The 120,878-nt window shown below is 40.2% G+C and overlaps 3 protein-coding genes and 1 long non-coding RNA gene across 6 annotated transcripts; 3 read left to right on the top strand and 1 right to left on the bottom strand.

The window, feature by feature from the left end:
- The first annotated feature begins 6,351 nt into the window (after window positions 1–6,351).
- LOC136012684 (uncharacterized) lies at window positions 6,352–8,233 on the top strand. Its single transcript, XR_010611899.1, has 3 exons — window positions 6,352–6,473; window positions 7,025–7,141; window positions 7,895–8,233. It is a non-coding gene; the product is annotated as an uncharacterized LOC136012684 (long non-coding RNA).
- A 2,951-nt stretch (window positions 8,234–11,184) lies between these two features.
- MGAT4A (alpha-1,3-mannosyl-glycoprotein 4-beta-N-acetylglucosaminyltransferase A) lies at window positions 11,185–94,575 on the top strand. 3 transcript variants are annotated; one of them, XM_065677656.1, is made up of 16 exons: window positions 11,185–11,311; window positions 15,312–15,626; window positions 42,300–42,467; window positions 44,996–45,136; window positions 48,237–48,370; window positions 59,033–59,079; window positions 59,592–59,705; window positions 60,291–60,366; window positions 61,894–62,008; window positions 71,597–71,727; window positions 72,369–72,476; window positions 72,923–73,116; window positions 85,001–85,079; window positions 87,293–87,359; window positions 88,559–88,671; window positions 88,835–94,575. In XM_065677656.1, exons 2-16 carry the CDS (start codon window positions 15,533–15,535, stop codon window positions 88,859–88,861), a joined length of 1,608 nt encoding a protein of 535 aa, XP_065533728.1. In that variant the 5' UTR covers window positions 11,185–11,311; window positions 15,312–15,532; the 3' UTR covers window positions 88,862–94,575. The 3 variants fall into 3 exon arrangements, with proteins under 3 accessions (XP_065533728.1, XP_065533729.1, XP_065533730.1); XM_065677657.1 differs by lacking the exon at window positions 11,185–11,311 and adding an exon at window positions 11,849–11,941; XM_065677658.1 differs by lacking the exon at window positions 11,185–11,311 and adding an exon at window positions 14,526–14,603.
- Window positions 94,482–99,617, bottom strand: UNC50 (unc-50 inner nuclear membrane RNA binding protein). Its single transcript, XM_065677659.1, has 6 exons — window positions 99,342–99,617; window positions 98,513–98,796; window positions 97,458–97,578; window positions 95,489–95,628; window positions 95,311–95,412; window positions 94,482–94,776 (listed from the first exon to the last, which is right to left on the bottom strand). Exons 2-6 carry the CDS (start codon window positions 98,790–98,792, stop codon window positions 94,640–94,642), a joined length of 780 nt encoding a protein of 259 aa, XP_065533731.1. The 5' UTR covers window positions 98,793–98,796; window positions 99,342–99,617; the 3' UTR covers window positions 94,482–94,639.
- Window positions 99,477–102,779, top strand: LOC136013575 (cytochrome c oxidase assembly factor 5). Its single transcript, XM_065677660.1, has 3 exons — window positions 99,477–99,696; window positions 99,957–100,040; window positions 102,073–102,779. Exons 1-3 carry the CDS (start codon window positions 99,595–99,597, stop codon window positions 102,112–102,114), a joined length of 228 nt encoding a protein of 75 aa, XP_065533732.1. The 5' UTR covers window positions 99,477–99,594; the 3' UTR covers window positions 102,115–102,779.
- The last annotated feature ends 18,099 nt before the right edge of the window (window positions 102,780–120,878 follow it).

Raw genomic sequence — 120,878 nt, 5'->3', positions numbered from 1 at the left:
TTTGGTGTTGCAATCTCAGAAGGAAGAAAAGCAGCGCAAAGAAAAGAAGCTGGAGCTAGAGGTAATGGAAGCAACCTTCCCTACTCAGCAGGAAAGCCCTACTGCCCTGTTTCTTTGCTGCTTTCTCCTCCTCTGTGATTTCTGTTTGTTTCTGTGGCACGCTGAAGCAGCCGGCAGTGAGTGGGCTGTCTGCCGACGAAGGATGGCTGCGTTTCTTCAACATCAGATCCAGCCACAGAGCTTGGGTCCATCAACAGAGAGCAGGGCACAGGCAGCCTGGGGCAGCTGGTTGCAAGGCACTTTCAGTGGTGGACTGTGCTGTCAGCTGCTCTCCAGAGAGACACTGAGCATTTAAATTGCCTTTTCATGCCACAATTTCCCTGATAATTGTGAGGGTATAATGTATCTTACCTTGTGATCGTGGACAGGAGACTGGCGAAGGCAGATATTACTGTGACCTACTTCCCTAAAGCAGGATGCGAAGGAGGGTTTTGCTTAGGAAAAAGGCAGCATTTGCTGTCATAGCCTGTTTATGCAGGCTTATGTTTTCATGCAGGGAAAGCAGAGGGTGGTTACTCGAATAGGTAGACTTGTGCTGGTTTCCCTATTTGCTTTACCCCATTAACAAACAGCTCCTCAAATCCACCTCCCAGACTAAGCCATATCCTCACCAGCTCCTGTCCGACACAACCCCAGCACAGTGCTGCAAACCCATAACCCTCAGACTGAGTCACAGATTATGCCAAGGATATGGGAGGAGGAGAGGTGGTTTCCTTTGCTGGTTTTATGTAACTGATGGACAAAAAGGGAGCCCTTAACTACATGTGTGTCTAAGAAATTGGCCTGAGTAATTTGGAATCCTTGTTAGCCAGTAACAGAGGAGTTTCAGAGAGCACAGAAGTACAGAAGCTTAATTTCTTGCATAGCATAATTGAAATATGGCTGAAGTATGAAGTTGAATTCAAAAGAGACTAAAAATCCCTATCTTGCCCAAATAAAACATTTTAATGTTATGCTTCTCTTGTATGTAACCTAATAAGTTCAAATTATTAAAATACTTGATTTTAGAGGCAAATGCTTGTTCCCAGGATATAACACATACTTCCTCCCAATTTAGTGAGTGATTACTTCTTTAACAAGAAGCAATTTGTGCTCCTGAATTCTGCCTTCCCTTCAAATAATTTAGTACAATTTGGAGTTTTTATGTTTGGGCACAGAAACTGTTTTGATCAGACTGGAATCCGGTGTGTGACAGCCCATGCCTGTCTGCAGCCTGTGAGTTTTACTTGCTTAAAAGGACCTCTGGGTCTTGCCTGGTGCTGGGACATCCGCAATACATTCAGCAGCTCCAGCCCAGACTGTGACCATTCATTTTAGGGTATTTTTCTATTTACACACCAAAATAACTGAGGTTGGAGCTGGCCTGTCTTCCCTATCGGCAGGAGATGGTGCAGGAGCAGTGCCGGAGGACCTCCTTCCTGTGCCATCAAAGTAGGTGTTTTCACTATGTGCCTTGGGCTACCTTCCTAGAACCTGTTTTGCTTTTTTTTTCAGCATGTTAGGCAATTACCTAGAGGAACCCCATGAGGAACACTCCCTGCTCCAAATCCCACACAAGGGGTGTAAATGTGAACCTGTCACCCAATTCATAGGTCCTGCTGCCTTCCAATAGGCAGCATGCCAGAGCGGGAGCCAGCAGACACTGTCCCCAGGCTGTGGCACCACTTGTAGGTCTCCAGCTGACCCCAGATTTTACCTTTCATAGTCACAGGGCTCACTTCAGCTAACTCCATATAATTGAGCCAGCCCTCTCAAAATTATATATATTGATTAATGAGTGAATCAAACCACCGAATTCTGGCTCCCTGACCCTTCCAAGGTACAACCACTGAACTGTTAAGCTTTTAATCGTATTCTACTCAGTTGCACAAGGAGCTCATGCTGGTGTTTGCCAGGCTTGGGTAGCATATTTTGATTACTATAGCGGGATGCAGTTACTCGCTTGTTTCTGACTAAGACATTTTATGAATCTTCCCTGCTGTTCATAAACATAGTGCTGTTTAATTATTGAGGCATTTCATAAAAATGTTTTTGAGAGGAAGACAAATTTTATGTTCCGACTAAATAATTAAACATTATGCAAACGTTCACAACCCCAGCATTCTGGTTAGGCAAAACAATACTTGGATGATGGCCTTGTTTGCACACTGCTTTAGTATTGTTGGGCTGTAATTAGCAGCAGATATGGTATTACTGAGATTTAAAAACATAAACAGGTTCTGACCAAACAGGACGAGCACAAGGGTAAGGCTGAGGGACAGCCTGCAGCCATGTCCCCCAAGGATCATCTACCATACCAGCTGTGCTCTGGGGAGCAAGAGCAACTCTGGGTTCACCCTCTTGCAACTGGAAACCTTACCTAAATGTAGAGGGAAGAGGAAGGGGTGTCAGCTGTGACACAGCCTGTAGCACGGGAGAGACAGGGAGGAAAGCCATTGCTTTCAGCACAATCCCACTTCACCAGTTCCCAGCATGGTGCTCTCTGCCTGCTCCTTGTGGTTTTCCCCCTTCAGCTGTGGCAGTCAGGGACAAAACCTACACCTGGGTCAGAGCAATCCCAGGCACAGGTACAGGTTGGGCAAAGAAGAGATTCAGAGCAGCCCTGTGGAGAAGGATTTGGGGGTGTTGGTTGATGAGAAATGAGCCCAGAAAGCCAACCGTACCCTGGGATGCATCAAAAGGAGCATGACCAGCAGGTCGAAGGAGGTGATCCTGCCCCTCTACTCTGCTCTCCTGAGACCTCACCTGGAGTATTGTGTGCAGTTCTGGTGTCCTCAACATAAAAAGGACATGGAACTGCTGTAACAAGTCCAGAGGAGGGCCACGAGAATGATCAGGGGACTGGAGCACCTCCCGTATGAAGACAGGCTGAGGAAGTTGGGGCTGTTCAGCCTGGAGAAGAGAAGGCTGCGTGGAGACCTCATTGCAGCCTTCCAGTACCTGAAGGGGGATGCTGGGGAGGGACTATTTGTTAGGGACTGTAGTGACAGGACAAGGGGTAACAGGTTAAAACTTAAAAAAGGGGAAGTTTAGATTGGGTATAAGGAAGAAGTTCTTTCCTGTTAGGGTGGTGAGGCACTGGAATCGGTTGCCCAGGGAGGGTGTGAACGCTCCATCCCTGGCAGTGTTCAAGGCCAGGTTGGACGAAGCCTTGGGTGAGATGGTTTAGTGCGAGGTGTCCCTGTCCATGGCAGGGGGGTTGGAACTAGACAATCTTAATGTCCTTTCCAACCCTAACTGTTCTATGATTCTATGATTCTAAAACTCAGCACTTGATGGTTTTAGGGTTTAATTGTCAACAAACAGGAGTCATCCTGAGACCTGACTTTGGACACATCAGGATACATGTGCTGTAACTCTGTAAACTAGGGTTTCAGTGTAATCCTGTTAAAAAACAAAAGGCTGTGTGTGTGTAAGCCTTGCAATTTGTTACAGCTCCATTCCTCTCAGGATAGGAATAACAGTAATGGTATGCATGAGATACAATATGCCAGCGATACAGCTATTACAGTTATCAAACTCATCATCACTGACATGTTACAAACTTCGAAAGAGTTTATTAATTGCTCAATGTGCTCCAGCTGCCAGCAGCTGTTAAAGTCTCTGATAGGTGTTTACTCCTGACCCCTGTCCCATTCACTCCCATTACCTGCACGTTTGGTGGGTGGAATTAGCATTGGCCCATGCAGTTGCACAGCACGTGGGATCACACTAGGAGCTGTCATTCTGAAAAGTACTTTTGGGGAGTAGAATATGTCAATATATTGCTCTTAAACTGCTGGCTTCCTTTTGTTTGCTGGGAGAATAATCCGCATGAAATTCAGAGGAGGCTGAACACCTAGTTTGCACGTAGAGACGGGAATCTGAAGCTTCTTTGGAATCTGTGAAGAAAGGAATACACCACTTCGTTTAAAAATGTATGCCCTCAGTGTCCTTCCTAGATGATAGTCCCAAAGCTCTTATGTTATCACTATCGTTTTTGTTGCCTGTTGAAACTGCAGCAGTGTCTAGCTTGTTGCTACTTACATGTTAATCCAGATATAGAGGTAGGGCTGCTGTCTGACTAAGGTTCATTTCTCTTTCTCCTAAAACCTTGGTCTAAAAAGTCCTAAGATGTGGGAAATTGCACTCGTTATTTCTAAATGCCATGCAGAATGCTCCTGTCCTATCTATGTTTTCCTTGCCATCTACCATCCTCCCACTGCTGCTTGGATAACTGAAAGTTTGCTTTGTGGGGAGGAGATGGGATTCTAAATTGGCAGAAAGATAACACTCAGATGAAAGAAACATCACCAAAGACTTTAAGGCCGAACAGAATGACTTAATACAGCCTGGATCCCTGCTGCGACAGGGCAAAGCATGAGATCTTTTCGTTACAGCAGAGCAACAGCTCTGCTAGTGTAAGTGGAGAGTGGCTTTGATAATTATTCTCAGTGCTGCAGAGTTCTCACGCTCACAGGGATTGTCTTGACACTTGCTGTGCCTTGGAGGGATACGAATTAAGGTTAATGATACATACTGTAGGTAAGTTGAACAAGGGGATCAAAAGATATCATTCCCTTATTCCGTCTCAGATATCATTCTCTTATTCCTTCTCCCTCCTCCCCTGCCCCAAATCAGCTGCTGACAGAAAGACTTTGGCATATAGCCTGTGTTCAAACACCGCTCCCATCCTCCCTGGGCTGGATTCAAGCTGCTCTTCCATGGCCCTGTGATGGTATGGAGTGACATGCACAGTGAATATGCTGTTCAGGGAGAAGCTTAGTCTACACAGGTTGATGGGGAGATCAAAAACCCCACAGTAATCATTAGGGATGAACCTAGGATTTGAACATTTTACCCATATTGGATGTGATGGGGCTGGACAGGATAAGAAGGACGCGTGTTGCAGGGTCCTACTTTGTCAAAAAGCTCATTAATCTGTCTCTTTTTCTTCCCTTAATTCCAGTGTAAGTGAGTTTAATGATTTCTGTCTATTCCATATAATACTGGTACAGAATTATGAAAGCTAAGCAGCTGGGGAAGACAGGATCGTGGGATCGTGGCACAGTATCAGAGCAGAAGGTGCAGTAAAGAAGGTATGAGAGCCAGGGCTATGCCTCTTTTCTGGCTGCGGCGATGCTGACTTGAGTGTTGGTAGGCCACAGGTGATGACTGCAGTTAGTGCAAGCTTTCAAGCAAGCATTGTCTCCAGCATCAGGCACCACGTAAATAGTTTTGGTTTGGAATTAGGTTACCAGGAATGAATTCAGAAGGCCATACAGCTAATGTAATGCATGGAGAGGCAGCTTGCTCCTTCCCTGTAAACAAACCCATTATTAACTTGTTGCTACCAACCCCTTGTCCATCTTTTGCTGGAGAAGGTACTTTCATCACCCCCTGCTCTGTGCTGTCTCTGGTGGTAGAAAATATGCACAAAATTCATTCTTCACCTAGTGCTCCCTGTCTATGAAGGAAGAGATCGGACTGGCACAAGAAGGCACAGGAAGCCTTCCTCGCTGCTTGTCCACCTGCAGATCTCTTGCTGTAGCATGGTTTTTTGCAGGCTATTGACTGCTATCAGAAACAGAGCATAACCCATCACTTTGTCCCATTTTGGCTTGCAAGAGATGTACACCTGCCCTTAAGTCAGCAGTGGAAGAAAGAGACACTCAGTGATCAGACATCTCTTGGGTGACGGGGCAAGAGTAGGAGGGAGCTATTTGCCCTGGAACTGGATCTTAGCTAATAGTTTAGTGCCTGGTTTTGACTCTTTAGCACCTGGTCCTAACAAAGTGAGTTGAAGCATGTCCTGCACAACTCTGCTTTCTTGTGGGAAGGAAAATTGATAATGAAAAGCCAGGTTTGATCAGACAAGAAAAGAGGTGAGATGAAGAAAATTACATAAAGTGTGGCCAGCCCACTGTTTGGCAAGGGAGCTTGTGTCAGAAGTCTGGAGTATAAAGCGTTAATCTATGTTTCTCGACAGTCAGAAGTTTAGATTTGCATTGTTTTTTGCAGATTTTACCTCAGGTTTTCCAAAGCTCCACATCTTTAAGATATGCTAGAGCCTTAACTGTACATTTTTCAAGTAGGTATTTGGGCATTTGCAGTGGTGGAGCTAGAAAAAACATTCTACACAAAATAGTTGAGTTATGCAGGAGCAACAGTTCCTCTCAGAGCTTCTTCTACTAATGAGACCATATGCTGTGTTTTGACAGACCCTCCTAAAATATTTTATTTCTGCCTATGCAAGTTGACTTGGATTCTTCCCCCTTGCTGTTTGGACCTGTGTTTAGTTTTGCTAGGAAAGAGTGAAACAGACTTTCAGAAGAAGACGACCTTCAGAAACCTCTTGCTGAGGACCTGATTCAGTCTTCCCTTTAACTGCAGCTTCCCTGCCATCAGTGGACCAACCATCAAGTCACCCTGAAGTAAGCTAAAGGGGACATCTCAAAGGCCGATGAAGATGTACAGTGCACAGAGTCTAGTTCTCAAAATTTCCCTAAAAAAATTTTGTCTTATAGAATTAGGAGAGAGAATACCATGAAGCAGGCATATGTGAAAATGAGCTGGCAATCAAAGCCCATAGTTCTTAGTGTGATTTCCTTTCCCTTGGACTACTTTTTCAGTAGTAATTGTAGCTGACTGCTCTTTAGCTAGGCATTGGACCTCACCCACCATTAGCAATATTGGCACAATATGAACTTCATGGTTTCCGGGTTTATGTTTATGTAATAGTAGGAATGCATTTAAAAGCCTCTGCCTTCAGAAGGAGATGAAATGTAAATGTTCATTGCCTCTGAGCATATGACAGAGGCATTTGTGGCTCAGACAGAACCTCCACAGCAAGTGAAATGACAGTGATGTGGGGGTAAGGGTAGAGAAACATGAGTTTGGAGATGAAGCTCTGTTCCTACCTCCATGAGGGACTTTTTTAACTGATTATTTGCTGCTTCCCATCTCAGTTTTTATCTTGTTAAAGTGAACCAACAATTTACCTGCTGGAAAGGATGGCACTATCACACCTGGCTTCTGAGGGAGACACAGCTCTGTGTGAAGAAGTGGCATCACAACATGTAACAGAAGTTTATTCCATCATGTAAGTCACAGAAAAGGCATAATGAAGATTACCTAAGCGTGACATCTTTTGGCTACTAAACATTTGTATCTACAATCATATTTTCATGTAATTTTCTATATCACATCACTTGTTGAGTATTAGCACTACAATAAGTGCCACACGAGCCACACGGTAATACATGAACTGTACATCTATCAGCTTCATGTCTAAAATAAGTTTACAACACCACAAACCAAAACCTATCTTTTGCAAAGTAGTTCAGCCACTGAAGCATTCATTTGTTTCAGTTTGTGTCTATAAAGCCATAATGAGATCTGGATTTGCATAAGCATCAAACCTGCCTGTGAGATGGGAAAACCTTCTGTATTTTTATGTAGACACCATTTTATCTAGTCATAGAGAGGGCATGGGAAAGCTCCCCTTACCTTTCCCCTTCTTTTCCCTTCCTATCCCTTTTGCTTTTCCCCTCCCCTTCCCTTCCCTTTATAGCAGAAATACAGCTTCACTGAGTGAGGTGCTCAGCTAGCTAGAACAAAAAGGATTTGGTCATGGAAAAGCAAAACTGAGGAGAAGTAGAGGTGGAAGCACTGAGAGTCCCAAGGTATTTGCTCTGTTAAAAAACAAGGTTAGTGGCAGGCTGGGAATAAATCTCTGAAAGAGAACTCAGTTTTCAGTCAGGAGACACAGGCAACTTTCAGACAGATATTTTTCAACTGTTGAGACTTTTGCTGCCACTGCCAAGCACCTCTACCCTTTTTGCATCTTTCCTAGTGCCTGGGAAAGCCAGAACATGAGCACGGTGAAAGGCAAGGACAACACTGTTATGCTTCTGAATGAGACAGGAGAAGTGCCTGGGTAAAAAGAGCTCCAAATCTGATGAATGGCAACAATCGCACAGCCTTATAGAAGTCAGTTGCCCAGGTGTGCCAGGAACAGTCACTGAAGCATGTGTGAAATTACAGCAGGCCTAGAGCATCTTTTGCCACTTTTTCTTTACTCTGACACGTAGGTAATACCTTAGCAAAAATTTCCCAACATGAAATCTTCTCTGTCAAAATATGATTATGCATTTCTCTCTTGCATTGTTTTTGGTTTTGTTTTGGTTTTTTTCCTACTGGTATAGACTAGTAAGCTCCTTGGTCTTTCTATTTCAGCAACCCAAGCTAGAATGCCAAGGATTTAAGCTTCCCGTATTTTTAAAACAATTTCCTCTCCCACATCTCCCCCATTATGGTTGTTATAGTATTTGCACCTAAACACTTGCATTTAAACACTTGCAAATACTTTGGAAGTGCTTCATCTTCTCCAGTTTCAAACTGATACTCCAGCTGAACAGCAGTGGCTATATGATGAAAGAGTAACTGGGCAGAAAGAAAGAATTCAGAAATTTGCAGGCATTAAATATTGTTCAGGCCTAAAATAGATCTGCCACCCTCACCTTACGCTAAAATATAAGTGAAGTTTTAGTGTCAGCCAAAAATCCTCAGCTCCTTTCCTCTGGCAGCTGCAGCATTTTCCTTCACCGTGTACTTTTTCCACGCATAAAGTAGCGGAATATGCCGGAGGCATCTGATTTTTGCTGTAGTAGGTCAGATGAGGGCAATGTTGAATATTTATTTTTTCTATTTTGAACTTTGCCTTCCTTCTCAGGAAACTAACTTCGGGGAAGATGTCAGAGGAACTGAGAAATAAACATGTTATGCATATCCTATTGTTCAGGGAAGTTAATAGTTAATTGTGTACTGTCAAGGTCCAGTCAGTGAAAGAACAAAAAGTAGGAAAGGCTCAGAGAGTTCTTGTGAAATGACTGTCATTAAACTCATGTTGCAACAGAGCCTTCCCTTCAAAAGGCTAAGCTGTCGACAAAAGGATTTTAATGTGAAAATGTCTCCACGAGTTTATACTTTTCCAGCACAGAAATTTAAAAATTCATATCCCTAAGCAATACTCATCTATTAGAGGCAAACAATGGTGGCTCTAATGTCTTTGGCTTGTTGGGATCTCAATAGAAAATTCTTCTGTAGGTGTTGTGTGTGTGTTTGCACGTGAGGACATGCATGCACTAATTTTTGTCTGAAAGTTATCGTGCTAAATCTGGTTTTCGGTAAAAAATCCACTTCATTCCAGTTCCTTACAAAAGGGAAGATTGAAGCCCATTTTCATAATAAATTCTCACTGCTCAACAAATAAAACCACAGAACAGCCTGTATGTTAAGACCTTGCAAACTTCTTTTTTTGTGCTCTGCCTGAGTTACCAGTGACCCCTTCTTTGCGAGCTTTGAGAAAGCCACAAAAATCCTGAAGGCTTCTGTGCAGGTACCCTGATGTCTAAAAATACTGTAACGTTCTTAAGCATTAAATAAAAATAAGCTATGGAGACTTGCTAAAGGTCACTCTTCAGACAGAACAACTAGCAAGATTTTTCCTCAGTTTCTAGAGTTCTAGTAGGGAACTATCCCACTATATCTACAGTAAAAGCCTTAACTGAGAGTAAAAATGTGTACTATAAACTGTTGAAATTAGGTGAGAGATGAGTGAAAAAAAGGGAAGCAATCAAGTCAGTCAAAAGGACTGAAGACTGCTGAACAGTTAGCACTATATGGTAAAAGCATGGATCTTTTGAGGTAGACTGGACCCTACCTTAAGCTGAGGGTACTGTTTGACTAACTTGAATGGGAGCTTTCAGACCCCCCAAACATGCATGAAATTCCTGGCACACATGAAACCAACCACTGAAGGTAGGGGATTATTTACAGAATAGAAACACCACAACCCTAAATCATGAGCCCACAGAGTAAAGCTGTCACTGGTTTTCTTTCAGTGATTGCCCAACACAGCAGTAATGACCCTCTGGAGGAAAGCCAGTTCGTTTTCACACCTCTGAAGCTGTACCTTTTTTAACAGCCTCTTGGGCAGCACACATGGCATTGCAACTCGTGAGTGGTACAAAGGACAGAGGGTTCATTTAACCAGTGTGAAGCAACAAGCTGCTCTAACTGAAACAGTTCTTGTTACAAGCTCTACGTAATTAGCACAGTCTGAACTCAACAGTAGAATTCATGGCTGTGACTTCATGTCACTGGTGAACTCACACATCACATGGGGCACCAATACATGTGATTTGCTTGGCACTGAGAGGGAGATTGGGAAATCTTCTGCCAAGTTCAACTTCTTTACAGGAGGATAGACATAACCCTTAAGCATGGGACTAGGGAGGGACAAGTTCAGGATGGACCTCCTGCAGCTTACCATGAGGCAACAAGTAACCAAGTGCTGGGACAGCTAAGCCTTTCTTAGGAGTCTTCCAGAACAATAACCCCCGAAAAGTACAGCCTAATAAGTAGACACACTGTGTCAAGACAAGTGTTCAGTTCTGGGCCCCTCACTGTAAGAGAGATACTGAGTTGCTGATACAGAAAAGGGCAACAAAGCTGGTGAAGGGAGTGAACTAAGCACAAGTCTTATGAGGAGTGGCGGAGGGAACTGGGGGTGTTTAGTCTGGAGAAGGCTCAGGAAGGAGCTTACGGCTCCCTACAGCAACCTGAAAGGAGGTTGTAGTGAGGCGGGGGTAGGTATCTCCTCCCAAGAAACAAGCAATAGGACAAGAGGTAACACCCTCAAGCTGTGCCAGGGGAGGTTTAGATTGGATATTGGGGAAAAATTCTTCACAGCAATCAGGGGCTGGAACAGGCTGCCTAGGGCAGTGGTGGCATCACTGTTCCTGGAAGCATTTAAAAACCATTTAGACGAGGCCCTCAGTGACATAGCTTAGTGATGGACTAACAACACGACCATTAACAATGATGATCAACATAGTTGATGCTATGATTTCCACGAGCACTGACAACACCCGCCACCTCCAGCTCCCACCACAGCTACTGGGGGAGGCCTCGCGAGACCGAGCCATTTATAGCTGCGGCCGAACAGAGCGACAGGACTCTCAGCCAATGAGTCTCCCTCTCCGACGCGGCCGCCCATAGGCTGCCCGCGGGGCCGGTGGGCGGGGCGTAGCTCCGTGCCGTTCCACGGCGCTCGGGGGTGGGGGGTGCGGTTGCGCGAGTTGGGTGCGTCGCTGACGGCGAAGGGGAGGGGGGGCCGGGAGAGGAGAGTGAGAGCCCCGCGCGAGCCGACACAGTCGCCCGCCGCCGCCCGCGCCCCGCGGCTCCCCCTGCCGGAGCGCACGCACAGGTGAGGATGGCAGCGGCCGTCAGTGGGTCCCGCTCCTCGCTGCCGCCTTCGGACCCGGCTCGGAGCCGGCGGCTGCAGCCGGCTCGGATGTCTGTGGGGGGTCAGAGCCGGGTGTTTCTCCGCGCCTTCTGGAGCGGGTGTGCGGCGGAGGCTGTTTCCCTCCTAGCGCCGCGGGTCTCTGCGGTGTCGCCGGCGGGAGGACGGGCGGGAGGCTGGGGGCTGTCCTGCTCCGCCATCTGCGTGTACGCACCCTTCTGCGCTCGCATGCACCTGCCTGGTGGCGGTGGTGGTGTAGGGAGCGCTTGCGGGTCGTTCGCAGGACTTGCGGCCGCCCCCTCCCTTCGCCCTGTGCTTGGGGTGCGCGCCGGGCGGCTGTAGGGTCAGAGCGGCGCTGCTCCCCCTCCTTCCCCGCCGATGCGCCCGGGGAGACCCTTCTTTCCATCCTTCCTCCTTCGCTTCCCGGGAGAGGGAGCCCGCGGGGGTTCGGCAGAGTTTGCAGTTTCCCGTCCCTCTTCCTTCCCCCCGCCGCCACGCTCCGATGCGCCAGGCAGCTCCGCGGACCGGCGCTCTCCCTCCTCTCCGTCTCCCTCAGCTCTCGCCCTCTGCTGCCTGGCAGAGCTGGCGCGGCCGGTACGTTATCTCCCTGCTTGGTATTTCGCTTCTCAGGCTAAATAGCCAGGGCCGGGGCGGTGAGACACAGAGGAAGGTCCCGGCTAACTCGGGACGGTTTCTGCGGAGGCAGCGGATCCCCGTTCCCCGGGCTTGGGGCGTTTCAGCTGCGAAATGGCAGGGAGCCGGCGAGCCGGAGAGGACGGCCGTTAACGGCGGCGGGTGACGGGGGGGTTGCTGAAGCGTTTCAGTGGGAATAAGGTGGAAAGTCCCCTGTTTAGCGGATCTCCACCAGCCTTTTCCTTCTTGTCCCTTAATCGTTCCCCCATGCCTTGAAGACATACCTTTTAAACGCAACGCCGCTGCCGTGGTAGGTGCTTTTGCACCTCTCGGTAGGATGGGATCTGGCGTCATCCCCTCAGAAGTCTGGCTCGCTTCATGCCCTCATCCTGCACCATCCAACCCTTCAGCAATTGTGTGAAGAGCCTTTGCCGGGCCATTGAAGTGTAACGTTTTTTCTGATTTGCGGTTGGAAATATACTTTGTATGTGTTTTGGGAGTGCCTGGGTGCATACAGAAACTTCTTGGGTTATTTGAGATGTGATTCTTCTGAATCCTCGGTAGAACGCCCCTCAGCACCTGGGGGGTGCCAGGTACCTTCGGTAGCCATTCCCGTCAGCATCTACCAGGACTGTTCCTGTCAGTCTGCAGGGGAAAAGGTTCAGGACACAACGGCCCTGGAAAGTTTCATAGGCTTCAATCTATCTACTTATTTCCTGTCATAACGTTGGCTCAAACTGGATTACCCCTCAGTTAAATTTGTTTAGTTTGTGTGATAAATTATTGAACAAATCTAAAGTGACCACCTGGGGGTTAAATAATTTATGTCCATCTACACATGGGTTTCTGCTGGTTTAACTATCCGCATTTTTAAAAGCTGGAGCGCTTCTGGTTCATGCATGGCCTTGATGTATGCAGTTTGATACAGTGTAATGCTTGAATAATCGTCTAAGTATTGCTGAGCTGTAGCTGAGCTGCTGGTGCCTGTGCTGAGAGGAGTGGTTACAAGACCAGAAGAGAAAGATAAAAGCAGAAGCAGCCAACTCAAACCCATGATAATTATTAATTTGACACAATTTGTGCATACTTGCTGCTAATTGAATCATGTTGCTACTTTTTTTTTCTTCCCTCTGAATTCTTTCATGCTGTATTTTTTTTATTATTATTTTTTATGGATTCAAATTGCACAATGAGAAGCCCTGATCACAACATCCTGATTTTATTGCAGCAAATGTAAAAATCATGCCCGCATTTTCTAGTGAGGCAGGCAGTTCATTTTCCTCTCATTATCAGATGATATTTTTGCTCTCCTGATTGCCCTCTCTTGTTTGCATGTCAGACCAGCTGTCTGTTTGCCCCAATGGGATAATCTGTCTAGTTTGCAGACTGGTCTTTCGTGCACACCTGACCTGCCCCAGAGAGATCTGACTGCTGCTAGAATAATGGTAGATTAAGGTTTAGTCATTCTTGCTTCAGAGACACTTTAGCTGTGTTTAACTGTTAGTGTCACTGACCTGAGTGGTATCCTAGCTGTTTATTCTGGTAGTCTGGGAATCACCTGAACTTTCCAAATTTATGTAGATGGGCCTTATGAAACCATGGGGGTTTGAGATCTTTGCCTTTTCTTGCTACAGTTCACACAGACTTTTTTCACCAGATTACTGTTGCTACTCTTCTGGCGTTTTATCATGTCCCTCACCTATTCAAAGTGCTGGTGCTGATGATAGTTCCTGGCATGCCGTACTCTCTGTGTTGACTTTCTATAGGTCTCTCAGTTGTCTTTATCTTTCCTTCCATTGAATTCAGGTTTCTTGTATCATAAGGCTTTTCACAGTTCTTTCTGTTCCTGGTCATTATTTTGTTTCTTACTGAATTTTGCCGTCGTCTTTGTCTGCTTCCTGTGTTCTTGCATTTGTTTCCTTCCTCATAGGTGCTATGTGATTTCTGAGTTAATGTTTAAAGCCACAAGCCAATCTGTGTATAAAGTTCCTCCAAACAAAGCGTGTTAGTAGCGTTATAAGGGAGGTAATCATAGTCTGAAGGTAAATGTTTTCTGTAACCTGGATGTCCTGACCACAATTTGGACACAAGAGCCTGTAGTTCTGCAACTTTGTTGTTTTTTTCTGTTAATTTCTTGATCATGCCTGTTGGTTATATATTGTTTTGCAAGCTCCTTGGTAAAGGTAGCATGTGGTGTGATACAAGCTTAGGCAGGGTAGTTCAGATTTGACTGGAATCACTTGGTACCATAAAGGTAATACAAAATATTTTTTTCTCTATTATAATTGCACCCAGGCAAGAGAGCGACAGAGATTGCTTCCAGTGAAGATTCAGAGCAAGTTATTTATTGCTGGGTAGCATTATTTGTATCAAATATGGTTTATAGTGGGGGGAAAACCTGGTAGTGCCTTAGAAGAACATTAAATGTTAATGTTTGAACTACTGTAAGGGATGAAGTAGTGCTTTAAAAACAAATCTACACACGCCCCTTCTTCAAGTTGGTCAGTTTGTTTCCTTAGTCTTGTGCAGTTAGGACAGTGTGGTTAGCTGCTGGCTGTGTTTGGCCAGTTGAGGATTTTCTAATCCCAGGATATGAAACCTTCCTCTGGGATGAAACTGAACTGTAGGTAATTTCTGTGTTTGGTTCTTGTGCCTGTGTGGCAGAGATAGAGAAGTGATATGGTCATACCATGGTGTTTTGTGGGGCTTTTGGGGTTTTGCCAGTTGATATAGATCGAGCACTCCGCATGTGTGACTAGTCTGTGCACAGATGTAGCTAAGCTAGGGAAAAAATAGTTGTGGATGGATCAAACATGCTCACACTGAGCAGAGAAAGATGAGTGATGCAGGTTTGTAACAGCTGTTTATGGCTCTGGTCTCTCAGTTTGCTGGGGGCAGTTCTGCTGCTGCAGTTACATTAGGACGCACTGATTTCAGAGCACTTTTGTCGAAGTAAGGGCTTAGGAGTGAGGCCTTGAGTTGCTGGCTTCCTGAAAACAACTCTTGTATCAGTTCATTACCTGCCAGGTGGCACATGATCCTGCCTTGACTTTATGATAAAATTGTAATGCTGGTGATGTGTATGTTTGTCCTTTGCTGAGCAAATTCATGTGAAATACAGCTTTTCCAGATACAAGCAGTCTTTACAGAAAGAGGACAAATCAATCTAACAAGTTCTGTTCTCTGAGCCAAGACTGAGGCAGTGCGGGGGAGGTGCGTGTAAGGCACAGTAATGAGAGTGTAGTAGTATTTCTTTACTGTATTTTGGTACATGGGGACTCTTGTCAATATTTTTGGCATAATCTGTTTAAATTTTATTTCCTTTAAACAGGACTGGAAGAAGAAAGAGAAGTTTAATTCATGAGAACGATAAGAGAGCTTACAACCGTTTGGAATGGATTGATTTACGATACCTCTGATATGTGAGAGCTACATTTTGTGTTGCTGTTGGCCAGCTGCTGCTGGTGGACTTCAGCTGACTTCATTGCAGCAAGCCCAACAGATAGGTCCTCATCGCTAATAGAACATAAACAAGTGTGATGCTGAAATGAGATGAGGCTCCGAAATGGAACTGTGGCCACCGTGTTAGTTTTCATCACTACTTTCCTCAGTTTGTCCTGGTATACTGCATGGCAAAATGGGAAAGGTAAGTAAACGGCTCCAAAACCACATTGACCTTCATGAGCCTGTATGGTACTGCTGCTATATGTTAGCAATCTGTAAATTGTTTGTTGACTAGCTCTGCTCCAAAAAATATTGCCTTGGCAAGGAATAAACATCCACTAATAGGTTCAGGAAAATTAGCTTGGAGCCATTGTGATTTTAAAAAGGAAAAAAAAAAAGAAAAGATATACCTGAAGAAAATCAGATGCTGCCCTTGGAGGAAGTGGTTGGTCAAGGCTAAATAGTTGTAATTTGGTGGGTATTTTTTTGTTGTTGTTGTTGTTGTTTGGGGCTTTTTTCCTAGTTCCCATTAAAAAAAAATAATGCCACCCACAAACAAACCCCCATGTTCTCTGGTTGTTGTTTTTCTTTTTTTTTTTTTTTGTTTTTATTTTTTTTCCACGTAACATATGGCCAATGGACCCGGCTGGAGAATGTTATTTGTGGTGCTGCTTTCTCTTCCCTGATGATTCAGTGGTGGCAGTGGCAAACTGCCAGTCAAGATAGTGGAAAGACTTTGTTTTTGCTGTCTTTGACTGACATATAAAGTATTTCTTGTCAGAGCATGATATAAGAAATAAAGTAATGAGAAAATTGACCAGGTAGTGGGAAATGTGCCTATTATAACAACATGAGCAATCTCATTAAATAATAAAGTAGCTTTGTGTGTAATGTACTTTTACCTTCTTAAATATCTTAGTTTATCTCACTGCACTCCATGTGAGACTTGTAAATTCATTTTTTCAGAGGGTCAGGGCTGTTTACTGCAAGTAAGATGTTTCGGTTTTGCCCATTAGTAAAGCAAATAAACTTGTTCAGCAGTGGTCTCTAGGACAAGAAAGGGATTTGGGTTTTTTTGTGGGGTGGGTTTTTTTTTCTTTATAAACATCTGATCTTTTGAAAAATAGTAGACTATGTCCTTCTAAGATCAAGTAATTTTAAAACACATTCTGTCTTCAGTGAGCTTGCCACATGGTTTATTCTGACTGTTCTGCTGTGAATACTGTCTTCAGTTGTTTCTCAGGTCCAATAAAAAGAAGCTGAGGTTCTCCAGGAATATTATCTGTTGTAGCATAGGCAACTTGTAACCCTTATTTAAGTATAAAAGAAGCAGATGAGTTCTGTAGCATATCGAATTATTGTTGGGTTTGGTTTTTTTCTTTCCCCATTGGGCACTTGCAGGAGAAACAGATGCTTTGTGGTGTGATCTCTGCTGTAGCAGTTGGTTGGTAGGCTAGCCTTCTGAGTGTAAGCAGCAGGAAAAATGTCAGGTTCTCAAGGTTGTGGTAATATATAGATCTTTTCATTGGAAAACAAAAGTGTAGATGTGCCAAAGACTGACAAGAAAAGGGTATCTGAATAGCACTGTAAGTAGTATTTTCTTCATTTTGACTAATGTCACATTCCGTAGTTTCACTTTATGTTACTGATTTATTTCTTGCTAAAGAACCTCACATGAACTTTGTTTTTCCTGCAGCAAAGATAAATGTTTATGAATTATTTTTTTTCCTTCTTTTCTTTCTTTCTTGACTTGTGATTTACAAATCTTGTTCTCTTTTGTCAAAGCATAACACCAAGAAAAGTCTTTGTTAAAAGAAATTAACAGAAATCTGCTATTTGGAGAGCACTAATATGTACAGCACTTACACAATTAAAGCTTCTGTTGGTCAGACTGCTCTATAACACTTTTTTTTTCTTTCCTATTTGAATGCTTAGAATCAATACTTAATGGTGGTATGAAAGTTCTGCATTTATCTTCTTCCAGGTCTTGCTGGTGAGCGTGAGGATGGTAATTTGTTAAATAAAAATCAGTGTCACGAGACATCAATAATGTGTTAATCATAAATCACAGTTATGAGACTGCAGTCTGGATAACTTTTCTTAAGATGTTGCTTCAGGAGAAATTTATACATAAAATAATGGGGGGTTTATTTTACTTTTTAATGTATATTTATCATTTTATTAATTTGCACAGGTTGTACAAAACCAAAACAGATTTGAGTTCATTTTATACCGTATTTTCAGAGACATTACTGCACCAATAGAAAAGATTCAGAAACTGATGATATGTGTTTATTAAGATTGGTTTTTTTCCAGCTTGATATAATTTTGTATTTAGTAAGCATTGCATGATGGTATCTTAATTCATTGATACCATTCTAATTACAAATTTTTGAGTGGCTCAATTAGAAGCAAATATAGCACTTGCCATTCCAATTCATTGAGAGTCTATGGGATGTCACATACTCTGCTCATTATCTTTTGTTATTTGTTACATTTATATGGCATGCACTAGAGTCCTGTAGTGCTGTCCATTTGTCAGTCTTTGGACAGCAAAGTAGATCAACACTTGGAAACAAAATACTATTTAAATTTTTAAAAGAAAAAGCAACCTGCCAAATGGCTGGCTTCTCAGTGATAAGTAGAACAAATTTTGCTTTTTAAAAGCAGAAGCATAGTGCCTTGTTTCTAACAGCCCCAATCCAGTATTCAAGTGATTAATTTTAGTTGAGAAACTGAGAACTTGGACAGTTGTCACTTAAAATGCAGAATTGTATGTAGAATAGCAATAAGACTGGGATTATGTGATGGTTTTGTAGATCATGTCTTCTAGTAAATACACCTTGTTCCATTCTATGCAGGATAGGATTTAGACACTTGAAAAGGATACAGACTTTGGTACTAAAGTGCTAAAAATTGTTTAAAGCACTGTTCTGCAGGGACATCTTAAGGATGTCCTGAAAAGCTGTCAGGAGCTGAAGGCAATACTTGGTCTGAAGTGCCATCACTGGAAACAGCATGGCTTTAGCTTACCTAATGGTCTGATTATGTAAATAACGTTTTGCAGAGCAGATGCTGTTCTTTGAGTGAAATGGCCAGTTACGTGGTTGTGCTTTTAAAATTGAGTTTGAAGAAGGTTCACTGAAATACCTCTGGCCTTTGGAAAGTGTTTTCAAAATTGGCTGTAATTCTTTGCCACTTTCTGGACCCCATGCAATGTCTAGAAGCACTTGGGTTGTGAGGAAGCAGTACAAGCCCTGAATACACCTGGGAAAGGCCTCTCCTGTGTGATCCATGTGCAAGAGTTGTGGGTGAGACTGCTTGCTAGGAGTTAAAAATATGCTATGGTTAGCACAAAGGAAGTAGATGTTAGAAATCAAATCTTGCCAAAATTACTTTGGTGCACAGAAGGACCACTTTTAAAGGATCTGCAGTCACTGCGAATTCACAGTCAGTTCGGTGTAAGTTGTCCTTGAATGGCTCCAAAGACTGAGCTCTTATGCAAGTGCTAACTTTATGCTTAACTCTACCTCCTTTGACTAAATAATGCTTTCTGATACTACAGACCTGCTTGGGGGCACAGGTCTTCACCACCTCATTTGTGCACCACTGCAATGCAGTGGGTTTTTTATACTTAAGACACTTCTCTTAGGAAGATCTAACAAATAGAAAACAGTGCTGTATACCTATTACACCAGTCACAAAAATTACATCAAAGCTGTTGCATGCTATGTAGATAGCATAGTCTTGATGCTTTGATCTTTAATGTGACTAGTGGTCTGAGTAAATAATGTTCCAGGAAGAGCATAAGGCTCTTGAGCACCACAGAGCATACTCTTCTTAGGTCAGCAAACTTCCTGATGCCTGTTACCAGCATGGAAAGGAAGGTAAATAACGTTACTGAATTAGGGAAGGTGTGGTACGATGAAATTCCTCAGCAATGCACTTATCAACCTCATTAATTTGCTTCCCCTGTTAAAGTTCTACTCTGATTCTTAACAACTCTACACACTTTTTCTTTGTGCAGAGCCTGTGTTACTTTGTTCTTGGTGAAAGATAACGGTTGGCAGTGTCTTGCATCATTTTTAGAAGGCGTTTGGTTACTTGAAGTCGTGAGGAAACATATGGAGTATGTATTGTGAAAATCTGATGCGACTTAACCCTTTGAGATTGTCTAAGCTATGTAGTTTTCAGAGCAATCTGAAACTAGTCATGTATATAATCTTTTTTCCCATGTAAAACATATTTGGTTTAGTGATGAGGAATTAGTTGAAAAAATTTACAGTTTTCAGTTCATCCTAGGGTGGTGGTGTAAGTATAGGATCTTTTCACTGTATGAGGATGACTTCTTTGGTACACTGATTTAAACTGACAAGGGAGGACCTCCAAGAGGACTTTAACTTTTGAGGTACTTAACTAGCTTCATAGTTTGCTGAATATTCACTCATATTTAAGTAGTGATGGCTAGAGCTACTGTTTTGTGTTAGGCATGACGTTTTCTCTCATTTAGAAGGAAAATTATGTGGGCTGTAAAATAAAACTGTTTTCTTTTCTTCTCCTCTGGCTGCTTTTATAAAATTAGAAGTCCCATGCTGTTTCTCAGCCCTGATAGTCCTAAGTGCTGAAAAATATCTACACTTAATAACAAGCATAAGAAAACCTGAGACTAAACCAAAAAGCCTCAGGAGGTGGTTCTCCTCCTTCTCCTGGAAGAAATGTCTTGCAGAACTATGGAGGAAACAGGGCAAGGAAGACAGGAGATATACAGATAGATATAGATATTAATGCCCTTCCTGACAGTGGTTATGCAAATATTCTCTTTAAAAACGTAAATGTTAATTGCAGTCCTCTGGCTGCATGTTCTGATTTTCATAGTTATGTGCTGATTTCCCGCTGATATGGATTAAGACCAGCCAACCAAAAAAGTTAAACGGACTACAAGCTGGGAATAGTGGAGGCAGAGGAAGGGAGGAGCTGGTGTGGAATGCTAAAGTAGAAAGTGCATATAGCAACTTATGCCAGTTTGTTTGCAGAAGAAAGGGGTTTTTTGGGTTTTTTTTTTTTCTTTTCTGTTAAAGAGGAGGGAAGCATGATTTCCTTTGGAAATTCTGTTGCAGATCTTCCAGGAGCTGAAATTAAAGGAAGTAGGAGTTTCCTTTTTCTTTTTAACACTAGCACAGAAACATTACTTTAGTCTTTATCTGAAATACTCTTCAAGCTTCATTTCCAAAACTAACAAATTAGCATCCATCTGATTGATATTAAAAATAGGAGTGGAATTTCATTAAAGCCAATCAGGAGTGTAGGTTTGGAACAGTTACAGAGGGTCCTGTGCAGGTAATGAACACACTATCCCAGGTGAATTGAGCAGAAGAGGTATATATCCCAGCTATTCACATGGGCAGTTTTTAGGTCTAGTGTCTTTGTGTCTGTCTTGTGCCTATTGCAGTGGAACTTCTGTGACACCAGTGATTTTGGTGCGCTGCTGTGGAAAGGATTGCAACCAAAGTTGCTTTAGCAGCACTGCCTTGTCCCCTTGCTTTTTCTGTAACCTGCTAGCTAGGTTAGCTTGACAGTTTATGGGAGTCTAAAACTTGGTTGCTACCAGTGTTTAATGTGACCAGACTTGGCCAACATCTTGAGGCACTGCTCTTGATTGTGGAGTTAACATTGTTGGGGAAAGGTAATACTTTTGCTCAGTGTGGCTTCTCTTAATACTACTTCAGCCTGAATCTATGCTTGCTTGACTACTGCAAAATGCTGGTTGCTGCAGCCATGCAGAGGCTAACCTGTAAGTAATGTAGCCAGCCTAGGAAAGAAAGTTGCATCCAGCACAACTGCTTATTTCCTATTGTAAGAAATATATCTAGGAATGTATCCACTAAGAAACCTTTGCAATAGATTGTAAACCAGAATGTATTTATCTTTTTGCTAGTAACTGCCTTCCTAGAGTAGTTGCAATAGATATATAGTCACATTTTTAACAATGAGTAAGGGGGGCTTCACAATGTGCTGGCTGTGGTGGTTGGTATTTTCCTCAGTTAATCTAGGTGATAGAAGGGAGCAATTTCTTACTAGATTTGAAGCAGCACCATTCTGGGAGGAGCAGAAAAGGCAGGCAAGAGACTTGCGGAAATTGGAGACCTAGTCCAGAAGGGTGGACTAGGACATTGGGTGCACTAAAGCAGGGGAAAAAAAGCCCCAACAAGACAATACACATGTATACGTAAAGTACAGGGAAGAAGAAATTTGGTGTTAGGATGCTAGTTAGAAATGGCAGTTTACTGTAAATCAAATGCTAAGCCTGAGTCACCATGTTATTGCAGAAAATGAAAGAAATTGAACAGAAAAGGGTGCTAAGGAAGTAAGAAGTATGAAGTCAGCTACTCCAGCCATAGGGAGTCTTTCTGCTCTGCTGACATTGTGTCCACTTCTAGGTGGTGCACTAAGGAAATAGATTTATTAGCTAGGGTTCAAAGGAGCAAGAGTGATCAAAGATCTAAAACATCTACACTGTAAGGAAGGATCAATGTCCTGACATTCCTTAGCTTGAAGGAAAGGTGTGAGGAGAGAGGCAGGAAGATTATTTTCAAATGTTTTTAAAGTTCTTTGGGGGGGGGAAACCAACAATAACCCATATTCATTCATTTTGTGGCCACACTGAATAACAGGATATAAAGGACTGAAACGGAAGCAGAGAACAAGGCTAGGTAGTGGAAAAAGGTGGGTGGCAAGTGTAGTTACGTACTGAAGTAGATTGAAGGGAGGGGTGAAGAACTTCCATGCAGGCATTTTCAAGAGCAAGTTGAATCAGCAGTGGCAAGTAAAAGACACCAATACTGTTTCTGGTACCAATAGAGATTTGGGCTAGCACAAAAAGAGTTACTTGCAGTGGGTTTTAAAGTTAATATGACACTCAAAATAAGTCTTAGATAGGGAAGACCTGCAGCTGGCAGGAATGGTCTAACTTTGAAGTAGCTATCATGGTGAAATCAGTTTGGAGGAGGGGGTTAGACTAGATGACCCCTAGAAGTCCTGTCTAACCTAAATTGTACTAGGTGTTCTTGATTGTTGCCAAGTTTATCCCCTTTTGTGCCCAGAGGGATGTGCCAATGCATTTCATTACTAAATAATACTGATGTTTGCGGGGGATATGTGAGAGCTGCCCTCTTACCATAAAATTTGATCCCTTAAAATATGTAAAATGTTTGCCTGTATTTTAGCAGATTTACTTAAGCTTTTATTGTTAATGTCCACTGCCATTTCTAAAGCTAGGACTCAGGACAATATTGTGTTAGAAAAAAAATCTCAGAAAGAGACTTGCTTTTATTTTCAAGTGTAATTATCCTTTTTGTTTTCTGCCTCCTCACCTCCATGGTTTAGACTAGTATTTTATTTAGTAGCCTTATTCCTGCTGTGTAATCACAACTTTATTTGCTACTTGCTGTCTGGATTAAAAAAGCTTTTTTCATTATTGATACAATCTTTAGGATTAGAATCCTATAAACTGTTTCTTTTTAGGATGAGACACCAATAAGTTTATAATTTAGTTTTGCTTATAATGCACTATGTTTTCATTGGCTGAACATGATAGAAAGTGAATAGAAAGTGGTTTCCTTGCTCACAGTGCAAGGCTTTATTGCAGCTAGTCTCTGCCTAAAAAGCAATTACTCTACAGTATTTTAGAGCTGTGCTTCCAGCTGCTTTTCTGGTTGTCTCCTTGGCTTTCATGCAGCTTTCTGTCTATTCCTGCGGATGCTTCCCGCAGATGTGCCACCCATCTATCTAACAGTAAACAACAGAAACCCTATTTTTACTTGTGGCAACATATAATCTTACTATCTTATGCTGAAAAAGGAATTTAAGTTTCCTGTGCCTATTAAGCATAAATGTTGCTATTGTAGCCCACAGATACATCAGGGCCTTATATATCAACACCGTGAACATGAAATTTTTCTCAGACAGTTCAGAAATGGGCTGAACTAAATATTTTTTCCATTACAGACTGCTAGTAAAGTAGTTGTTCAAATAAACAGCCCTCATATTTAGTTGTACAGCCCCTAGAGACAAACTGTAGAGGTACTGTTGGAGAGAGATTTGAATGAAATAAATGTGATGGGATCACATTTGACTTACAAGGTTGTTGTTAATTTGCAGCAATATGGGAGTGTGGTGAAGCTTTGATCCCGAGTTGTTTGCAAGGAGTACAAGTTAGACAGAATATGTTCTCTGAAGCAGCTTGTTCAATGCAGTTGTCAAGGCACAAAGAAACAAGGAGCATCAGTAACCTCAACCCACTAGCATGTGTGAAAACAATAATAAAACTTCTGCAATGGCTTGGATTTTGTGCCCAACCTATTAAGAATTTCTGAATGTTTCGGCTCTTAGAATAGCATTGCTAATTGTGAGGTGGTAGCTGTCTGCTGACCAGTTATCTTTTGATAGATGAATTTTATTCTGATACATTAAAATGTTCAACATTTGTCTGTGGATCTACCGTTACTAATCTCATTTAGATTTAGAAAGCTGTCTTTTCTTGTTGCAATTCCTGGCTTGTCTGTTTTAAGAGGAGGGAAAGGAATGGCTTAGAGTATCTTGCTTTACATCAAGGTGCAGAAACTCACCAAGTTATTGACAATTCTGTAGTGGAAACAAAAAATCTTAAAACATTTCAGAGTGTCAGAACTGAATGGTTGCTTTTTCTTTCTACATCATGATTCTGCTTTCCCGTGTGCTTTGTCTCTTTGCCACATTGGACCGTAGCTGAGTTAATCCATCTGAGAATATACAGCATCTTAACTCTCAAAATATGAGCCCTGAATGTTCAACAGTGTGTGAGCAGATAGTGTGATGATTTTTGGAGAAGGTTTGGGATATGTATACCTTGGTTATCCTGGAAATTACTTCTTTTTCTTTATGGAAATCTTGCCTGGACACAAATCCTTCAGCTACAGAGCCTGTTAGCCCTGGATGGGTGGATGCTGCTGCACAGGCATCCTGTTGCTGACCAGTTTACTCCATGACCAGAAATCCCAACTGCGTACACAGATTGTTTAGGTGTGTACAGTAAGTGACACCTTTAAGAAGTTTTATATAAGTGTATATTTATGATTGGTATTGCACAATAGCACACATGCTTTTGGGATGCCTGAGTGGAATCAACCACTTGATTACTGCCTGGTTGATTGGCGTATGTGCTCTGAGTCACATTCTGGAGGATGTATAGAGGGGCATGAGTTGTAGAGTTTGTGTGGAAGCATCAGAGTTAAATGCTTCTGCTTTGCACAGATGTATCTGTTCATCTGCAGAGATAGGGGAGACCTGTCTGTAACTTGTAGACACATGATGGTAGAAAAACTGCTTTCCCTTTTGATGTAAATAGGACACAGGTGTTTGAAGGTAGAGATAACCTTTTGGAGTCAGGGCTCATTTTCCCTTGTTTTCCTCCTCCACACTGCTTTAATGAGAAGGCAGTTGTGTACAATAAATTTGCAGTTTTGTATCACACAGAGACACTGAAAAAGAGACTTTGCCCTGTATTCATAATATGTTGCTTTAAACCCAACTATTTAACTCTCGTTGATAAAGCTTTTAATTTGGAATGAGCTGTAACTGAATGGAAGAATTTTCTTTCTCTTGTACACTGGGGATCCAGAGATGAGTTGCATTGGAATTTGTAGTATTTTAGCCGTGTGTAGATAGCAGTGATCAAGCATTTGAATTGGTTAAAGTTGAGAATTTGTCCCTGTGCAGGAAAAAAAATGATGCAAATACATTCAGAATATGTTCGTATATTCAGTACCAATGGCTTTATCATTACGACTGTACCAGAGAACAACTTAAATTAGTGACTCAGACAATGAACGTAGGATGGTTGTGGTTAACTTTTCTCTGAAGTTGAAATGTCACTGCAGCTTCATTGCTTTGACGTGCCGCTATATCTTCTTTTTCCCTCTGTCACTCCTTTGTAACACATTTTTAATCTGTCCTCCTCACTTGGTTCAAATTTGGTGTTGACAGTAACAGTGTATTCCTTAAGTCTGGAGGAAACAGGCTGTTAGGACCAGGAAAGAGCCTCCACTTGATCCCATGAAGGGGTGGGCTGGAGCTCAGCAGCAGCGTTGGGCTTTGTTAGGCAAAAAGTGTTGGGCTTTGCTGGCAGCCACTGCTCATGTTCCTGCTCATCACACAGTGGATGCAGAGATGTGTCTGTTGCAGCACTGCTCTCTTTTGCTAGTGATTGAAGGCAGATGCTATTTGAAGTATATGTCTGGGAAGGCATATTCATGGAGGAAACATGAGGACTGGTGTTCCAAGGCCTGAACGCTGTTTCTGCTGGATGGGGTTATAATGGCAGAGGAACAGAGGGTCCTGGGGTGTAGACAGGGAGTCTTGGGGAAGAGCTGGAGCCACTGGGACAGAAGTCCTTGTAGGTGAGAGAGGATGGAAACAACTGTAGAAAAAGGAATCTCCAAAACTTGTGTGGATGCAGTATCTGTTGGTTGGGTTTGAGTATTTGCCCTCTGCTTCCACCCTCCCCTTGGCTCCCCACCCCAGATCTTGGCTCTCACTAGGCACACAAAATTACTGGAGTGGCAGGTGAAATAATGGTTTTAAGTGAAACTCGTGCAGATATTTACACATGAACTGTATATATTAGTTTTTGATTGTTCATTATACTTCTGGTTTAATCCTTTTTCAAAGTGTAAGACAAACAGCTTGTGATTGTGTTTGCAAGTGTATTTTTGTACTCTATTTTCTTTTGACTTAGTGGAGAATAGCTTTCTGGTCTGGCAAGAATCTATGCTTAAGCTGTTTGCCTATCTGGTCTTGTGCATCTTACTTAATGTGTATGCATGTTTAGTGTCATCATTAAAGGTGCCATACATGCTTGTGAGGTAGGCTGATGCCAACCTTATGAAGTTTAACCATGCCAAGTGCAAGGTTCTACACCTGGGTTGGAGCAATCCCAGGCACAGGTACAGGCTGGGCAGAGAAGAGGTTCAAAGCAGCCCTGCGGAGAAGGACTTGGGGGTGTTGGTCGATGAGAAAATGCACATGAGCCGGCTTCAGTGTGCGCTTGCAGCCCAGAAAGCCAACTGTATCCTGGGCTGCATCAAAAGGAGCGTGACCAGCAGGTCGAAGGAGGTGATTCTGCCCCTCTCTTCGGCTCTCATGAGACCCCACTTGCAGTACTGTGTGCAGTTCTGGTGTCCTCAGCATAAAAAGGACATGGAACTGCTGGAACAAGTCCAGAGGAGGGCCATGAGGATGATCAGGGGACTGGAGCACCTCCCGTATGACGACAGGCTGAGAAAGTTGGGGCTGTTCAACCTGGAGAAGAGAAGGCTGCGTGGAGACCTCATTGCAGCCTTCCAGTATCTGAAGGGGGCCTATAGGGATGCTGGGGATGGACTCTTCATTAGGGACTGTAGTGACAGGACAAGGGGTAACGGGTTAAAACTTAAACAGGGGAAGTTTAGATCGGATATAAGGAGGAAATTCTTTCCTGTTAGGGTGGTGAGGCACTGGAATGGGCTGCCCAGGGAGGCTGTGAATGCTCCATCCCTGGCAGTGTTCAAGGCCAGGTTGGACGAAGCATTGGGTAAGATGGTTTAGTGTGAGGTGTCCCTGCCCATGGCAGGGGGGTTGGAACTAGATGACCTTAAGGTCCTTTCCAACCCTAACTATTCTGATTCTATGACTATTTTGCTGTGTTGTTTATTGAGATGTTATAGCTGCATTTTTCAAATAGAAATTAAATGTAGGAGGCTGATTGTTATGCTAAAATGAGTGTTGCCATTTGTGGTGTTTAAGTGAAATATTAGATTTGGTGGCTGATGCAGTTGACTCTACCCTTCATTCTCAGAAAAAGTTTTATAGCAGATTGATTTATGTATTGCAATAATGGAAAAAAGTAATGGAATGCTTAATAGAAACTTAACAGGAAACTTCTATGGCTATACTTACTAGCATCTTTCAACAGTAAAAATGGAATTTAACATACAATTTTTGTAATGCAAAAGGTTTTCTGAACAAATCTTTAGCAAAGTCTTTCCTGTAAGAGAAAATCAAAATATACTTAATTTCAGTTCATCTTTACGGGGATGTAAAAGGTTTACTGATATTTATAGCTACATAATGCTTCTTGGATCTCTTCTTCTGTGGGAATAATTTCTACAGTGTGGTAGCTCTTCCACAAACTCTTTGCTTCTTTGTTACAGGAAGGATCAGTATGAAAGTTATAAATCCACTCAGAAACCTTATCCCATTTAAATACAAATGGAACCACATTTCCCTGTGGCGCTGTCGCATCACAAGCTAATGTTCAATGATATTGATTAAGGGTAGTGTAATGGGAAAATAATTAAAAATATATAGTTAACACAGTGATTTGGGGAAGTTAAACCAACACAGAATTTTCTGCACTGAGTATTTTGGAGTCTGTGTACTTCACACCAAAATAAAAAATTCAGCTTCTTACACCATGTGACACATTCCAATGGCCGTAGTCTGTTCTAACTAGAAACCAAGTAGTGCCTTCTCTAGCCTTGTGAAAACACGTTTGTTGCTGCTTTTAGACCATTCTTTTTCTGTTTACAGTTTTGTTTGCCATGATTGAAATTCTGATCTCTTAAAGTATATTATTTGTTCTAGCATTTGCATATGACATAAAGATGCCTGTTCATCCTGTGTCCCTTGATTTATTTTTTTATTTTTATTCATAGGGAAGTTGTTTGTGAAATGATGACAAAACAAATATGATACATAGAGACCATGCTAGAGCAGAGATTAAACTAGGTTCAGATGTCCAGCTAGTGTTCAGTTTTGAATTGGTATAATGCTGTAATTGCAGGCTTGAGATGCACCAGTGCTTACAGCTGCATCATGATTATCATGGTGGTGATCTCTAAACCATACCTGAATCTGTGGTTTGGAGTTTTGTTTCATTTTGGGTTTTTTTCCAAACACAGACCTATCTGTGTGTTCTAATGTTCCGACTAGAATTTAACTCTGTCATAAATATCCTTGGGATTGTAGTTATTATTTAAGAATTTGGGGTGCTTTCAGGATGAAAAAAGACTAAACTTCCACTGTATTCTCAATTTTTTAACCAACATTATTTTATTGTTTGAATCAAGAGATCTCCCAATACTAGCCACTATGGGAAGCACTGGCTGGCTTTGGTTCCAGCTGTGTAGTTAGCACTGTGTTTGTGTTAGCAACGTGTTTACTGGTATAAGGAGAGCTGGAGAAGAGGGAAAAAAGTAAGTAGAGTTCAGATCAGTTATTTTAATTTTCTTGTGTATAGTACATCATGAATACACGGGATAATGTATACAACCTTTGACTAAAACCTTCTCTAGTTTTAAAGTACCCCTATAATTGTAGCTGTTAAAGCAGGAGGTTGATGTGGAAGCATCAGATATGTAAAAGATTCAAAAAAATGTAGAATGCAGGTTCAGTTAAAGGCTATTTGCAAGATGTGAGTGTCAGAATTAGAGGAAGCTTGCATGATTACCAAGTTGATTTGGAAAATTAGTTTATTGTTTGTGCACCCTCGTTTGGAAGAGAAACACTTTCAATAAGAATGTTTTTACTGTGAGCTTTTATGGGAATTTGTTTTCTCGTTCAATCCCTTTTCCAGTTTTAACTTGACAAATCACTACAAGGAGGGTCAAAGACTCTGCTTTCATGAATTCTGTTACAGCAAAGAACATGATTTTAGTAAATTGAATTGGAAGTTCAGTAGGTTATAAAAAGGTGGTTTGCAGAGAAATATTTAATTAAATAAAAAACCCCAGACCAGCCCAACCAAACACACCCCACATCCCCCCCAAAACATACAGAAAAATCCCAACCCAAACAAACTGACCCCACCCCCCCCAAAAAAAAACCCAACAGTAAAACATAAACCACAACCAGACCACTAACTAGCATGGATATTTGGATTTGCTAGCTTGAATAGGTATATGTGTTTGTTTATAGAAAATAGCTGAAAATGTTGTCTGATTGAGGTCTGAGGAGAAAAATGAGATGTCATGGAAGACTTGTAGCCAAATTGACTGTGAGGGGTTGAATTACAGATTTGCTGACGGTGTAAACAAATGTATTTCAGGTGAAGGGGTTGATTCTTGTTCTCTTTTATCTAATGTGAGAGAGTTGTGTTTTACCAGGGTTAGGTGTTGGTGTTATTTTTAATGTTGAAATTATGATATGACGCAGAGATGCTGCTCATTATATTGTGAAGCCATGCTCTGCTAGGATCAGCATAAGCAGTTATGCTTTTTTTCATGTCATGTTAGAAATTAGTCTACTTAGCTATTATGTAGTCTTAAGAAGATATTCTCATTTATTAGTAGCATTAAAGTATATATACACACACACATAAACTAAATGGTGGAAGCAGACATACTAAGTGGATGCAACATGGATGCTTAATGCACACATTTCTCTGGAAATGTAGAATGGATTGTTTTATTTTAATAAGTTAAAAAATGCAATGGAAATGCCTGCTTTCAGCTTACGTCCTCCAGCCCTTCAGCATTGCCAAGAATGCAGGCTAGATGTTGACCTAACCTGTATGTTTAAAGTGTGTTTCAGAGTTATAATCGTAATGCTTGCCTAAACTGGAGCTTTGTGCTTGCTTGAGCAGTAGATCTTCTGCATAAGATTTTGGTCAGAGTTGTAGCTTGGTTTCTTAATCGGTAGTTTTCTTGAAAAAATAATGGTGACATAATGATCTTTGTAAAAGCTGTCACTGGAAATTGGGTTCCTGTTTTTGAGGCAATACTGTGATGATGTTGCTAACCACTTCCTAGTTTCTTTTATGCTGTTGTACACTTTGAGTCTCATACAAGACAAGTAAAAAAATATCAAAGTGGAGGGTTTCAGTGAAAGTTGTTGGAAGGTAATTTTTTCTGACACTGTCTAGAGTTAATGCCCAAATTACACAACTTCAATGGCTCAGCTGAGCTCTTCTTTTATTAATTTCTTAAGCTGAAATTTGTGCTATGTATGTCTACAATAAAAGTTGTTTTAATTTTCCTTGTACAGCTTTGCTTTTTGGGAATAGAATCTATGAAGCTTTTATTTATTCCTTAGTGTTTCTATTCAGGCCCAGAGATGTGTTAAATGCTGATTGCTTATTGTGGAACTGGTTTAGCATATGATTTCAGTGACCTTTTTATATCACTTTCCCTTTAAAGAAGAAATGGCAGCAGAGTTGACAGTGCTTCTTAGCACTGGGAATAAAATAAAACCCAAATAGCTGGGACCTAAAAATCCCTGAGGATTATATTCAACCATAGAGTCTTGGGCGGTGTTGTTTACTAGGCAAAGAAGTGTGAATGCTAGTTAATGGTCAAATTGGGACAAATAAATTGCAAATGTGATATTTCCTTAGGTGTCTTGGTTGTTTGTTGGTGTTTTTTTTTGTTGGTTTTGGTTTTGGTTTTTGGTTTTGTTTTGTTTTCAATTACCATAGCTTTCTGGTTTTTGTTTTAAAAGAAGACCTTCAACACAAGTGCTGCTAATAACTCTTCTCAAACAAATCATGTGTTTAATTATCCTTATTGTCTGAAGCCAGTGCACAGACAGAACACCATATGCTTCTGTTGACTTGACCTCTTTAGTTGTGGGTGTCTGGATTTTCTGGTATATTATTCCATTTATTCCTTGTGTCTGAAGGAACATTCAGACCCTCTGTCAGCCCTCATCCGTGGAGATGAGAGAGTAGTGTCATATGTTTTCTAACATATGACATGTCATAGTGTCACAGTTTTGTAACTGTGTAGATTTTCTAAATTGTGACCTTTCTGTGTGGAACAATTCCAGTATAGAGGCAAAGGTGAGCAATTGTGTCTGGAGACATTTAGAACTGTTCCTGACTATTAAAATACCCCTTAAGTAAATCATTCATCAGTTGTCACAATTCTAGTTTGGTTCCTTTGGCTTTCTGACTGCTTAGGATTGTTTTTCCCCTGGGAAAATATTTTATTCTGTAGCTTTTTAGGAAAAAAACAAAACCAAACCAAAACAACCCAAAGCCACCTGATTTACTACTTTGTGCTTCTATTTTGGTTGGTGAGCTGTAGCATTTTTAGCTATAGATATAAAAAGGGGGTGGGGAGGGAAGTGGGCTCTCATAGTCTGATGTGTTTTGTACTCCTTTTTTTCTGCTTGCTTTGTGCAGGGAGTTTACTTTTTCAAAAGAATGATTACAAGTAAAATTGATTCTGAAGTTTACATTTCAAAATAGGAAGGTTTTACCAGTTGATATTACAAAGGATCATATTCTGATTGCTTTAAAAATTTTAGTGAAAACAACTTCAACTCCTGCTGCAAAGGAATGTTTAAACAGAAGTATCTGGACTGAGATTGGATCAGGCACTGAAGGTTTCAAAGCAAACACTTCAGACTTGTGCTAATGCCTAATGCATTAGGACTGGAAAGAACAAAAAACATTATTTGTTTATACAGATCCTTGCCATGCAAACGTGAACAAGTTGCAATGAAAAATTAATTAATTATAATTGTTGAGGTTTTGGTGCGTTTTTTTCTTAATAAAGTTTGGAAAACCTGCGGAACCTTAACTCAAAGCCAAGCTGTTCCTCACAGTGAAAGCTGCTTGAATAAGCAGTTTTCATAATACTTTTAGTCCTAATAAGTATATCTCTATGTGCAAAACAAGGGCAATAAACAGTAATTCTACAGGATTGTTTTGGTAGATTGAAATACCAGATTGCTGAAATGACCTGTCAATCTGAGTAACAAGATTAGGGATAAAGAATGATTTGCCTGCTTGTTTTCCTAAATCTTGATACAAGCCGTTTTTTGTTTGTTTCATGAAGCAGGAAATTTTTTGTCATGATTAGTAGGATCTATTTTTGTACCTAAATCATCTACGTTACTTTACTGTCTTTAATTCCACAGAATAATAAACTTGTAAAACAATCATATATTCCCCAATCCCTTCAAAATAATAAAACAGCGTTATGAATAGGCATAGCTAAAAAGGCCCAAAGGATCCAGTGTTCAATGAGGACTGATGAAATATGACCTTGAGCTGTTTTCTTAAGAGCTTTTATTTATAGCATGTCTGTTGTTAGCATTTACAGTATACTGCATTATTCTGTATTTGCATGGTTGATTACTTTTCTGCTTCAGATTGTAAAACTCATCATAACTTGCTCATAAAAGGTTTTGATTTCACTTAAGAGCAAGGAAGCTAATTAGCTTATGTTGAGTAGTCATCCATGGTAATATGTTGTAACATTTCAAGGACACCATCTATCAGCTTTTAGTCAGTTTTGATACAAAATCAGAATCTGATTTGTAAGCACAATTGAGATCTGATTTTGGGGGGGAAGGTTTAACACCTTCTTTAGTCTTTGCTGTTTGACACTGCTGATTATAAATACGAGTTGTGCTTATGTAGAGATATTGACACTTGATCATTACTTCAGTTTGTTACTATGTTTTGCTGGTTTTGTAAGCCTGAATGTCATGGGTGGATTCTGGAACATCCTTAATATCTCTCTTGTGTAGACAGAGCTTTTTGGCCATTCCTGTGTGATTGGTTTGACAATTCTTCTATTTGCCTCTCAGGTGGATGTTTGAGAATTCAGTGCTCGGTTTGTGCCTTGTGAGTATCTTCTGAGCCCTGGAGTCGCTTACAAAGGGCGATGGAGGCAGTGTTTGTATTTCCTCAGTAAATGCCACTATGTATTTCTTGTCTGTACATCTTTACGTTGGATGATTGTACAGTGCAGTGAGAGCAAGATGTCATATCATGGTATTGGGTAATTGTATTTACAGTTATATTTTGCAAAACTTGCAAAAGAGGAAATCTAGCCTTTGTCAAAAAGTGTGTCAGTTTTAACATGAAATTGAAAATTACTGAAGTCCAAGTGTACGATGAATTCCTTTTGATTTGCTAGAGGTATCCAGGTGTGGGGGTTTGTTTGGTTTTTTTTTGACTGACACTGGAAATAATTTAGTCTGCCACATTTCGGCATAGCAGGATTTAAATTTAAAAGGATATCTATGTGGGACAAAGATGACTTTGATCAGGTGATACTACAAATATGATAGCTTGTGCGGGACTTGGGTATTCTGGATCAAGCATAGTCTAAAAAATACGTGTTGCATACACTTCTGTGAGAGTGAAGTGCAGGTCGGTACAAGTATTGTCATGACTTACTGGATATCTCTGTACTTGGTATCACAGTTTCATGGATCACATAAAGCATCTGAACTGATTTCAGGGGAAGTGCAGAACTTATTCTTTTACTTTAGATAGCTGAGAAAGAAAAATGCCATGCCAGACTGAACTGGCTTGTGCATTGACAAATCCCAAACTCATTGAAGAGTAATCTGCTTTTGCTGCATCCACTGACTATATAAACTGCAGTGTAGAAGCTCTCTGTCCATTAAGATCTCTATTTTGTATCAACCTGTAAATTAATCAACATCCTTAATGCAAGTGTAATGAATTAATACATGAAGTTTTTTACTGTCTCTGACTCATAGCACCATGTGTGGGGTTTTTATAATGGGAGTAAATGGGTTGTGGAATAGCCAGCCACAGAAGTACCTGAATTAGCACTTGCTACAGTATATTCTCACAGATTCAAAGATTTATTTAATGGTATTTAGATAACTCTTCAACCGAGTATACAGAAAAATGAGACATTTGCAATGGAACCTTTAACTTGTAGACTTATAGTGCAGTTCACTTCAGCTGAAGCTTTTTCGCTTTTTGAGAAGGTGCAGGCTGTGAAGGTTTTGAGTGAGGGTCTAAGGAGTGAGAGCCCTGGGGCTGGAAGAAGAAAACTGAAAGGGTTGTCACTGAGGTGGGCCATAAACATAACTGTTACATTGGTGGACTTAGTGCTGTTGCAAGTGAGACACTGTTCATTTGAATAATGATTTGAATATCCCCCTTTTGATAGAGGGAAGGTCCTGCTGCATCAGGTATCTGTTCCTGCTTTTACCTGTTTTGCTAATATTTGTGTGCAATGCTGTGTTGGCAACCAAAGCCTTTTGTATGTTAGACTCAGTCAATTTTTCCTGTTCGTGTTTAATGAACAAAGGAGGGTGAGAGGTTTTGACAGTTCAGTTGGGTAGGAGCAGGAAATAAAAAATCAGGCCTATAACACAGTAAAGCTAAGCCCTCTGTCCTTTTCTTGCTGCCTTTTTTGAGTGCCAAGTCTGTGTCTGGTTACCTTTTTCTCTGTGTGGCAAATCCATCACTGAGGGTGTCCAGCTGATTTGTGAGCTGGAGGAAGGCTCAACTGCCTGCTATTGATATGGGAAGGCTATAAAGCTTTTTCTAATCTTGTTGCCTGATGCATCTGCCTTTGGAGACAAGCAGTGGTAGGACCTTAGAGCTCTTGAGTAACTTATAGCTTGTTTTTCTCTCCTTTTTACTCTGTTTTTTTTTTTTCCTTTCCCTGTCCCCTCCCCAATACAGCCACTTTGGTTTGGGATTTCTATTTCCAGTTGTGGAAATGGCCTGTGATTTAACATATTTCTGAACCTGCTTGATCGATAAGATAAGTAACAGCTTGCAAAGCTTTCATACTGCTTTTCGTGTTGTTGATGGTGCTTCTTTTAGCAGACAGTAAAGGCTTTCCTTGAGGGAGAATGGCAATACAGAGAATGGCTAAAATATTCCTGGGGTTTGTAAAGGTTAACGAAATTCTGTTTTCTTTCAACCTCCTTCTCCACACCCCTGCAAAAGCCCCAACACAACCAACCTCCAACCCCCACCCTGCAACACCCAACCCCCCCCCCCCATTATCACCCCCCACTCCCTCACACCCCAAAAAAAGGGGAAGGGGTGGGGCATATTGCACAGCAGCCACAGATTTTTTTCTTTTTTTTTTTCCTCGTAGTTAGCAGGTTTTTACCAGAGCCAGCGGCTATCATTGTGTGGCTGTTGCAGGCTACGTGGGGTAAGAAACGTTGCAGCTTGCACAAATGCGAACTTCCCTTTTTATATGGTGTCTGGCCCTTTTTCTTTGTCCACCGTTTAGACCATTTCTTGAGAAGCATCTATAGAGGGTCACAAGCATCTCTGTTTCTGTAGTGCCTTTACCTCCTTTCCCTGGTGCAGTACTAACAAAAATAGGTGTGTCTGCATATCATCTAAATACATGGTCAACTCTATATTCTGTGTTTTAAGATTAATAGCAACACGTGTGCATAGATACGGGTTTCAAAAGTGCATTTGTGGTTGAAGATGAGGTGCTTAGGTTTTCTTTGATACTGACCTAGCTCTGTTTCCTTTGTAGATGGTTTATGGTGAAACTTCAAATAGTCAGAGGCAGGAGAATTTTGCTGATTCTACAGATGTTTGCACTCCACTCAGTTTAAAAATCCACCCAAAGTAATTTCCTTGCATAATTTTTGTACTAGAATAGACTATTTCAGTTGGAAGGGACCTATGGCTATCATTTAGTCCAACTGCCTCACCAATTCAAAGCTGATGAAAAGGTAAAGCATTGTTATTAAGGGCATTCTCCCAATGCCTCTGAAATACTGACATGCTTGGGGCATTGAAAATTTCATTTTCCTAAAAATGTAATATGAGCAAAAAACCTAAGAGCTGTTGATATTTTTTAGTAAAGCTGAATAGCCATAGAATTGCTTTGGTTGTGTTTCCAGGATGTGTTTGCCATTTTGTTGTTCAGAATGTATTTCATTTAGAATTATGATACAGCAAGCATTCTGCAGTATAGGTAATTTACTTCCAAGTCTGACTTCTTTTGCTGTTTTAGTTGAGCTAAGTTAATCTTCAAAATACTTTTGTAGATTCAAGCTACAGCACATTTTCTGTTCCTTTGATGCCCTTTTTATCCCAAGGAAAAGCTCCTTGGTCTTAAAAATAATGAGTTGAGGTACATAAACAGATCAGACAAGTAGTAGACAACCTCAAGCTATGAAACTGTGTGGAGATGTTGAGAAGCTCCGTGTTGAGCTGAGCAAACTGGCATCTGGTTTAAAACTTTGCTTATTAGCTGTCTAAATTTGGAACAAAAATCAGATGATCAAATCAAGACTGTGGCTAAGAGGACAATGGAATTGTAACTTAGGCTAATGGTGTCTTTTGGGAATGTCTTTTTAACAGTTGCTTAGTAGAAGAACCATAAATAACACAGAGAAGGAAGAGTAGGCTGAGTGCTGAGACTCCAACTCTGGTCAAAACCCTGCAAACCTTTGCAGTTTGATTTGAATTTTTAATTTTAAAAACACTGTACCAGCTTTCAAGTGAGCTTGTCTAAATTCCAGGTTCTGCCTATTTAGGAGAACATTTTGCAACAAGGTGAAAAAAGTTGAGATAACAAATTACTGAGTGAGTTGACATAGTGTTACCTTTCCAAGAAGTACATAGCATGAAGCCAGCTAAAATATTTAGGTTTCAGCTTCTGGAGTTTAGCTGAAACTACCAGAGTTTGAGAGAGAGCAATGAAGAATGAATGCTTTCAGTTCTTAAGTCACTTCTTTACAAGGTATTTTCATTTGAAATGTGAGGGCTGGTTATTTTTATTTGATCTTTTTGGCCTCCAGAGCGAAGTATGGAAAAGCGTCACCTTCTCATTTCAATGTAAAATAGTATATTATTCTTAAATAAAAATGACTGCTGAAGCTATTGGAGACCAAATGAGTTTGATATTGGCTACAGCTGCTGTTAGATGGATGTTAGGTACGTTTGAGATTCTTCCATCAGCTGTATAAGACAAATAACTTGCTGTTTGAATTCCTCTTGTTTTCTTAAGTTACTTTGGATTTCAGCATATGAAGAAAAGTAATTTATAATATTGCAGAACCAGAAACTCGTTCATGATGATGACCACTGATCTCTGTGACTGCTTCCTTTATGGTTTTAGGCTCAGCATTTTTCTTTTTACTCTAACAGCCATGGAAAAAAATCTTGTTTTTTGACAAGAGATCAATTCAATTTCTTTAGGGTTCAGAGAAACACCTGAACAATAAAACACTAACTGGTCAAGTGTGTTTTGAAAATATTTGCTATACTACTGACTTTTTTTATATATACAATGCTTACGAGTCAGCTTGTCATATAATATCTCAGTTGAAAGGAACCTACAGCAATCATCCAGTCCAGCTGTTTGACCAATTCAGGGCTGACCAAAAGGTAAAGCATAATATTAAGGGCACTCTCCAAATACCTCTTAAACACTGACAGTCTTGGGGCATTGACCACCTCCAGGAAGCCTGTTCTGGTTTTTGACCATCCTCCTGGTGGAGAAATGCTTCCTAATGCCCAGCCTGAACCTCTCCTGGTGCAGCTTTGAACCATTTTCATGTGTCCTGTCACTGGATACCAGGGAGAAGAGCTCAGCACCTCCCTCTTCTTATCCCCTCCTCAGGAAGCTGTACAGAGCAGTGAGGTTGTCCCTCAGCCTCCTTTTCTCTAAACTAGACAAACACAGAGTACTCACCACTCCTCACAGGACATTCCCTCCAGCCCTTTTACCAGCTTTCTCTTCCTCTGAATGCATTCAAGGACCTTCACATCCTTCTTCAATTGTAGTGCCCAGAACTACACACAGTCCTTAAGGTGAGGCCACACGGACATTGAACACAGCAGGACAATCACCTCTTCACCAGCTGGTTATGCTGTGTTTGCACCCTAGGGTGCAGTTTCCCCTCCTGGCTGCCAGGGCACACTGGTGACTCCTGTAGAGACTAGGACCTCCAGATCCTTTTCTGCAGGGCTGCTCTCCAGGCACTTTTCTCCCAGTTTGTACTTGTGCCCAGTATCACTCTGTCCTAGGTGCAGAATCTGACATTTATTCCTGTTAAATTTCATGCTACTGAAGATTGGCCAATGCTCCAGTCTATCTAGATTCCTCTGCAAGACATCTTGTCCCTCAAAAGAGGCAATAGCACCTCCCACTTTGGTATCATCAGCAAACTTGCTAATGGTGCATCCAACTCCTGCATCCAGATCTTTGACAAAAACATTGAACAGAACTGGCCCTAGCGTTGAACCCTGAGGAATGCGGCTGGGAACTGGTCACCAGCTGGATGTAGCCCCATTCACTAAAACCCTTTGGGCTCTGCCCTTCAGCCAGTTCTTCAACCAGTCACCATAATCCTGCTCATCCCACAGTGGGGCAGCTTGTCACAGAGGATGCTGTGAGCAACGGTATGAAAAACTTCACTAAAATAAAAAAACACGCATCCATCACCACCCTTCATCTGCAGGTGACCTTATCATAGAAGGATACCAAATTAGTTAAACAAGACTTTCCCTTTGTGAACCCATGTTGACTGTGCCTGATGATTGCATTGTTCTTTAAATGCCTTTCAATAGTACTAGTATAATCTCCATAATTTTTCCATGAACTGAGGTTAGACTAACCTCAGACTTGTAATTTCCTGTGTCTTCTTTCACACCCTTTTTGTAATTGGAATCACATTGACTAGATTTTAGTCAGTGAGGACCAACCCAGATTCTCAAGATGGAAGTGATCAAGAGGGGTTCTGCCGCAATATGCTTTGGCTCCTTCAGTACACTGGGATGAATCTTATCAGGCCCCATGTACTTGGAAACATTCAGATGATACAGCTGGTTCCTTACAATTTAAGTGTCCAGAAGGGGAAAGTCATTGTTCCCGCACTCATGCCCTTCAACTCAGGGGACTGGGCAGCCCAAGATCTGTCAGTATTATTAAAGACTGAGGCAAAAATACATTGAATATCTCTGCTTTATTGTTGTCCCTATTAGTCAGGTGACCATAACCAACAAGTATCAGTCTTGTGTGTTCTTTAGACCTCCTTTTGCTATTAATGGACTTAACAAAGCCCTTTTTGTTGTCAGATTCAGCACTGGTCAGTTTCAGCTCTAACTGAGCTTTGCCCTTTCATCATACATACGCATTTCAGAAAGACTGCCTTAAATTTCTGGAGAAATTTTTACAGTCACTTGCAAATTTTGATTCCTTTTGAGGAAAGAAGTGAAATTTAAATTATAAATTGGACTTCTGTGTAATATAATAACATGTTCTCCACAAAAAGTCCAAATTCTTTGATGAAAATATTTAGCTTTCAAATTATTTCATATATTGGAGAGGGGGGAAAAAAGCAAATACAGAACTTGAACTAATTGAAGGTTTAAATGAAAATAGGTATTTAAATTTTATTTTGAGAGCTCATTCCTAAGTCCTAAGGAATCAAAAACTCTGAAAAAACAAATTAGAGTATTTATAAACTCCTGATGCCTTAAGGGACACTTTTCTAAAGTCTGGGACAGGTGGTGACCACCGTTGGTACTGTGAGAACCTTCATCCACCAGTTCCCTCAAGACCCACAGATACATCTCATCAGGTCCCATGGAACCTTCAGGTGACTTAGATGTTCTTATGCACTGTCATCTTCTACAGCGGGCAGTTTTCCGTTCTCCATGCTCCTGCCTTTGCCTTCTGCAACTTGGGAAGCGAGGCTGGAGCTCTTGCAGATAAGATTGCGGCATAAGAAGCCATTGAATTCCTCAGCCTTCTCCATGTTCTGGGTAACCATGTCTCCGGTTTCCTTCTAGAAACAGTCCACATTTTCCCTAGTTTTCCTTTTATCATCAGCATATCTTATAGAGGCTTTTCTTGTTGCCCTCTATTTCTCTGGCCAGATTTAGTTCTGTCAGGGTTTAGCTTTCCTCACTGGATCCCTGGCTGCTCAGACAGTTTCTCTGTATTCCTCCCTATCCTTGCTTCCATCCTCCATAGGCTTCCTTCTTATGCTGGAGTTTGTACAGGAGCTCCTTTTTTGTTCACACAGGCCTCCTGCTGATTTTTGCCTGACTTCGTGTTTCTCAGGATCTGTTGCTCCTGAGCTTGGGAGAGATGATCCTTGAATATTAACCAGCTTTCTTGGGCCCCTCTTCCCTCCAGGGCTTTATCCCATATAGCTCTATGAAGCAGATCTCTGAAGAGGCTAAAGTCTGGTCTCCTGAACTGCAAGGTAGTGAGCTTGCTGCGCACCCTCCTTGCTGCCCTAAGGATCTTGAAATCCAGCATGGCCACTGCAGCCAAGGCAAGCTTCACATTCCGCACAAGCTGTTCCTTGTTGGTGAGAACAAGGTCCATCACAGCCCCTTTCTTCATTGGGTCTAATGTCACTTGGAGAAGGAAGCTCTCATTGATGCGCTGGGATCTGAACCGCAGGGTTCTCCCCATTTTCCCAGAAGTACAGACCCTGCCACAGATGAGTTTAGCCTTTTTGAAGTAGGAAGAACAGTGCTGGTTTGTCTGCTATCTTCTACAATGAAGAAAGACAGGAAGGGAGACTTGATGCTACAGGCTGCTTCTGAGGGTATCCACTGCTATAGAAACCCTTAATAAAACCTTTCATGTCCTTTGGTAGCTCACCTGTTCTTCCCTATTTAGGCAGAAATTAAGAGGGATCTATGTAACCTGTCATCACTCATTCATTTTTATGAGGAAATATTCATGTACTTGAGTGTGGTATCTACACCAATACAACTGTATATTTGCTTAGCTGTTAAAATGCTTTGTAACCTTACTGTAACTAGTAGACATGGTTCCAAGCAGTCTTTGATTTCTTTGGGTTATCACTGGCAAGACTGAATGACCTTCAGGCCAGAAACTCTGGAACATTTTCCTGGCCTTCTTAATACTGCTGACTAAAGCCCAAAGTCCTGCTTCAAATAGCAGCATGGATTCAGCCTTCAGTGTGTAGTGTGCCTAGCTCTGTACTGTGGGCCAGCGTCTGTGTTCTGGGTTTGTTGGCACAGAAGCAATAACCATTTGGTTTTAATGAAAAAAGGAAAATAAGCTGGCACGGGAAATGTTTTTAAGAGGTAGTGAACTATGTTTTTGTTTTTCTGTCTTCAAAACAGAGGGCATTTTAGCTGATTATGTTTTCTAAACATAATCACAACAGTACATCCCAATGACAAAAAAGAAAGTAGATGTAAATTGAAAGAAGTTGGAGGAAATGCAGCATTATTAACAGCAGAAATTTGACTATAATTCCTTTTTTACCCCATGCGTTACTTCAGTGTAGCAACAGGAAGAGGTTCAAATTGCTTACAAAACTTCTGCTTCCCTACCTTTGCAATACTAAAAGGCTAGTAATGGATAGGTAAATATCAGAAGAGAGATGTCACAGGATGACAACTGGGTGGTTAGAGTACTGATTACAAGGTGTAAAATCATTTGAGATACTTCAGTCTGTATCTGTAGATTGGCTGAAGCAGAGTGAGGAAGGATGGTGAGCAAGAGATTTGAGAAAATGACCATGGTGTTTCCTTCTCCCTTTTGGTCTCCTTTCAAAAAATATACGGATGTTATTTACATTAGCAGGATTTTGATCAAAATTTTGTTCTTGCAGGCACTGACAATATCATTAGTGTAAAACTTGGGTCTGAAATTGGTATGTCTGAAATACTGCCAAGTTGCACTCAACTCATTCTCGAAAAGTATTCAAAGGGGTCTTTCAAAAGGCATGACCTGTGCTTTTGTATGGTACCAATCCTGTTCTGCTGCTTAAAAGAAGTGGCTTGTGGGCATCTGTTCCACAAAAGGATTCAGAATTGCTTTGTGGTGCTGAGTAATGGGGACTCAAAGGTTAACCCTGTCTTGAGGCTAGTGAGGGCCATACCGTGCTTAATGCCTGCTTTGTATTCCTGTCTGGTGCAGCTCACTCTTCCCTCCGTAGGCTGTGTAAATGCTAAGGTGCCTAACTCAGGTGGGATTGCGCTGGGCTGTGCCCTTGGTTGGGTTTCAGATGCTGCACAGCTAAGCAGTCTTTGAACTTTGTTGGATCTGTCTTTTAGGTGTTTGTTTCCAAAAATAACCAGGATCATCTTTTTTCTCTCTAGAAAAGTTGATTGCGTATCAACGGGAATTTCATGCTTTGAAGGAACGTCTTCGTATAGCTGAGCATCGCACTCTGCAACGCTCTTCTGAGCTGAATGCTATCTTGGAGCAGTTCAGGCGTGCAGTAGCTGAAACAAATGGGAGTAAGAATGCAATGAATAATTTTTCAGGTACATACTGTGATTGAGCTATTTTTTATAACTCTGCAATACCAGTATCTCTTCCTACTACTATACAGTAAGAAATCAACACTTAGAAAGCCAAATGAAACTGTTGAGCAATATGAATAAAGAGTGTGCAATGTGCTATATTATGTGGGGATTCTTTTAGGGTTTTGTTTTTTCCAATTTCCATTCTTAATGATCTACCTACTCTTCGTTTTTATGACTTTAGGGACTGAATACTTATTCCACACCTAGCTCCCAAAGTTTGGAACTTGTAGTTACTTATTTAGCGTACTAAATATATTTTGACAAGAATTTACATTAATTTTAAATAGAGCTTGAGGGGAAAGGTGAGCAAACAGAAGGCATGGATTAACTTGTAGCAATTAGAATTATGTTTAAAAGTCATCTGGAATATATAAAAACATAAAGGTTAAGGTATTGGTTATGATTTGTAAAATACACATGTAATGTCCTGTTTTAATAACTAGTGATTAAATGATAAACTGGTAATCTTTTACCCTTTTTGGAGGTTGATGCTCAAGTTTACTGAGAGCTGTGTTTGCCGGTATTAGAGAATACCTTTGCACTACTCACTGGATTATTGAAGTTAACTTTTAAAATCGCACTATTACTGCTATAGTCACTCTGATTTTTCTAGATGGACAAATGAATAACAAACAAATACAAACTTTCTGACAAGAGGTCTGATTTTGTAGGCTGCAGAAATTTTACTGTATTTGCCTAATGAGGAATATAAACCCAGAAAGTTTTGCAAATAAAAAACCCTGGATCAGTTTATTTGAATCTACTTGCATTTGTGCTGTGGGTTGCTATTTTGTATAGATTTTTTTTTTTTTTTTTGTTCTGTCTGACACTGATTACCTGTCCAGCCTGATCTCCATAGTTCCCTGGATCTCCAGGAATGGTGTGGATAAAGAGTACATTTAGCATAATCTGTGACTCTTCCTGTTCTGTGTGTATGTTTCTTTGCTGTTAAAGCGAGCAGTCGTAGAGGAAGTCAAGTAATTTTGATACTGGATTTATGATTTATTACCACATTAATCTCTAAAAATGATTTAGTATGCTTTTAGATGATATGGTTCCAGGGAGTTATTCTCTTCTATGCAACTGAAGTTACTGCTTCACATTTATAATATTCTACTATGTCTGGATCCCAGCTGGAACATCTTTTTTTCTCCATGTGGAGCCATGATGGGAAGTCAGCTGAAGTCTGAGTTCCTCAGCTTTTGTACTCAGAACTTAATATTAGATAGTTTGGGGTTTTTTTCTTTTAAATTAAGTTTAATGTATGTAAGTATACATATTACTATATGATATTTGCTATCTTTGAAGCTGAAAGAATTCCAGATTGTTTTATTTAGATTGTTACTCATTCATAAAGAGCTGTCATACTTTGACAGAATTTTTAGTCCAGGTTTTGCAGTTGATGCTAAACGAAATAGGTAACAGGAATAGTAAAATGTAGCTGTATTAGAATCTATAAAAATAAGCATCTCTACTCATGGCATCTATTTCCAAAGGAGTTTTTTCAAAATTTTTAGTGTTTAGAAATTTACTTTGACTCATACATAAATATTAATAAAACCCCAAACGAACCAAACCAAACTCCACAACAAAACCCTTCTATCTTTATAGAAGCTACACTCAGAATCTGAGAGGAATGACATTTATAACATTACTTTTCTCACTTCTTCACAATTCAGTTTTATCTTGGAAACCTTGGGTACAGTTTTTTACTTAACTTGATATTATAAAGCCTGTAAGTTTTGAAAGTTCCATATGCTATCATATTTGTCGTTTGAAATAGGAGTCGTTTTCACACTTGATGTAAGAAAATCAACACGTACAGCAGGGGAATTTAAAAACTGTTATTTGCAACTTTGAGAGCCACCTGGACATCCTGTGAGGCAGTTACTTGGGAAAGAGTGAGAATTATTTTAAGTACTCTAATGGACTAAATTAATTTCACGTTAGGATTTATTTTATTACAGAAACACTCAAAATCTCAATTATATATTTAATGCTGTTTTTGTTTTGTTATCTGTATGTGCAGTGTATGCCAATATGTATTTGTAGCTCTGAAAAATTATCTGCAGTAGCATCACTACAGGGTGATGTGCTCTGCAAGCATAAGTAAAAAATTATCTAGGTAAGTAAGACTCCCATTTTGATTCATTTTGTGGAAAAAACCCTTGAACCAAAACAAAAAACCCCGAACAATGAAACCTGTAACTAAATGGAGCATTCTTTATTTCTGTGATTACACACCAAGTCTTATGTGATCAGGTAAGTATTAACTATATTTGTAGCAAGGTTACTTGGTGCAAAATAATCTCAGCCACTGTTTATTAAAAAAATAAAAGAGGAAAATACTTCCTTTGTAAATGAAATATAATGCCTCAGTAAAATGTATCATTTGTTCTGTTTCTCAGTTAGGGCCAAATTTGGAATTTTGGACCATTTACCATATTATTTGTTTTCTGCATTACTGATTTCATGTATGTTTGCAGATGAGACGCTGAAATTGTTAAAAGAGCTAACAAGTAGAAAATCTCTTCAAGTGCCAAATATCTATTACCATTTGCCTCATTTGTTGAAAAATGAAGGAAGCCTTCAACCTTCTGTGCAGGTTGGCCTTGGAAGGACGGGAGGTATGCTGATATGATGTTTATTTTATGTTTGATATCTGGAGGACTTTCTAGTTTTACTAATGTAATTTTCTGCATTCCTTGGTAGATCAAGGACATCTCATTTAACTTGTGTGATATTGATATCTCTTAGAATTCACACTGAATCCAAGATGAAAGGAGTTTGACTTCACTTTATTCTTTTTTGCATAGTCTCAGTCACAGTCCATGCCATGTTAAGGTGCACATTAAGAAGCATTTAGTTTGGGTGAATTTTTTGTAACCAAGTGAAAAGGAACAAAGCTCAGGCATTACAGATTCTGAATTGCTAATGGACATATCCCTTTGGCTTTTCAGATTTGTGGGGCAATCATGCATGGATCTAATTATTTTAGAGTTGATGTTTCTGGTTTTTTGAACAATGTATTTCAGCGTATAACTTAGAGTTGGGAGAACTAGGATAATCCAATATAACTGCATCAATAAAATGTAGACATTCACTGAAGGGAAGAAAAAAATCAGTGTTGTGCTGCAGTACTGCTGATCTACCCCCTGCCTTTTTCTTTTGTTTCACCTAATCTTCACAAATTCTGAGCCTTGATTATTAGAATAGCTCCATTGAATCCCACTCTTGGAGCTCTATAAGATCGTATAAAGCCCAACCAATACCTCAAAACATAGGTGTGTGTGACTAAGCTTGAAAGCCCCACTAATGAATCCTTGTTTCTGTCTGTGCCATCTGACTTGAAGGGTTCATGTTATTGTCGACTAGATCCTTCTCTTTCCCCCCCTCCTTGCTTTTGAAAGAAGCATTAGTTACTCCTGGCCTGTAATTTTTTTCATTACTTCCATACATTTGATTGGTCCTTCTTTTAACAGAAGGCATGCCTGTGTGTCAGATGGGTGGGTTTCAAGCCATAGAGTTATTTTTCTGACACTATTTATTTCAATCTTGTTATTCAGGAAGGAAGAGGCTTATATTGCTTTATTGTTTTAAGTGAAGCTTCTATTGTATCCTACTGGGAATATATGACAGAAGTTTGAAATTGCAAAATAGAAATTGAAATGAGGTTTATTAAAAAGAGGGAGTAAATTCTGTGTTAAAAGTTATTTTCTCACCTTCCCCTTTCCCGGTCCCTGTGCTTTTTGCGTGTTTGTTTTAAAAATTCAGAGCTTGCTAATGTGTAGTTGCTAGGCGAGGCAGGCTCTGTAAGGAAGGATAAACAGCTTTTTAAATAGTTGTTTGGGTTTATATATTTATGATGTGGTAAATTATTTCACATAAATGGCTCAGAATGCTGGTGCTGACTTAATGAAGTCTGCTTTATCCTTTCACTGTGTTCCTGCTGCTGTCTGCTGTGTCCTATTAGGTAGTCAGTCCTGGCTATGGGGTAGGGTACAGAAGAAAGACTGGGAAATTTAAGGAACATGGAAGTTAAATGGGTAGCTGAAAGGTAGTGTTAATAGTGTTGTAGCAGGGGCCAGATTGTTTTGCGTTCAAGGTGCTTTTAACAGGGGTAAGAGATTTCAGTGAAGAACTTCTGGACGATCCTGATGACCTGGACTTGTTTTTAGAGAAGAACCCAGACCAGGTGCAAGGAAAGTAAGAGTTTTTCACAGGTGTCACTTTAAAAGAAGACCTCTGAAAAGTTAAATACTTGAGTAGTGAAGAATGGTTATGCCAGTTTGAAAATAAAGCTAAGTTAGAGAGTTTAATCACTGTTAGTCTTGGTGCACCTTATCTGATTGATATGATGATTGTTCATTATTACCTATTTTGTGGCAAGGTTTTGGTAGTGGGGAGAGTATGGGGTGGCTTCTACGAGAAGCTGCTAGAAGGTTTCCCTGTGTCTGATGGAGCCAATGCCAGCTGGCTCCAAGACAAACCTACTGCTGGTCAAGGCCGAGCTCATCAGCAATGGTGGTAGCACCTCTTGGATAAAGTTTAAGAAAGGAGAAAAAGTTGCAGCGCAGGAGCAACTACAGCCAGAGAGAGGAGTGAGAATACGCAAGAACAACAGCCCCACAAACTTCAAGGTCAGTGCAGAAGGAGGGCAGGAAGCGCTCCAGGTGACAGAGATTTTGCTGCAGCCCATGGTGTGCCCATGGTGAGACAGGCTGTGCCCCTGCACCCCGTGGAGGTCCATGGTGGAGCAGATACCCACCTGCAGCCCATGGGGGACCTCACAGTGGAGCAGGGGGATGCCCAAAGGAGGCTGTGACCCCATGGGAAGCCCAGGCTGGAGAAGGCTCCTGGCACAGGACCTATGACCCATAGAGAGGAGCCCAGGCTGGAGCAGGTTTACTGCAGTACTTGTGACCCTGTGGGGACCCATGCTGGAACAGTCTGCTCCTGAGGGGCTGCACCCTATGGAAGGGACCAATGCTGGAGCACGTGGAGGATGTGAGGAGTCTTCCCCTGAGGAGGGAGGAGCATCATAGAATCATAGAATAGTTAGGGTTGGAAAGGACCTCAAGATCATCTAGTTCCAACCCCCCTGCCATGGACAGGGACACCTCACACTAAACCATCCCACACAAGGCTTCATCCAAACTGACCACAACCCTCTTCCCCATCCCTCAGACCTGCTGGGGAGGAGGACGTAGAGAATTTGGGAGTGAAATTTAGCTTGGGAAGAAAGGAGGAGTTAAGGGAAGATGTTCTAAGATTTAGGGTTTATTTCTTATTATCCTACTCTGGTTTGATTGGTGATAAATTACATTAATTTTCTCGAGTCTGTTTTGCCAGTGATGGGACCTGGTGAGTGGTCTCTCCCTGTCTTTATCTTGACCTTCGAACCTTTCATTATATTTTCTTTCTACTGTCCAGCTGAGGAGGACAGTATTAGAGCAGCTTTGGTGGGCACCTGGTGTCCAGCCATACTGCAAGTATACAATAATCTGGCATGTCTAGGATTACTTCCTTTTTGTTTGCTGTTTGCTCTAAGCGTTGGTGTTGATTATGTTAATCATGCTCCTGATGATGGGTGGTATATTTTTAGACTATTTTTAATTACTGTTATCTCCATCTATTTACTCTGCATTTCTTAAGCAATTCTTCATTACTACGTAAGATTTTTGTTTTCAGTCACTGAAAGTACATTTCTGGTTTGTTTGATTTCAGTTTCCATTGTAATGGGAATACCTACAGTGAAAAGAAAAGTCAAGTCTTACCTTACAGAAACTCTCCACTCCCTTATTGATAAGCTGTCCCCTGAAGAAAGACTGGATTGTGTTATGGTTGTCTTTATAGGAGAGGTAATAACTTAAATATTTTATGCAATTTCTTTACCTGCCTTTATAATTGCAAGTACCACTCCTTTCAGGAATTGTTGAGGTTCTACTTTTTCTTCAAGATGTAGACAGATGACTCATTCCATAAAAAGGAAACTGTATCAGTCTTGTATTTCTGATAGAAACAGCCCTGAAGAGCCCAGATTTGTCTATTTATCAAGGGAATAGTGGACACAGAATCAGTGGGCTGGTTATTTCTGTTTATGCATAGTGACAGACATGTGCTAATTACCTTATTCCTTCAACATTAAAATAATGGCTACGTGACTCTCCTGTCATAGTTGTCATAGGGAGGATTCTTCCCATTTTCTTCATGCTACTGCTCAGTCCTTTGTCAAATGAGTGCTGCAGTTTGAGATATTAGCCACAGATTGCTACTGGGTTTATTTTCTGGAGAGTGTGGACATTTGAAGTCCAGGCTTTTTTCACAGACTAATTCAAGCAGTGTTCAGTTGGACTGTTTGGTCAGTTTGGCTCTGATTTAGTGGAAAACAAATTTAGGAAAATGATAGAGTGCTTTCAGAAATAATTCTGTTGACTGCTGGGAATTGCATGTACTTATTTTGATCTGTATGTTTTTCTTAGAAATCTGACTTGGAGAGGGAAATGTGTATATATGTTTGCCCATCATCCATCTAATCATATAGTGCTCTACTGAAACACTGTTCTGTGAGGCCCGTAGATGAAAATTCGAATCCTCTAGTTATTACTGAAAACAATTTTAATCCTGTGAGCCAGTGTCTATTCAGGGATGAATCAGTGAAAAAATAAACAGGCATTTTAATACTTCTGGTTGTATTATCAGCACATTCTAAAGCTTTCCTTGAAAAGTTGGCAAAATTTTTACCTCTACCTGACAACTGATTCTTATGGTGTTCTGATGTAAATTGTTCTGCTTTCTCTTTCTTGACTGTCAGTCATAAACTTATCTGTCTGGATAGATCCTGCTTTTCTGCAGAGAATGCTCTTAAAACATTTATATGGAGTATCAAGAGAATTATACAGAATATCAAGAGAACAGAATTCATTCCAAATTACTGGAATGTTGAGTTTTTCATCACTCTATTAGTTGGAGTAATTTTATGGTGTTTTATGTAACTTCATTTTCAAGGTTTAAAACTGAAGTTTCATTTTGTTTTGCTTAAGTAGGTCTGAGCTAACTCTGTGTCATCACTGGACTTCGTCTTCTACAAAACTTAGAAGTGTCCCAAATTGCACAAGATTTCTTGTTGATTTAAGCAAGCCATGTTGCTATACCCAGGTTTTCCATAGCTAAATAACTTTCTTCCTTTGAGATGGTGTGAAATTCTGTTTCGTCTTGGGAATGATTCTACAACATTGACCATAAAGGAAGTGAACATTTTAGCTGGGAGCTATGGCTTTTGTGCCTAAGGAGAACTGTTGGGATACCGTTGCCCTCTGTTATCTCTGTCTTTGAGAGCAGCATTGTGTGCCTACTTGCTTCTGATATGGGCACCACAGCCATGAATGTCTGGAGAAATGTGAAGAACCTAAGTTTAAATTTTTGTCCTGTTAAAATCATTCCTTAGATTTCCATTTCTTTTTCTTTACTCCACCCAATTTTATGTCATTTCTGCTTTACTGTTTCTTTGACCATGTTTCTGTTTTCTTAAGTTCTATATCTTATTGTTTGATTTGTAATTGCTAGAGGGAACTTCTTCAGTGATTAATAAGGAACAGTAAATACTTCATCTTCAACTATGCTGTGATTTTTCTGAGTTATTATATAAAATATATGTATTTCAACTTCCTTCTGTAAGATGAAAAGCGTAGGTTTATTAAGCAATTTCTCTGGCTAGTTGAAGGAAGGCCTATTTCCCTGGTGGACTTATGTTTCTCCTTAAACAAAAGGAAGGGCTTTAGCTTTCAAAATTGCTTTGTCTGTGGGGTTTCCTACACTAAAATGTGTTAGATTATTGCTGTCATTAACTTGTGTGCATTAACGAAAGCTTATTTAATAATACATTAGAGCTTTGACCAGCTGTGCTTGTATCAAAAAGGATAGCAAAAGTTTCTGAAAAAAGATACGGCTGCTGCTCAACTTCTGTGCAGTTTAAGTAGAGCAAGAAATGGTCATAGTGTGAGGTTAGGTAATTTTGCTAATGAGCTTTAAATTACTATCTGTGCTTTGTCTATAGCTTGCACCAACAAAAAAAAGCACGGGACTTTACAAAATTGTTTTTACCAGAGAATTATGTGCAAAAAATGGTATTTTAAAAGGATTTTAGTATTTTTCTTGCTGACTTTATTTGTGAAATCAAATTGACAGTCTTTAAGAAGCATTGCTGGGAGCTGTGGTCATGGGCTGTAATCTCTTTGAGCTAAGCACCCTAGAAAACGCTGTTAATACTGCTAGTTTTTTTAGCAGTTCAGTCTCACTCCTTTCTTGTAAATTTGACTTTTTTACTAGAAAACGAGTTGAAAATTAAGGCTGATGGCCTTCTGCAAACAGCATGAACAGTGTAAACAGATGAGCTAGTAAATATAGATGCATTATGGTTGCTAAATAGAGATCTGCATATTCATTTACTGTATGGATATTTCTCAGTAATGCAATTATACACAGTAAATTTCCATACTGGAAGTTCAAGGAATTCTAAAATATCTCAGCTGATGTGATATCTAATCATCAGTTTAAATAATTACTAGAATTGCTTGACAGTAAGCTGCAAATTATCACAGTAACTGACATATGTCTGTTCTCCAATTTGTTAAAATAACTTTATTGCAGAATAATTTGTAGGTATTCATTAGGATGACTAATAAATAGGCATGATTCAGTGTACAGTTAATCTTTTTACTGCTCTTCACTATGTAGCTAGTACATGGGCTCATCGCATAACTTGAAACAAACAATTCAAATCTCATTAACCTTCTCTGTACGAGAACTTGCTGTCAGAAAAAACCCTGTAGGCTCTATTATGAACTCCAGATTAAAATTGTCATCTAGTATTTTTATTTAATAAAGTTTGTAATTAACATGGGAAACAAGGTTTTGAAGTATCATCATAGTGGAACAACAGACATACATATACACACATTACTGAATATGAGAGAAACAAGAATACTTTTCTGATATCCAGGCTATTTTTTTTCTCCTGTGGGGAATCTCATTTACCATGAAGAAAATTCATCTCAGACTTATTCTAAATATATCACAAATTATTGTCAGTCCACTTCATTAATCAGTGACTGCACTTACCACAGTCTTTTGTATAAACAGTAATCAGTGTATGTTGGAAAGATTACAAGTCCTTGATTTGACAAAAAATATTAGAAAGGCAAATAATTTCAGCAAGAATCAGAAGACACTACAGGTGTGAAAAAGTGTTTTGCTAATTCTCTACGATACTGATTATATCTGACTGTAGGCAGTGGTTGACCAGCTATTTGTTCTTGGAGCACTAGGCCTTATGTTACACTTTCTTGCATACTGCTTATTCAAATCTTATTCTAGTGCTTCATGTGTGTACAGTTCACTCAGGCTAGAAAAGCTTGCATATCTTGATTATCTTTTACTGTCACCATGCCATCTCTTCATGTAAACAGTGGCTGCTAAATTAAAACATGTTGATCTTCAACAGTTTTTTCTCTGTGTCTCTGTGCTCCTTTTGTGGAGAACCTTTTATTCTTTGGAAAAGCTTCTGTACTGGTTGGGTCAGTGTGACACAAGCACGCAGCAAGGTACCATCCTGTATTCTGGTATGAACAAAGCCTCAGCAAACTAAGCACTGAGTGCACATACTGGATCAAACCTTGCTGAGCCTGTTTTGGATGTATTAATATCGAAGTACAATATGTAAAACTTTTCCAGCAAAATAAACAAGCTTATATTGTTACCTATTCTTGCTCTGGGCCTGAATTATATATCTCTTTAATCAGCAGATATCTTGACAGAAAACAAAGGAGTATTTTGTCTCTCTTGCTCTCAACATGGAGGTATTAATATAATCAGAGAAGTTCCATCCATTCAGCTGGTTGTTGAACACTTGAGAGCTGCCCTGTAGAGTGTGTTCCTAGTCCTCCAAACATCTGACTACGTGTCTCAAGTTGGAGAAAGACGAGTAGATCTTAGCATACACATGTATGTAATATATATGTTTTGTTTTTTTTTTTTTTTTTTTTTTTAAGAAAGCTACACAAGGCTATTGTGTGATACGATAACCTTTATTCACCATGCAGTTTTAAAGGCCTACAGAGATGGTAGCCTTTGTTTTGGACATCTCACTCAAAACTGATCAGGATGACCACAATTTCTAGGTAACTGACAGCTTTTATGTGGAATGGTAACTTGGAATGACAGAATTTGAGATATTTAAACTGCTGTTGCAGTGACTGCTGATACTGGGCACCATCATAGGATCTTATGTTCCTCTTTGCATGGCAGGGAGTAGCAGTTTTTTATATAGGACTAAACCAGTGATAATCTTTCTTAGATCTGAGAAAACATCCTTGACAGGATTTGAAAACTTCCATGTACCTGTGACAAATTTAGTGCCTCAGCATGAAGATAAAATTCAGGATTGTGGTCTTTTCTCAAACCCTACAGTTGAATGACTGAAGTGCTTCTCTTTAAGACACCTTTTGAGATGCACCTTGTTCACAGTAACTATTTGATGCTTCTGGTAAGGGAAACAGTGTTTTCAGAGTTGTATCTCTGTTTGGTATCATTCAGTGTGTTTGTGAGATGGAAAGAAATAGTAATAATCTGATTTCAGAAGCATTCTAGTAGGTGACTTCATACCTGGATGATTGACTGCATTGACACTTTGAGTTTTGGGCAGCACTATCAAATTTTGCTGCTGTGGGCTGCCTTGGCTTAAAGATAATGAAGACAAATTGCTTCTGTCCTCCAAATAAAGGATACCTGTAATAGAAGGGTGCTTTTGACTGTGCACAGCAACTACCTATCTTCTAGAAAACAAATAATCTAAACCTTTTTAGCAATATACAGGCTCACCCAAGGGCAAAAAAAGGTTTCTCAGGTTGCCAGGCTACATACACTGCTTCTTTTTCAGACTCTACAAACCAGGCATCATCTTTAATACACACAAAGCTAGCAGAAGAATATATGACACTTAACAATTTGCATCTGAATGTCCTGAGTTGAACTGTCCCTTGATTTTTCTGTTTGTTTTTTTTTTCTTTTGGCTGGCCTTCTTAAAAGCTAAGCCTATTCTCTGGTGTGGTGGTGTGATTCACAGCATAGTCTGTATGGATGTATGCCCTCACGATTGAGGAGCTGACATGCAGGGCACAGGGGTAGGGAGAAGCAGGAATGGAGTGCTACAAGAATGTACTTGTGTTCCTGCTATTGCTGCCAAAAGCTTTGCATTGTGAAACCCTGTCCTGAAGTGAATTGGGTTAATCACAGAAATGATGGGAGAGAGTATTTCTTACCTGTGTGGTAGAGCGTGGACTTTCAATAAGGGAGAGAGGAAGTCATTAGCTCATGTAGCACACAGAGGCTACATTTTGCTTATGTAACATTAGACAGCTACTTTAGGACAGTATTCTGCATTGCTGGTTTTTGCTTTGCATCTTGTTCTCATGTTTCCTGTATTTAACTTGAACTTGCTGCTTCAGACCTGAAAGCAGACACTGTTTTCTTGAAAGTAATTTCTTTTTTCAGCTGCATCTGTTGAACTCGAACAGGTATTGTTGCTGTAGGCTTTATTTACACCTGCACACTATTGCAACCACTGCTGCACTTTTACTCCTCAGGCCTTTTCTTCACTGCATAAATAGCCAAAAATAGGTCCAAATTCCACTTTAGTGGCTGCTTTTTCTTGTGTGAATTTTAATGCCTTGTATATAGGTTAGTATACTCCTATGTACTTTCACCATGTCAAGGCAAATCCGCATTTGCGTTGTCTTTTCTGGAGGCTGTTCAATTTTACATTGTTTGTTATTATTTAAAATACATTGTAAAATTGTTCCACCCCTGTTCTACAAGGATGATGAAAGATCAAATAAAACTGTAGAAATTAGTAAGCAATGAAATGACTGCACTTTACAGATTAGCGTGGTTGTTTCCCAGAGGTTTTTTTTCTTTTTGGAAGATGTTATTGAGTAAGTTAAGACTTACTTCTATTAGATTTCATTCAAGAATTAATGTCTGCGTAATCTAACAGTTTAGGTAAACCACATTGTTTAGAATATACAGTTAATGTCTGAATTTCTCCCCTCTTTCTCTGCAGCTTTTCTTCTTGAATTTGTAATGTTTTGATATTCTGCATCTTAATTCCCTTCCTGGTGGCCTGCAGGGGGAAAAAATAACCAACCAAAAAACCAACAAACCTTTGGAATTTTAAGTTGATTCTTAAAACTAGAATCTTGGGTTACTTTGACAGCTGTTAATCAGAACTTTTTAACCTCTTGTTTTGTCTGCTAGCTAATTCATCGCTATGCACGTGCTCACTCATAAAAATCGGTAAAAAAGATTGGGAAGTTCATTGCTACTCTGGTTCCTTGTGTTTGTTATGAATAACAATGTTCAGACAAATCTTAAGAATAATTGCAAATTTGAGATGCATTCTTACCTCAACTAGAGAAGGTACTTCAGGGAACTGTAGGGCAGCATCTGACAAAAACTGAGGAAAATTAAAAACTTCTTTTACTGACAGTCTGAAACTTTAGTTTGGTCCACAGCGGACTCTTAGAGTTTTCTTTCAGAAAGATTCATCAAAGCATTTGATGTCTGTCCCATCAAAATTGCTGATGTAGGGAGCTAAACCTTAGATGTTGCCATGTTCACAGGCTTATGAAAGTCTGTAGATCTCATCAGCTAGAATCTTCTGTTCTTGCTCAAAGTTTAGATAGGCTCAAAGGCGATACTGGTGAGGTACCTTGAAGAGGAGTCTACTGCGGAATATTGAATACACAAAATCACGTATGTCTCAGGAAGTAACCTGAGCTGAAAATAGTTGGAGTGTGGTTGGCAGCAGGAGGGAGTATTGTGTGTGTTTGTCCTATTCTTATTCTTTGCTATGTATCTGTTCATGGCAGCCACTGCTGGAAGCAAGATGCTGACCTGAATCAATCTTTGGCCTGATCTGGTATGAATGAAAAGAGGAAGACATCTCACTCCAGGTGTTCTTGCTTTCTCTCAGATCAGTAATTTCATATGGCTAGGAACTAAAAACAAGCATAAAGATTTGAACTGCTGATACTGAAGTAACCACCCCTGCTTATGCCTTTCATTAGTTCCCAGCGATCTACCAAACAGGACAAACTTGTTTCTAAGACTTCATGTGATTCACTGATAAGGTGCATCTTTGTGGCTGGCACTGTTAACTCTTAGGTTGTGGCCTATCACAATTCTGCATTTAATCGCTTTAAAGGAACTAATTCTTAAAATATTATTTTTTGCTTCTTTTTCTTGGGTCCCAAAGTCCTCGGGATTACTTAGTCTTCAACCCTAAGAGTTTTACTAAGGAAAAATTCTGGGTTTGTTATTGCCTTCTGGTTTGGTAGACAAAACCATTCATATCTGTAGTCTCAGGCTGTGCTGCTTTAGTTGGGATCACCAGTGACATTTCCTTTCAACAGCAGCAAGCAGCACTGATACCATGAAACAGAATTTAAGTTCATCATAGCTGCTCCAAAGTCAACCTAGTACCTACCAGATGATCTTCACTGGAAGCCTGAAGAACAGTTACACTTTGTCTGGATTTGTCATGTCCTCTTCAAGGTTCTTGGAGAAGACAAGGGTATTACTCCTTACGCAGTCTTGTGTCCTGCAGGTTGATAAAGAGGACTTTAGGTCTTATATTGTCAAGGCAGTAATCACTTTCTTCCTCAAAAATGGGGAATAGGTTTTAGTCAATAACAGGTTTGGATTTTGGGGTTTTTTTTGTTGCTTTGTTGTATGTTTGTGTGGGTTTTTTTTCCTGCTTTCAGTTACTAGCTGAATTTATTGTTACTGCTTGGAAGATCCTTAGGTCAGAGCAATTACCTAATCCTGATTTCCTCCCATCACTACCCTGCAAAGTCTTCTATATAGTTAACTCTTCCCGTGGGCATAGTCACAGCTTGATCAAATTTAGTGCATATTCTCATATTTATTTCACGAGGGTTGTGTGAAATAACTTACATGTGCCCTCTTCCTGGGACATGCCCACAGCTGAAGCATGTTAGCAAAGATCCCACGTACTGTTAGGCTGGGTAATGAGAGGAGTTGGTTGCCTCTGGAAGTTCTCTGATGTGGAAATGTGACAGTCAACCTGCTATCCTGAGGGGAAGAGTTTGGTGTTGAAATCCTGGTTCTGAATCTCAGATGTTGCTGAAATGCAACTGCTTATTTAGAAATAATGGCAGGATATCAAGTTTTTAATGCATTTGATCATGTGAAAAATGGCATAAACTCTTTTAATCTCAATGTTCTTTTTCATTCTAAAAATGGTGTCTCCTTTTGCACTATGTTGATACAGTGGTTGTTGATTCAGAAGGAAGGCTACTTATTAAACCAGCAGTGGTATTTGCTGTATCTCGTGTTCAGTGCAGCTAGACCAGAGCATCTTGATGCTGTGTGACACCAGCACAGATTACAGTATGAGACTGGAAGATTACTGACTACATCTCTTTAACATGAAGCTATTGTGATTGCAGCTCTGCCTGGGAAACTGCCAACCTTTTGCATGAAGGACACAAATGAATAAGGGAAAGTAGGGAAAAAACCTTCTTATTCCAGACTTTCTTTTCTGATTGTGGTGAATTCTATGTAGGTAAGGCTTAAAAGCACTAGCAAGGCTTCATGGTGTACCTTCAAAATGCATCAAAGCTATGTTTGCTCTCAAGGAGATGTGCACTAAGGCACAGACTTGTGACCAAATATATGCTTGCAGCTGGGATGAAGTTAGGCATTTATTTTAATCTCTGGAATTTTGTATCGAAACTAGCTGTGTTTCTGCTCTGTATATGCATATACATTTATGTATATATATATGTTTTTTTTTAAATCTTGCCTTTTTCTATACAATTGCAGTATGGTCTGTTTAACAAATACCTGAGTTATTAATGCTAGACCAGGTAACTGAAGTTTGGTGTGCCAACTAGAAATACAAATTGCTTGTCTTTTTGTATGCTGACTAAACAACAATTTCTGTAATTTTTTTTATGCTTAAAAGGTTAAAAAAGAGAGAAACGTTTCAGTTAAACACAGATATACTAAAATTATTTTTAGGTAGTCCCTAGGTCACTGATTTGCGACTGTTACACACAGCATAAGAAGTTATGTCTTAAACTCCATTCCAGTAATGAACTGTGAGTGAACAATCCGTATATGCATTTAAGACTTAGTGATATATCAGGGTCCATAAGGACCTGTTAGTCTCCGTGTGTGGAACTCACTGCAAGATGAGTTTTAAATTGTGAACACCTTCTCTGCTTACTAGAACTTCTGTCCAGCACTAGGCATAACACTTGGGAAGAAAACATGTATGAAAAATTATGACACATGCTTTCTACTCACATTTCCTTGTAGTATTTAGAACCTGGTTTTGGAAGAAATCCACTGTTGTCCTCTTTGGAAAAGTGTGCGTCGCTGGCATTATGTTGGATTTTATAAAAATAAATCTTTAAAAATAGGAATGGTGATTTTTAAGATCAAAGGGTAAGCACATTTATCAAACAAGATTAGTGGTTCTATAGAAATGTTTGGGAGGGATTTATTCTCTATGCGTATAATCCTTTACTGATAACATGCATTACAAATTCATCGGAAAAACTATGAACTATTCCTTTCATTTCAAAGGCAGCAATTTCTCCAGAATCCTCATAAGCCACCAGAGCCTGGGTTGATCTATAGACTGTAAATTTTCTATTGAAAACTGATAAATAGTGAGTCAAGTTATTAGATTAGGAAGTATAACAAAGATCAGGGTTTTCAGTAACATTTAAGAGTTCACAAGCTCTTTCCTGAAATGCGTGTATATGACCAAGAGAATAGGTTAAGTAATTGGCCAGTTCTGGCAAGTTAGATGATCTAGACTTTTCCAGAATGTCATGATCTGTGTTTTAACCAACAATTAATTTTTAGAATCTATGCATCTTTAAGAACTGGGTGTTTGGTAGGATTGATAGTCCCCGAAATTTAGTCTCTGATGCAAAAAAGCAACCCTAGATGTCTATGGTTGGGTCATCCGTGCTTTAAATGTAAAGTTTAGGAGATGCATTTTTGAAGGAAGAGTGTGTGTTCAGTGACCTGTGATTCAGAAAGCTTTCCTTGGTAATAGTGTCATATATGTTATTATATAACAATAATACAAAGTTCTTCCTATACAAATGCTCAGTGATCATTTTGTCCTTAAGAGCATGAAGGGTTGCAAGAAAGTTCCACACTTGGATTAGAACTGTTTGTTAAGTGCAGATATGAGGCAAATGTTACTCTCCTCTGTTTACAAAACAAAATAGCTTGTTCTGCACTACACATAAGCCATAGTTACAATGTTTTAGTTGCAATATTTTCTTATATGACTCAAATATCTTACATGCTGAAATTGAATTACAAGTACAGCTACCTCTAATGTTTATTTTACTGGGTTGCTTTAAAACGTAGCTCTGAAACTGTTAAATATTCTATTTGGTTTTTTTGTGTTTTTCCAGACTGACCTTGATTATGTTAACAGTGTTGTTGCAAGCCTGGAAAAAGAGTAAGTTGTCATTCATTTCAATGGAGGTTTTCTTAGCTTATTGGTGGGTTTGCTTTTTGGGTGGTTTTGGTTTTTTTTTCCCCCCTAAATCTGGTTGTGGTAAGTAATAAAAAATGTTCTGGAAATATGAGATCATGCATTTTTGTTTCTTAGGGGTTTGGACGTTTGAACAAAAACTTAATAGGTGACAGGTTAAGGGGCAGTGATTCAGTCGGTTAAATTGTAAAACAATAAATGGGATTGAATTATTTGGTGCAACATCAACAGATGGGATTGTTTCAACTTGCATGGAAATTTGTGGCATCTGTGGCAGGAGGCTATACTGATCTGAAGAAGATGCTAAGGAAAACAACACTTTTTATATACTTCTATTTTTTTTATACTTCTATTTTACGTGCTTTGTTTGATTAAGTCATTGTAACCAGACACAATAACTGTACCAGCAGAAAGCAAGCAGAAAGTCTACAGAACTCAGACGCTGTCATGTGATTTTAGGATGTTTCTATTGACAGGTTTTCTACAGAGATGAATTCTGGCTTGGTGGAAGTAATAGCCCCTCCTGCAACTTACTATCCTGACTTGACAAACTTGAAGGAGACATTTGGAGACTCGAAAGAGAGAGTGAGGTTAGTTTATTCACTCAGATCTATTCCCATCTCCTCCCACACCCAGCTTTTGTTGTTTATGAAATGGCAAGTGGGATGTGAATTCTTGAAATGTTTTCTTACTGTAATTCTTGAAAGTGTGGGGATGCTAAAAGTGCTCCGTGAATCCATCGCATTCCTATCTGCATGCTGTTCTGCCTGTGATCACAGCCTAATGCTATGCTTGGTTGAATTTATTTAGCGTTAAGTTCTGGGAGGAGAACTGAGACTTTATATAGAATTTTTTGTTTACTGTTTTTCTTGAAATACAGTGTAAAACCCAGTAATTCCAGCTGAATTACCATTTAAAATGCACATTTGTTTTTAGTGAAATGTCAGGGAATTTTCACAAAATCACATTCAAGTTAAACCAGTTTTATGTCTGTATTAAAGCATGAGGTGAAAGCTTTGTTCCTTTTATTCAGACAGAGGATTTCCTGAGGGAAAAATGCCAAAAGCAGCTCCCCTAATATTTGACTAACATGCATCATTCCTTATAGTGACATTTACTTTGCATTGCTAGTGTGTATCGAAATACCTTTTTTTCATATTTTAATTTCATTTCAGATGGAGGACAAAACAAAACTTGGATTATTGTTTCCTTATGATGTACGCTCAGAAAAAGGGGGTTTATTACATTCAGGTAAATTTATATTCTTTGTTTTGGGACAAGTTTTCAAACGAGTGTTGAGAAACTATGCTACTGGTCACATCAGGAAGACCCATACAGAACTTGATTCCAGAGTTGAAGGAGTGCATTAAATATGGAGGCTATGGTATATGAGGAAGTAATTTGTGGAGGACACTGGCTCTGAAGTAGAAAGTAATTTGTCCTATGTGACTAATTTTCTCTTATGATGCTTAGTAAAAAAAGTGAGGAATACAGGCAGCTGCCTAGGCAAAATCCATCTGCACATTTCTAAGTGGAATTTGAGCTAAAATCCAGTTTTAATTTCTTTTGAAGGCAAATGCAGCATTAGTTTACCCCTTGTCCTATCACTACAGTTCTTGATGAAGCATCCCTCCCCAGCATCCTTATAGGCCCCCTTCAGATACTGGAAGGCTGCTATGAGGTCTCCATGCAGCCTTCTCTTCTCCAGGCTGAACAGCCCCAACTTTCTCAGCCTATCTTCATATGGGACGTGCTCCAGTCCCCTGATCATCTTCGTGGCCCTCCTCTGGACTTGTTCCAGCAGTTCCATGTCCTTTTCATGTTGAGGACACCAGAACTGCACACAGTACTGCAAGTGGGGTCTCATGAAAGCCGAAGAGAGGGGCAGGATCACCTCCTTCAACCTGCTGATCATGCTAATGACTGTTGTGTATAGGTATTTTTTCAATGTGTTGCTAGACTTGTTTTCTGTGTTCCTTTTTAAAGAGGTTTTCAAAAACAGAGTTAAGCAATTTTGCTTCACTCTAGCTCAGAATTGTCCCTAATTATGTGCCTTGCTGCTTTGAAGTAGAAGCTTTACCTACAGGTATTGCAGATTTAGTGAGTAACTGCGCTTATGATCTTAATTTACACTTTAGTACTGTGTCTCACTAGGGGGAGAGCATGAATACACTGGGAGAAAGGACAGAAGAATCAGGATCCACAGCACTTACTATGAATTAAAGGGCACCCCATCTTGACAGTTAACTGCCTGAACTAGATGATTAATTTGGACTATGCACCTTTTCTGTTGGACAGCTAAAGCCAGGTGAAATGAATCTCACCTCTGTAGACAATGTTCTTTAGCTTCTTGTCGCAGAGGAGATATTCTTTCAGTGCTGTCAGGTGCATGAATAAAGAGAGTAACGTTTGTGTACAAATAAAACAGCTATTCTATTTGTTCTACTGGTAATGTCACTTAGTCTAGTATTATTTCAGTGACGATTCTTCTCTGATGGGAGAAGCTAGAAAAGCAATGTTCTGAAGTAATAAGTTGGGATACCTTTGTAGATTCTTACTACAGAAAGGTAATGGTTCTCCACAAATAGACAGACTGTGACCCCTACAATAGTTATTCTTGTCTATAGCATCTAGGTTTTATGGCAGCACTTGCATTAGAAATATATGGCTATGTGTTAGCAATATATTGTAAATCAGAATTTCCTAGCTGTACTTTTTCCTCTTGCTTTGCTGGCTCTTCTTTTTATTTATGTTTATGTCATTGTTACCTTCCTCTAGCTTGAAGATGACATCGTTGTCAAGCAGAATTATTTCAGCACAATAAAAAATTTTGCACTTCAACTCGCTTCTGAAGATTGGATGATTCTAGAATTTTCTCAGCTGGGTTTCATTGGTAAGAAATTGTTCACTTTAGTTCAAAAGAACACATTCATCCTCAGACTCTGTGAATTAATAGTGAGCTGACTTCAAAGCTATCTTCTTTGTACTGGAAACAGACCAAGAAGTAGAAATCCATTGGTGTTTTTAGGAACTCTGGTTTAACTCAGGGTTTTGTTTTGGTTTTTTGCTGTATGTTTTTTTGTTTCCCCCTTACCACTCAAAGTCCCCCCAGGTTGTTTCATATACAATTGTATGACTGAGTGTACTCATTTGTATACTTTTGTATGACTCAAACTGTTGGAAAAGAGCATTTTTATAACCAAAAGTTGGTTCATTCATAAAAATACAGTTGAACTGCAAGGGATGACTTATTTTTAATTTAGCTGCTGTGAAACAAAATGTCATTAGAGCACACCTGTCTGAAGTAGAAGGAAAAAGCATGAGAACTAACTCCACCTAGAACAACTTCCTTGGAGTAACAAAATTTCCAAGAATCAGCAGGCATCACTTTGTCTTGGTTGCAAAGCCTGTTCTATCTCCACCTTTCTAATCAATCAAGGAGAAGTTATGACAGTCTGCTCTTTATTAGGTGTAGTTAGAGTCTATCTGTCATTTGCAGTGAATGACAGTGAGAGAAGCTAAGGCAGCATCTCAGGCTGTTGTGGATTGACTACTAGGATGCTGTTGAAATTACTTTGGTTTTTTGCTCTTACGCTAATGTTTTTATTGAGAGGTACTAGATGTAATAGAAATGCCATGAAAGAGAAGTTTTGAAGGGATTTCACTAATCAAAAGGTTATTTAATTACTGCAGTGATGTGTCATGATCTGTTTAAAGGTACTAAGCTGGAGGTACGTGAGGAAAAATTAAAAGCTAAGTCGAACTGTGGAGATTCCTTATGTAGTCAACACAAATGATTCTAATGCAAGGGCTCTAAGTTGAGCTCAGAACAGAAAGAAGTTCTACATACAACAGATAAAGTACAGTCCAAGTTCAGTCATTCTCTTGGAAATTCTCGCTCTCTTTTTTTTACTTTGGATCTACTTTCCAGAGAATGATTCAGTCTTTAACTCAGTGACCCATAATGGTAGCACTGAGAACTGAGAATGCTGGCACTGTATGAGTGGCATGTGCTGTCCTTTTTCCAGCTCAGCATCAGGTGTGCTGTTGAGGCAATAGTTCCCCGACTTTCAGGGCCTCAGGCATTAACTGAGTAGAAAGAAAAACAATAGATATCTCCTAAGGTTGCTATGTTAGGGTACAGACTGGTACTTTGCATATTTCCCTGTCAGTCTAACCTACAGAGACAATGGAGAGAAGAAGAGGAAATGGGCAGAGGGAAGTCTCCTTATTTATCTTGTCACCACATAACCTATCTGCTTGATTGACTTCGCTGTCAACAGATACGCACTGTTGCTGAAATAGTCATGGACTGGTTTTGTGGCCTCAAAGGTGGAAGGGAGAAACAGGATATGGTACTGCATATCATGGAACAATAAGTAGAAGCTTTTGCCCTAAATAGACCTGTCTGCTCTGTTTGGGAGTCTCTTGCAATTCTCTGCGGTTCTATGGCTACAGAGACTGGTTAAATACCAGCATCTGATTAGGCTTTTTTTCCTGTTTTTTGAACAGTTAAACTATAACCCCAACTAAGCCCACAATTTGAGTTTTAGCTCCAGTCCTAATTGCACTTGAAATGTAAATTAAATGTATGAAGTCTTTGGGCTATGGAAATAAATCGCATTCATTCTACATTTGCTTAACTTAGTGGTAGAGCATACTCACTTACAAATTGCAGTTTTGTAAGGCTGACATGTCAAAACTTGTGCAAAACCAACTTACAGTTTAGGACATGCATTGTCTAGCTCATGCAGATGTATTTATTATTTGTGTATTTGTGCATTTCACAGCTCTTTCTGTTCTCAGGGCTGCTATAGTAGAGGGCACAGTGCCTAAAGCCAGAAGGAGTAGAGGAATAGTTCTTAATACTGAGATTTGGCTTAATTACCTGCAGAACTGTTTAAAAATATTTTAAAAGTTGTTTTTCTGCTCTGTCTATATGCCATTTTTCAGCAGTTGTAGTTTAAATTTAGTTGTTAGCTCCTGCTGCTTGCATCTCTGTTCTTTGTTCCTTGGGTGATATTTGCGTGCCTCCTTTCAGATGTATTTAGCTATGGCTACACATCTCAATGTTGCTTTTCTACCTCGAAAATGGCTTTTCTACCTTTTCTACCTAGAAAATTCAATTAGCTTTTTTCTCTCAGTTTAGCTCCTTATCCTGCTTTTAGGTTTTGAGAGAGAAATTAGTATTCATGCATGTGACTAAAATTTCTGGCTTGGAGGCACATTGGTGTGCTGTAACCATATACTGCATAGAAATTTTATGCAAGTAATGTAGATTTATCTCATCTCTCCTGTCACTTTATGGATCTTGATGCATACTGATACTATGGTAGTTTGGTAATGTGGGTAGCTATGGAGAAGAGTAAAAGTAGCTATTTGTAACTGGGGATGGGTTTTGTGTAGATGTCTAAGAGCAAGTAGAGCACTGGATTGTCTAGATGCTACTGATTTAGAAATAATCTCTAAAAAGAGAGGTGTGGCTGATTCACTGTAAGCTATTGGAAACCTTGATCAGCTTGCAAGTTTGCTAGGTGAAAATCTTTCTTGTCACAGTGTATTTCTGAACTGAGAATCTAATTTATGCAAGTACTACATGAAGAAGTGGCAAATGCAGCTATTTAGGCTGACAGCAGGATTACAGAAGTCTGTCACCTCTGCCACAGAGAAGTTGCTTCTTTTGGTTTTGTTTTTTTTTTAATACTGAAAGCATAGTCTTTAGTGTTGTCAAGTATCTAATAAATAATGGGTGAGATGTATGCTGTTTCCCTTAGAAGCTCTGTGGAAGGAGATGTCTCTCTTGCTCTTCTGGATTGTGGCCCCTGACACAACAAAGTCGTAGTAGCTTTTTTGTGAGTAATAAGTGATTTGTCTTGCAACTGCCTGTGAGCTGAAGTGTTTTCCAGAGGATATGCAATACTCTGTGCTGTAGCTATAATGCCATCTGTCACAAACTTTTAATGGACTGGTCTGAAACTGGCCTTTTGGTTATCTTACACGGTTCCTCTGAATCTCACTGTGCCCTGATGTTTGAAGGCCTGTTGTTCTGATTACAGTTTTGCTCAAGCTGTCCACATAGTTGAAGTTTGGGGAAGAGTAGATCAAATCAAATATTTGAGATTTAAATAACTTCAAAGAAGTTCTGGTTTTAATGCTAGTAATTTGCATTTCATTAACAGGGAAAGCATTGAAATACTTAAACTGTAGTTAGAATATATGCTTGCAGGTATAAAGCTATTGTTGGTGTAGACTCAATATATTTAATGATGCTTATGCAGAAGAATGAGAAGGAATGATTTAGATATTTGCATTTCAGAGAACTGTTGAAAACTAAGTTTTCCATTTTGTGTGCGTCTTGTACTTGCCAACAAAATACTCAGGGCCAGAACAGTTCACTCAGGACAGCATTTAAAGGGACTGAAAATCAGATTGAAGGCTTGGCAGGGCACAATAAGTAACAGAAAATGTTCTACAATACATTTTTTTTCAACCAGTCCTGGCTCTCACTTTTATCAATATAGATAAATAATATGGAGAAAGTCTTACATATTACATAAATATCTAGAGATTTATGGAGCAAGACTTCACCTTTTCAGTCTTAATTCTCTTGGATTTTGAAGTTTCTTTACAAAGGGTAGGTTGTAGGAACCCAGAATCTGAAACCTCCGAAATTTTGTCATTAAAGTCTCCTGGGGTTGTGTCTGTTCTCATGCACTGTACCAAGTGCGTGAGCATGGTACAAGGTGAGCCACTGCTTCAATTCTTTCACATTATGTTTAGTTTGAGGTGGTGCCTGTTGACTTCAGTTTTTACTTAGGTCTCTTTGGCTTGATGAGTTTTGACTACATTCTGGGGATGGCCAGTGGGCAATCTGTAGCCTGGATTTAGAATGGCATCTTAATGGCTCTGTAGCTCACAGCACTTTCCTCACCTGCAGCTGTGTGTGAGGCCACAGGACTGCAGCACCTTGGCAAATGCTGCTTCTTGTTCTTGGGCTGTGGCTATGTCCTAGGGAAGCCAATCAGCTGCTAGTGTCCTTACTCAGGAGAGCTTAGGCAAGGGTTTGGCTGGTTTGGGTTCAGAGAGGCTGGGGTGTTGGATCTGTGGAGTAGGAGTTGTACTGGTCTGCTTCCCATCACAAGAAGTAGCTGTGGACAGTCAGGGGTCCAGAGCTTTGAAGACCTGTTTTTGTTTTTCCCAGGTTTCACTGCAGAGGCCTGGTTTTGAGCAGTTGTAGCAAGAGTGTTTTGAGGGAGGAAAGAGGGTGTTGATCCATAGCAGTACTGTGCTGTGCCGGAGGTGTCCTGAAACAGAAATGACAGATGAGGGGTGCTGTGCAAGGAGTTGTGACAAAGCTGTGCCAAGCTGGGCATGGAAGGTGGTGGCAGCATTTCAGCAAGTTGTGTGTGGCTGGCTGTGCTTGGTTACTGAAGGGGGATCAGGGCTTTTCCCAGGAGCAGAGTGTTGCCTGTTCATTTTCGCTCCAGTGATCACCAGGAACTAAAGTGAGAAGGATCTGCCTGCACTGTCGAACCCTTCCATGGTGCTGGGCAGTGTAATGTAGAGAGGCCAGCTCGGACTGAAGACAGTAGTGCAAGTACAACCAGCTGATGCTTACTTAGCATATTCTGACCAGTTGCAGTTGCATACCTCAGGGTTTGTTTTGTGTGTGTGTGTGTGTGTGTGTGTGTGTGTGTGTGTGTGTTAATTTTTTTTAATTTGTTTTGGGTTGGGTTTTTTTTTCTTATTTTATTTTCCTGGTGACATTATTAACCAAATGATTCCCTGGGTCAAGGGCGGTTGACTGCGTGGTTGACTGCGCGGTTGACAGTAGCATGCCTAAAGGAAAGTGCCTCTCAGCCTAGCCAAGTTTGCCATATGGAAGCAAATACTTTGTTGCTAAACGTGTTTCTATTTTAAGTAAAATTATGATAAATTAGGAAAAAGAGTAAATTCCTACTCTTACCTTCAGTCTGCGTATTTAATTTTAGGTACAGATCCAGTACATTAACATTCAGGTTTTAAATGACATGGTCTGTGAGTGTCTTTTCACTGTAGATGACAGCTGAAGACTGTAGTCCTTGTGCTCTTTAGAAGATGAGGTAATCAAAGGAAGAAATGTACAGTGTAGTTCTATTGCTCTGTCCTTGCTATAACAGGAAAAGCATTCCAGAGCATCACGACTGTGTATCCTCCTGGAAGAGGATAAACTCTCTCCTGTCAGTTGCTGTTGAAATTGGAGCAATAATGTGGGGGTGTTTCTGTCTTGAGTTGCATGGTATTTTGCATCTTGCCAACACCACAGGGAAAGGTCCACTTCCTATGGATGCAGGTGTGAATGACAGACTACCTTAGCAGGTGTCATCAAGAAATGATGGTTTCAGTTCTATAAACATCCCAGAAACATCTGATTAGTCCCATTTTTTCAGCTTGTATTTGATTAGGATTCCTTGTATTTTTCTCTTCTCCAGCCCTATGCTATTGAAAGCAGTAGGCAGAGATGAATCATCAGGAAAATTGGAAGCCCATTTAGCTGGAAGTGTGACAATCTGAAGGAGCTGTTATTCTGCATGAATTATTTTACACAACACTGTACAAATCATGTCATTGTTTCCTACCCATTTTAAAATATTCACTTCCACAAATAATGTTTTAAAAATGACAATACAGTGTGTAAATAGTAACAAATAGTAACAATATACTAATAAAAAATCATAACATCTTTCATGTCTTTGAAGAAGAAAGCTTTACTGTTGTCCCTAGTTTAATAGGAGTTGTCCCTAGTTTAATAGGAGTTGTCCCTTGTTTAGAGGAAGCTTCAAATTTTAGTTACAGCTTATTTTCAAGTGGAGATGCTTATTCAAGGGCCTCATTGCAAGAAGCACAAGTGATGTCAATGGTTTTGCTTTATAAATAGCCAAATTAAAGGTTTCTGTAAGGGGCAACTTTAAGCAGTGTCAGGTCAGTTAATGTCTTACCACATTTACTTTGCCAGCCCGTGGTGTGAATGGTCTGCTTTATGAATATAGCATCATTCCAACAGTTGAAATAATGGGGACTTTTATCAGATGCTTCATGTCTATATTTATTGCACTGCATCATGATGTAGCTTTGTGCAGACCCCTCCAAACTTATCCCAGAATTCCAAAAAAAGTGTTATTTCATTGGCTATGTTTTGATCGAATTTCTTAGTAGTCATAAGAGAATGAGAGTGCATCATACCTGTTTTCTGGAAAGGACCATGCCGTATAGATGGTCTTCTAAGTATGTGTCTACTTTCTGACAAAATAAAGGATCTTGCAATTTGAGATCCTGGCATTGGCAAAGCTAATCTCCATATGTAAGACTCTGATACCTAATAGTGTCAGAGCACACATAAAGGGCCCTGCAAATTTGATGCTGTCCTTTAATAATATCCTTGTTGCTACTGTGTGTAAGCTAGCAATGGCATTCTATGTCTACTACTACTGATACCTGTTCTACTACAATGGCATACTGTATCTACTCTGAGATATTGTATATTGTGCCAGGCTCAGTCACCTGCTTCAGTAGGGAAATTTTTGATCCCTGTTACAACAGGGATTTGAATTCTCATCTTCTTGTTGTGGCTTTTGTTTGTTTGGGGGTGTTCTTTTTTTATGCTGCCTTGCATTAATCTTCTATGAATTACAGACTTCAGTGAGCCTCGAAAGAAAGAGAAGTAACTGAATGTCCTGCTCTGAGTGATAGTCCCCAAGTACATTCACAGTGGAAATATAATTTCCTAATCACTTAAGACTAGATAATTTTGTATTTTTTGTGTAATACTGGCTGTCGTGGTTTAAACCCAACCACAAACCTCTTTTACTCACTCCCCCCCTTCTTGCCCTCCCCCTGCTTCTGGAGGGACGGAGAGGAGAATCAAAAAGAATGCAACTCCCACGGGTTGAGATAAGAACAGTTTAGTAACTAAGGTATAACACAAATCACTACTGCTACCACCAATAATAATAGTGCTAAAGGAAATAACAAGAGGAAAGAATACAACACCTCAACACCAGCCGACCAATAACTCACCCCACTCCCCCCAGCCAAGCACCGACCGATACCTCATCCAACCCTGCAGTCCCTCTACCCCTTCCGGGTAACTCCAAGTTACATCCTGGGCATGACGTGCTGTGGTATGGAATACCTCTTTGGTCAGTTTGGGTCAGGTGTCCTGTCTCTGCTTCCTCCCAGCCTCCCCTCCTCCCTGGCAGAGCATGAGGCTCAGAAAGTCCTTGGCCAGACCAAACATTCGAGCAGCAACTGAAAACATCGGCGTTATCACCACTGTTCCAAGGCCAAAAGATCAAAACACAGCACTGCACTAGCTACTAAGAAGGAGAAAAATGACTGCTGCTGCTCAAAACCAGGACACTGGCTTATGGTGATACTTGAGGTATACCCTCTCTTAGAATCATAGAATCAGGATGGTTTGGTTTGGAAGGGACCTTAAAGCTCATCCAGTTCCAACCCCCCTGCCATGGGCAGGGATACCTTCCACTAGACCAGCTTGCTCAAAGCCCAATCCGGCCTGGCCTTGAACACTGCCAGGGATGGGGCAGCCACAGCTTCTCTGGGCAACCTGCACCAGTGTCTGACCACCCTCATAGTGAAGAGTTTCTTCCTACTGTCTAATCTAAATCTGTCCTCTTTCAGTTTAAAGCCTTTGCCCCTTGTTCTATCACTATGTTTCTCTGCTTATATAAATGCAAACATCCTCCTTAATGGCTAAATAAGGTAGACTGCCTGCACCATTTCTTCATTTCCACTCAGCCATCTGTTCAAGTAGTGCTATACTGCTGATAGTTTTTAACCTTCATACAAAACATTGTTCCCTATGTGTAATCCACACTAGCCTATATAGCTCCTTAGTGGCTTTTCCAAATTATCTCCTCTTGTAGACAAGAGCTATATCCCATTTTATGATGAGTGTGGGGAATGTTTTTGCCATCTCAGAGGGCAGCCTGTTCTCAATGTCTTCTCCAGCTGTTCTTCCTAAATGTAGAAGATATTAGGGTCTCTACCACTCGTGGAACTTTTTATCTAAAAAAGCCTATGAAGGCCTCAGATTACAAGTGGCAAAAACACAAACCACATTTCACATGCCTAAGTGCTGTGTGTTAGTGTGCTGTACAGAGCTCCCAAGTGTGGAGGGACAGGAGACTTGCATTGAAGACTCTGATCTGCTGGACTCTGGTCCGTTAGTGCCCCCAAGCCCCAAGAGCCCCTGCCGAAGTCAGCACTGACCACTGTCTGCAGAACTGGATCACTTCAGCTGGTGTCTTTGTGAGAGATTCGTTGTCATGTGATGTATTTCTCCCTGCCTCCTCCTTTGTAGCCTAGCAAAGTAGAGGCAGGCTTCATCTGCAAACCTGATAATGTCCTCTGAATCCGCCCTCAAATCTGACACCACCTTTGGGAGTTTAGTTGATGCTCAGTCCCTGGTACAAGCACTTGTCAGTCCGTCTTCAGCCTTGGACTGCCCCAGTCAGAGTTGTGTTGCTCCTGATAGCAGTGTCTTCATAGAAGACGCCTTTCTTAAGTGTCCACCTTTCTCTTCAGACTCCTGTGCTGGCAGTGAAGTGTATTCCAGGACCATGTAAATAGTTGCTCTTGTTGGTAGCAAATAGAATTTCTTCATCAACAGTAAGTTTCCTGCTTTTGCCAAGGCCTCCTTAATGCATCACAGTTTGCAGGGATCCCGAGAATCCTGTAGCACAGTGCGACCCAGAAGTCCCCCTAGATTTGACCAAGCAGTATGCTGTCTTGGAAGCCCCAGAGTCATGGCAGTACTTGCCAAAGAAGTTTTGCAGCTTTTGTGGGAGAGACTTTCTATGAGGCAGCTGACTGTTTTGAGTATGGCTAGTTGGAAATGCCCTCAGTGTAAGTATGCTGATGGCCTATGCCTTTCAGAAAAAAACTTCTGGTCGCTGCTATGTGATGTCTTTAAGTTGCATTGTCTCTGGTTATAGCCTAGTAGCTTCTTTCTTTCCCTTTGATTTTCTGTGCAGAATGATCTGGAGTTAGTGGTAGGTGTTCCATCTCTGCTTTTTGTACAGGCAAATGCTGAAATTGTATGACTGTGCTGATAACACTTGCAACAGCTCCTTGTCTCAGATGCTGGAAGCTTACATGTGACATGGGGAATCATAGACACAAGTCCATAACTCTTCTATTTTTACAGACTGGCAATTTCTTTTCTTAGGGAGACTGTGTTGTATACTGAATATCTTGGTAGCACCAGGGTATATTACAAAGACTTCTTATTTGAATAGTTGTTTTATTTAGTTTTACATAGCTAAAAGGTATGGAGCTTTTAAAACATTGAGATTTTAAGTTTTTCATTGCTAACATTTCTTGTCTTGGCACAAACCCGTCGTCTCTTGTCTTATTGTTTTCAGCAGACAAAGTTATCTTTAATCTAAAATAACTCCTGTGTTTTTTAATGTCATCACAGGTAAAATGTTCCAGTCTCCAGATATCACTCTTATTGTAGAGTTCATATTTATGTTTTATAAGGAGAAACCTATTGATTGGCTGCTGGACCATATCCTCTGGGTGAAAGTGTGTAACCCTGAGAAAGATGCTGTAAGTTTATTACAAAGCTTCTAAAATGTTTTCATGATGGTGAGTTGGTTTCGCAAGCTGGAGGCTAGCATATGATGTGTTATGGGGGTACTGCATGTCCTGAAAGAGTCTTTCTTCCTCCCAAGATTTTAGTCTCAAAAAAAAAAAAATTTAGAGAGTTCTCAGAGGCATTTTGACTGTTACTGTTTCAGATTTCAGAGATGGATGCAATAGAATGAAAAGCAAAAGTCTACTTGTTTTCTGTGCATAGCATTCCTGAAATAACTCATTCACGTAACCCCCTCATTCACTGGGGCTCTGCAGAAAGCCATTGCTTAGATAGCAATCATAGAGAAGGTTCTGAATGGGGAGTAAACTTTGAACTTTTGATGTTCATTTCTCAAGTAGCACCCTTGCTGATAGACTAAGCAGGTTCTGTGCAAAAACCTTGAATAGTATTGGATTTACACAGCATTATTGGTAGACTTCTGGAATTAAAATAAGAACTACTGGATGAATAGGTCTGGGTTCTTGTTGAGAGTTTTGATTCAGGTAATGTTACATACTTGAGGTAAGAACTCAGCAACCTTGTGTTGGTTTTACAAATGTGATTTATTCTTTTTTTAACCCTCTTCCATTTCCCCTTCTGCCCATCATTTCAGAAACATTGTGATCGACAGAAATCTAACCTGAGGATACGCTTCAGGCCTTCTCTTTTCCAGCACGTTGGCCTCCACTCCTCTCTAGCAGGGAAGATCCAGAAACTCACAGTTAGTACCTAAAATTTGCTTCTTTTCCAGAGCAGGTCATTTAAATGAAAAACTTTGTAGCCTTTGAGAAAACAGGCATTTTCTTGTTGTCTGGCACTTTTAAGTGTGTTGTACATTGCTCCAGTTGGAATGAAACCTGATTTCAACTGGTTACAATCAAGTATAAGAAGTGCTAATCTCAGCTTAGTTTTGTGGATTTTTGCTAGGGGATGATTTTTGGTTGGTTTTGGGGGGTATTTTTTTGGTGGGTTTTTTTTGTTTGTTTTTTTTTTTCACTTTAATGGCATGTTCATCTTATCAGTAAGATCTGATACACCCAGAAATGAGTAATGCATTCATTTTCTGCTTGATGCAAGGATTTGTTTTAAGTGTCATCACTTGGGGGGGGGGAAGCATAATGAAACAGGTTATCTGACCAGCATGATACTTGTCTTTGTTTCAATTAGGATAAAGACTTCCTGAAACCATTATTGCATAAAATCCACGTGAATCCACCTGCAGAGGTTTCAACATCTTTAAAAGTCTACCAGGGACACACGTTAGAAAAAACCTATGTAGGGGAAGATTTTTTCTGGGCTGTCACACCTGTTGCTGGGGATTATATTCTATTTAAATTTGACAAGCCAGTCAATGTAGAAAGGTAAGTAATTATTTGCCTTTAGTCTCGTATGTAAAGCTGCTTGTTTGCCAAGAATGCTTGAAGATAGAACGTGGGGCTGTCATTATAACCTAAAGTGAAATGACACAGGGTCTTTGGAGTTCAGCTGAATCGATGTTCGTTAGTGTCTTCCCTCTGATTCTTATGCAGTTCAAAACTGGTGCTTCTCTGGAAGTTCATAAGAGAATTTAAAAGAAGACAATTTGATTGTATTTGGTCGATCTGCTTCTAATTACAGAGCAATTGTACAGCATGGTATGTGGTACAGTATGTTGTGCCCTGCAGCCTCGGTCTCTTGATTGTCCAGATCAGAAATCCTGCTGGAGCATATCGCGATGTCCCCAGACCTGAAAGCTGGGAACTCTGAATGATAATGTTTTTCAGATGTAGCTTTAGGGCCTGAAAACAGTCAGCATGCTAAGACTCCAAGCTGACCTATTTTAAACAATTAAAAATGACAAAAAACATAAAAGGGGGGGGGGGGACGGACGGGATGACATGACACAGGGATGGGGACAATGATGGACCTGCCCTTCAAATACAAATATCTGTGATTTGTTAGAGGACTAAAGGTGACTTCTTTTTGGATACTACTCAGAATAAATAAGGGTAATAGAGTTTGTGCCTTAGAGTGTAGTCATCCATTAGCTTTATGGAGGCTCGTTTGCTGCTTTGCTTTTTACTGTCTTGCCAACATAGTAGTCCAAGACTCATAAAATAAATTGTTTATTTAGTGTCTGTTTAGACGTTATGTTTGTGGATTCCTTTTCTCCTTTCTTCACATACCTTATGAGCCCAGTACCTATAGTCTGGTAGAGCAAAGTTTCTTTGTGTCAATGTCACTGGATGCTTTTCTTTGTGATGCAGCACTTTTTGCAGTCCTGAGCTGAATCCAATTAGTCAACTTCTGTGCCTTGGTACATAATCAAAGGCTAAGTCTTCACCTTGGCTTAAAACAACAGTAAGGATCAGTAGTTTCCTTGTTACTGTGTTGTTCCAGATGAACATCTGACCTATGAAACTCAAGTTTGTCATTCGAGAAGTCAAATTACTCTTTCAGTTCATCGTTACGGCTTAAAAGACTTTTCTGGTTAGCTTTCCAAGATGCATGTGTTGAGCAATATGACTGCCATACCTCCTTGGATTCAAAGCAGAATGTTTATTTTATCCTGTGCCAATAGTTGAAAAAATACGTATTTTTTAACTCAGATGTATGAATTCATTGATTTATTTTAGATCAAATGTTCCCCTTAAAAATTATGAAGTAAATGTCCTATTTGTATGTTTGTTTTTCTGCTTCATTGCTTGGTGGTTGTTTTCTGGCTTCTTGATTACTTTTTAAAAAATTATATGCATCTATATTATGAATAGTGTAACTTTAAGCAGCAAATGTTAATCTTAGTGGATTTGGATGAGTCAAGTGCACAATGGCAATTTTGAAGAGCACTGCTAGCAGGTGTCATAGGGCAGCACGGTTATTCAAAAATGGTGTGCACAGGTCTTTCCTTAATGGTGAGAGGGTTGAAGGAATGAGTAAGTACTAATTATGTGTGCATAAAGGTGGGAAGAGAGTGCTCGTTATTGTGCCCTGGAAAATTGAATCTAGGCCTAAGGTAGTTGCATCTATGTGCTGTTGTGTAAACAACAGTCTCAGCAGTAGAGGAGGATATGATTTTCTTGTTGTTGTTGTTGTTATTTGTTGAATCAATGCATTTTAGTTTTAGAAGAAAAGGAACATCTTGTATTCTGTCGCTTCCCAAAGAAAATCCACCAGTTAGAATGATGCTACCTGTTCAGATTTAAGTTTAACACTGTTTGGACTGTCATTGCAAGCACCTTAAGAGTTTCGTTATGATTTTAGTTTCTATTGCCATATGTCCTCAAAAGTGCCATATTTTGCCTTTCTGAAGTCAGTGGCTGATTAGGGAGGGCTACAGATGGAATTTCAAATTGTTGAGGACTTGGTTTTGTTTATCTGCTTAACTGCAGCAGCACATTTTGGTAGGTGAAGGTCAAGTGGAGCAGTGGTGTTGCCTGATATTTCAAGGGTGCTTACTGAGGCAGTCAAAAATAAAGTTGTATGTGACCTGTTAGTTGAAACACAGAAAAGGGAAAGTGGACTGAGCATTAGGAAGACTTACTGGTGGAGACATATGTCTGACTATGGGAATTAAGAATAGAAAATACACTATTGAGAGCCATCTTGTGTTTGTGAAGGGATGCAACAGGTGTTTCCTTCTTTAAATAATAGAAAAGGTCTTAGAATTTATGGAAAATTTTGCCTGCCCATCAGTTTGAGTGTAGCTGCTTAATAACTCCCATAATAAATTCTGAATAAACAAGTATTTAATGGAAATACTGACCAAACTCTGACTGAATGGGAGGTCTGTTACACTGTAACAGAGCACTAACTTGTTCCTATAGTTTGTCTTTCCATGCCACATGCTTTGCTGAACTGAATTTAAATTTTCTGCTGAGTATAAGAGTTCAATAATTACCTTTCATTAAGTCCTGAAGTATTTCGTTTTTGAGATCTGAAAATATTGTTGGAGTAACACTGGCAAGGATCTCTTAATAGTTTAAAGTGAGAACTTGAGTCCATTTGCTGAGTAGAAAGAACATTTGTGACTATTTTGTGTAAGATCTGGTTGGCACATCCCTGCTGAATATTGAGCAGTCAAATAGTGCTTGTGCTAAACCATACCTGGAGGTATGTGTAAATTGAAATTGTCAAATGCTCAGTTTAGTAACAGTTCTTGTACTGAACCTTTATAGGGTTTTTTAACAAGCAAAACGTCCCCAGCCACAACACTCATGTCCCTTAATAGTAAGCTAGGATCTTATTTTTGGAATAAGAACATATGTACCTCCCAGAAGTATATTCTTGAGAATAAAAGTAGATCCATTAACTTTCCTCTTAAAACAAATTGCATGGCGCTGCTGAAGGTTGATGTGTTTGTTTGATGGGGTTTTTGTTTGGTTGGTTGTTGGTTTGTTGTTGTTTTTAAATAAATGAATGGACTCTTTTCTACATGCTCAAAACAGCCTGCACTGTAAAGATAAGAAATAGTGAATTTCTGCTCCCTTAACTTGTTACATAATTATTGAAATCCACTTTGCTATTTTGGTCTGCACACATTTAGTTATTAAAACGGACAGTTATATTTGAGAGTTTCTTTATGAAGCATGCATCACTACTGCTTTAATGCTAGTACTGAGTGTAACTTCATTTTCCTCACTATAAATAACAGATCCAAGATACTTCTTTTCTTCACTACTCTTTTTTTTCCAAAGATGTCAGTGAGTATTGTGCCCTATCAGCTCATTCTGAAGTGCTCTTGACTTCAGAAGTTGCTTTGAGGGTTTTTTGTATGTAGGAACCTCTAAAATGTTGGTGAATGAGTAATGAGTCTTGAACAGAGATCAATAAACTTTGAATGTGATCCTGGTTTAAAAACAAAAAACCTGAATGTGATCCTGGTTTAAAAACAAAATAAAAACCAAAACAAAAGAGCACATCCCTGAATCCCAGAAAGACATTCCGTTGCAGCACTTAAGTGATGCTGATGTCCATCATCGTCACAACCATCTCTTTTTTGACTGCCTAAGTTTCAGAGTCCTCTCTATAGATGTGATTGATGTAAATCAGTCATGGTTTTCAGAGAAGATGTGCACTAATTACATTAAGGAAGCCTTTGGAAGCACATAACCAGTGGTTGTTTTAATTAGATTATATTTACACTTGTCAGCTTTTCTGCAATAGGAATTTAGAAAGGGATTTATCATTTAGAATAGGAATTTATAATTCATAATAGGAATTTATAGAAAGGGATTCAGATTTATTTCAGTATAAATTGCTATCAAATGCTGATCTTTATTAAATAGTTTTTTTAAAGGTGCAGGAAAAGGTAAGGATGTATTTTTTACTGGAAAAAAAATTCATTAAAACCTATCTCAGTATATATGTACACACATAAATTTGCTTTGTATTTTTAAAATATGAGGCTTATCCTTTCTTGTCTGTGACTGCTTAGTAGTGTCACTTTTAATATTTTCAGAAGGATTGGCAGAGTTTGGGTTTGGGGAGGGGAATTTGGCTTATGCTTGTATTTGATTTTGGGGTTTTTTTCTCCTCTCAGTCCTAACGCTGCTGTTACTCTGTAGTTGCCCCATAGTTGTGTTCTTCTTTTAGCAACTTATTCTGTAGTCATCCTAATGTGACATTAATCAAGTGATTTTATGAGGTAGAACTTGCTGACTGGAATTTCAGCTTTAAACTGAAATCTTAATACTATGACAAATCAGCTTGTAGATTACATTTACTACTTTGTGTTCTGATACTGGCATAGATACTGAATGTGCAGTATTTCAGATTAATCGCTCCATTTTTCATATTGTTGACCCTGGAATCCCAGGGAACATGTGATGTTAGCTCACACTTATTTCCTGTGGCATCTTCTCACAACATAGAATTACTAATCATGCAAGAAATAAGTAATTGACTTAAGCTAGAAAATCAATGTGTTGAGTGTGAAGAGCATCCTGTTGGGCTCCTGGTAACTAAACATACACACTATTTTGTCTGCTTTGAAATCACTGTGACAGTGTTGAAAGATACTCACATAAAAGGTGATGGTTGTTTGCACGTTTGTACACTTTTGTTTGACGGACGTTTGTACACTTGATTGTAAAGGAAAATAAATGCAGCGTTTGAAACAGGTTCCCTCACAGTGAAAACTTAAAAGGAATTTAATTTTTTTTTTAAGTATAACAAAGTTATCAAGAAAGTATCATAGCAGTTGGTCATATATGCATGTAAAATATAGTCAATTATCTGCCTATGGGATGCAAATCCTCCTGTGGGTAGATACACAAGAGCAAATGCATTACAAAGCAAAAAAAAGACTTTCTAGCCGCTTTCCAAAACTGACAGTGACATGGAACTTTTTAATAATTTGCTTTTGCAGTAATAACCACTTAAAACCTAGGGAACTGCAAAATTGGTTGGATTTTAGATTAGTAGAGGAATAACTAGTAGAGGAATAATGCATATGCTGTTCTTTGTTCATATCACTGTTGAGTATAGAAACTGCTTCAATGCAGCACAATACGTTCAACCTTTCTAGGGCAATTTTAGCTGAAGAACCACATACATGCACACACACACAGAGTGTATGGTTTAGAAATAGTCTTTGTTCTGATTTTAGAGATATAATACAGTTATTAAACAGCATCTTCATTTTATTAAGCTTTAATGGTGGTGTCAAATATAGGAAAAGTTTGAGAGTCTCATTAAATGTTTTGGTGTTTGTCAGTATGTTTCAGGTGGGATAATAATCATAATTTATATATTAAAGAAAAAAAAAAGATATTTTGGGGATTCTGGTTTCTGTGTTTATATAAGCTGCTGTACTAATGAGTAGAACATCCTCAACTGGATGCACTGACAGCAGGGATTCGGCAGGCAAGCTTCCAATCACTTATGCTGTTTGCTCCTCTCTGGGCATGGAACTCTTCCCATAACAATGAGGCAAGAACTTCATATGAAAAGGATGAAAAAACCTGAAGTATGGATCAGAGACAAAAGACAAGAAGCCTGAGCCAAGGACATGCTGCTTTCTCCTTAATGGTACTAATATTCAAGATATGTATATTTGGCAGTGCTCCTGGGTTTCTTAGTCAGAAATCTTGGAGTCTTAATGCTGTTGCCTAAACATGAGAAGTCTAATACCACTTGAGATACCCTAAAATACTTCACCTGATTTCCAGAAGGGCTTGAGTCTCTGAGATGTCATAATTTCATCTTGCCAGCCTGTGAAGTGGTCTCATACCCAAGTGTAATCTCAAATGGTGGCAAATGCCGTGTTAAAGAAAGCTGAATGGAGTTATCATCTGCACCTTTGGAGAATTAAACTGGGGGACAAAAACGTGTTTATGTGTGTATTAAAAATACCCAAACAACCCAAAAAAACCCACCCAAACAGAAAAACTAGCAACAACAAAAGCCTTTCTACATTTCACTGGATTAAAAATTCAGCAGAAATAACCTTGTGAAAGAACATAAGGACCATTTAACTGTGTCAAAATAAGTAAATTCTTTAAAGAGCGGACATTTCAGGACAGAGAACAGCCCTTCCTTTAAAAAACAACTGAACAACAACAACAAATAAAAACCAAATAAGCAAAACCTAACTACAAAACACCAAAAACCCTGAAACTACCTCCAAAATGAAGAATTAAAAAGATAAAATTAATTTAATTCCAGACTCTTTTTTATTACAGTTGATGTGTGTATGCTCTAGAGAGTACAGTGCAGGTTTAGAAAGCTGATCTCATAGTCCTCCTGGGAAAGAGAAGACAAGAACAGACCTGGGAATGAGGTTTTTTTACCCAGCTAAATGCATTCTCCTCATATTACACAGTTGAAGAAAGTTAGGAAATGGTATGGATAACCTTATCAAATTATTTAGGTTGACTTTCAAAGTGGTGTGAGAAAACTTATTTCTTAGTTGTGTGTTGGATAACAGAAAGACTCAAACCGCTCCCCAGAATCCCACCATCACCTCTTCAGTCAGGCTGCCTCTGTGGTCCTTTGACAGATGTGAACAAGTTCTCTCCTTTTGGTGTGCTGCTTTGGGACTTCATGTGAAAATGAAGAATTCATCCCCCACAGCTCACAAATGTGCAACTCAGTTTATATATAGACAGTTAGACTGGCTGCTTCTGGCAGAGGAAACGAAATCTTACCAGGCATTTTGCATAGAAGTTAATAGACTCGAGGACCTAAGGCTGCTTTTTTTCGAGTTTTTTCTTTTTTTTTTTTTTTGACGTGTAAGCAGTTTTTGCAAAAAAGTGGTGAAGAGGCGTAGGGGGAGAAACTGAGCTCGAGAGAGTGAAAAGGACTTATTCATCTTCTGTTTGTATTTTGCATAAGGAAATAATGCATGGCTAATACCAGTTTCCAGTGACAGTAAAATAACATTTCCTAATGAGAACTCTGGGAAAATGAGAGGGAGGAGGTAGATTAGATTTCTTTTACCACATTTGCATCCAGTGATCAAAAATACTGGATAGAATTGTTGAATAGTGACTCTTGAAGTGGATGATGGCATCTGTAGAGCCAAAAATTTGCTGACTAAATGCTGCTTTTATAGAAATGTGCAGAATTAAAAACTGTTATACTGTGTGTTGCTATGGATAATGTGCTCAGACATGAAAGGAAACATTTCCTCTCTGCCTTCTTCCTACCTCTTTTCCTTTTCTGAAAATGGGATGTACTAAAATACATCAGATTGCTAAAGAGAGACATAAGGAGGGTAGGTAGAGAAAATAATTTGATTCCTGATGTTTACAGAGTTTCTGCATTCATAAATAGATTCTTAGAGTATTTGTTCAGCATTGAGAGAGAAGTCTTTTGTTTCCTTCAAAACAAAACCAAAATACATTGACAGTGTATGTGAAGTGTGCTTTTTGAAGAATTTTTGTATGTTACTTCCTTTCAGAAAACTGATGATCTACCGATAGTTATTGTTTTCTCTTCTAAACAAAATAGAAAAAGCATAGTATCACACTTTCTATATATATAAAAAATCATTAGCACTTCTGTTTATTTAAATAAAATATAAAAGACAGCAAGACAGATTTTATTGTTTTAAATGGGTAAAAGAAAACAGGATGGTGAATAAAAAGAATAACAGCTTTCTGGGCCTAAATATGCTTTGATGTAAGGGAAAGGAGAGATGCATTCCCTTCATAAGTAAAACAGGAGGAAGGTAAAGAGGCATGTAGAGTGGGATTTGGGGTTTGGTTGTTTTGGGGTTTTTTTTTTTTGCAAGTATAGGTGTTGGAAAAATTTAGCTATTCAAAAAAGAATGTTAAAGTTAACAGTGCAGATTAGTAATATTTATATTATTTTATACAAATACTTGGGGGGATGTTACAAAAGATGAGAATCTTTCTATGTGCTTTCAGCTGGGGGAGTTTTGAATCTGAGTGTAAGCTCTGAAAGTACTGTAATAGTTTACTGCATTGGCAAACTAATGATATCTTTCATCAGCGTATTAATGATAATCATGCCTTTGCCCTCCTCTCCTGTGGTGTGTTAGGGTGAATATTTGTTTCAACTTAGTGTTTGTTGTTGGTTTTTACCCTTCAACTGGCTTGATTTTATAGGTGTATAGTTTCATAGAAAGAAGTCAAACCCTCAACTTGGGTAGATACTCAAGCGACTGAATATGAAAATGTGCAGCTTTGCTCCATTTTATTTGAGTTTTTTGTTGCTTGTTTTTGGGGGTTTGGGTTTTTTTGTTGTTTTTTTTTTTTACTAAGCCTTCAGTGCTCTTGAAATTTTGTGGGGTTGTTTGGGGTTTTTTTGCCACATGAGGTGTTCTTATCTAGCATTCTCTATTACTCTTATACTACATTGAAGTCATGAGCAACGTGTGTAAGTAACTTTCAGTAACTTCTGGCAGACAGGAGGTTGTCTCTGTTCTTGAATACCTGCAGTAGCTAGTTATTATCTTTGACCTGTAACTCTTGAAAAGGACACTGCCAGAGGAAAAGGTTTCCTAAGGCTCAGATACCTCAATCTTTCATCTACCAGTTATAATTTAGAGTTACTTTTCTCTGATGACTTCCATTGAGAATGTCCATACGTGTCCATGTTTCTATTTTGTAGTTAAAGAAAGCTGTGTACTAATATTCCATAAGGTAGTAATTTTTTTTAAATTTTGGGTGAATTTGTGTTTGTTCAAGTTTATTTAGAGGCCTATGGCCTTCAGAATTTTAATTTGAAGGAATGGTGCAGAAGGTGTTATGTGTCAGCAGCGGATAGGCAAGGATATCTTAGTGACTCCATTCTAAGGAAAATGTCAGTTAACTAGAAAGAAAAAAAACCCGTATTTTTACTGTTTACATGGACTGTCACGTGTAAATCCCGGGACAGATGTCAGAATAATTTAGCAGATAAAAGCACAGCTGCTTCCGAGTCTTTCAGTGTCTGTACGGATAAATACCTGTCATAGTCTGAAAACCTTGGAAGCTTGTAATTTATCAGTGTGTCAGGAAAGCAAATTTTACAAAAGAATAGCTAATGACACTTACTTTAGGAGCTGTAGAATTATCTGTTTGTAAGTTAAATTTTATGTCAAATGAAATTTTCTAACTTGTAGATGTTATTTCTAAGCAAAGGACTTGTCATAGATGTGAATTGACTGAGTATGTGTATTCATACTGTTGTTAATCTGTTTAACCTTTTATGTCTAAGTAGGTGCTCTCTGTCAAGGGTTCAAGCAAGGTTCGGATACAAAAATATCCCTTCCTTTCGAAACATAATTTTAAATAAGATGTGACACATACATGTGTCTTATACATGTGTGCATATGGGTAGACGGATAGCTATAGAAAACATACTAAAGCAGCAGGTTTGATTAGATGGAAACCTGACAATCAGGTTTATGAATTACTTGTGCAAATTCTGCCAGCTTTGGAGTACATTGCCCTAAATGGAGTGATACCTGCTTGGACGAGGAAACCCCATTCCAGTTTCAAAAGCTGATGGCACAGTAGGAGAAATGGTTGCCTATGGTTGCAGGGTTGTTTTTAAAAACGAAGAAACTACTCCCAAAATAAATAACACAAACACACATACCAAAAAATCACAAGCAAACAAGAAAAGAATCTACCACCACTACCTGCCTCCCCCCAGAAAATCCCACCCAGACATCCCAAAGCCATCAGTGTTCACTGAGAGCTCAGTGACTGCAGATCACAAGGAGTTTCTTTGTGGCTTTTTAGGTGTGTCTTCTCAGAAATAAGGTTTGTGAACTAGTAAGCACTAAGGAAAAGCAGCATGCCTGTGGTTTGGTTGGAGCGTTTGATGGCAGCACGTTAGGTATGTGTGTTTAATCACTTACATTTTAAAGTAAGTCGCCTTAGAATTTTCAGTGTTTTCAAGAGAAAAATTCCTAGCAATGATTAGGGTGCCTGACAGACTGAAGATGGCAGGTTACATCTGCTGGGTCCAAGACTGCAGAATATGCTTTTCGCTTCTTGTCAGCTTTGTCAAGAGTTGTGTTTTGCTTATTATTGAAACATCCAGTAAAGGCATCTTCTTAGAAAGGGTCCTAAAGTCTTTGGGGTTTTCTGGATATTTAGAAAAAGTCACAAGGTTTTTCTTGGAAGAACTGTGGATGTGTTAGGTGGCTTGTGTGCTTCAGAACTGACTAATCTTTCCATGAAACTACAGTGGGGAAATTAGTTTTCTTGACGCACGTACCATGCTGAATCTGACTGAATCCTGTTTTCTTTTGCATTCAGTCTGCAGTTCTGCTGAAAGCAGTGCAGTAGAAATCACTGTAGCTTTCTTATACCACAGTGTGTGGTTTTACTCCTGAGTTAATAAAAGAAATGTGTATGTGTATTTTTTTTAATTACTTCTATCATTTTGGAATCACAGACATTTCTAATTCAGGGTCAGAGCACGCTGTTTTCCCATGTTGTAGCTGTGGAGTGTGGATTAATGGCAAGTACTTACCCGCCTTCAACGTATTGGATAGAGACAAACTGGAATTTACATCTCCAATTATGTCTTAATAAATTGCAAATTGAGCTAATGTTTGTAATTTTAATCAAGTGATAATTTCTGAACTAATCTTGTCCCTGGCTGGCGATGTATTTAATGTCGAAGATGGTGCTTACTGATAATTTTTCCAAGTTCCAATTGAAGAAAGGTTTGAAATGTGTTGATAGGTTTTTACATATTCATTTACACGCATTAAAAGTAAAATAGGCTTGTTAAAAGTGACATCTAAGTAGGTGTGATATCTAGGTAGTTTTTGACAGAATACGAATAAACCGTGGTCTACAAGAAAAAGTGGTGAAGATCAATTTTTCAAGCATTGATACCACCTAGTGGTAAAAAAAGTTGTTACTCGTTTACATAATATGTATTCACAAGAATACGAAGTTTGTGCCATATATAAAGGAAGGGAAATTAAACTGTCTTTTGTAACATTATTTATACATGCGCAGTATTGCAAAAGCTGTTTGAGAGTGGGCAGATAGAGTTTCAATGTTTCATTGCTTGTTATGTATAAGGATGGTTTTGATACAGTTTTAAACATGTTTACTATGTGTCCCCCCCCCAAAAAAAAGGGTAATTTTCATTAAATGAATGAGGGTAACGGGAACTTTGTACAGGTGTGTATAAAAAAAGTCCTTTTCTGTGGGTATATATGAACAAAAAGCATATGGGTTTGGGTTTTTTTAATAAATAAATCATCTTTGGAGTAGAATTTGAACTCAGGTAGCATTAAGGGTGTGAATATGGGTTGGGAATTCCTGGCATAGTCATTAATGAGACTTTGCAGTGAAACAGGGTGGTGAGCTGGTCTTGGGGGAAAGCAGCCTGGCAAAATGTTGACTTGGATGTGTTCCCAGAACTGGTTCAGAACGGATCTGCAGAGTTCATCCTATAAAGCATAAAGAGGGGTGTCATGTTTTGGGGAGTGATGGGGAGAGGCTGAAGGAAGGCAGGGCTCCCACTTGTGGGGGTGGTAGTAGTGCATGCCAGGCAGTGTTGGTCACTTCATATTCTGCTGTCTGTCAAGATCAGATTATGGAAACTACCTTTCTAAGTAAAATATTGCCCAACTAATCTTTTAAAGTGCAGAACTCCAGCCCTTTCAGTTATGGTACTATGTGAAACCATCTTTCAGTTCTTATTGCCAGCTGTTGTAAGTGCAGTATAAAAGTTATGTTTGGCATCATAACATCTGTAATGTGACTATTAACATTTAAGACAGTTAACTTAGCTAATTCTGACTGATGTATGTAGAGTGCTTTATCTTTCCCTTTTCATCTGCAGGTACTTGTTTCACAGTGGCAATCCAGAGCACCCAGGAGACATACTTCTGAACACTACTGTGGAAGTTTTGCCTTTTCAGGTATGAATTTACCAATTTGTCTTCTCCATTCTAAGATAAAAGCAAAACCTCCTAATTTTATTGATGTCTTTAACAGGATGAGACATGAATAGTACTTTTTTAACTGTAGGACCTTGATGCTCTGACGCTCTCACATTTTTTTTGATTGGGTCTGTGAACAGAAAACTATTGTAACTGTTCAGATGTGCGTTCAAGGTGCGGTCTGCTACAAGCGCCATTGGTAATTTGAAAATGGGAAAGCTTATTTTCTTAAAATTCTGCTAGTATTAAAAAACCCCTAAACCAACAGCCTCGCCTCTCCTGTGTGTTCTGGAAAACGCGAAAGCTAACTCACTCTGCTTTTTGACAATAAAAAGGCCTTGGATTGGGAATGGACACACATCCAAACCGTACTAGATGTTGAAATAGCTGTACTCTTAAATCTAATGTGTTTCTTTCTCTTGATTATTGATTATTAATTTTTTTCCATAACTCCCTCTGAGTTTTTCCTTGGAAGGGCACTACACTATCTAGAGTATATTCTTGATGGAAGCCAGATGCTGTGGGTTCTTTTTCTTCAACTAGATATTGTAGCTAACCATGTATATCACAAAACTTTGTGAGAGAAATAAGGTATTATGTCAGTCAAGTTTTATTTTATTTACTGTTACAATAGCAAAGTAATCTTCTCTTCTCCTATACACCTTGTGTAGGTATCTTGCCTTAAATAACCATATGCTAAAAAGTAAATGAACATGGAAGAGTTCACTTCTCCCGTCTTGCAGTCTGCTCTCCTTCAGAGTGTACAAAAATAGGAAATTCCAACCACCCCACCCCTAAAAAGAAATTTGTCTGTTTGATTCTGATTATACAACATGATATGTGGGGTATTATATTGTTGGATAATATACCATAATATAAGCTTTTTAGGTTTTGTTTCTCAAGACTTTTGGAAATATATTCAACCACAAAGCCAGCAGCAGCTCTCACTTCATGTAGACAAAATACCACAAGAATGAACAAGATAATGAGGAATAATTGTGTATTATGCATCTCTTTTTTTGGCTACACTCAACTGTGAAATGTTCCTCAAACCAGAGCATCCCTCAAGAACAGAATGCTACTGAGCATTCCTAATGCCCCTTCCTAAGCCATTGGTGTCAGCAGATAATGTCACCAATATGGGGACAGTGGCTGCAGGATGATAGGTACTCTCCTGAGAGAACTAGTTCTCCACCATAGACTTCAGAAGAGTTGGAAGCCTGTTCAGGTACTTCAGCCCTAATCCTCCATAAGCAGAATTCAGAAACAAAAAACCAATCCTGAGAAACCAGAGTATCCCCAGCCTGGATTTGTCTGGGACTCAAGCGAAACCATCAAAACCTTCCAAACCCCCAACAAACCCCAAATTCCAAACCCAACCCAACCAACCAAAAAATCCACAAAACCGCAGCACTTCCCAACTCCCTCCTGAAACCAAAAAACCCCATTGATTTTTCAGCAGCCTCCCTTAAAGGTAGGAACTAATAAAAAATAAAATAAAATATAAAATAAAATATAAAATAAAATAAAATGAAAGCTGATGGATTTAATCTCCTGTTTTGTCGAGCATTTTTAATTGCTTCATAGCAAATTCTTATTGTGGGTCTTTTAGTATGGGATCATGTGATTCTGGTTGTAATTTTCCAGCTGTTCTTGAAGCTCTTGTCTGCAATTTAATTTTTCTGTGCTTATTAAAGAGGTTTATTGATAGCCATCCCTTTTTAGTGAGGCAGCAATAATTGCAATGCTTCCCTTCCTAGGCTGATGGCTTTTCATATCACCCAAATTCTTACATCAGAAAGTAAGCTGTAAGTTTCATTTGTTCTGAGAGAAATCTCTGGTTCAACCATAAGAAAAGGCAGCAAGATCCTGCCTTTGCTTTTCTTATGCGGTGTCTGCCGGTGCCTGCTATGTATTCTGCTCACGTGACAGTTACCATGCAAGTTGTGTAGGGCGCTTAAAGTACTTCTTTTTTCCACTTTGAAGCCAAATACCGCTCAGTCCTGAAACACTGCTGCTTTTTCTTTCTTCATGTTGGCTTGTCTAAGCTATAAATAATTATCCTAGGCTGGTTCATAATTATTTAGAAAAGATGGATGCTGAATATATAACAAGAGTGCACACACATTTGTCTTTCCCTGGTAAAGTCCTATGTCAGAATAAATTATCTTATTTATGCTTTCTTCTTCTAGAATGAAGAACTGGTATTAAGCAAAGAAACCAAAGACAAACGTTTGGAGGATGGCTACTTTAGGATAGGTACGTCCCAGTAGAAAAAAATCTGTGTTGTTGCTACTGCAACAGTTAAGACATTTTCATTAAGACCAAACGAAACCTAAAACTGAGGTTTGATAGTTTGGTTTTGGGTCCATGATTCGTAGGCTTTACTTAGTATTGTTTCCAATATTTCTTTTTCAAGACTGATGTGCTAAACAAAGATGTAGTGTAACCCTGAGTTGTAGTGCAGCTGCATCTAACTTCCCTGCTAGGCTCAATCACCAAGAATATTGTAGAGGCATTTCCAAGCTGTGTAAGATCACCTCCGCTATCCTGTGATGGTGCAAGTGCCTCCATGTGAGCCATGTGCTTGGCCTGGGTTTGAACCCACCCTACAGTTGTCTTGCCATGGGATGAGGTGGGCATATCCATGGCCAAGTGGCTACTGGGGAGAGTGCCAGGATACCTGTTGTAAAGGACAAGAAATTTTACTTGTGGATTGTATTTAACTGCTGGACATAGGGTGGGTATCCCTGTTACAGTGAGAGCAAGTTTTTTCATCTTAGTGAATAGCAGTTGTTCTGTCTGTTTTAAGTGTAAAGTCTAAATGGGCTTTTAAATGGGATTCTTATTCCTCCTAATATCATAGAATCATAGAATAGTTAGGGTTGGAAAGGACCCTAAGATCATCTAGTTCCAACCCCTCTGCCAAGGGCAGAGACACCTCACACTAAACCATGTCACCCAAGGCTCTGTCCAGCCTGGCCTTGAACACCGCCAAGGATGGAGCATTCACAGCCTCCCTGGGCAGCCCATTCCAGTGCCTCACCACCCTTACAGTAAAGAACTTCTTCCTTATATCCAATCTAAACTTCCCCTGTTTAAGTTTGAACCTTTTACCCCTTGTCCTATCACAAATATAACTGAAGATCCTCTAAATAGGAGTACATCAAGCAGAGCATAAATAATATCCCTTGTCCTGAAAACCCATAAGCCTTCCTGAAAACACATAAGCCAGAGGCTTCATGTTTAGCTCCACGAAATTGTATTAAAATCTGTGCCAAAATCTTTTTGGGTGCTCCTACTCTTAGACATTTCCAAGGTTTTTTATTCTTACATGTAATTCTGTTTGGATTGGTGTGCTCTGATTATGTGTACCGATACAGTTTTAGGGGCACAGGTTTTGTACTTTAGTTTGTTGGGCAGGCGTTAACTGAGAGATACTTTACCTTCTTTTACAGGGAAATTTGAAAACGGTGTAGCTGAAGGAACAGTTGACCCCAGCCTAAACCCTATTTCATCATTCCGGCTTTCAGTGATACAGAATTCAGCAGTTTGGGTGATTCTGAATGAGGTGAGAGATGGTATAACTTTTTAAAAGGGAAATTGGCAAATGTGAGATTTCATTCCGTTTTGAAGCTCAAAATTTTGGCTAATGCTGAAGCAATTATCTCTTATTACTGAGAAATGTAATACCCTAAAACATGACTTTGTTTTTTTCTGGTTCTCTATTTCAGATTCATATTAAAAAGATTACAAACTGATCACAGAAATCTGCTTTAGAGGAAAAAGAAAGAATCCTTAAACTTTTCCGATAAAATCTGACATCCTTAACAAGTCACAAATTGAAAATACTGAGCATGCACCTTATTCCAAATTTCTTTCATTTTCACTTGAACTCTACCTCTTGTGAAATCTACTGTAGAAGAGAAGATTGTATTGACCCCATCTTACCTGATCCATCCAGAAACTGATGCTCCACACTGATAATGTTCGTCTGAGGCTAAAGTTGTCCTCCACTTTAATGTGACTTTACCATCGTATGGTTACAGAGCCCTGCTACGCTTAACCTGTACTATTTTGATAGTATAGTACTATAGAGAAGTTGTACATATTGTTACATTCCTTGAAGAAGAAGGAAAAAAAATATAATTATTGTTAAATATGTTTTATGAAGGGGGTACTTTCGGAGTTCCATTTATTTTCTATGACAAGAGCCCTCTTTTATAGACTGTCAGGGATATATATTAAAAATGTTAGGGATATTTAATTTATTAAAATAATTTGAAAAGTACATATTTTTATGCAGTAAAATTTTAAATTGATATAGTTTTTTTATGAATTCTCTAGTTTAAGTTATCTTTCTACATTTTCCTTTGGAGATGCAAACATAAATTAATACCATATTTCAACTATACTGCCATGTTTAAAAAAACCCTAGATTAAGTTTCTAAATTATGTAGTTTTGTACACAGAGTGTGAATGATGTTCAGAGGCATTAACAGAGCTCCGAAGAGCATTTTTCTTTGGGGCTATGAATTTCCACTATGTACAGTTTGTAGCCACATGAAAAGCATGCTGAAATGTCTTGTTTCATATTATGTACAAAATCTGCAGTGATTTTAGATTGAATCCATTGCATTTTAGAAGAATTTTTTCAATTCCAAACAGTTCTTTCTAAAAAACTTTGTAGACATTTCCTAGCCTGGACAAATTCATTTTCTGTTCTGAAACAAGAAAATCATTCTCCAGCTTTGCTTTGGAATGACAGAGGTTAACTTTGATCAAAAGAATTAATAGGAGTTAGATACATTTGGTCTACAGAGGTCTGCTTTTAAAGTTGTTACCTCAGTGTGTATTTTAGATACATTACATACTCATTACAGTGAGTAGTTATGGTTTATTTTCTTCCATTGTTCAAGAAAGAGGTTTCAGTTTGACTCCTTTATTGATCAGTGTTGTAATTCCCACTGACTTTTACTAGGATCTGAATTTGGCCTCAAGTTAGTACCCTGCCTTTTTGTTTCAAGGGAAACAACAGTGATGTTAAATGGATCAGAAACTTGGACAGGAACAGAAAGTGATTTGGATTAGATCCAGAGTGGAATTGTTGCAGTACTAATGATGCCACTGCTCTTAAGAAGTCCTTCAGCTTATGTGCTTATGTGTAATGACATGGCCATGGCAAAAATTAAGGTACCCGGTTAGAACAGTCAGGAAGAAGAGCAGAAATTCCTCTCTTTAAATAGGAACAAAGTGCCTGATTGACACTGGAGGGAGGCATCTACCCTGGCTTAGGGATTCCCTGCTGTGCTGTGAACCAACCTCCTGGAATTGACATTTTGAAAGCTGGCCCAGTCTTTCCTGCAGAAAAAAAACCCTTCCATTATCGCCAACGTTGAATCATCTAGTCTGGAAAAGACTTTTAAGTTCTTTGTGGTCAGGGCACAGGTGCACACATCCTGTTGCAGGGTCCCTGATCTAGAGCAGGGCTCTTGAGTTGTTATCTGCAGCATCAAAGTTTGACTGACAGATTTGGCCTCTTTTTTACGATGTATTTATAAGGAACAGGAGCCTAAATCTGACTCGCTGGCACTGCAAGCCATCACCACGGGGATACAGAGCCAACCTGTCTTTCCCTCTGGCTTGTTGGAAAATTGTGTTACAGCTTTGACAGTTCAGGATATTCAAGAGCTTAACTACTTCTACAGACTGTAGCCATTTTGTTTTAGCTATGTAGTCTGGGGACACAGGGAAGACAGGGTTTGTACACAGCGCTAAGACCTTCTGTGTAACTTGAAGAAATGTAGAAAGCTACCAGGCAGGCCTTGCTTACATTTTTGGATTGCACTGGATGGTGTAAATAAAATGTTACTTGGGAAGCTTGTTTTGCCTGTAAAGACTGTGGGCATAAGCTAAGCACTGGCCTCATAAATAGGGTTTATTTTTGGATTTAGGAATGTGGATGGATAGGGTCTGAATCCTGTGTGAATTTAACTTGTTGGGATGCCACAGCCTCGCTTGTCATACATGATGCCGTACCATCAAAGTATTGCCATGTGATGGCTTTTCATCACACGTTATCTAGCAAATGCCTAAGCAAGTATTTAGGTTTTCTTCTCAGCTGTGCCTGTGAATGAATGATGCAAGTAATTCAAACCCTAGCTATTTATTACAATTTAGATTGCAGAAATATGTTGGACATCGCAGTTCTTAATAGAAGTAGTTTTGCTGACAGTGATTGCCATCTTTTTCCATTAGTTCAAAAGTTTATTGGTACCACTTATTTAAGAAAGCTGTGTGCTTATTCTCCAAGCATCGCTGTTCTTAATGTTTCACACTAGTTGAGGTGAATCATTGCTAATATATTTAAATATATAGAACCCTGACCACAGTGATTGTAGGACTCTGGTTAACAGTATACTTAGTTTTCAAAGATGTTGAGATGAAACTTATCAAAGACAACAAAATAACTAGTGCTTGGCAAAATATGTGGGTTTTTTCTAAAGATTGTTGCATTTTTATTACATCCTACTAGCAGAAGTTGGAAATACTCCAGGCTGCTTTAACACTTTAAATGTTCCTGAGCTTATATGTTCTCTACATAAATGTGCCATGCTAATATAAATTATGTTTTGTCAATTGAGACCTGGTGTAATCAGATAGATAGTTCTGCAAATTTCCTTGGACATCTTGTTGAGAAATAGAAAAAGGGAAAACTTTTTCTAGCTACTTATTTCTGCTTTAGGCTTTCTGCCTTTCAAGTTCCAGTCCTTAAGTCTGGCTTAAGTGGTGCAAGTCTTCTTCCTGGAGTTACAGGGAATGCTTTGACTCAGCAGTCATCAGCTTGGGCACTGTTTATGGTGGGTGTGCTCCAGAGGGGCTGGTGTCTCTTACACATCTCAGTCACAGCTTACAGTATTACCACAACAGTTCCTCAGCATCTTAAATCCATTTCCTGATATCTGGGGAGGTTTTTTCCTACCTGTATTTAATTTCACATTATTTTTGTTGTGGCCTTACAAATACCCTCTAGGCCACTAAATCTTAGAGTAATCAAATCATGGAAAGTATTTCAGAATAAACTGCAATATCCTATGATCCTATGTTCCTGTCAGCTCCTTCTGATGCTGTTAAAGCTCCAGAAGAGGGAACTTTGTGAAGCCAAAGGCATTACCAGAAACCTTCATTATCTGAGCAGATTATTCTTAACTTCTTATACTGGATGCCAAACAGGCTGGCTGGTATGAGTGCTGGCTTTTCCAAGCTGAGGAGGGTTGCTCTGGAGCAAGGAGATACAAAAGACTTGGTATGACCTTGCTCTGCTTATTCAGTAGATAGTCCTTCTGAAAGCTTTGTAAATAATGTGAACAGGATGTGATCCCAAAGTAGCACTTTTTATTTTTCAATTAAGGAGTGTTTCTAAAGCACTGTATAAGCTTTGCGCTTTTGCAGGCATCTCAATCATGCATTCATACCTGTAGAATATCTTCTCATAGATACATCCAGGTTTTCTTAACTGAAAGGTGTCTTAGAAAAATTCCAACAGATAACCATATGATTCATGGACCAATGAGGGACTGGCTTCTTCTGTTGTATTGCTGCTCGTACAAACAGTTAAAAATGGTTTCAAAAGCAGCTTTTAAGTACCTTGGGTCAGTTTAGAGCAAAGCCATTTATACTTCTGCCCATATGATACACAATTCCTTGAATGGGCTGGAGTATGATTAGGTCTTTGGCAAAACTGAAGAACTGTGTAACATCTTTCCTTCATGTTTTTTTTTCCTTAAGTGTATTATCACTTCAGTAGTCTCTAGTTTTTGTTGGAAATATTTGCTCCAGATGAAGTATTGTAGTAATTTGTAGTTTGCTTCCAACTTGGCCAATACTATTCTAGCCTTTGGGTGGGGAGAACGGACCTTGGCCCCTGACAAAACCATAGGTTCTACATTTGTTCTTAGTGTAGGAACTATGTATTCTGAAAAAGCTAAAGTGAGTAACTGTAGTAGAAAGGGGGAAAGCCCTTGTGTTTTTAAATCATCTTTGCAATCACCAGCATAATGCTGAAAGGCTATTAAACAACTGGTGTTTTCAGGCTAGCATTGATTGCTGATGTAAGAAATTGGTCTTTTGAGTGTCACTTTTCTGACCTTAGTGGCCTCTTAAGGGTTTTGCCGATTTCTGCTGTAAACAGTGAGCTGCTGGAACTTTTGAAGTAGCTTAATTTTGAGAACGATGAAGTACTCCTTCAAGGGGACAAACTTTGATAGCCCTAAAAGGAAGGTAAGCAAGCTGCAAGCCCTTCATTGATTTCACTGATACTGCACCATGGGGCACTATGTATGAAGTATTTTCACTGCTGAAGTGAATTGGGTGATCACTGGTGCTGGATTCCTGTTAGGGAAAAGGTATACAATTGGGCTGCAGCTGCCTGCAGGCCAGGAGCTTGTGCCAGTAGCAGGGGTGGAAGCAGGTCCTAACTGGAATCCTTCGCCTTCCATGGATCAGTGCTTTCCTTGTTAAAAGGGGAACGTTGCTCAGCATCTGCTGAGAGGGAAACATGATTCTCTTCAAGCCTTAACAGTGGCTGAAACACACAGTACTGTAAGATGCACTGCCAGCATATTTGGTATTTTAAGATACAGTCATTTCCTTAGGCATCAAATTCTAGTATTGAAATATTATGTCTTACTGTAACCAGTTTATTCTTGTGTTGTTCTGGAAACTGAATCCTAGTGCTCATGTTTCATACTGAACACTGCTTTCGAAAGTTGTCATCTACCATTTTCAGAAGGTAGTATTTGAGATGGTCAGTTTATACCCCTTGCCTTGTGGCCCTTGCAGCTGCAGGCATTGCCATGAGCCCACCCTTGTAGCCAAATGAAACTACTTTCTGTCTGTGTTCATTGACCTGCCACATGTAAGGGTGGTTGTTAGAATAGAGATTGGTTTAAAACTTGCTGCTATATTTGGAAACCTGATATGGGTCATGTTAATTGTGCCTTTCATCACTGTTTCTTCTGTGTGCCAGAGTTGTCCATGTATATTTGAAGTAGTCATAAAAATAAACCTGTTCTCCAGTTCTTTCATGAAAGGAGAGGACAGTTTCGTATCTAGAGACAGCTGTTGCTTTACCATTACGATACTACAGAGATCCATATGTTCACCCAATCCAAGGCAAGGTATTCCAATATTATTCTTCAGTAAAACTGCTTTTTGGTGTCACTTAAACCCCTCATAATGTAGAGCTTATGCCAGTATGTGCAAAATAGCTGCAGTAAGAGTTATGCTAAATAGACTTGTTGCAGTTAAGCTACAGAGATGTACAAGTACCGTTGTTTTAGGAATGTACTGCAAAAGTATTTGAACAAAATTGCTAACATGTTTACTGTTGTAAATATTTTAATAAAAAAAGGACACTTCAAACTTTTTTACACAATTATCTACAATAAAGAGAAATTTACAACAATTTACAAAATGCTCTTTTCTTTACTGTTAAGACAGCTAAGATAAAATGAAAACAGATACGTGAAGTCCTGGATTTATTTCACTCTGTACTTATAAAAGGAACAAAGCATTTTGGTGAAGTTCCATCCACATGCCAAGGAGATCAAGTAGAGCATGATGAGAAGGGCGAATGGATACAAAAGAATAGCTGTGTTCTTCAAAAAGGGCAATGCTGAAACACAAACAAAACCAAAGCAAATATGAAGCAGTGCCCTTTCCAGGAAAGTGCTTCATGTAGGATGGCCATGGGGAAAGACAGCAAGAAAAAAACAGTGCCACTCTGCCCAACTTCTGCTGTCATCTCTGCCCTACTAGTCCTACCACCATCGCAGATCAGAGTACTTGAGGTAACTGGGAGAGGTAACACCCTGGGAACTGTTTTATCTTAAACTCACTACAGAATTTTTATCCAATGCAAATGTTTTAATTTGGATTTACACAAGAACTAGAAAAACAAGGTTTACAAGCCCTGCGGTCCTACAGAGTTAATACAGGGCAGGAAGCTTGCACAGTGAAGAATGTAATTTTTTGGTTAAGATATCCACACAGCTGGACAGGGATTGGTAAATTTCTATCAGACTTCTTTCACTACAAAGCTAGAATTACTTCAACACTCAGCTGAGTCTCTTGTATTAATTTACAAATTAACATGCTGAAATCATGCTCTTGTTTTTAGTCAAATAGAAAAGAGGCTGCCATTACTCACCACTGTATCCTAGGAATGTCACATAGATGTAGTAGCCAATTGCAATCAGCCATAATGTATTCCCAACAAAATAGCCAATGACAGAATCAGATATGATGACATCTGGAAGAGACAACTGCTCTCAGCTATTGTGACACAGCGTGACTCTGAAGCAAAGCACCCAAACTATTCTACTTACAGTTGATGAAAAACAACTGGATAAAATGCAAAATGACTAGAAGTGGATAGAAAGCATTCAGATGAACATCAAAGGCATATCCCCACTCCACATCATAGTCTCTGTTTTGCTGCTTCACCAAGTACTTATTAGAAATGAACCTATATGAGAAGACAATTGAGAATGTTGTTAATGTGACTGTAGAGCTGACTGACAAAGCATTGGTTTGAGACAGTAAGACAGGTGTGATCCTAGCTCTACCCTGACAAAGTTTCCACTATCTGGGAGAAAACACACAAGAATTATGAGGCCAGGCTTTTGTCAAAACTATAATTACACCCCTTGCATTCAAGAGGCAGCTGAGACATTCATGGTAATACAGAAACAAAGCTTTGTTTTAAAAAGATCAGTGCTACAATTTATCACTGCAGTCACAAGTTCTTGGGTTGTACACACAGGAGGTGACTTCAGAGAAGTGCCTGTACACAATCAACACACACCTCCTGCATGGATGGCTTAACTCACCTTCACAGAACCACTGCACTGCAAGCACAGAAAGAGGGCAGGGATAGCACGGATAAGGTGAGCCCATTCTTGTTTTTGAATACAACTACTAACAGAATGTGCACTGCCTGGTCTGACAGGCTGAGAAACGAGCCTTAAGACTTTTGTTTTCTCCAGCTGAAGTTCCACTGACATCAGAAAATGTATCCCGTTTATAAGAGGAACAAGAAGTCAATCCATGCTCAGAAATAAGAAATTAAGAGACCAGAGCTTTGTGGTAGCTTCCTCTGATGTACTTTCTATGCCAAGGGCAGGGTCAGAAGGAGGCAGAGCCGGGGTGCAAGGTGGAGAGAGACAAGAAGGGGTTCAGACTCACTAGGAACAGAGGGAGCTTTTGAAAAGAAAGTGATCCTGCACTGGAAGAAGGGACCTGAACCGAACTGGAGCCAGGTGATGGGCAGCAGGGCCTGCAGGAAGCTGATTAAGGGACAGAGGAAAACTAGCAGATGTTGAATGTCTTTCTGGCTCAAGAGACTGCATCCAGAGTCACAAATCACTGGAGGATGCAGGGAAGAATTACTCTATGCTCTTTCCCAAGCAATTTATGGGTTCCTGGGCCAGACAGCAGAGTAGGTCAGAGGGACCTTTCATCTGTCAGCTACAGTTCTGGTATGTGCTTCATCCTGAATTTTGCAGTTACAAATGGGAGTTCCTATTGTTTGAAAGGAATCTCCCTTTTCTGATCGCTATTGGTTTAAGATGTCTGCTCTGTTCCTAAGAACTCAAATTTAAATGCTCTTACTTCCTTATGTTCTTGGTAAAATAAAAATGTTTTCTTTGTTCCCCCCCCTCCTTGCCACAGCCCAGAAACAGTGACTTCCCACTGTTTCATGGCTCCCTTGCAGGTGTGGGACACATCTATGATGTGCTGAGGCCCAGGTTATAAACTTACTCCCTACTTCTCTCCCCTTCTTTAAGTCTCTGGACATTACAGGCTAAAACTGGCAGCAACCAGCAAACATGCACAAAATAGAACCAACATTGCTTATAGTGGAAACAGCTAAAATCTTCAGCAGTAAGCATGAGCCAATTGTATCTGCCTTACTTAAATACAGTCATCCTTGGGCTTACCTAAGCTGTTCAACCAAAATAAGAAATGAGGTAATATTGGTTTTGATCACCACAGTCTTGATTTGGCATTACTGCTGAAGATTAACCAGCACAGGAAGAAAGAAAATAAGTTGAAATGTTCATCATAATACAAGCTTTCTGAGCATTCACCTTTTGCAGGAAATAACAGTAAAGAAAAACATGCATCCTTTTTTAAAGCAACATTTTGAAACAATTACCATGACAGCACAAACCAATCTATAGTCAATACATACTTTAAAATGTTGGCCCAAAGAACCAAGTGTCATGCAAACGGCACAGGATGATCCTCATCTGATCAGCAATACTGAACTAGGTTTCAGCTCCCGCTACTTACCACATCAGAGTTGCAATCAGGAGGCCAACACCTACACAATCGATGAATACAACCCAAAGTAGCAGCTTTATTGTTTCAAAAAATCCCATGTCCAGCACAAATCCAAATCCTACAGTAGACACTGAAAGGAGAATGAGGTTATTTAAATCAGCAGTGAAAAAGAAAGCATGAGATCTTATACCACTATGTCTTTTTGAGTATACTGTTACAAAACATCCAGTTTCATTCTTATTTTTCCTCCCTGAGATTTTCAGTCCCAGACCTAACTTCTTCCTCACCCAAAACTAAGCATAAGTCTATTTATCCATGATATAATCCCTTTCACAAATTGGAGAACACTCATCTGTACTTGAGCTTAACAATGTAACAACAAATTCTACTGTTTCACCCAAACTCCTTTTAAAAAACGCCACACAAAACTACAACAGAACATACTTCTGTTTATAAAAGCTCCCTGTTAACCCAAACCATGTGTGTGGTGATGGATACATACTTTTACTTTAGAATTAACAGTTTTGGTATTACTAAAAGCAACGTGCTATGTAACAGAAGATGAATAGGGTAAGACTTATATTTGCAGTTCAGTCTAAAAACTACACAAGAGGCTTTGTTTATACCTTAATTCTGCAATATGCAGAACCTCACTAGGGCCTTTACTGCAAAACCAGCATTTTATCCGTAATGTTCAGATAAACCAGGTGTTCATATTTTTTTAAGTAAAGCATCGCTGTATGGCATGGCTTATTATTACTGTCTGTGAAGTTACAGGGAATTATATAGTTTGAAATGCAATAGGAAATGAGTTGCAATAGAGAGAACAACTCAAGACTACATAGTATTAGTTGTCTCCTCCATTTTCTAATTCCAACTTTAACTTTGAAATGGTTCGGTCATTTTCTTCTGTTCAACTATATATATATATATATATATATATAAGTCCATAAAGATTGGATAAATCCATATAGACTGGTCCTTTTGTGTGTTATTAGAAGGGCCACAAATGTATATTCCTAAACTTTCTCTGCCTCTCTTTTATGCAATTCCCTTGCACTCACCGCAGAGCCAGATACTGAGAAGCACTAAGAAAGCAGGATCATCTCTTGCCCATTGGTCCTTTGTCTGTTTTCTGTAGTGAAAGTTCCTATAAACCCTCTGTGGTGAAGTAAACAGGTAAAGCATCTGCCAAAGCGCAAACTCGAAGTCCATCTGTCGGAAGTGGAAGAGCCTCCGCAGGTACTTGTAGCGCTTCGCTCCGGCTGTGTGCCTTGCGGCATCCCTGGGGCTCAGCACACCATTGCCCTGGTTCCGGGAACTAACTGAAGTAGTTGGCAGCATTCCGCTGAAGAAGGAATTTCAAAAGATGTATTCGGCTTAGCACATAACGAGGACTAAAAACCACGATCAGGCCATTCAGGCCACGTAAGTTACAAATGCTATGCGCAAGTATGAACTGTGACAGCCACAGGCGAGCCCGCCATGTCTTGACAGTCCCTTTGCCGACTGCTAGGGAGAGCAGTAAGCGGGAAAGGTGGAGCAGGGACCTCCGCTTCACTACCGCCTGCCAGGCAGCCCCAACCCTGCGGCCCCATCGCAAAAGCGGGTCAAGGCCGACGGGCCCTACTGCAGGCGAAAGGCCGGAGGGCGCAGCCAGGGGCAGGGGAACGATTACCGGTCTCTCCGTCCGCTGCTCAGCCCACACCAGCCCAGCATCGCCAGAAGCGACATCCGTGACCGCCCCACAAGCAACAGCCACCGCCCTCCCAGCGGGACCCGCATCTGAGCGCCGGCTGGGAAGCACCGACATCCCTCACTCCCCGCCAGCAGCCGGGCTCACGCCACCGCGCCGCTCGTTCCTCGGCGACCGGCAAAGGGACGGGACCTCACCTGCTGCTGCTGCTGCTGCTGCTACCGCAGCACGACCCTCACCCGGCGCTGGGGCCGCAAACCGCCCCCCAAACCAGCAGCCTTCCGGTAACGCTGGTGACGGAAGCACCCCGCTTTGCTTCCTGAACCCACCCCGCCTCTTCCTCTCTACCGCCGGAAGCGGCGATATGGCTAAGGGCGGCCAGCATGGCGGTCCTTGCCGGTAGTGGTGTCTCGGTGGGCCGCAGCGTGCTGTAGAGCCGGTGTTTCCACCATGCCTAAGTACTATGAGGATAAAGAGGAGGACGGGCAGGCCTGCGGGGGGGTGAGGGAGGACCTGCGGCAGTGCCTGCTAGAGAGCCCCTGCGTCCTGCAGGTGAGCGCTGCCGCCCTCCGGGGTAGGGTCGCGGCCCTGGGGCTGCAGTCGCCTCCCTGGGTTTAGGGTCCCCCGAGGCTTCTGTCAAGCCCCTTAATTCGTGTTTTGGGAAGGTTAAGAAATGGCAGCTTCAGAAGAAAGCACGAGTCACCGTACCATGGCAAAATCCCGAGTAGAGCTCATCGGAAGTAGTTTGGTGTCTTACTGAGCAGCTTCTGCGATCCATTTAAGTGTGTTATCCTTTGTTTTTCGTCTCACAGGAAAATAAAAGCCCGAAGCAGTGCTTGAGGGAAGGACATTGTAGAAGTTTGCAAATGACGTTTTTTGCATGCAAAAGATCGATGGTGAGTGTGGTGCTTTTCCTGCTGGCGGCCTGCGTGCTTGCCATCCTTTTCCCTGTTTTCTGAAGAAGACCACTCAGATCAGTAAAACTGGTGTCATTAAGCAGAATAAGTCCTGCCTTTGAAGTCTTTTCAAAATACAGATGTACATCTGTACATGTGAAGAAAAAGGGGAGTATAAAAGAGTTGGAAAAATGCACATTTGAATAGGTAAATGAGGCATTTTTGCTATTGTTTTTATTAAAGCTTTGATTTAGGCAGTTTAGTAGGTCAGGTAATTGTGAAATAAGATATTGACAAGCTAACTTTTGTTTGAGGTCGTTGGAAGAGATCTGTATGGAGAACATTTAAGCAAATAGGTTGTGCTGTAGAAAAAAGGCTTTCACTGATGAAGCTGGCTCTTGCATTCAAATTACACTATTCTTAATTTTCTTAGAGGACTTGAGTTCATAATAAGTAACAATTTGGGGTTTTTTTAACAGCCATTAAGTATGATAGTGTGAAGTCAGTTTTAAAAATGTAAGTAGATAAAGTTTCCCGTATTTTATCCAGAAATGTCTTGGTTGTGTTTCCACAACATTTAAAAAAGGGTTAGGATGGTGTAAGGTGGTATCAAAACTTTCTAAGCATAAGTAGTTCAGGGCTCACTTTTATGTATAGGCAGCGTGGTGCATAATGAAGAACATGCAGCTAAAATGGTACCTAAAATTTTTTTTCCATTCTGTATTTTTATTAAAGTTGTAGCAGCTCTTTGTACACCTCCTATATAAACTGTATTAATACATAAAGTGACAAGTTATTATTATTTCTGTGGACAGGAAAAAAAATGTGTATTTAATGCTTGAAATATCTGTTTGTTGTGTATATATATATGTTGCAGCAGTGATATATGTGTATCATGATGTGCCTGTATTTCTGTCTGTAGATTGCGAAGGGAACCTGATGAAACTAAGTTTCTAGGCAAGTGTCTCCTGTCATGCAGGAAGAGGCCTGGCTCTTACATGGTTGTATTTAACTGCCCCAAATTCTAAGGCTGATGAGTGACATTTTTCTTGTCCTGTGACATCTGTAAATTTCAATAATCCTGCTCTGCCACATTTGTTACTTGGCATAATAGTGAGGCTGAAAGAGTATCCAAAACCAAGTTAGATGCTAAATGCAGATGTAATTTATAGTATGCTAAAACCCTGAGGGGGATTGCCTAGATTCTGTTTTCTTTCTAAGGAAATGTAATGTCTTGGACTGAAGTTTACTTTCCTAATATTTGAGATGTTAAAGTAGGATTAAGGTTTAGAGTGGAAGCTGCTTGTCTTGGACAAGCTGTGTCATCGTGTAATTTAGCTCTTTACAAGTTTTGCTGGAATTCTGAAGGAAGGTTAGTTAATGGAGGTAAAATACCATCCTCAGATATTAGATTGAGTACAGCTGAATTGCAGTCTGAAACTGCCATCTACAAGACTGACTAAAGTCAGAAGAATTTTCCCAAGATCAGAATATGTTTTTCTGCTGCACTGGCAAAGAACTTGCAGTTTAGCTTGTGTAAGTGCGCTCTGTAGCTTTTGTTTTAGCTTTACTGTCCCTTTTTGCTTCCATTAAATGCCTTTTTTGTAACTGCCAAGAATAAACCCACAGATTTCACAAGCTGAATATTATTTCAACTTTTTACTGTGGTTTGGTTGTTTTGTTGTTTTTTTTCCCTAGAAACTTCTTGTATTTAAGTTACCCTTTTCTTCACTGACATTTGCAGTGATTCCCACTGTTCCTTGCCACCCCACTATGATATTCTGTCATTTATGTTATTACAGAGAATGCATATCACATATTTTTAATTTTGAGTGAAATTCAAGATAATACAATGTCTTTTTCATTGGAAGAACCCCATGACTTGTTGGCTACGTCACTAGTTTTCTTTACAATAAATTCTGCTGTATTTTGGACTTTGTTCTGATGTTACAAAGTGCCAAGATTTCACAAGCACTCTAAAGCATTTCTTTTGCAAAATGCATGTTTTTAATATATTGACTTCAATTTTCAGTTGGATACCAGGGCAAGATTCAGAGGAAGGAAAGGATACTGAGGTCCCCATGAAGAGACACAGCCATGGGAAATCAGGGCTCATCAGGACTTTACACAAAACAGAGACTAAAGGAAGAAGACTATCTGCTGCATCCTTTTATACAGTAATTTCGTGGAAGGTACCTAATCCTGAGTATTCCAATAGATTGACCTGGATGTGCATTTAAATGTTAAAATGAAGGCAAGTGTAGAACTGCAAGTTCTGAACAAAATGGGGACTTGTCACGCACTTGCAATAAAATACATAAAATCCAGAGTAAGCTGCAGAACTTATCATTCTGTTTTGAAGTGAAGTTGTCTTTTGTGGTTTCACTAATTCTGAACATGTTTACTCTTACACGTAACACAAGATACGAAATTGGAGTTCACTCAGCTGGTATCCCAGAGGATACCTCAGGATAGAGGTGTTTGAGTTGAATGAGTTTCTGAAATGTATGCAAGCTATTTCTACCCCAGTAGGTTTGCTACCCTATAAACCTGCACTGACATGTAGGAGCAGTGGTTTTCCAGTCCCATATGTACCAGGATGGCATCTCTTTCCTCTTGCTACAAATCCCTTTAATGTGATGATTGATGTGGATGGTTATTAGCACTGTCTAGTCTTGCTGGGCAACTGGGTTTACATTTGGTTACTCTAAATTAAAAGATGTCTGATTTATCTTTCAAGTAGTCTGTCTTCTTTATTGTATTGACACAAGTCCAAGAGAACAATAGCATTATCCTAATCAGTGACTTGAAAGCTGGATGCTTGTTTGTAGCTAATTGTGTATCTTTGGATGGGTGAGAAAGGTGTTCCTCAGGCCAGCAGTTGAGGAAACCATGGCAGCTAGTACTGTGTTCTAGAAGTATTTACAGCAGTATGTGAGTTCCTCTTGAGATGACCCTGAATGATCTTTCTGCATTATTTGCCAAGCAATTGTATAAATACTAATCCAAATGAGGGATGATCTGGACTTTGTTTATAGAAGTAGTGTATACTTTGTGTAAGCAGTATTCTCATTTTTACTTTGCTACTTCTCTCTGAAATCTTTCGTTTTTGTTTATGGGTATAAAATACTTATATTCTCGTTCACTTAAATGGTAACTAATTCCTGCTATACACTTCTTAATACTTGCTCTTCCTTGAGAATATTAGTGCTTAGTCAAATTTCATATAATTTCGTAAGTTATAAAACAACTGAAGTGAAAAAAGCAAAGAAATTAAGAAGGAACTATTGTTTTACTTTCCTTTGGTCAAGTATGGCTGTGGCAGATCTCTCTGAGGTATGACAGTATTCTTCAAGATGGATAACATCTATCAGGTAGTCTCTCTTGCCCCACTCTGGTAAGGAAGTAGGATTTATGGGGGTAACAAGCATTAAATAGTGCTTAAACCATGACTGTGATCAATACTTACTGGTTCTCTTTAAGAACTTGTTTCTGAAGAATATTTCTTCTTCCTTTCTTCAGTGTGTCTGAAGAAATAAATGGTACTATAGCTCTTACATGTGGAAACTCGAATAACTTCAGACAAGCTGATCAGAAACAAGATTAGGAAATAGGAGAGGTGAGAGAGTCATAGTAACTTCTTGGCTAAAACTTATAGCCATGTGGCTGATTTACATTTAGTCTGAACAGATGCATGCAACACTTAAGCTTGTGAAATTGATAACTTGAGTGAATGAGTGTGTGTTGATTATTTAATTCTGTCTGTCTTAAGCAACTGCAAAGTGTGTTTATATTCCATGTATGTGTAGGATTTTTTTTGCAATCATAAATCAACACCGATTTCACATTTTCATGTTCTGTTGATTAAGTGAAAGCTAGTTCATTTGTCAAAGTGCTGTAAACATACTTTGTTTTCTCTAGTTATCATATTATCTCTTTACATATACTAAAATGATAAATTGGTACTGTATAAATACTGTATATTATAGTTACAGTAGATAAATTGTATATAAATATTGTAAGAGAATTGTAGCACTCCAATTTCAAGTTTTTGCTCACAAGTCTTCTCCCTTTGGGGAAAAAAAAAAGACCTTAAAAAAAAGGGAGTAAAAATAAATTCAAAGCCTATTGGCAGGTAGTTGAATGTCAGTTAGGGAGAAGAGTGGGAATGGTATGTGGGTTTAGTAGTGAAGGACTCTTCCATAGTCTGCCCTGTGAGAGTGGGCTATAGGCTTTCTTAGCTGTAATCCCTTAAGTCTCACCTAATGGCACTGCGGCAGCTCCTTTTGGAAAAGAGCAGACAACTGGTTAGTTTTAGCTAGTTATTTCCGGTGAAGATCAAGTGATACATTTAAATGCAGTGTTGCTACTGGACATTCTGTTAATTTAACAGAATATGTGTTTTGATATAATGGAGTCCTGGTGTCGAAATGTCCTAATAGTTCATAAAGCTGGTTGGACAGTATAAATACGCATATAATACATATCAAAATACTAACTTGCTCGAGAGACTGTGATTGTTCGATTCAGTATTGTGTAACATAACATTCTGTCTAAAAATGACTAATTATATAATTGTCTTGGGCTTTTGTGCACTGTCCTACTTGAGAGCTTTTAGTTTCTTGTGTGAAAAAGAATTAGTTTCATTAACAGAAAGCCCAAAGTACTACAAATTTGTGTGTATGATTCCAGCTTTTTCCTTATACACAAAGTGTTTTAATTTGAATATATTGGTGTTTTTAAGTCTCATGCTTTATAGTACACCACTGGCTTTTATTAAAAAATACTTATTTCTAGTCTGTGGTAGATTTTGTGGGATTGAACATGTAATGTGTTTGAATCTGTGAAACTGGACTGCGGAGAGCAAAAGGTTGAAGTGGTGCCAAAGGCACTTACTGGTTTTAGAATCACAAATATATGCAGTGCTAATAATTTGTATTGTTTAAATAAAGGACAGTATGCTGCTGTAGTTGCTTCTATTTGTTTTACACAGTGGCAGAGTCAAAGGGTGTTGAGTGCTGTCTTGATTCATGTTGCACACTGCCTCCATCTGTGTTAGGACCTGTCTGCATTGCTGCATCTGGTTTCATCAGTTAATGTGTTCTCTCCATGGTCCGTATTTGTAGTTATGTAGCTGTAAACACATACAGCAGAGCTACCCACGTGTTTATTCTGATAGAAAATAGGCCATACTTATTTACTCTGGTTTGAAAATTCTTTAGGTCATTAAATCTGTTCTTTCAAGTTAGTATGAAGCTAAGCACATTGTTTAAGCAGAATCTGTTTAATGAAGTCCCATGTTCACATCTATTAAAAAGAGAGAGAAAGGGGTTGGCATTTAACAAGTATGCAATTTTGAAAGTTTTTCTGTTTCCAGAATGTATGCGTTTGTATTACAAAGGGCTTCATTATTCAATGGTTGGCATGAGAAATTGGTTATGTATTCTCTCTTCACTTCCAAGTTTCTGGGGAGTAGCAGGTTGGATGATAGGCTTTTTTCATTAAAGCCTTTTTTTATTATTCCAGTGGAAGCCTGAAACAAACTAGACTGACACCTTCTGCTCCTAAGAAGAGCACTAAGTGAAATCATCTTCTAAAATTGCAATCACAGAATGTAGGTGGTAAGCAGTATCTGTTGTTTAAGCCTTTGGTTGGAAAACTTAGAAATATAGAACTGCAGCAGCTTTGCTATGATGATGAATTTCACATGTCCTCATGCTGCCTTAGTGCTTGATATGTGGTCATTTAAAATATGTGTATTTATTCTAAATCAGTATCTCATTGTTTAAAGCTGAAGAGTGTGACAGTTTTAGGTTCAGTCATAAACTGTACTTGACAGAATAGTAACCAGAAACCTTAAGATCTTTTTTCCAAATGTGCATGCTGAATTACCTATTTCTGGCATAGTTTTGCTGCAGATATCTGCAGAAAATTGTCAAGTCCTGTAAGTGGTATACTCCACAATGACTTGGTTGACACTCTGAGGGAAGAAAATTCTGATTTTGCATTATTGGTACTATTACTTTGAAAGAATCTAGGGAAAAATAGTGAATATACGAGTTGGCTTGTAAGTTCTAAAGAGAACTGTGCTACTGTGAAAGTGTATTGTGTTGTTGTTCATTATCATGAAGGATGAGGAATACTGACTTTTTCTGTTAGTTCACGGCAGGAATCTTTGAGGCTCTTTCAGCGGGAGAAGTTCTGAAGTCTTTCTGGTACGTAGGTCACAGACATGTAATACTTGTTAGATACTGCCCTTGAATCTTGGGCTCTTGATTCTGTATCAGCCATACCTCTCTAATGGCTATAGCAGGATGGCTTCTGGAAGTCTGAGTGGGAAGAAATCTATTGGAGGTTGTCAGGTCTCTGGCATGCTAAGGAAGATGGAGGTAAATAGTGTGCTGAGGGGAGTCATTGTCTGATGCATAAGCTTTTGCATTGCACAGTGTAAAGGCAGAAACTACATAAAGCCCTTCATCAGCTGAGATTGGGCATCTGGTGAAGTGTCCCTTCCCACTTTATATTAGCAGTCTAGGTAGGAGTTTGACACCCTTTATCTGGTGTGACCTCCTGTGAAGGCTTTTATGCTAGAGAAAGGCACTTCCTCTTGAAAAGGGCATAAAATATTTTCTTTAGTGTGTTCCAATAGCTAGTAATCCTGCTTTCAAAAGTGCAAGTCTGTCTGGTGATCAGAATTTGACTTCAGCTTTCACTTGCAGAAGAAGGGATGGGGATGGCTCTGCGAAAGAGGTTGATCCTAGGTTGTATTTTCTTGCTGGGAATGCATTTCAAACTTGGGCGGGGGGGGGAAGATAAGTGTGATCTTAATATTTTTTTGATGAAATGGGTGGATTGACTTCCTGAAATCTTGTGTTATGCCTGTCTTCCTTAGTCCCTTCACATATTTGTAATCTTTTAAGGAGATAAATTCCCTTTTATGTTGTCTGGGGTTTTTTCAGTGATCTACATATGGGTGAAATCCCCTCTTTCTTTGTATGCTGTTGATGTGCTTCTGAGACTCATACTGCATTTTGTGACAAGTGGTAAGTTGGGATCTTGTGTTCAATTCCTTGTCCGTTACAATCCCAATGCCTTTTTCAGAGTCAATAGTTTTTCAGTCAGCTCTTTCCCCAGTGTTCAAGGTGTGGCTTTGTGTTTTCCTGCATGTATAACCTGAGATTTGGCTATAAAAAATAATAATCATTTTGAACACTATACTGTACCAGCTATTCCAGAAGTCCTTTGTGGTGGCCCAGTTCTTCATCATAGTGCCAGCTTTTGTGTTCTCCACAAATATAGTCAGCAGTGAGTTTATACACACTTATACATCTTTGAGGAAAATATTGAGTAGTCTTGAACCTGGTAAGTGTCCCGGGGCAGCTCTCGAAGTACCTCTGCTCAAACACGACTCCCTTCTGATAATCAGTTGTAATTAGCTACAGATAAGCCGTGATGTTTTATGCTTCTTAACGCTGCCAAGCTCTATATGGAAATCAGAGTGTGCTAGTGACAGTGTCTGCGTGCTTTCTAGCCTGTTCTGGCCAAGTATATTTAATGTTTTTATGAGAGGATGGCTTTAAGTTTGTGTGTTATGCAGAGGAACTCCTATTTTCTGTCTCCTTGTTTAAAAACATGGCATGTGTTCATTAGCTTTGTGCCAAACTATGACCAAAGATAAATGTTAAAAACCCCGTATGTTTGACAAGGCCTTGAAAATGCATCTTCTAAGTTCTGTGTGATCTTGAAGAGGTGCTTGCGTAGAATTTCACCATTGACAGGTGGAAAGGAAAGAAAAATGAAAAATTCAACGTGCATCTCCTGGCTTCTCCATCCAGATTCAGATCATACTGAGGACTTGACCTGGCAGCTTCCAGCACTGGGGAGCTGCAACAGGCAAGTTCAGATTCTTGCAGTGGAGTGGCGTTGGGACTGACTCTGCTGGTAGTTGGCAGCTGTCCTCTGCGGGTCATGCCCGGTTGGCTGGAGGCATCCAGAAGAGTGTGTCTGTGTGTGTATCTCCCAAATTCCCCAGTTCAGGGTGTTTCTTGTGTGCTGGAGCCGCTTGCAAACCTCCAGGGAGTTCCCAGGGAGTAGCTCACAAGTAACCTGCCTTTCCCTAGGCGTTTGTGCGCCATGTGAATGTAACAGAATGAGTCAAGAGCTGGACTGTGACCTCTCCGTATGGTCTTTCAGATTACACTTAGCACTGCTTGAGCAGGTTAAGTCTTACTGACAGCATCGTGGTGTAGAGATTGACTAAGAAATGGAGCCCTGGCTCCAGCTACATGACAGTTTCAGCAACCATAGCTGGTTGATCCAGCTATCAAGTGGCTTCAAGTGGGACTTCAAGTGAATAAGGACAAACAGAGGAAACATGCTGACATTTTTATTAAGAGAAAGAAAAAGCTATTCTGGATTGTTATCTCAAATTATTTGGCTCAAACGTCACATCCGCGGTGCGGGTTCTTCTCAGCCCCGTGACGTTTTCTTTCTTAGAATCCCCAGTTCCTGCCTGCAGGTGATGTCACAAGCGAACGCAGTTTCTGTGGGTTTGGATCCCCGGGGGCCGGGGATGACAAAGCACCAAGGGGCCGGCAGGCAGCCCGGCACCTGCGGCCCTACCGACGCAGCCTTGTTTCAGCCCTGCCGGGAGGGAGCACCATGCGGTCCTTGCCGTGCCCGCCCCCCGCGGCGGGGCCCTGCGGGGCCGGGCGGTGCGGGGGCCGGGCCCAGCGGCGGGGCGGGGCCGCCGCTCCCGGTGCCGTCACGAGCGGGCGGGCGCCGGCGAGCGTCGGGCCGGCGGAGCCGCTGAGGGTGCGGGGCCGGCGGTGGCAGCTGTGGCGAACCGGCGCTGCGGAGGTAGGCGGGGAGAGCCTGGCGGCTCCGGGACCGGCCAGGGGCTGCGCCGCCTCGGCGTGAGGCGGGCGCCGGAGGGAGAAGGTGCACCGCCGGGGCTGGTGCGGCTGAGGCGGGAGGCGCCGCTGACAGCTCCGGGTGAGGGGGGGGGGGGCCGTTGGCCTCGCCTCGCCGCCTGCCGCCGCTGGGAGCGCCTCGCCCCCATCTTGGGGAGGCCTGGCACCCCGGCTTTGCTTCGTGCCACGGCTTCGGTCCTCGCTGTGGTCCTCTGCGGCGCGGTGCTGCGTGTGACGGCGTCGCTGGGTACGCGCTTATCGTTGGTCAGGGTTCGTACTGGGAGTCGGCGGGAGCGTGGGTGCGCCGTGCCGGGCTGCCGTGTGTGAGTAAGGGCGTTCCAACAGCTGTCTCGGGAAGAGATGCGAGCGCGAGACGTCAGCAAAAATGGTGAGGTTGCTTGTAATTTTGATTTCCTGTGGAGGTCTGCGGAGACAGCTGAGGTTGTTCAGCCTGGAGAAGGCTCCTGAGAGACCTTCCCTTCTAGCAGCCTTCCAGTCTCTAAAGGGGGCCTGCAAGAAATCCAGAGGGAGTTTTTACAAGGGCATGTAGTGACAGGGCAAGGGGGAATGGCTTTAAACTGACAGAGGGGAGGTCTAGATTAGATATTAAAAAGAAGTTCTTTAATGTGAGGGTGGTGAGGCATTGGAACAGGTTGCCCGCAAAAGCTCTGTCTGCCCCAACCCTGGCAGTGCTCAAGGCCAGGCTGGATGGGGCTTGGAGCAGCCTGGTCTGGTGGAAGGTGTCCCTGCCTGTGGCAGGGAGGTTGGATGACCTTAAGGTCCTTTCCAACCCAAACCGTTCTGTGATTCTGTATTTTAAGAGGGTGCTTGGAAGCTCAAGTGCGTTCCTGTTTTCAGGTATTTTTATGAGATCTGTGCTTTCTGATATTCACCTGGATGCTTTTTTCACAGCTTTGTGCTGTGACATGGGTTTGTTGAGCAGCAGGCTGCCAGTCCCTGTGTCCCCGAGGTATTTGTGGTGGGCCACACTTGTAGTACTAGAGTTACCCCAAGGCAAGGTAGTGTGGTTGCAAGTAGTTGAAAGTAGTGCTCTGCCACTTCACACCCCAGTGCTTCACACCGGTGCCCAAAAGGAGGCATGGAAACTGCAGGAGGCACCATCCTGAGGTGGGACTGTCCATTCAGGGTTGGTAGCAGGAGTTGGAAAACGGGAAAATCAGGAAAATGAGTGTCTGTTGGCAATTGTTGTCTGGTGACATGTAGTGCTCTTTACTGAGCTCTGCTTTTTCATCAGTAGTGCCATCGTTTGGGGAGCAGGAGTTGAAAAGCTGAACTTTGTGAGCACAGAGTGCAGTGCAGAGCGACAGGATATTGAAGAACATTTAACCTCCCTCCCTTAATTTATTCCAGACCAGCCTTTTTGATTCCTTTCACAATGTAGAGAAGCCTTAAAAGGAAGCAGATTGTATGTTTAGTTTGGTGCATATTTCAGATTTTTGCTCATTTTTGAAGCTAGAATATGGTTGTGAAATATAGAGAGGCCTTTTCAGTACTGATGCACCATCATCTGTTTCAAATGGCTTTGATGGAGCAGTGTAAGAATGAAGCTGCAACTTCGTCCCAGTGCCATACGTTTTTCTGTGTACAGTGGGTAGAGGCAGTATATGCTGGTTGAAGCTCAGGATGGGCTGCATGGATGTGAGAGGGGCTTTTCCCTGAACCATCAGGCACCATATTGACAATTGCTCTCCAGCTGCAGGCCAGTATCATTCTTTCCTCAGAAGTCTGTGTTATTGAGCTTGTCTGCGTTGGCAGTAGAGAGCTAGCTGGGAAGGTCTTGTGTTACTTCTTAAGCAACAGCAGCAGAGACTCTTCTGTGTTTGTATGCTTTCAAACTCTAAAGGAAGGGGGATGTGGTAGCACAACCCTGCTGTCCTGGGAAACAAGGTGATTTTTCCCCTTGAGAACCACTGATTGCTTGATGCTTTTTTCAAAAGATCCTAATTAAAAAACTTATTAAAGCTTTTCCTGCTTCTGAAGATTTTAATTCAATGGGCTATCTTGCTTCTAGGAACTCAGAGAATGCAGTGTCTTATCATAGAATCGGAGAATGGTTTTGGTTGGAAAGGGCCTTAAGATTATCCAATTCCAACCCCCTGCAATGGGCAGGGACACCTTCCACTAGACCAGGTTGCTCAAAGCCCCATCCAACCTGGCCTTGAACACTGCCAGGGATGGGGAAGCCACAGCTTCTTGAGTAGCATGTTCCAGTGCCTCACCACCCTCACAGTGAAGATTCTCTTCCTTATATCTTGCAGATTTTTTCACAAGTCTCTCTGGCTTTCAGTGCAAGTGGGGAAGGGAACATGTATTTTTGGCAAGACCCTGAAGTTCAGTATTCTTGAATGTAGAAGTTCTGGCACTTTTCCAAACTTTGGGGTGGATGTGACCTTCTTTACGCACTGCTCCCTGCTGGCTGTACCAAGTTGTTAGCAAATCATGGTGTCAGTGCTGTTTTCAAGTATCAGTATATAGGCTGCATGCATTTTTCTTGATAGATGACAAGTTTGCCTGTGATTTAATTTCTTTTTAATAAGCTAATTTTAACTTAATTGATAGTGGGTGGTAGCTCATAGGGAGCCGTGGCAAAACAAAGAACCCTGCCAAAGTGTGGCAAAGAAGCCATGTGAGCTTCAGAGGGTGTTGGGCTCTATTACAGGAGCCAGTGATTCCTGCAGAAACTTACTTGCTTCTGTCTTGCTTACTGTCAGCTGACACAAAAGGCTGTACCCTTTCTAGGGTAGTAGAACTTTTGGTGTGAAGATCTCAGATACATTGAAGATTGAACATCCTCAGCTGTCTCTTTAGACTTGTTCAAGTCCAGTCTGGTTGTGCAGATGTTGTGTTAAATGGAAGTAGTTCTCCCTGTGGAGTGAAATGACTACAACGGCTGCTCTGTTTCCTGTATGTTCTGGGCTTCTTAATCTCCATACTATTGTATCAAAATTAGGAAGGAAAATAAGAACGCCAGTGAGCTCCTTGATTCTTGTTTTTTTGTTGACATTTAATTCAGGCTTCTGGCATGTGCTTTGTTACAGCAAATTTTAATTACCTAGTTCCTAGTGTGTAAGATGGACCTTTAGAATATAAGAGTACACCTTGGCCGCTCTGTGTAGATTACTGTGTTGAAAAAACTTCCCTGTTTCTCGCCTGGATCTGGAGAGCAATTGCCTTGCTCGGAGATGGAGTTTGAGACCTCTACCCTCTGTCCTTACAGAGAGGATCAAATAACACAAGCAGCATAGCTCAGAGCTCCATCTTATGCATTCTTTGCTTCTGCTTGTCACTTCCCTTCCTGTTTCTTTTCTGACAGACTGAATTTCCTCTCTATTGTTGGATTATCTACCTAAATCTGAAACAGACATCCTTTGCAGAAATGTTGTTAGAAAATACAGTTTACCTTGGAAGAAGAAAGCTTTGGGGTGTGTCTACCTCATCCCCATCTGTCAGGCACGTAGGCATAGACTCATATGTGTTTAAATCACACGTATTTCTGCTTAGCCAATATGATAAGCTCTTTACTGTAGATGAAGCTGATTCTTCTGGCTTTCACGTAGAAGGAGGATTTTACCTTTCCAGCTTCACTGCCACTTCCTGTTGCCACTGCTCTCCTTCCTTTGCTTCCCATGTGGTCTGCTTACTCTGAGGGAGGTGTTGCCTTCGAGTGGAAGCGTGTGAGGCAAACCTAAAGAACAACCAAAGCAGAGCTGACTGAAAATGAAGTGTGGACTGAGTGAAGTAAGGAAGATAACAGGGATTTGTAAATTAAGGCCGTGACTGAGAGGAAGGTGTATGTCTCAGCTGCACAGAGTAGGGTCATAGCCCGCTTTTGTAGTTTGTATGGCAGGCAGTAAGGGAGGTGTGTATGAGATAAAGGAAGGCAAACACCGCAGCCCTCCCTGGCAGTTCTTGCTGTATTTTCCCTTGTTCAGAGACCAGGGTTAATGACGTTGCGTCAACCAGCACAGGTGAACATTGTGCTTCTGCTTCTGTCAGCCCATTGAGCCAGCCATGTTTCTGTGTCTTGCAGAGGAAAGGGAGGTGCCTGCACTGCAAAAATATGTTAGTACTTCTTGAAAACAACATTTGAAAGCTGCAGTGAAGTGTGTACACTCAGCAAGAAGGCTATCCTTGGCCATGTGTAATTCTATTGAGTGTTAATTTCTTGAATTTATGATTTTATTTCCAACTATGCAATAAATAGTAAATAGGTAAATTGAATTACCAAGGTATGTGCTAACTTAGCTAAAAGCATCTTGATGAAATATGAGAGTAACATAGCTCTCCCCCTAATCTCCGGGCAAGTTGAAATCTTGATCTTAGGTGAAGGAGGCTTTGTGCATGTTATAGTACTTGACCAAGGACTTCTCTGCAGCCAATGTTATGAATGTGCATCTGTATTCGCTAAAACTACTTGTTGAGATTTCACTAAGACCTTGTAAGAAATCAGCAGGAGATTTTGAAAGACATGGACATTCTTGAGCTGTTACATGTAGACCTGGCCCACTGGTAAGCGTATAACAACCCATCTTGTTTGTGGCCTATTGGTCTGTCATGCTGACAGAGAAGTCTGTTGTATGAGAGATGATGCTCTCTAAATGCAGATATGTTCTCTCAGTTTGTTAGAGGCAGAACAGATTTTGTGGAGGAGATAACTGAGTGAGGTGAAAGGGAGTAGCATGGGAGAAAAGGAGTGTGGATATAGAGGGGGAAGGTGAAGGGAAAAGAGTCTGGAGGATGAGAGAGTGGATGGCCCATACAGGAAGGGAGAGAGATAACAGTGGAAAACTGTATCTGGTGTGGTTCTGATCTATGTTTTGTAGCATTGCCAGCAGAGCACTTTAAAGTTGTAGTTTCTGCAAAGGAAAACCCCAACTGGAGGTGTTCTGAACCTGTGGCTCCAGCTGGGGTCTGCTTGGGGAGAATGCAAACAGAGGGGCTAGTCTTCAGAGCTGGGCTTCCCTGGTAGGTGCATCCTGAACATGAGCATATAGGAAGCAAGTGGGACTGTGGTACTCTGAATGAACAGCACCTGCGGTGCTGCTAACTCCCATTGCTAGATAAAATGCTTCAGAGAAGTTGGGGTCATCTGCTCACACAAGCATGGCTGTTTTAATCTTGCTTAAGAAACTAGAACGTTTTACTACTCAGCTAAACTTATACAAGAGTAATTCTTCTTTCAACCATATGACTAGTTACAGGAAACATATATATTCAGATGTTGCAAATCTTTGGATACAGCATACTTCAATTCCTTGGGGCAGTTTGTAGCCAAGGTAACCTTCCTGCAGTGTAGCAAACCGTACAGAATTCTATGGCTAAAATCGGTGCCTGCAAATGCTTCTGCACATGCTCAGTTCCTTTCTTTTTTACAAGACTAAGAAGTCCAGATTAACTTTGTGCTTGAATAGCTGCTTTACCTGGTGGGACCCTGCTGCATCACTGAGTTTTCTGTAACTTCTAGCTACAGAAGCCTGTACAAGTGCAATGAACTGTGTTTAGAAAGAATTTTATGCCTGGAATTTCTCCTTGTGATGATAGGACAAGTAGGACAAGTCTCTAAGGTAGAAATCAGGGCTAACAGTGGAGGCACAGATGATGCTGGATTTGCTGAGATTTTGTTTTTCCACTCATTCTCTGTCATTATACCTATTGTGTTGGAGAAAGGGCAGTGCTGGTCTTGCTGCTAGAGTTAGGCATTGGAGCTTTCTGTAATTCTAGTTTGTTTGTTTCAAGCCTTAACCCTTGGCACTCTGCAACTTGGATTTCGGCTTTAGAAGAATTTTCCAAGAATTGTTTAGTCTTTTAAGAATTATAATAAGACTTCAGAATTAAATTGCTTTGTATTAAGATACTTGCCTGCTTGGAGTCTCCACTGTTCTTTTTTTCCAGTTCTTTTTCTACATTTTTTCTTTAATAACCATTGTTAAACAAATAGTTTTTCATAGTTGGGGTTTTTTTTCACTGTTGCTTAGAATAAAGTAGTTATCAATAGACCCTCTAAAGATTCCCCCCCCCCCCCCCCCCCCATTCCCTCTTAACCCACCTGGATTTCTCTGTACGTCTTGCTGCATTTTGTCTTGCCACCAGCAGTTCTTTCGATCCTGTAGCTACATTTTACATTCAGTAGGCTGGAAATTCCTACCTCCCACAGCAGGGCAGGTGGAACGAAATGTGTGCCTGCGATTCAGCAACTTCAGTGCAAAGTTCAGTGGCTTAATTTGAGATGTGGGTTTGACATTTCTGAAGAGTGGTCACTTGATCTGGTCCATTGACTTTGCTTGGGAGGCTGTAAACTTAACAGCAGCATGGTAATATCTTCAGTCACCAGAGCTACTTGCCAAGCTCTGCGTGCCATTTTTCTGTTCTAATTTAACCATAAAGTGATAAGTATTAGTGTGTTGTTAATTCTGATGGCAGCTCTGTAAATATGAGAATATATAGAAGATTACAACATTTGTTAAAAAAAAAAAAAAGCTGCTTGTGTATTATCTTGTATAAGATGCTACATATAAAATGTAAAATCTGGCATAAGTCTCCATGTCCAGGTCCAGAAGTCTGTAGAGCACTTCTCAGGTGCTTTGTGAGTATGGACATTGTCTGCACAAGAGCATTATATTGTGGGTACCTTATCTCTTCCTGTTTTTATGGGTGACTTTTTTAAGTTCAAAATTGTGCAGTATCACACAGACAGATACAGCAACAATTAGTATGAGACCAGTAGATAATAATATCAGTAGAAAAGTCATGTATGTCTAGCCACGGTTAAAAGTGGAATCACAGCTGAAAGCTAGGAGGTAGTGTTGTGTGGTATTTAACATCCTGTGGACCCATGAACTTGCTGTGCTGTCCAATCGTGTACTTCTAGCAATGTGGATGACCATGATTTTTGAGGTTTTCTAGTGATCATAACTTCTGCTCCCTAAGTGTGGGTAGATTGTGCATCCTCATTTCTGGGACTGGGAGAAGTATTTGTCACTGTTGGTTTCTGTGCTGAAAGGAGTGCTGTCCTGTACAAACAAGACGGTTATAGGCATGAGGACAACTTTTTAAACCACAAATGACCTACACTGCTGGCAAAATAGCTGTCTTAAAAGAGCAATCTATGTAACCACAGTTTTGCCTCATGAATTCCAATTATACTAAATCTTTAGTTAGATGATCTACTTTCCTCTGTTGTATTTAATGCACAGGAGGGGCCTGATCTGGGGATGAACTGGGCAGTAAAGGACGTCAGTGAGTGTAACAGTTTTATTTGCTGCAGTGATTGGAAGTTGTACGGCAATCAAAGCAGGGGATTGAGGGAAGAGGAGGACAAGATTGTTTTCTAATTGAGAGCTGCATCCTTCCAGAGGCCTGGGACACAAATGTACCACTTGCCACAGTTCCTGTGTGGTGCAAGGCAAGTCTTTAAATTTGCCAGTGGTCTATACAGTATTTCTCAGGTTTGTGTTTCTAGTAGAAACTAGATCTTAAACCAAGCTAAGCCCTCTTAGTTATTTGTGCATATATTCTGTAAAAGACTGTGTACTTCCAAAGTTGAATCTTGGATGCCTTGAGTCTGACAGCCCAAGCCTCTTGATGCTTAATTCTTTCTGCAGAAGGCTGGGTCTCCCTTGAAGTCTGTGTCCAGTGTCTCTCCTGTTCCCACAGCTGGTTCCCAGCCTCTTTGCACCAGCTTAAGTTACCCCCCTAGGTTTTCATCCTTGTGCTACTTGTCCAGCCTCTCTGGTCTGTCCATACCTGTCTGCTGCCCAGCTCTTTATTGCAATGATTCCTCCCAGCCAAGTAATTTCTTACCTTATTTCTACTCCCAGGCCTCAGTCCTGGTCTTCTGACAACTTCTTTTTTTTTTTTTTTTTAAGCCAATTTTGTTAGTATTGCCTTTCAAATCTATTACTTCTCTTCCTGCTCCTTCAGTTTGTCCATTTTCCCCCGTGCTTTTGAATTTGCTATTTCCTGAAGGCTTGTCTGACAGATACAGATTATGTTGGACCAGTTCAATGTTCAGCCAAACTGATGTTCAATGATTATTAAAGAACTCATTTTCTAAACCCTTTGGGCTGGAGCAGTGAATCTGCCTGTAGAACAATGTATGTGCAGGCAGGTCACCTGTGGAAATCAAGAGTATTCAGGTTTCTAGCATTTTTGGAGATTTTAGTTGTGAGTGAATCTCTAGTGGATCTGTGTTTACTGTGACTTTTTAAAGGATTACGATAGGAAGGAAAGACTGCCAGGTTTTGTTGTTTTTCAAATTCATTTAAAATGTCCCAAATTCATGCAGACCTTTAGCCTTTACTCTTGGCAGTAGCTGACTTCCAGCTGAAACTAGTGACTGTCCTTTAAAAAATCAGTCTGAGCCAAAGACTCAATGTGAAAAGTTTCTGGGCACACACTTTGGGAATATGTAAGCAACTGAGAACAGCATCTCTTGAATGCTTGACTCTGTTGAACAGCTATAGTTGTGGGTAGTGATGCTGCTGGTCCCATCTTCTGACTGCTTCTGTCTTTCTGAAGGATTAGTAATTGTTTGCACGCTGTTCATTCACTTCATGTGAACCTATGTATGTTAGCTATTGTGCAGTGACACAACAGCTTAATGTTTGTCATGCAGTGGCATATAGGAGGTTTCTAAAACAATGTGAGACTAATGATAGCATGTAAATGACCGGTCTGTTAAAAAATTGTATAAATCTTGTGTAACAAGGAACTGCTTTTAATGTAAACAGAGACTTTCCTACTCTTCCCCTTTTGGTAAGAATGGTAGAAATGTTGAAGTACATCTTCGCTTGGATGTGTACTAAAACTTTCTCTACCCAGACAATGTACCTTTTCCAAACAACTCTGAGGAAGCCTTTGTTGAGCAGTAACTCAAAATGTATGGGTGCTGCCATCTAAGTTGTCTGCATTACTTAGGGTTTATTTTTTTCACCAAGTAATAGATTTAATTTTACCAAGTTTATAAGACTTGAGAAAGCTACATATGCTGTGATGGAGTCATTCCTTTTTGGCAAGATCAGATTACCAAAGAGTAGTTATTTTTTTCCAGTTAGTTTGACCCAATCTGTATTTTAGTAAAATTACCCTTTCCAGGAAGTGTCAGTAAGAATTGTATTTCTGCTAGAAGCACTAATGGTTACAGTAGCAGAGCCTGCAACATAGGCTTCCAACATGAGCTGTAGGTTTACTGCTTCGCTTGAGCTAGAGACGGATATGGAACAAGTCTTGTTAATTCTACATCAGGTTCTCATGTAGCTTTCTATCTTTGTGATTTCTGCGTCATAATTTCTGAAATGTTCTGGACTTAATATATTAGTGGTAGGTTACAGTTCTGTGTTCCCAAGAGTCTTTCCAGCTGGAAGCAAGCAATCTGCTATGACCAGGAGGTTATATATACTCTATAAAAAGAGAGTACAGCAAAATAGAGTCAGTCAAAAAATCTGTGTGAAAGCTCCTATAGTGAGTGAATCTATAAAGAGAGTTCTGGATGTGTGAGCTCTATTCAATTTTGAGAACACTTGAGACTAACTTCCTAATTAATATATTGAATGAACATGCCTACATAAAATATTTAGAAGTTCTGTTGTATAGCATAACTAGCCCAATAAATGTCAAGGTACTGTCAGAAAGTGGGAACTTCAGCCCCCTGTAGGCATGGATGTGAATTGGGCAGTTGTATTAAAGTCTCATGGGTAAAATGAGCATACTGCTAAAAATGCACTGGTAAGATGTAAATACAGCCATTAGAAGTAATCGTAGGCTCACTGTTGGCTCTTTGCATACGTACTGTTCTGGTTTTCAGTGAATGTATAGTGCCTGTTACTTCTCAGTAGGATAATACTGCCATGGTAGAGGAGATGCTGGTGGAGTGGAGGCTTTTGCTCTGCTCTGTAGAAGCAGCTTAGCAATTAGACTAGCTGCTAAGCACAGGGAGACTTTGAGAGCTGTCCAAAAAACACTGCTCTTCAGTCCTAGCAGAAAGCAGGTACATAAGGAGACAATTAGTGGGAATGAATTGTGAGGATCAGTGTTATTCTGGTGAGATTTTACTTCCTCGGAAGAGCAGTAAAAACTTCTAGTGTTTTGTTATGTAAATGTCATGTCTCACATAGAGGTTTCAGGGGCTGTTCCTGGTACAGGAATAGAATTCTTTTATTTCTGTGTTTCTCTTATGTTGCCTCGTTATTCTGTTTCTCTGACAGGACAAAAGCACCTTTTCCTCCCGGTTTCCCTTACCTCTAAATTAACTGGGAGTACTGCAGCTCAAAAAGTAACATGTTAGCTCTTAACTCTTGGAACAGCAGAGTGCTGTTGTACTGATATCTTGCTGCAGCAATCCATTGTTGCTCTGAACATCACCTGCCTAGCTTTGGAGTGTGAAAATCTCCAGAATCTGTTTGTTTCTGGGATAGCTGCTGCTGTGTGAGGAAGGAAAGGTAAACAACATAGTCCTCTCCACTGACACATGTATATGAACAGGGTAGCTCATCCCGGGGGTTATCATTAGAACCTGTTTTCCCTTCCCCACTGCATCTGACAGGTAGGAGCTGGAGAGAGGCATACTGGGTACTGGTTCTGCAAGGGTGATCCTGAGAGCTTTCAGTCTGAGGGCAGAAATCTATTTTCCTGTGACTGTACCATTTTGACCTCCCATGTCCTACTTCCAAATCTGGAAGTCTACAGTTGTGACAGCACCTGGTTGCCTTTATGGTTAAAGTTGATAGGAAGGGAAGGCAATTAGTTCTTTGAAACTGGTTGTGAGAATTTAGTGGAACATTCTTTTAAAAGCAGCCATGGTGGTAATGTCATAAGTAAAATTGGGTCATGAGTAATTCTTCCGTGAAGAAAGGCAGTTGTGAGGCCTACCTTTTACATGCAGCAGTTAGAAAAGGGTGTCAAGGAATATATGTGGCAGTAGTATTGTCAACCTTGGGCATTTGGAAATGGCAGGGAGCTTTCAAAATTGTGAGAGTTGCTCAAATAATCCTTGCCATAGCCTTCATATTTGGTTCCCAGCTTTGGGAGCTTTTAGGTAGCTTCCAATCTTGATGGTCCCTGTTCAGTAATACTGAGTAAGTAAAACAGCATGCTATGCAGTCACCTTATATTCTGCTCTTCCTGAAAATCCGTGTGTCTTTAAATTTTTTGTGTCTGGGAATGGCTTTGAAGAACTAATGTGTCCTGCCCTCCTTACAAGTTTCCTTGTAAGGCATGTTTGCAGGCTCTATTCTGATATAATAAGGTGAAAGGTTTTGTCTTTCCTTTGTGTAACACCTGAGACTTTCAAGAAAAGGCTGAGGATTGTGAGACTTGGGTAATACTTAGAAGGACCAGTGACTCTGAAAGCAGTAATTATTGAAGGTTCTAGGAAGTCTTTGTGTTTCTAGGTTTCTCTGGGGCCCTTCACAGTGGTTATGAGGATGGGCAAACCCCACTTTTATATGGGCTTCTAAGTATGTCTGGGTTTGTGTAATTGTATGTGGTTCATTGTCTTAAGATTCATGACACAAAATTATGCACAGGATGATAGTGTGATGCCAATATGAATGTATCTATATATATTGCTTCTACCTGGAACTTTTAGAAAGTGAAGAATTAACCTGCTACTTAGATTTATAAATCAGAGCTTAGAAACAGTCTAATTTAAACTGTGACATCTAAGAATTGGAGGAGGCAAGAACTGGTAAAAATCCATCTATACTGCCCCTTTGTTTGGTTTACTGTTTAGCAGCTAGGTTGGAGAGCCCATGAAGATACGCCTCTAGGGAGGGTAATGCTGTGTGATTCTGGAAGGAGGAGAGCTTCATCTCACCTAAAAAAAGTGTCAACAGCTCAGGGAATAAGGAAGAAAATTTAAGTCTTAGTTTCGTAAGTAGAAGGAAATGGGGATTTTTTTCCGTGGGCC

The sequence above is a fragment of the Lathamus discolor genome, chromosome 4 (genome assembly GCF_037157495.1).
Source record: "Lathamus discolor isolate bLatDis1 chromosome 4, bLatDis1.hap1, whole genome shotgun sequence".
NCBI lineage: Eukaryota > Metazoa > Chordata > Aves > Psittaciformes > Psittacidae > Lathamus > Lathamus discolor.
Note: the sequence above shows the minus strand (reverse complement) of the source record. Positions and strands in the feature narration are given on the sequence as shown.

Bases quoted from the DNA above. Each gene is read 5' to 3' on its own strand.
- MGAT4A (XM_065677656.1), top strand. From the start codon at position 15,533: ATGAGGCTCCGAAATGGAACTGTGGCCACCGTGTTAGTTTTCATCACT. The intron at 60,367-61,893 runs GTAAATTTATAT...ACCTTCCTCTAG, and splicing joins AGGGGGTTTATTACATTCAG to CTTGAAGATGACATCGTTGT. The intron at 62,009-71,596 runs GTAAGAAATTGT...ATGTCATCACAG, and splicing joins TTCTCAGCTGGGTTTCATTG to GTAAAATGTTCCAGTCTCCA.
- UNC50 (XM_065677659.1), bottom strand. From the start codon at position 98,792: ATGCTGCCAACTACTTCAGTTAGTTCCCGGAACCAGGGCAATGGTGTG. The intron at 97,579-98,512 runs GTGAGTGCAAGG...TTCTCCTTTCAG, and splicing joins TCTCAGTATCTGGCTCTGCG to TGTCTACTGTAGGATTTGGA. The intron at 95,413-95,488 runs GTAAGTAGAATA...TGTCTCTTCCAG, and splicing joins CCAGTTGTTTTTCATCAACT to ATGTCATCATATCTGATTCT.
- LOC136013575 (XM_065677660.1), top strand. From the start codon at position 99,595: ATGCCTAAGTACTATGAGGATAAAGAGGAGGACGGGCAGGCCTGCGGG. The intron at 99,697-99,956 runs GTGAGCGCTGCC...TTCGTCTCACAG, and splicing joins AGAGCCCCTGCGTCCTGCAG to GAAAATAAAAGCCCGAAGCA. The intron at 100,041-102,072 runs GTGAGTGTGGTG...TTCAATTTTCAG, and splicing joins TTGCATGCAAAAGATCGATG to TTGGATACCAGGGCAAGATT.